This window comes from Lepus europaeus, chromosome 13 (genome assembly GCF_033115175.1).
Source record: "Lepus europaeus isolate LE1 chromosome 13, mLepTim1.pri, whole genome shotgun sequence".
NCBI classification, from domain to species: Eukaryota; Metazoa; Chordata; class Mammalia; order Lagomorpha; family Leporidae; genus Lepus; species Lepus europaeus.
Genome location: NC_084839.1, coordinates 11,555,003 through 11,699,181, shown reverse-complemented (window position 1 = coordinate 11,699,181; position 144,179 = coordinate 11,555,003).

The window sequence follows — 144,179 nt, the reverse complement described above, 5'->3', positions numbered from 1 at the left end:
AATGTTCCTTCTCTACCCAATTTGCTTAAGGTTTTCATCATGAAATTGTTGTATGGTTTCTGTGCATCTATTGAGATAATCATATGGTTTTTATTCTTCATTTTGTTAATATAATGCATCACATTTATTGATTTGCTTATGTTAAACTATCCCTGCATACTAGGGATAAATCCTACTTGGTTCAGTTTAATAATCTTTCTGATATGTTGTTTGATTCAACATTTTGTGGTATCGATTTCTTTTATTTCCTCCCTAAGTTTATTCATCTTTTTCTACTAATTTGGGGTTTGGTTTGTTATTTTTCTGGGTCCTTGAGATGCATTGATACCTCCTCTAGTTGACACCTCTTCAATTTGTTGATGTAGGCAGCAATTGCTATAAAATTCCCTCTTACCACTACTTTTGCTGTATCCCATAAGTTTTGATATGTTGTATTGTTGCCTTAATTCATATCTAGAAATTTTTTTGTTTTCTCTTTTGATTTCTTCTATGAACCACTGTTCATTTAGGAGCATATTGTTCATTCTCCATGTGTTTGCATATAGCTAGACATTCTTGATTTGTTGATTTCCAGCTTCAATGCATCATGGTCAGAGAAGATGCATGGTATGGTTTCAATTTTTTTGAATTTGTTGAGGCTCACTTTATGGCCTACCATGTGGTTTATCCTAGAGAAAGTTCCATGCTCTGATGATAAGAACATGTATTCTGCAACTTTGATAGGAAAAGTTCTGTAGATATCAATTAGGTCCTTTTGGTCTTTTGGTTCAATTAGCTCTGTTGTTTCTTTGTTGATTTTCTGTATAGTTGATTTGTTTATGTATGAAAGTTGGTGCCGGCGCCGTGGCTCAACAGGCTAATCCTCCGCCCAGCGGCGCCGGCACACCAGGTTCTAGTCCCGATCGGGGCACCAGATTCTGTCCTGGTTGCCCCTCTTCCAGGCCAGCTTTCTGCTGTGGCCCGGGAGTGCAGTGGAGGATGGCCCAAGTCCTGGGCCCTGCACTCCCTGGGAGATCAGGAGAAGCACCTGGCTTCTGGCTTCGGATTATCGTGGTGCGCTGGCCACAGCACGCTGGCTGCAGCAGCCATTGGAGGGTGAACCAACAGCAAAGGAAGACCTTTCTCTGTCTCTCTTTCTCACTGTCCACTCTGCCTGTCAAAAAAAAAGAACATTGGGTGTTGAAGACCCCCATTAATATTGTATTTTAGTCTATGTCTCCCTTTAGATTCATTAACTTCTAAATAACCAAATGCTCTGTAACTGGGTACATATACATTTTTTATAGTCACATCTTCCTTTTTAATTGATCTCTTTAATCACTGTATAGTGCCATTCTTTGTCTCTTTTAACAGTTTTTGTATTAAAGTTTATTTTGCCTGATATTAGGATTGCTACACTTGGTCTTTCTGGTTTCTGTTAGCATAGACTATCTTTTTCCATCATTTAACTTTCAGTCTGCATGTATCTGGGTTGGGAGGTGTGTTTCTTATAGGAAGCAAACAAGTGGGTCTTGTTTTTTAATCCAGTCAGCCAGTCTGTATCTTTTAATTGGATTTTTTAGGCCATTTACCTTCAAGATTACTATTGATAAGTAATGACTTGGCCTTGCCATTTTCCCATGAATAATCTTAATGTTTACTTTGGATTTTCTTTGTACTTTTACTGGGAGATATTTTTGCCTTCACATTCTCTCATAATGATGACTGTCTTTCTGTTTTTCTGCGTATAGCACATCCTTAGGCATCTTTTGTAAGGCTGGGTGAAGGGTGACAAATTCTTTCAATATCTGTTTGTTATGGAAGATCTTTCTTTCACCTACATTCATAAATTAGAACTTTGCAGGGTACAGTATTCTGGGTTGACAGTTTTTTGTTTCTCTTAAGATTTGTACTATATCTCTCCATTCTTGCTTAGCCTGTACTGTTTCTGATGAGAATTCAGCTGTGATTGTAATTGGAGATTCTCTGAAAATAATCTGGCATTTCTCTCATGCACATTTTAGAATCCTTCCTTTATGTTTTATTGCAGAAAGCTTGACTACAATGTGTTGTGGTGAAGATCTTCTCTGGTCATATGTTAGAAGTTCTATGTGCTGCCTGTACTTTGACATCCTTTTCTCCAAATTGGGGAAGTACTCTTTAATTATTTCACTAAATAGGCCTTCTACTCCATTCACTTTTTCCATGCCTTCAGGAACTTCCAAGACTTGTATGTTTTCAACATTGGTTTTAATTTATAATTTCTTCTTCTCCTTCTCCTGCTTCTTCTTTTTCTTTTCTGTGACTGAAAGATTTCCCAAGATTTGTCTTCTAGCCCAGCTATTCTTTCGTATGCCTCACCTAGTCTGTTGTTAAGGCTTTCCACATCATTTCGTATGGGCTTTATTGAATTGTTAATTTCCAGTATTTCATGTTTATTTCTCTTTAAAAATCTCAATTTCAGTGTAAAATTTTTCATTCATGTCATGTATGGATTTATTTAATAGTTGGATTTGCTTCTCATTGCTTCTGAGTAATCCCATGATTCATTTATTGGAATTCCATTTCAGGCATTTCATTAAACTCCTCATCTCCACATTCTAATATTGAAGTGTTGTTATGTTCCTTTTGCAGGGGTTCATGTTGTCTTCCTTAATCTTGTTTCTTAAATTTCTGCATTCATTTTTAGGTTTTATGGAGCTTCTTTTTTTTTTTTTTTTCCTCTGATGGCTTTTATCTTTGAACTTTGCCTCTGTGGCTTAGTGGAATCTCTGCTATTTCTGTGATTACCCAGAGGCAAGAGCTGGGTGTGACCAAGGTGCTCTGGTCAGTGCTCCGGGGTGGGTTGAGTATTCAGAGTGACATCCAAATTGGGGTATGGTCACTTCTGTTGGTGTGATCACACTCTCAACTCCTCCTTTCCAAGTCCTACTTGGCTATATAGCCCCCATCAGTCCTCCCAGCCAGACTCATGTGTCTCCTCTGGGCCAGATGCTGGGTGCACATAAGAACTGACACAGCTGCTATGTGTGTCCAAAAATGGTGCCCACTCTCTCTCAACAGGTTGCTGAGTACTGTTGTGTGGTGGCCAGGGTTAGCAGGTATTCTGTCCCTCACATGACTCCATGCCAGACTCAGACCAGCTCCCCCCCGCGGCTATATCTCCAGTGGCATGGACTGTTGTAATCTGATCTGACCTCACTCTCCAAAGCTGGTGCTCTCTCAGGCTCTCCGCTGCTGGGGTCCTTTGTTGTGTTCCTGCTCTTGCTGTAGGTCCACACCCTCCATGTAAATCCACAGAGTCCCTCTTCCTTCCACAGAAGTTCTGCTGATGTTTTCTTCCTAATTCTATCCTGAGAATGCACACTCTCCACTTACATCAAAACAAAACAAACAAAAAATAACTATCTTCTCCTAGCCTAAAACAGTAAGCTCCTTCCTTATTCCACCATCTTGGAATTCCCTTGGACAATAATCTCTCTTCTTTCTTTACTTCTGCTTATGGTATTAGTTTTAAGATTTCACAGACGTTTAATTTTAGATGTGACTCTTCTCTACCCTATATGTAATGTTATATATTTCTGTTAGCCATCACAGAGCACACTGGACACTGGAGTAAGGGAAAGGGTTTATTGGGGAAAACTCAGTAGACCGGAGGGAAGGGGCAAAGAAGGAAAAAGAGAGAAGGAGACTGTAAGAGAGAGACAGAGAGGAGAGAGAAGAGAGACGAGAGGAGGAGAGGAGACAAGAGAGAGAGCCAAGAGAGCCACGTGTTCAGGAACAGGGCGGGCAGGGAAGCAGGAGCAGCGAATCCCATTAGGATGGGGATGGAGCTTGACAACAGAGGTTGGGCCATGTGGCCACCTGGCTTCCAGCAATGGTGGCAGGGGCTAGAGCTTGGGATGTAAATCAGGGTGTAGCTCGCGCCATAGATAAAACTGCACCAGTTTCCTAACGTGTAGCACACCAAAAGTTCAGATTCTACTCACAGATGCAAATTTCCTGTCTTTATTATTCCAAGTCAAAGTTTTAAAGAGTTGATACAAGTTACATAAAAACTAATAAGCACGAAGAAATTCCACATAGGGGAAGATGGTAGTTTCCCCCATTTTTTTTTCTTTGCGAAGAGTGAATATTTTCTTTAAATGAAGCCTGATAGAAGTTCAAGATGTAAACACATAGCAGCCAAGTTTCTCTTGAATTCCAGATAGAAACTCTACGCATAGCTTCCTCGCTTCTGCAGAGTATACCTTGGGCAATAGCCACAGGAGTAATTCAAGGGTGATTGATCTACTAGAAGTAGCATTGGCATATTGGCCATTGGCATCAGCTTTAGAATGAGGAAGATAGAGAAACTGAGAGACAATTAGTGTAATTACTAGGTTCTGATCTCAGGCAATGGTTTTCCTGTTTTGTTCCTCATTGCTGTGACCTCACAAAAGAAATGAGAATATTCAGGGACAATGACAAATGTTTTTCCTGTAGGAAGATCTGCTATGTGACAGTCAATGATAGGTCAAAATCATTACAGAAGACAGTTCTAGAATGAAAGTGTTTAGAATAAGCAAACAGAGGGAAGAACATTCTATAAACAAGATCAACAATGGCATAAATTGCTCTTGCAAGTGTTTGAGGTAGATTTCCTTGTCCTGGCTGAAAACACAGTATGCATCCCAGCATTGAGTGCTACGTCTGTGGTGACTGCACACACATTACTATTCTGTGACAAAAGCCTACTGACCAGCTCTTATCCCTTCTTTTGTCACTCCCTACTATGTGTTCTGGAGGTACACAGGAAAGTGTCAGAGTGGCCAGGGATGGTAATTCTGAAAATAAAGTTATCTGTAAATTTCAAATTCCAACCCCCAAATCAGAGTTTCAAATGGACTGCATTTGTTAAAATTGTATATATTTGCTGAACTCAAGGCCTCTCTACCATGCTGTGAGAAATCATTGCCAAAGAACAAAAGGAACTTGAACTTGAGTGGTGTTGTGGCATGTATATTTGTTCTTTGAGGGTTTATGGAAGCAAAAAACAAAAACAAAAACACCAGAGGCCTTAAGTGATATTTTCTCATTGTCTCTTTGTATTTCTATAGCATTCCTTTTCTTGTCTTCACCTGGGATATAAAGCGTTCTAATTCTCCAGATAACCTCTGTGAGATTGTACCTATTTATTCCTTGTACCCTTATGCAACCTGTTGAATTCCCACCTGTCTGTTGAGAATCCATCAGAACTAAATAGCGACAGCCTGTCAATGCAGACCGGCCACAAATTCTTTTTTAAAATGTATTTACTTATTTAATTTATCTATATAAATGGAAAAGATTTCATGTATTTTATATATACAGTTTTAAGAACATAACGATACTTTCCACTTCCCCCTTCCATCTTCTTCCCTCCTTCATTTCTTATTCTTCTTTTAATTTTTATGATAATATGCATTCAATTTACTTTATAATCACAAGTTTAATCTTCCACTAAATTAAGAATAAACAAGTAGTAAGCAAAAAATTTGGACATAGTATTGCAGGAAACTGAGGACTAAATCCAAAAAGCAAATATGCCAAATTTCCAATTCAACTCAGTATGATTTTATTAAAATGAACATTCTGTGGGCTGGTGTTGTGGAGTAGTGGGTAAAGCTGCTGCTGGCTACAGGGACATCCCCTATGGACACTGGCTCATGTACTGGCTGCTGCACTTCCGATCCTGCTCCCTGCTTTTGGTCTGGGAAAAGCATCAGAAGATGGCCCAAGTGTTTGAGCCCCTGCCACACACACAGGAGATGGGAAGGAAACTCCTGGCTCATGACTTTGGTCTGGCCCAGCTCTCTCTCTCTCCTTCCCTCCCTCCCTCCTTCTGTCTCTCATAGCTTTCAACTGGATACAAAATTCTTTTTTTTTTTTAAAGTGACTATTCTATGTTTGGTTTGATTTTGGTTTCATTTTATATTCTTTGTTTTTACTTTTACCCCTCTAAAGCTCATTATCCTGGTTTCAATTTGGCTTATGTTTGTCATTTTTCATGTGCAAGTGTGATGTGGTTAACCAACTTATATGACTGTAGGTGATTTCTGTGGGTTAGGAGCCCAGGCTTGATCGGTTTCTCTGCTCAATTCTTACAAGACTACAATCAAGATGTCAACAAGACTATGTTGTCATGTAAAGGCTCAACTGAAGAGGAATTTTTTTCCTAAGTTCATTCAGGTTGATTAAATAATTAATTTCCTGTATGAATAAGGGCCCCAGATTGTTGTTGGTTGGAAGCCAACTTCAGATGCAGAGGCTGCCAGCAGATTCTTTATATGTGTGCTTTCACATTATACCAAGGACAGGCTCTTAAGTCACAGAGGGCAGGGTCATTTTGGTACCCCCTTCACCTAAGGAAGTCAGGCTGACCCAGTACTTACCCACCTTGCAGGAACTCAGAATCAATTTATTAGGACATAATTACATTACCAAAGTCCCTGAATCTTTGCCATGTTCAATTGGTGACAAGCAAGTCATAGGCCCCTCTCACATCTGATGATAGGTTTCACAAGGGTTGTGAACAATGGGAGATGGTGATTATTGGAGCTCACCTTAAGGTCAATTCACTATAGGCACAATGAAAAATCATATTGTGGAGGCAAGAGGAGGATCTCACAATGAGGCAATTGCAATGCACGGAGTCAACAGGGGTGTTATAGAAATGGGGTTCTAAGAAAGTCAAGGTGCATTCTGGGAAAGCTTCACAAGGGTGGCTGCTGAACTGAAAGGATCAGTCATAAAAGCAGGCACAAGCTGTAACGTGGCAACTTGGCCTGCAAGGACACAGTGGGCCAGAATCCTGAGCAAAAGTGCAGAAAGTCGGGAAGATTTCCATGCTAACTGGACCCTCCATCTGTGGGCATATCAGCTACATTGAATGAGCTCACATCTAGAGGAACTATGCCAAACATTCCCATGGTCATGCAAATACGTTCTGTCATTTCACCATGTTTCTGTGAAGGTAAAATGAGAGAGTCTAGCACTTAGTACTTTGTAAAATGGAAACCTCAGAAACAATGAATGAAAAAGGTAAACTCCTCCTATTGTCATTCCATTAGGCAGCTTTCTCAGCTGTCTCTTGGTGTTTCTCTGTCTTTGACCCCAGAACTTCATTTGTGTGGTCTCCTATGCAATGCTATAGTCTCACAGGAAGGTGTGGAGAGTTTGTCACTTAATTTCCACTCATAGGGGATTTTTTTTAATACGTTGACCATGGAACATATGACTTAGAGGCCTGCATATGTGCGCTGCAACCACAGTAGGGGTGCATTCGGCTGTAGGGAAGCCTGGTTTTCCGCACTGGATTATATTAGTGTCAGAATGAAATTTTGCATTGTTTCATAATAATTTGATGGTATGAGTGTCTGCTGATAGAAAAGCATGTGGGGGTGATTAAAGGTTGTAGGAGAAACTGGAAAACCATTGTTCAGGGGGCAGAAGAGCCTACAGGTTGTGGGCAATCATCTCCAAGTATATTTGATAAGGGTATGATGGAATGAGAAACCTGGAAAAAAATCCTGCCAGCATTGTTGAATGCTTGTTATGAGTCAAGCATTGTTTTAAATGTTTTATATTAATCAATTCATTTGTTCCTCAAAGCAGTCTTATAAATTGTATAATATCTATTTATCTATAATATCTATAATATCTATCTAAAAGATAAAAATCTGAGCCACAGAGTGGCAAATCATTTGCCCAAGGCCAGACAAGGATAAGAAGGCAGCTCATCTGCCATCTTTGTATTTGAACAGTGCACTGCCTGTCTGCTCAGCCCACAGTCTCACTCTCCATATATACCACCTCCATAAGGAATGACCTGGTCTGGCAGCAGAGTGGACAGAGAGGCAGGCAGGCAATTGAAATCAGAAGCCCTGACAGTGGGCTTCACTGGGTTGGTGGCCAACATCCTATCCTTAGGAGACTTGGAAAGAACAGTTTAGGATTTAGGTCTCTGTTCCCAAACTAGAGACACATGGTGACAAGTTACTGTGTTCAAGAATGGTATCTGAGTCCAGACTGACTTGGAGTTGTGTTGACAGTTTAAGGTTGCTCTGGACTTAGAGTTGTATTGACAGTTTAAGGTTGCTTTACTGGATCCTAAACTGAGGGGCAGGGCTGAGCCTGAAGGAGCCTGAATACTGTAGTGCAGTTTGCTAAGCAAGGCAGAGCAATTATCTCAGCAAGTACGTACGTGTCCAGATTCATAGGGGAACAGGATCCTCCTGCAATGGGATTGTTTCCAGTTGAGTGAAGCTCTTTGCTATTCTGTGTACATGCGGATCAGAGGTAGATTTTAACCTTGGACAGACTAAGTCACTGCTACATAATTATTGCTTCTGTGAACTATCTCATGACAAAACAATGTTGCATGTGGAATAGGGACAGTAGTTTTAAAACTCAAGGTTTTTGGAAAAACCTCTTACTCGCTCTTTTTATTTTTTTATTTGACAGGTAGAGTTATAGATAGTGAGAGAGAGAGACAGATAGAAAGGTCTTCCTTTCGTTGGCTCACTCCCCAAATGGCCCTCATGGCCGGAACTGCGCCGATCCGAAGCCAGAAGCCAGGAGCCTCCTCCTGGTCTCCCATGCAGGCACAGGGGCCCAAGGACTTGAGCCATCCTCCAATGACCTCCTGGGCCACAGCAGAGAGCTGGACCAGAAGAGGAACACCCGGGACCAGAACCGGCGCCCACATGGGATGCCGGCACAGCAGGCGGAGGATTAACCAAGTGAGCTACAGCATCAGCACCTCTTACTAGCTTTTTATGAGAAGCTTTCAGGCACAGGGCCCATTCTGATTCAGTCACAAAGTGTGGTGTCCTTTGGAAAGAAGTAGTGGCTGCTTAGAACACAGGGCCAAGGAGAAGAAGAAAGATGTGATGGGGTACAAATTTGCTCTAGACAAAAAAAAAAAAAAATCATAAGCATTTTTATCTTAAAGGAAAAGAGAAAGAAAGATTAGGACAAAATGCATAGTTCTGTATCACAGTGGGAGGCAAACAAAATGTTAACCTCAGGCAACCAGAGAAAGAGGTAAAACCAAATCAGTTTGTTTAGCAAAATATCCCTATTGGATAAGTGATCAGCCAAAGAAAATTCAGATATAATGCTCCTGCCTTTTTGGCTCCTGTTTGGCATGAGTTGCTGCACAAGGAGCTACATCATCCACTTGGGGTCCAGAGGATGCTGAATTGAGAAAGAACACATTTGACATGTGGAGCAAGGGGTGAGGCTACTATTTGCGCTTTCTCTGCCAAGACCCAAGTGGGGTTGTGGCCAAGGCTCCGTGGGATCAATAGTACCTGAAAGAGCAGAGGAAAGTGTTGTCAGGTTCTGACAGTGCTGGAAGTTGAGGCAATGAGTTTAAGCAGCTCTGGACCAAGTGGAAGCAAGACAGCTATCCAGAGGCAGAGAGGTGTTAAGATAATTGAAGCCACTGCAGTTCCAAATAGCTCAGGACCAACACTGTCAACCACCTTGCTTCCCTCTTACAGGAAACTTTTTGGGACATGTGGAAGGAGCTGAACTTCGAATTTGTTGACTATTTGTCCAAAAGATCTAATCATAGGTGTGAACTGTCTGAGTCAAACTTAATTGACAAGCATTATTCCCTTTTGCCTTAAATGACTATTAGCATTCATGGAAAATTTAGATGACTTACAATGAGTTAAAAGTGTATTGTTCTTTCTGTCTTAGTTTTAGACATCACTATGCTGTCACGCTTAAAGTAGAACACTAAGGTCTAAATGAGCCAGTTACAGATGTAGAATTTGGGACACTTCTCAAATGTTCACTTGTGTCTCTGGTTGATGATTTTAGCAAGAGATGCCCTGAGAAGGAAGAAACTTGCTCAACTGAACAGCACCTTGTGAGGGACAAACAGGTCACCAGAGAGATTGTCATAGCAGTGGGAACAATGTCTAGAGAGTTCAGTGTCACAGTCTGTCCTTGTTGGAGTTCTTGGTGGCCCATCACAGTGGCATGATGACAGTGTCTTTGGGCTGAAAGATGTTGGGAAGGAGAAAGAAACTGACCTCCAAGCCTGCTGTGTCCACATGTCTTTGCATGCATTGTCAAATTTAACCTCTCAACATTTAGAGGGAAGGTTATTATCTCTAGCATTTGAAAGACCAATGTGGAACTCAGAAGACTGAATGTCTTGCCCAAATTCCAAGAAAACCTAAATACAGACCTTGGATTGGAACTGGAATCTTTACAATTTTTACTTTGCCCTTGTCCCTATGCCAAAATGGACAGTGTAACAGATCTGACTACAATGATTTTGTTTTCACTTTTAATGTCAGCCCAACCTTCTTCAAAAGCCAGGGTATTTATAGGAAGAGTAAAGGAATCAGGCAGTCTGGCAGAGGGAAGGCACATGTGATAGGGTTCTCATGATGTGATCCCGTAAGGCTGATGCTCAACCTTGTACTAATGATTTAAAGGCATTCGTTTTATTTTAACTTAATCCATTTCAATTGTATTAAATTCACTTTAATTCATTTCATTTCAACTACTAGACTTCCCTGTAACAGGTTTTAGTATAGGTTCTGGGGACATGGAGATGATTTCAACAGATCCTATCTGGTCTGATGCAAGAGTGATAGGCAGCTTTCAGCTTAAATGCATAATCATATGAGCTTCATGGAAAAGAAAATTTTTTAAATTGCACATTAATTCATTAACAACTACCTCCCAAATAGTGTTCCTGGCATATACATTTTTAAAACATGTATTTACTTATTTTAGAGAAAGAGAGATAGAGAAGAAAGCTCCTATTTACTGGTTCACTCCCCAAATGTCCACCAGAGCCGGTGTTGGGCCTGTCAAATCTGGCAGTCATGAACTCAATCTATGTCTCCCACATGGGTGGCAGATAACCAATTACTGGAGCCATAATGACTGCCTCTCTTGGTCTGCACTAGTAAGAAGTGGTAGTCAGAAACTGGAGCACTCCAGTGTCAGATGTGGGCATCTTTACTGCCAGGTTAGATGCCTGCCGTCATTTAAGTATTTTAAAAGTGCTTTGTTCACTATTTATTTCCAGAGCAGCATATGTTTGCCATCGTGGAAGACGACTCTGTAATGTAAAAGAGCTTCAGCCATATTTCTATTCAAAAGCAATCAGCATGTCTGCAAAAATACACTTGCTTTCAAAGTCTTTAAATCAAAGTGACTTCTAACATGACATGTTAAAAATAATTGAGCCATCTATCTGGATGAGAAAATTATAAAGCTAGGTTCTATTATAAACTACAATAGTTTTTACTAAGATAAAATTTCAGATATTTAGATAGTTTATTCCTACTTGCCAATGTTATTGAGCTATTATTTAAAGTATTTAAAATGTCTATTTATAAATATTTTACAAATAATTGCCTATGATTGTAAAAATGAACTTTTAGAGAAAGTTATTTAAAAGCCTGATAGTGGGTAATTGAAAGATACTCTAGCTAAACTGCATTTCAAAAACACAGTTAAGTCTTTAAGAGGAAATGAAGTTGATTTGAGGCTATTTACAGGTATTTCAAATAATAGGAAGTCATTAGAAAATTAAAGATTTTGAAACCACTAATGTGTTAAATACAAAATTGATAACATTATTTAAGATGTTTTGTAAGTGGCATTTCTAACAAGCTTACACAACAGAGCGTTAATGATGACAGCATTGCTCATAGTGGCCTATCAGTACAGGTGTATCTAAATACACCTTGTTACTAAATATACCTCATTGCCAACTTGGCTGCTTTAATTTGCCTCACATGGAGCAGCACTCTGCTTCCCAGTACCGAGCCTGGTATTGCCTCTTCCGTTTCAAAAGAATAGAAACACTTGATGTTTTCATTATTTCTTTTCCATAGTAATTTCCATGATGATTTTAATAAAACCAAAAATAGAAATCTAATTTATTAAAAATTCACTCTTATTTTATTTCCTCATTTTCAATTTAATCAGAACATAAACATGAGTCAGAGTATGAAAAAAACTATGTTGAAAAAAAATCTTTATTTGCAGCGCATTGCTATTATCCTGCATGTCACGCTTCTGCCATCCTGGATCCATGGGTAGCTAATTCAGACGCCCCTGAAACCAAGCTCCATACTGCTCAGGAGCACATTTCAGTGTCTGTGGATTCTAATAAAGGTAAATAATTTCATGGATCCAGTGATATGAAATGAGACTCTTTTTATCCTCAGAGTATTGAAATATGCAGAAACATGAAACTAGATTTAAACTCCATATGCTTTTAGTTTACAGTACTCTGAAGTAAAAAAAAAAAGGCAAACAAAACAAATTACAAAAGCAAAAATAATTTGAATTGTCAAGAGTAATTCATTTTGCTGAAACTAAATTGCTGCTTGCGGGGCAGTGGCATGTACTATCTCACTGACTTTAATACGCCTAACTGACTCTGTTGGACTGAAGTCAATTTTCTCACTGCTTTTTCTGCTCCCTCAGAACCCTCATCCCTGCAGTTCATAGTGATGTCATTTGGAGTTCACACGGCAGGAGTGCATCATTTGCCTACTAAATCTACCTCTGTTCTTTCCTCATTAGCCTGGAACAATTAAAGTAGCCCTGTTTGACTGGTGACAACTCATTTATAAATATAATTATAAACCAGGACACTGGAACTGTGGGGAAGGATTTGGAAATAAAACAATCATGCCAATAATTCAGAATATGTTATTTTTTTAAATGTTTTGCAATGTTGTTAATATTTTTAGAAACCATATAGGGAATGTAAGGACCACTAAAACTTGTCCTTGTACTTCTGTTTATAGAAACAATCCTAAAATATGTCTGAGAGGGAGCTATTTCTCTTGCTACTGAGTTTCAACCCTCCCTCAATATGACTGGGAGCTGGACATCAGAAATCAGATCAGGATGACGTGAGTGGATACGTGCCATGTGGTCTTGCTGTCTGGGTAGTCAAAAGATTCGCATGGACCAAGCAGTGAAGCAAAACTGTGTCTAGAGTGTAGGCTGTTCATAATGACCCCTCATTTCTCTGAGTAGGTGATGGAAAATTGTGATGATATAAACCACGTTTACCTTTTGGGGTTCTATGAAAAAACCAATATTCTCCCATGAGATATAAGTTTAGGATACTCATGCATGGGTGGAACCTATAGGTGAGTTACCTCAATCTTTTTTTTTAGAAAGCTTTTATTTAATAAATATACATTTAATAGGTACAACTTTTGGATTATAGTGGTTCTTCCACCCATACCTGCCCTCCCATCCCCAAACCGTTCCACCTTCTACTTCCTCTCTGATCCCATTTTTAATTAAGATTCATTTTTAATTATCTCTATATACAGAAGATCAACTCTATACTAAGTAAAGATTTCAACAGTTTGCACCCACACAGGCATACAAAGTCTAAATTACTGTTTGAAGATTAGTTTTACCATTAATTTGAATGGACTTTGCACAGATCTTGGGTAGTGGCTAAGAAATACACACTGAAAATGCCTTTGTGACTCCTGCCTGGCCACAGAAGCCTGACAACGTGTATCATGATGCTGTCAGATCCGGGATATAGTGGATCCTCATTCAAAGGAACACTGGGCTTCACTTTGGACCCTGCTGCTTGAGACCTGGAGACCTTGCTCCAGCTGTTTCACCTGTACAAGCATCATCTTGCTCTGCTTAAATGGAAAAAACTGATAGCATTTACTTAGGAAGTTACAGTGAGAGACTAAACAGAATAAAGCAGAGAAAGTGCCCGACACACGCACCAGCACAGAGCAAGCACTCATTAAATTGAGCTATTATTACTTAAATTAATACAAAGTTCATTATTATCCTCTAGGCACAGGAAGGGATGACTCTAGAACAATGGCTTTCTACCTTGTCTGCTGAGGAGCTATGAGTTAATAATGTCTGAGTCCCACTCCATATATTTTGATGTGCTTGGTATGCTGTATAGCTTGGGCATTGAGATTTTAGAAAACTCCAAGGTGGTTCTAATAAGCAGAGAAGATTGGGAATCAATCACTGCTCCAGAAGACCTCAAAATAAGTATAGCTTGGTGCCAGGAATACTGGAGAGTTGGATATTCAGTCCAAATCTGGTAGTTGATGGCTACTTGGGAAAGATACTCTATCATTCACTTTCCCATTGACATAGAATAAAAGCCAGATTTTGACTAAACAAAATAGATTTAAAATGTTATACTTTACAAACTCAGAGTTGGGAAAAAAACCAGTTCCCCTGGTTATAACACTATCTCCAAACTGCTCCGAAAAGTCAAATCAACGATATAGTTTTTTTTTTTTTAAACTGTTCACTCAAGATGAGGTAAACATGAAAAACGTATATTCCTCCTTTTTACTTTTTAAAAACTCTTTAGTATTTGTAAATATACCAAGATAACTGGTGTTTGAAAACACACAGCTGGCTCAGGCTGGGTCAGGCTGAAGCCAGGAGTCTGGAACTCAATCTGGGTCCCCAACATGGGTGTCAGGAATCCAACTAGTTGAGTCATCATTTGTTGCCTCCATAGTTGTTCATTATTAGGAACCTGAAATTGGAAGTAGAGTGGGGACCAGAACACAGGCACTCCAACATAGGTATGGGAGTACCAAGTAGCATCTTAAATAATATGTCAAATGTCTGCCCTTCTCCTCTTTGAGAAATTTATTTAAGAGGCAGAAACACACACACACACACACAGAGTGAAAGTGAGAGCAAGAGTGAGAGAGCGAGAGAGCAAGAGAGCGAGAGCGAGAGTGAGAGAGAGAGAGAGAGAAGTATATATAGAGAGTTTCCATTTGCTGATTCACCCTCCAAATATCTACAAAGACTAAGGCTGGCATTTGTTGCAACTGGGAGCTGAAAATTCAATCCAGGTCTCCCATGAGGTATGGGAAACTCAATGACTTGAGCCATCACCAATGCCTCTCAGTGTGTGAATTAGCAGGACGCTGGAATCAAAAGCTAGAACCAAGTATCAAATCTAGGTACTTCAAGATGGGAAATTGGCATCTTAATTGATATCTTAACCACTAAGACATATCTTCACATATGTCTACTACTTTATTACTCAATTCTGGTATATTTACCATAGGTCATTACTGTAGCACCTAAAGAGAACCACTTTCTTTATTTCACTTCATTTTTCTCATTTGTAACAACCTGGATTTGAATTAGGTGATGGTCATGGCATTTTCGGGCCTAGTGTTCTTTTATGTGTTAGTCCTTGTGTTGGTCATATGTTTGTCACTATAACAAAGGCCTGGAGAAATTATTGATGAAAGAAGAAGGTTTATTAAAACTCGTGGTTTTGGAGGTTCACAGTCCAAGACTGGGCATCAAAATTGGTCTGGGGCCTGATGAGGATAGTGGATGGCAGAAAAAGTACAGAGGCAGGAGTACATGGCAAACCTAGAAGAGAGGGACAAGGAGCACACATGTCCATGTCTATGTGGTGTCTCCTTATAAAGCCACTATGAAGGCTCTTCCCTAATAACCCAATTCAGTCCAGTCACTTCCTTAGGATCATATCTTCTGATAACATAATTACATCAAGCCTTTATAAGTACTATCAATCACAACTTCGAGTCTCAAAAATTTGCATGAGTTGGGAAGTCAAATGCTCTTCAAACTGTAGCAGTCCCAAACTGCCAACCTAAAATTTTCACATGAAATATATATAAAATTCAATGATTTAGTGTAAAAATTCAATGGTTCTTTTCTTTTTGTGGTTAGTAAAAATGACTATAATATATAGCTATTTGATACTTTCTACAATTCAGACAAGGTTATAGTGTTCTCTCTCTCTCTCTCTCTCTCCCTCCCTCCCTCCCTCTCTCTCTCCCTCTCCCTTCTTCTCTTCTTTTCTCCTCCCCCTCCTCCTTTCTTTCATAATGACACACATGATTAGATGATTAAATTATATATTAAGTCTTAGGAAATTTCAGATGAATTAATTGTTTCAAGTTGCATTTCTTAGGTAGATGATTAATCACTCCAATTGCTAAGGGTATTTACATTTTCTAATAGAAACCTAAGAAACTTTAAAACATAATTTAAGCCCTTAGACATATGAGAGCCTTTGCAAAAATTGTTACTATATTTCTACCAGATAGTTACATAAGTTTGCAAAGCCTGTAATTCCATCCAGTGCAGAGCACCTCAATGAGAAATGCTAATCGACTCTGGTTATGTCAGTCTTACCACATTACCTTGAATCTTAATACTTGCATTTCTTTATAGCAATAAACCATGTCCTTGTATGTTCACTGTGGTTTAACGTTTAGGGATTCAGATATCTGATCATTGAGGGAGAACTTACAATCTTGTGAGCCATCAGGGTTTTCAGAAGTCTTTCAAATCGCAGACATCTTTAATTTGAAGAGGCAGTTCACTAATGCTTTCTGCAGATTCCCATGACCTCACCTCTGCTTGCATTAAAATAAAGTAAATCACTTGCTATGCTTCTGCTCTCTTCAAATGGGAAGTGGGCACAGTTACTCTATCAGGTAGAAGACACATGACACCAGCCATCCTCTACCCCACTTCAACATCCACTGCTTACCACCTTCAGAAGAATACAGGGGAGTGGGTCCCACCAACATGCTGTGCTGAATTGAGGGAGCTTTTCATATGCTTTTACATTTCTCTACCAGCAGGTATTTAACCTACGGCAGTGAACTCACACTCTCCATGTTTATCCAAACATTCCTTCTTGGCAGTTGTGCAGATCCACCTTGTAATTAAGATAAATGTTTTTGCTAAAAATATCTGTCAGGTCATTCTGTACTTGCAGAGCTTGGTGTCCACAGGACTCAAAGGCATTATGGTTAGATTAATGATCTATCTCTCTTAGAAGACTCGGAGTGAGGACAGCAGTTTTGTCTTATTCATTTACTTCTTGCATTTCCTTGTATAGTCTCTGGGGCTGATTAACTCACTGACCTTCTCCTCTCACCCCACCCCCAGCTGTGTTATCAGACTCAGTGAGAGAATGTACCTAACCCATTTTATATGAGAAATATAAAGTGTTTCGACTTAGAACTCTAAACTAGTAAATTACCTCAATGGATTTACCCTACATATCATGGTATCTACTTACTTCTACAACACTATTTTTTATTTATTTATTTATTTTTATTTATTTGAAAGCATTACAGAGAGAGGTAGAGACACAGAGAGAGGTCTTCCATCTGCTGGTTCACTCCTCAGATGGCTGCAACAGCTGGAGCTACGCTGATCAGAAGCCTGGAGCCAGGAGCTTCTTCTGGGTCTCTCATGCAGGTGCAGGGCCACAAGGACTTGGGCCATCTTCTACTGCTTTCCCAGGCCACAGCAGAGAGTTGGATCAGAAGAGGAGCAGCCAGGACTAAAACTGGCACCCATATGAGATGTGGGCCCTTCAGGCCAGGGCTTTAACCCACTGCACCACAGCGCTGGCCCCATCTACTACATTATTTGTTTACTAAACAGATTCTGTAAAGGAAAAGGATAGATGAGAGGAAATGGAATGGAATCCAGGACTTAGCAATTGCTAAAATTGAAGACTTTACCATCAGTATAGGAAAGATGGAAGAAAATCCAAGATAGTGGAAATTGGAAGGTAGGAAAAGGAGGAAATATGAACTTGGATATGGGTTTAGTACAAAAGGTAGGAAACGATTCATTTTGCTTAACTTGAATTATAGCTTAAGCTGGGAAAGAGTGGAAACAAAAATAGATTTGGGACTGATTTTGGAGGGCTTTCTATCAATTGAGTAGATATTATATTCTTAAATAAAATAATCTTAGAAAAGCCAAAGGAGAAATAATAATTCAAAAGTCTCCTGAAATATTTATAAGAATACATTGGAAAGCATCATAAGATGGCCCAAGTCCTTGGTACCCTGCATCAATGTGGGTGATCCAGAAGAAGTTCAAGGCTACTGGGCTTCCATCTAGCCCATCCTTAGCCTGGGCAGCCATATGGGGAGTTAACCAGTAGATAGAAGATCTCTCTGTCTCTCTTGCTCTTTTTCTCTGTAACGCTGCATTTCAAATAAATAAAAATAAATTTAAAAGAAGAAATGCAAATTAAAAAAAAAACTTAGTCCCAGATCATGTTGTTATTGTAACTCAATGTTTTATCCATTGTAAAATTATTTACTGAACTCAAGGCCAGGCATGTAGAACCAATAAATGGGAATGAGAATGAACAATGTTCATGAAATATAATACATATGCCAAAAGTGATGCTAAAAACATTTCCTCCTTAGATGCTCTTTCAGAAATTTCTCTCTCCCTGTAAAGAGGTAGAGTCTATCCGGTGTATTTTCTCTCTTCTTGAGAGAGGGAAAGACAGACAACAGAGAGATCTTTCATCCTCTGGCTCACTCCTTAAATGGCCACAACAGCCAGAGCTGGGCCAATCTGAAGCCAGAAACCAGGAGCTTCTTCTGGTGCCCCAACGTGAGTGCAAGGGATCAAGTACCTGGGCCATCTTTCTCTATTTCCCAGGCACATTAGCAAGGAGCTGGATCAGAAGTGGAACAGCTGGGATAGCACTGATGCCCAGATGGAATGCCAGTGTTGCATGCGGAGGCTTAACCTTCTATGCTTTAGTGCTGACGCCTTTTCTGTGTGTTTTGAACTTAGACCTTTGTAATTGCCTTAACTGATAGAGTAGTTGTGACTTCTGAGGCCAGCTTATCAAAGGCAGTATAGCTTCTGGTTCTGTTGGGGTACTTGCATCAGCATCCTTGACAGACCTTATAAGAAGTCTGAGGAGGCCATCTTGCAAAGCAGTCCAGAATATTCTAGAGAAGAAAACATGTGGAGTGGCACTGAGAGTACATGAAGAGAGGAGATTCCTGATTAGCCTCCAGCTGCTCTCTGGCCATTGCGTCCATCTAGAGAATGAACCAGTGAATGGAAGATCTCTCTTTCTCTCCCCACCAACTCCCCACTTTCTCTCCCCCTCTCTCTGCCTCTCTGTAACTGTGCCTTTAAAATAAATAAAATATTAAAAAATACTATGTGAACCCAAGTAAAGATTAAATGGGGTCCTTCTGAAACCAGCATTGAAAATTCATGGTGATGGAGGCACAGGAGACCTTGAATATCTAAAGCAATCTTTTTTTTTTTCTGCTTACTCAGATCATATTTATTGAATATTGTTCCCAGACAATTCTAAAGGCTACCACATATATAAGCTATATAAGCTTTTTCCTCTTGTACTCATTTGAAATACAGCAAGCCTCCACATCAGCTTCTGTCTAGCTTTCTTTTTTTTTCAGTTTTTTAAAACTTTTATTTAATGAATATAAATTTCCAAAGTACAGCTTATGGATTACAATGGCTCCCCTGCCCAAACTTCCCTCCCACCCGGAACCCTCCCCTTTCGTGCTCCCTCTCCCCTTCCATTCACATCAAGATTCATTTTCAATTCTCTTTATATACAGAAGATCAGTTTAGTATATATTATAGTATATATTTCAACAGTTTACTTCCACATAGTAACACAAAGTGAAAAATACTGTTGGAGTACTAGTTATAGCATTAAATCCCAATGTACAGCACATTAAGGACAGAGATCCTACATGATATTTTTTTAAAAATTGATTAATTTTCTATGCAATTTCCAATTTAAAACCAAGTTTTCTTTTTCATTTTCAATTATCTTTATATACGGAAGATTGATTCAGTATATATTAAGTAAGGATTTCATCAGTTTGCACCCACACAGAAACACAAAGTGTAAAAATACTGCTTCAGTACTAGTTATAGCATTAATTCACATTGGACAACACATTAAGGGCAGATCCCACATGAAACGAAAGTACACAATGACTCCTGTTGTTGATTTAACAATTTGACACTCTTGTTTATGGTGTCATTAATCTCCCTAGGCTCTAGTCATGAGTTGCCAAGGCTATGGAAGTCTTTAGGGTTCGCCAACTTCGATCTTATTCCTACAGGGTCATAGTCAAAGTGGAAGTTCTCTCCTCCCTTCAGAGAAACTTACCTCCTTCTTTGATGCCCTCATTCTTTCCACTGGGATCTCACTCGCAGAGATCTTTCATTTAAGTCTTTTTTTTTTTTTTTTTTTTTTTTTTGCCAGAGTGTTTTGGCTTTCCATGCCTAAAATACTCTCATGGGCAATCTTATACAACAAAAACAAGGTCAGAGGCATCACAATATCAGATTTCAAGACATCCTACAGAGCAGTTATAATCAAAATATCCTGGTACTGATACAAAAATAGATGGATAGACCAGTAGAACAGAATAGAAACCCCAGAATTCAATCCAAACATCTATATCCAACTTATATTTGACAAAGGTGATAGAACCAACCCCTGAATCAACAAGTCTCTTCAACAAATGATGCTGAGAAAACTGGATGTCCACATGCAGAAGTATGAAGCAAGACCCCTACTTTACACCTTACACAAAAATCCACTCAATATGGATTAAAGACCAAAATCTATGACCCAATACCATCAAATTAATCGAGAACATTGGGAAACCCTGCAAGACATTGGCACAGGCAAAGACCCGAGAGGCACAGTCAAAGCCAAAATTAACAAATGGGATTACTTCAAATTGAGAAGCTTCTATACAGCAAAAGAAACAGTCAGGAAAGAGAAGAGGCAACTGACAGAATGGGAGAAATTATTTGCAAACTATACAATCAGTAAAAGATTAATAACCAGAATCTACAAAGAGATCAAGAAACTCCACAATAACAAAACAAACAACACTGTGAAGAGATGGGCAAAGGACTTAAACAGACATTTTTCAAAAGAAGAAATCCAAAAGGCCAACAGACACACGCAAAACTGTTCAGAATCACTGTCAGGGAAATGCAAATCAAAACCACAATGAGATTTTACCTCACCCCAGTTAGAATGACCCTCATACAGAAATCAACAGATAATAAATGCTGGAGAGGATGTGAGGAAAGGGGCACCCTAATCCACTGTTGGTGGGAATGTAAACTGGTAAAGCCACTGTGGGAGACAGTTTAGAGATAGCTCAAAAATCTGAATATAGACCTACCATATGACTCAGCCATCTCACTCCTGGGAATTTACCCAATGGAAATGAAATCAGTAAACAAAAGAGCTATCTTTACCTCAATGTTTATTGCAGCTTAACTCACAATAGCTAAGACATGGAATCAACCTGAATGCCCATCAACTGAAAACTAGATAAAGAAATTATTGGATATATACACCATGGAATACTACACAGCAGTAAAAAATGAAGTCCAGTCATTTGCAATAAAATGGGTCAATCTGGAAAACTTCATACTTAATGAAATAAGCCAGTCCCAAAGGGACTGTTCTCCCTGACCTGTGAGAATTAATAGCCCTCCTAAAGCAAAAGCTGTAGAAGTGAAATTGACAATTTTGAAACAATGACTTGAATAGCCCTCATCCTGACTGTCAAGGAACAGCTTTTTATTTTTATTTTTTATTTTCTTTCTTTTTTTCTTTTCTCTTCTTCATACTATCTATTGAACTCTTTACTTAACATAGAGTTAATCATATGTATATAAATTCAATTGAAAATAGATCCCAGCAAAAAATAAGATGGGGGATAAGAAAGGGAGGAGGTAATTTATGACTGTAAAGCTGTATAGTTCTGCATACTGTCCTATGGATTTACTTCTACTGGTACAGTTTAAAAACTTGTCATGGGACTCCAATCTCATTAAAATTGATGGTAAAAATTCCAACTTAATTGGTAAAGCGATCATATTAAGTGTTAAATGAACATATAGATAGGAGTAAGTGTTAAAGAGATCATATGAATAACATCAAGTGCCTGGTAATAATAATAGACAGAATTAAAAAGAGGGAATATCCAACATGGGAAGCAGTCCACACAGTAGATTCCTAGAATGGCATTTGCTGTAAGTAATACTCTGACTTCAGAATCAACCCTTAAGGATTCCTGGTCTGGCCTATGAGAGTATTTCAGGCATAGAGAGCCAAGATACTGTGGCAAAATATATCCTACATGAATGATCTCTGATACCTCAGTGGAAAGAAAGGGCAATCAAAGAAGGATGTACTTTTCTCTGAAGGAAGGAGAGAACTTCTACTTTGCTTGTGGCCTTATCTAAATACTGTGGTCACAGAAAGCTTCCATAGCCTTGGCAGCTCATGGCAAGAGCCTTGGGTGATCACTGACATCATAAATAAGAGTGTTAATTGTTAAATCAACAAGAGTCACTGTGTGCTTACTCCCCATGTAGGGCTTCTGTCCTTAATGAGTTGTACTGTGAGAATTAACTGCAAAACTTGTTCTCAAACTGTACTTTATATGTTGTGTGTGGGTACAAACTGTTGAAATCTTTACTTAGTATAGAATTAGTCCTCTGTATATAAAGTTAAACTAAAAATGAACCATAATGAAGAGTGGGATGGGAGAAGGAGTAGGAGGTGGGACAGGAGTAGGGGTAGGAGGGCAGGTATGGGGGAAAGGACCACTATATTCCTAAAGTTGAACCTATGAAAAATGCATTCATTAAATAAAAGCTTTAAAAAAAAAAAAAGAAAAGAAAACTCCTGGTGGGTAAGTGGCTAGTGAATGGGTCAATTGGACCTTGAGTTAAAGATAAAATCTGGACATGATAAGTAACAAAATTCTAAGTAGAAGGAATATGCATTCATAAATGTGTAACTAGTTCAATACATAATTCTCAATTACAGTGACTGGTTCAGACCCCATAGGATAAGCTTAGTATTTCTATAGTACCTGTATGTAATTTTGTCTTATGGCAAATCAGCCCTATATTTTTACATCTAATTTGAAATCCATGTCCGTTTTGTTCAATGTGTTGTATCTGAGAGTTGCTGGGAGTTGTGGCATTCTCCATGTTTATGAAAACTACACTGAGCATCTATCATGCACTTGTGCTCAGCAGAATTTGGCAACTAGGGAAGAATGAGACATTGTTCTTGCCCTGAAGGAGCTCATGGCCTAGTTGGGAGACATCTGCGTACTCCCTGAGTGTTTTGCAGGGTACTGGAGGATAACAGGAGAAGTGAATTAAGAGAAAAATGGTGGCACACAGGAGGGAGTGAGCAACCATGCACAGGAAGCTATATCCAAATGAATCAATAGGGATTCAACTTTGCCAGGTATAAAGGGATATAAAGAATTCCCAGTGGATGATACAGGAAAAAAAAGCACCTCCAAATATAAAACAAGGTGTGTTTTTGGAACAACAAATAGTTCAAAACAACCCAGAATACAGTATTTTGGTGGGGCTTCTATAGAGATAAATCTAGAGAAAGAGACAGAAGCCAGCTTATTGAGAGTCCTGCATTCTTTGTTACATTAAGGAGTCACAAAGGTGATGGAGACTGAAAAGCCAAAAGCTATTGACCCCACAGATACAAATTATAATTATTTCTCCTCTATTTTATCTATATATTATTTCTGGAACCATAACACACCTTTCTACCTCACTTTCACAGACTAAGATTCTGCCATCCATTTCCCCAGTGGATGGCATTCACACTAATGGTTGGACCTAATGTACCCTGAAGAAATTCCATCTTACAGGGATCAGAGACAGCCTATTCCAAAGTGATTTCTGTTACTCGTCTTCTTGGGAATGTGGTTTCTTATGTCATGAAACTTGCATAATGCTATAGATGAAGCACTAATTGTAATTATTTATGGACCCAGCTCTGCCAGACCCATTGATCTCCTGGAGACAGATTAATTACAATTTGAGGGACCCTGTCTCTATACAAAAGTCACATTATTAGTGTATTCTCACTGTCAGGAAATTTGATGGTAAATAATTCAAGATAAATGCAACCTCAGTAGGGAACTGAAAGTGTCTGTATTTCATGACTCATGACATCCCTTGTGGCAAGTGATAACATATGGATGGCCCATGGACTCATTAATGAACCCCTCATATTGGTGCAACTTCCCTTGGTTCAGGTTATCTGATCTGCCTGAAGCCCTGCCATTCATCATGCTCTAGAGAGCAGGGCAATTCTTCCGGAAAACCCATCCCCATATTTCTTCTCTTCTGAATGGTTGATGAGATACTCCAAATGCTTTGTAATTGTGTTGTTCTTGTCATACAGGTCTTTTAGAATTCCAAGAAAGGACCACTCTCCATAGAATATTTTTATTTTTAGTTCTACCCAATTATAAAGCGTATTTCCAGGACAGATACTAACTCTTGCTGTTTCATGGTGAATAACAGATAAGGCTACAAGACTCAAGGGATTTATGGGATACCTCAGTATTATTGGGAAAAGAGTAATGTTACATGTAACAGTATTTCAAGTGGCAAAATAAACACACAATGTGTTTAACGCATTTGGATTTAGTTACTTGGGCACACCAGATAGCCTGGGGTATTATCTTTTCTGGTTTTCCAAATCCATGTGTTAGCCTTTGCCCTATTGTCTTTCTTTGGGACAAGTGTCCTCAATATATTTGGTTCTAAAATAAGCAATTCATATTCTGTCACTTAACTCTCACAACAACCTTATAAGAGAGGTACTGTTAACCTAAATTTGCCAGTGAAGCAATTAACATTTAGAGAAGTTCAATAACTTGCCCCAAATTACAGGGTTAGCCAGTGGAAGATCTCAACTTCCATTTCCAGGCTGCCTGACTTCAAAGGTCTTTCTCCTGTTCACTATTCTCAGTGACTTTCCTTCCAGATACATGCATAAAATAATTTCTGGAAGTTCCCTTCTGCTTAGGACTGTTAAGAGTAAGACGAAGGGACTGTTTGTTGCTGCTAAAGTTTTATCATATAATATAGTTATTCTAACTAAAATTACAATGAAGGGCAGATCTTAGTCATCTATCCTCTGAGGTTAGATAAAACTGATTCAAGTTTCTGCTTGCCCTGAACTGTCATGTCTGATGTTTGTTCTCTCCTCATTCACTCAGGAGAGAAATGCAGTTCCTGCTCTTTGATTTCTCCTAAGGGCATTAGTGTGACTAAAGCAGACTTGAACAAAGATTTGGGGCAGTGATTTGGTTTTAATTTGTGGCAGTGTAAACCGTGTAAAATCAAATATTTGGCATATCATCAAAAGTAAATATATAAATTTAATTACATGAAAATATAGTCGCTAGAGTTCGTTATCACAGTGCTAATGTAGAATAAGAATTGAAGTTGCCTTTCGCTGTGTATCACACACTTTATCCCGAAGGCATCCTATGGGCAATGCCTGTTCTGGTGTTCTGCCCCTGAAGACTTGCGGCTGTGTCTTTCGGAAGCATCTGCACCCAGCTTTGCTCTGCTCCTCCACTCCTCTTCAAGAGCTCCTTGCTGCTCAGTTCCGTTTTTTAAAACATAGATCAACTGAGGTTTCTACTTCTCTACAGGACTCACCCAGGTATTATGCAAAACAAGGGCCACTTACCTCTCTTCTTAACTCTTAGCAGCCTGGCAGTCCTGAAGAAACCTAGGAAATTTTGTTTACTGCTTCCCCTAAATGTCTTCATCAGTGTAAAGACACAAAATGCGCTGTTCTGTTTTCTCACTGTCCGTACTCTTTCCCACCAAATACTCAGAGGGAAACTTCTGCACTCAGATACAGTTTCATGTATCTACTCTAAAAGTTGACCTTGCAAGACATTCCTATTTTACGGAAATACACAACCTCATTTGTAAAGTGACATTTGTTATTAGTTTCTAAATAGTTCTTCATTGAGAAATGGAGGAAATGCTAAGAACAGTGTTTCACCGCATCTTTAGTATTGTTCAGCTTTACTGATTCTTTTATATGTATTCCTCATTGTTTCTTCCCTTGTTGGTCTATGCATACCTATTTTCAGTTTTATGGAACATTTGAAGAATACTCTTTGTCTTTTTAGCTTACTTTACACATCCAAGAATACGACTATGGTTTTGCAGTGCGTAACATGGCTGAGCATCCACATGCCAAATTGATACACACACCCCAGCCATCAACACAAGATTTGAATATGGCCTCTCCAAAACTCATTGGCTTCATTTGTAAAATAGAGAAATAATACCTACTTCCAATGTTGCCTGTCATATAGAAAGTTCTCAATATATGCCAGCTTCTATTTCTATTATTTTTTATTATTTTCATAAGAATTAATTATAGATGTTTGTTTCTGTTTATCATCTGGTGAATAAAGTCACAGCATTTGCAAAGTCCTTCAGCTCTCCATCTCATCCTTTTTTCCAATTAGTTATTTTTTTCAAAGGGTGGGGAGGGAGAAGGGGAGGGAGGGAGATGGGGTGGGGGACTTCCATCTACTGGTTTACTCTCTACACGTTCACAATAGCCAATCATGAGTCATGCCAAATCCAAGAGTTTGGGACTCTACTTGGATCTCCCAGATGGATGACAGGGGCCCAGTATTTGGGCTGTCATACATTGCCTCCCAGGCAAATTAGCAGGAAGCTGGATCAGAGGCACAGAGTAACTGGGACTCATACCAGGTACTGCAACATGGCATGTGAACATCCCAAGCAGTGCCTTAACTGATGTATCAAATGCTGTCTCTCTCCATTTCATCAGAGAGGAAGAGGGGGTGGGTAGAGAGGGAGAGGGAGAGAGAACAGAGAGAGAACTTTCACTCACTGTTTCACTCCCCAGTTGACCCCAGTGGCCGGAGCTTGGCCAGCTCAGAGTCAGGAGAAAGGAGTTTCTTCCAATTCTCCCACATAGGTGGCCAGGCCCAGGAACTTGAGCTATCCTCTGCTGCTTTCCCAGGTACATTAGCAGGGAGCTGGATCAGAAGTGGAGCAGCCCAGTCTCAAACCAGTGACCATATGGGATACTTGCTTCCCAAGCCATGACTTCACTGGCTATACCACCACACTGGCCCCACCTTTGAATATTCTTAGCTACAATCTGATGCTTATGTGCTCTATGCCTTAAGGAGGTATTCTTTTAGGTAGATATGAACGATGTTTTAACAGAGAATTGATGTCATGACAGTCCCTGAACAATAATAATTAAATCAAACTTTCTTTTTTTTTTCCAAAGTCATCTGCCCAGTGTTGTAGTTTTAGCTATATTGTGGTTAATCATTTCTTCCTTGTGTTATGGTTACTACATTAGCTTATGTTATTTTTGTTTCATAGAGGAGAGACTGAAAGTTGATTTTGAATCACATGTACAGGATAGCCATGTAACTACAAAAGCTTGATTCATAGGAGAACCCAAAACATGTTTGCTCATTCAGTAAGTTATTCAGCAAACCCATATGGTACAACTGAGGAATGATTGAATAAATGCTTAGACAAATTTTGAAATCATAGGTCGGCACCATTATTTAGTTGAAGGAGGAAAGACTCATCTTTTTGTTTTTAGTAAATATCTGCCTGTTGTGAAACACCATCAAGGCATTAGCAAGGAATTTTGAAAATGTACTTATGTAGGTCCTTGTGCATTTTCCCACCCCTTCCTATAACAGAGAAGTCTGAGCACCTTTATCTTGCTGAACAAACAAATGAAAAACACAGTTTGAATTGTGTGCACTCCAAGCATAGATGAGGGTGACCCAGAGTTTCCACTGTGGACCGACATAAACAATGCCTGTTTGGCTTCAGCTGGAAAATATAGTCTCCTCCAGGAAGGTTGAGGGCTGAGGCAAAGCCGAGGATGGGCTCTAAATTAAACCTCTTAGGGGGAGGTTTGGCACTTCAAAGCAATTTGATTTGAGTCCCAGAGAAAAGAAGGCCCTCTGAGGTCACCTCCACATGCCTTGCCACAGGCACCAGGCTGCTCACAGAAGTGCCACTTATTCAGGGAATGGGGGCAGCCCCACTGTCTCAGGAGAAGGCCAACTGAACTTAATGGCCCAGATTCTAAAAGTCCCTAAACGTTCCTCAATCTGCCCCTTTCCCTCCATCATTACCAGCTAATATTGGCTCAAACCTTACTGTTTCTTTTCTAGGCATTTTCATCAACAAGAAAGGTTTCCAATTAGTGTCTAGCCCTAAACTTCTCAATTGCAATTGCCAGACACTCTTTTTTTTTTTTTTTTAAAGATTTGTTTATTTGAGTGTCAGTGTTACAGAGAGAAGGACAGAGAGAGCGAGAGGTCTTCCATCTGCTGATTCACTCCCCAAATGGCCACAAAAACCAGGGCTGGGCTGATCTGAATCCAGGAGCTGGAGCTTCTTCTGGGTCCCCCACATGGGTGCAAGGGCCCAAGCACTTGGGCTGTTTTCCAGTGATTTCTCAGGCCATAAGCAGGGAGTTAGATTGGAAGTGGAGCAGCCAGGTCTCAAACCAGTGCCCATATGAGATGCTGGCTGCACAGGCAGAGGCTTAACCTAGTATGCCACTGTGCTGGCCCCCAGACACTTATTTCAACAACAAATCTTGTCTCATTAATTCTCTGCTCAGAATTTTTTATTTATTTTATTTTATTTTCAGTAAACCGATTTCATTTACCTCATATACACAGATTTAGGAACATAGTGATACTTCCTATCTTACTATCCCTACTGCCCATGCTCTCAACCCTCCTCTTCCTTCCTTTCTTATTCCCTCTCTTAGTTTTTACAATGATCTACTTTCAGTTTACTTTATACTCATAAGAGTAACACTACAATAAATAAACAGTTTGATGAATAGTAAGAAGAAAAAAACACAGTTCTTCAACAGTTGAGACAAGGACTATAAACAATCATCAAATTTCAAACTGTCGATTTCACACCTATACCTTACAGTTTTGGTACTCTGTTAGTTACCACAGATCAGAGAAAACATGGTATTTGTCATTTTGGTATCGCTTATTTTACTAAGTATAATGGTTTCCAGTTGCATTCATTTTGTTGCAGAATCTTTTAAATCCTAACATTGCAAGGACCTACATGTTTTAGTCTCCATCTACCTCTCATCTTTCATTTTCTTTCTAACACTTTATGCTCCATTAATATGACCCTCACAGTCCCTTGTAGAGTCCATGGAGATTCACATGTTCAAATCTTTTTGCATGCTTTCCTGTTTGAAACTGCAGTCTTCCTCCCTCTGCCAGTCATTTAGTTATCATTGGTACCCAAATATATGTCTCTCTCCCTGGATGAGGGTTCCGGTTGCCCCCCGATATACATCATACACTTCCTTTTTCCCTTTTTCAAATGACTGCTTTGTGCTTCAATTAAAAATCACTGGAAACTATACAAGATCCTGAAATATGTTGCTTAAAATTAAGTTTAAAGTCATTTAGTATTAGTTCTCATTAGATGCCATTTGACCAACCACATTGGAGACAGTTTTTATCATGGTTTTAAGAAAAGGCATTTTCAACACATGAAAATTGGGTTCAAATGACAGTTCTACCAATTACTAGTGTGTAGCTGAACAAGTTTACTAACCTCTGAAATCTTTTTTCCTCTCTTTACAATTACAAGTAATATGTCCATATATAATTTTTTGTATAATATAATGCATAAGTAAGAAGGATTCAGCATAGGAGAAGGTGAATACGTGATGATCAATAAATGTAACATGAGATAATGTTACATTTTCATTTATTATTTTGGCCATCTCAATCACAGATTCTGATTTGTAGTCACAATTTTCACTCTAGAGACTTTAAATTTATATAGGTCATATAATGAGAATCCGTGCTAGGGTCCCCAAAATATGCAGAGAGAGAAAAATAAGTAGATGTACAATTTGGGACATGCTCAATCAGACTTGCCCCAAATGGTGGAGTTAGAAATGTGCCAGGGGATTCCAATACAATCCCATCAAGGTGGCATGTACCAATGCCATCTCACTAGTCCAAGTGATCAATTTGAGTTCACAGTTGATCATACTGATAGGTCTAAGAGTCAAAGGGATCACACAAACAAGACTAGTGTCTGGTAATACTAACTGATAGAATCAAAAAGGGAGAGAACGATCCAACATGGGAAGCGGGATACACAGCAGACTCATAGAACGGCAGATGTCCTAAACAGCACTCTGGCCTCAGAATCAGCCCTTAAGGCATTCAGCTTAAGGCATTCAGATATGGCTGAAGAGCCCATGAGAGTATTTTAGGCATGGAAAGCCAAGACACTCTGGCAAAAAAAAAAAAAAAAAAAAAAAAAAAATGAAATGACATAAATGAAAGATCTCTGCAAGTGAATCCCAGTAGAAAGAACGGGCCATCAAAGAAGGAGGTAACTTTCTCTGAAGGGAGGAGAGAACTTCCACTTTGACTATGACCTTGTCTAAATAAGATCGAAGTCAGCGAACTCAAAAGGCTTCCATAGCCTTGGCAACTTGTGACTAGAGCCTAGGGAGATTACTGACGCCATAAACAAGAGTGTCAAATTGTTAAATCAACAACAGGAGTCACTGTGTACTTACTCCTCATGTAGGATCTCTGTCCTTAATGTGTTGTTCAATGTGAATTAATGCTATAACTAGTACTCAAACAGTATTTTACACTTTATGTTCTGTGTGGATGCAAACTGATGAAATCTTTACTTAATATATTCTAAATTGATCTTCTGTATATAAAGACAATTGAAAATGAATCTTGATGTGAATGGAATGGGGGAGGGAGCGGGAGGTGGGAGGGGTGCAAGTGGGAGGGAAATTATGGCGGGAGGGGAAAAAGCCATTGTAATCCATAAACTGTACTTTGGAAATTTATATTTACTAAATAAAAGTTTTTAAAAAAGTAGAGTCTTCTATCAAAGAGTATTGTCTAGAGGCTTAATTTAGTTAATAAATGTAAAGTCACTGATGTATATTATGCACTCAATGAAAGCTTAGATTTTCTTCTCATTGATGTTAAAATTTAATTCTCTGAAGTACTTTTTTAGAGCAATATTGGAAAAAAGATACAAAGCCAAACTATGGTAGGCAAATAATGTCTCCTTGAATGATTTCCACATTTTCATCCCTAGAACCATCGAATATGAGATCATACCATGCAAAGGAGAATTCAGATAGCAAGTACAATTGAAGTTGCTACTCAACTTGCCTTAAAATAGGGAGATTATCTTGGATCACCCAGCAGGGCCCAAGAGGATTAAAATGGTCCTTAGTAATGGATGAGACAGAGCAAGAGGGGTAGCAAAATAACTGTGACAAGAGAATTAGTGTCTGAGAGATGTAATATTGCTGGTTTTGGAGATAGAAGAAAGAATCAGGATGTCAGTACTGTGGCAGAGCAGGTACAGAAGAAGGGTTGGGAGCCAAGGAATGTGAGCAGCCTTTAGAGACTGTACAAAGATGGGAAATGAACCTTCCCCTGAGTTTCCTGATGGAATGCAGCCCTACTGAGACCTGGACTTTAGGGCAGTGAGACTGTGTCAGACTTCTGACTGCGAGGATTGCATGATACACATTTGTGTTGTGGTGATTTTTCATAGTGGCAATAGAAAACTAAGCTATAAACTAATGACAAATTTAAATTTGTAATGACTGACATCTAGTATTTTTGTTGTAAGGCACTGCATTTGTGGTTAAAACAAAACTGTTAATGAAGTAAGGTTCCAGTTTCTTGAGTTGTGAACTTGGCACATTCAGCTTGAGAGCTTACATGGCCTTGTCTTCACACTGATGTTATCATCAGCAAACTTCAGGGATGCCAATGGGTCTTCAGTAGACAGGAATGTGCTAGGAGGCTTGTCCTATCCCTGCCCTTGCTGGGTGTGAATGGAAGTAGATGATGTAATTTTGGTGAGGAAGGGGTACCATGGCAGTTGGCTGGAATAATAGTGCATGTGTGCTAATCACTCTCATTGTGATGTTGACAACAGTGATAATAACTGGTAATTGTTTATTCGTTTCGGGAGACGTCTATATTTTATTTCTAGCCTTTGCCGATAAAAAAGAAAGCCACATAGAATAGGTCTTATATCTATTTTTAAGATAGAAATAAAGGACTGAAAAGGAAAAGAGCCCAAGGGTATAGACCCATGCATCATGGTGCCTCTGTAGGTATCAGGTCTTTGTGACTCAAGCCCACACATTTCATATTACATAGCACGGTCTCCCTAACAAGCTGTACTTCTCTTTTTTTCACTTTGGAGTGAAAAAGCAGCTAACACTCTGCCAATATTTGCTTCACACCTTGGTTTGTGAAATCTCTCCCTCCTCTACCATGAAATGAATCCTGTACACAGAATGATTTGAAGGATTAGAAACTCAATGCTACTTCTAATAGACATTGCATGCCAGTCTGGTGCTCCTTGTACTGAAGATCTATTATTTTACTACAATATCGTTATATAAAAAGTCATTGTATTTTCCCCAGCACAGTGCTGTGGTATGCAGGAACATTGAAATCAAAGACTATTAGGACATTTTCCCCAAACAAAAATGTGTCCCTGAAGAAACAATGTGATGTGGCTTATCCTGGTGTGTTATTTTCTCCTGAGCGCTCGCCTCCTCCCCCTGCATGCTCACATATTTTAAGTTACACAAACAACACTTTCAAAAGGACTGTGAAATAAAAGGCCCACACAGTTATGTAGAACTCTAGGGGGCAGGTGTGTGTGTATGTGTGCTTTTCTTAGGCGAATTCTGAAAAGGCATCAGATGTAGGAGTTCTTATGAGAGGTTCCTGATGCCTGGGGAACATGAAAGAACCCTTTGTGAGCCTCCTTGAGGCAGAGCTTTCATGTGAGACCAAGAAAGCATAGAAGTACAGGCAGTCTGGCTGAACATTTACCCTCGCTTCTATTTGCTTCAACTGTGTCTCAGCGTCTGTTGCTCAAGTGACCTCACAGTGTTAAACTGAGAGTAGTAAGCACATCTGATCGTCCACCTTTACTAAGGTAAGTTTCCATATGGGCCTTTTACCTCCTCCTAAGGCATCTATTCTCCTCCGAAAGGAAGTTTAGTAAACTAGGAAGTAGCAAGGGGCTGATTCTTATCCATTATGTGAATATTATGACTGGTCCACCTATTTTATTTGCAAGAAGCTGGAAGTGTGAAAATTCTTAAATTCATTCATTCATTCTTGTAAATCACTTAAATGAATTATAACTAGTGTACTACCAAGCATATCCTGTTCTAAAAAGCAAACTGTTTTATTTTTCCCTCTAGACCATATCACATCATCCATTGTTTGATGGTAAAAACACATTTAATAATTGGTTACTTCCCTTGAGGGACTTATCATCTAATTGAGGGAAACACACTTTCACAGTGGAGAAATCCAAGACTTCTTAAGGCAGCTATCCTAGTGACTTGTTTAGCTCGTGGTTCTGAAGGCTGGGAGATCGTGGTACCGCATTTGGAGGAGGCCTTCTTGCTGGTGGGATCTCTTCAGAATCCCAAGATGGTTCAGGGCAGAGACAGACCCACACTGGCTTTTATAACATTTCCACTTCTCAGGTAATACATTAACCCATCCTTCTATTAATCCTGATGAATAAATCCATTCATGAGGGCACAGTTTCGTGCCCTAAACATTTCCCAAAGGCTCCAACACATCCTAGCTCTTGATCCCTCACAATGGGATTAACTTCCAACACACATTTTGGTGGGAAATTAAAACAATAGCATACTGTCTGCCAAAATAACTCTGGTATATCTTAGAAATAATATAGTGAATAAACTAAATTTAAAGAAATTGGTAGAATTTGAAGAGGAGGAAAGCAGAGGACGTTTGGGTGAGAGCGCTTCTAACTAGGCTTAAGATTTTCAGGGGAAGCAAGAGAGGGGAACTGAAAAGACATACTAGGCAGAGCCATGAGTACTCTGGCAAGAAACTGTATTTGCTCCTACAGGGAAAGGCAAGCATTGACAGGTTGCCTTTTTGTTTAAAATCAGCAAAATGTCATGTTCCAAGCCCTGGCTGAGGCACACTGGTTCTGTGAGCATGATGTACTGGGGAGAACCGCAAGACAAGAGATGAGTGTCCAACTAGGAGGATCATTTCATAGATCCAGAAGATTGAGAAGGTAGCTGGGAACCAGTGAGTGCTGTGGACTCACAAAGTGCCTCCGTTCTTCCTCTGTAGAGCAGATATCTTCATTCTCGTTTTAAGGATGAAGCAACTAAAGCTTGGGGAATTGTGATCATGTGCTTCACATCAAAACAGTACCATTTTTGTAGAACTTTTCTTTGTTTTACAAAATCTCCTGTTATTTCCACTCCATTAGGCTGCTAGGAGTCATGCACATAGTTACTGTGCATCCCAAACCAACCTCCACATCAGCACTGCCAACAAAGCTCACATCCTCACAGACACACAAACACAGTGAAATTGTCAACCTCCATCCTCCAGAATTCAGAATTGAGATTCAGAATGAGAAGGGTGGTAAATTGTATTAGTAGGAAGGAGAAGATCTTCTCTTTTTTACTCATTGAAGTCATGTCATCTAATGACTTCCACCGGGATGATCCACATGCGTGAAACTTCTCTTCCTTCTGTGGAGCCCCAGGGAAGATGTGCCTCATAACATTTTCTTTTTGGAATTTTGAAAGTCAGGTTGTAGTTAAATTAATTTTGGCCTTGATGTCATCTCTTCTCACATGGACAACCAAACCTATTCATGTCCCAGCAATTACAGCCTGGATCAGGAATGTTCCGTATATTGTCTACACTAGATTGACAGGTCCTTAGTACCACGGACTTTGCAAGCTTGGTTAGTTGGTTTTTTTTAATCTATTGCTTTCAGTTCTTGGTTCTGAGCCTAACATATTTAGCTAAGCTATGGCTATGAACTCTGACTACATATATAGTCCAATAAATAACTACGCATTTCAAAATTTTTCACAATGAAAATAAATCAGTGGATTTTATTATTATCAATGATTACACAATTGGACTCATAGATGTAATGTGGGTGATTTTCTATGATGAAGGCTTAATGCTGACTTACTACTTAAATACAAATACTAACAAGAAACTAAATATACTCAGACTTATTTATTTTGCTATATCTCTCCCTAATTATCTTTGTAATGAGTCTTTGTTATTTTAAATGATGTATTATTTATTGCTATTTACTCATATATCATATAATGGGTATTTATCATTTATATGTGATATATGTTTATATGTACTTTTTAGAATTTGTTTCTATTTAATTAATTACTGAATAACTTAGGTAAGATGCCCAAACAAGTGACTTGAGTTTCAATTGCCCTCTAGTACAAACAGCTTTTATGACATTGGATGGATTATTTCTCCTCTTTATGCGTTAAACTCATCATGTATAAAATGAGCCCATTGTTTTAAATAAGTGCTAAAGAGCTTCACCAACTCTAAAACTTCCAAATAAGTGGAGGGCAGTAGTTGGGTCTGGGGGTCAGTGTGTTGAGCATCAACTTTGGAGGTTTCTAGCAGTCACAGCATAGCTGGACAGGTTTAGCCTGATTGGTATTTTTCCTGGCTTAGAATCTCAGATTGGTTGCCTGATTGGCTGTTGTCCACACTGCTGGCAGTTGTTCAAGTACTCATGCACTCTGAGTAGGTGGACAGATAGAAGTTTATAATCCGAGGAAGGCTTGGATTAGGCAAATATACTGAAATTAAAGGTTCTGGCTACCCAATTTTGACCACTAAGAGCCTTTTCCATTAAGTTGTTACCTTATGAATTTCTTTGTTTTTAACCTCATTCATACCACATACACTTAATTATTCATGTAATGATTCACATTTCTGTGTTGGTATCGATAAACAGATATTGAAGTATTAATCCGAGTTTTTCCTAATACTCTGTTAACCAGTGAGAGCTGTGGGAATGAGGCATTTTCAGTGCCAGGCCAGGTTGTGGTTAGATCAAATGGAAATACACAGCAAAGCATTTGGATATATTCTCAACAAAATGTAGATTCAAATGAAACAGCAGAAATTGCCCAAGAGAAGGAAGAATAGGATAATGTAGAGTGAAGACATTTGTTTCTGAGAATGTATAATCAATCTGTGGAGTAGTCCAGAGTGACCATAATAGGGTAGATTAACCACAGGATTTGAAACAACATTCTAGTGTAACATTATTTACCATAATTCTAATTCAGTGTGGAGTGAGGAAATTCTACCAAATGTAGGGAATTTGGGTTGCTGTGGCTGAAGTCAGTTCAGACAGAAGCAGGCCCTACATAAATGGATGTGGTTCAATTGGTCCATCACAAGGGCCGACTTCATGTCTTGCAAAGCCTAACTCATAGCTACTTAGTCTTGGTGAATGTTTGCTGAATTGTACAGAGTGGTTGATGTTTCAAAACTGGTATATTGAATGAATGAGTGACTGTATGATTAATCCCATTTTAAAGCACATTTATAGAAGGAACCAAGAAAGTTTAAACGAAAATTGGATGTGAGGGTTGGAGTAAAGAGGAGAGATAGTACGGAGAGGGTCTAATATGAAATTCTGGAGATTTGGTGTGTGTGTGTGTGTGTGTTGGGGGGCTTTTTTAAGAAATAACATAGCACTACTGTGTAGGTGACTCTCTGGCGTATAATGGCCAAAAGGCAGAGCTTAGATCTAAACTGTAGCCAGAGGAACAGGAATCTGGTTTGTTTTGCCACTAGTTTGCTGAGAGATCCTAGGATAGTTTCAGAGTAGTATCATGTGCAAGCAGCCAATTTGCTTAGAGACCTTAAATCGTTTGCACCACTCCAATACACCCTAACATCTACGTCTGGGGAAACTGGACCTGGGGAAGTAAAGTTATGGAAGTGGAACTTGGTCTGGAGTGTCCTGCCTTCTTCCCACTGCCCCACACTGACTGAATCCAATGGACAAAGACTTCAGCAAGGTCACAGGTCGCTGGCAGAATCAAAGATTTTCACAATGCTCTTCCAGGTGCTGTCCCCTTAAAGCCCTGCAGACAGTACCACAGAATCAGGTTCTTTTGCCTCTGGAAGTAGTCAGGAATCTTCTGGTCACATTTGACAAGTGGAGCAGAACTAAATACAGGACAGCCTAATTAACAGTGATTTTTATCTATCTCATTAAGATATGCGAGCCAAACTAAAAGTAACCCCAAAACCAGGACAAGCCTCTTTATTGTGAAGAAGCACAGACAGTGATCTATTGAAATGTATCAAGAAAGTATTCTTCAATATTTTCTTAGGTTTGAATTATGTAATGTACCATAAATTAATATTAACTAATACATGAATATAATTATGCCATTTTATTTTATATACTCACTAGCCTTCAACATTCATATAGAATTACTCAATGAATGTCTGACTCGGCCTCCACTAGAGACCTAATTCAGTTGTATTGGGAAACATTCAGATTTATGAAAAGAATAAATATTCTTTATTATTTCTCTTCTATTTCCCAATCTGAAATTCAATGGACTTCATCCTGGAAAAATCAACTGCACACTATCCAGAACTGTGGCCTTTTAATGTGATGATGTTTCCAAATGCTCAAATTAACTAAAATTAACTAATTCAAACCATCTTCAGGAAAAAATATATTAAATTTTATTTTATGTGGAAAGCTACAGGCTCAACAAGAAGTCATCTATGGAAATTTTTCTTTATCTTGTCATTGTTTTATTTATAGATGAGTAAACATTCTATAAAGGGTTAGAATAAATATTATATTTCACAAGCCACCTATATTTTCCATCTCATGTCTTTTTCCTTTTTCATCTCCTATAACTCTTTAAAAATGTTAAAAAAAAAAAAGCTCTTAGATCATAGGCCACACAAAAAGAGATCATGGACCAAGTTTTGTCCATGAGCCATAAAGAGCCTGTCCCTGTGTGAGTGACGTGCCTATGGGATTGATATCAGGTATGCTTTGTCTTTTGATACAGAGGTCTATAATGGATATACTAGAGCTATGTGGAACTGGAGTGAGAGTTTTTCTTGAGCATTAGTGCTTAACCTTCTAAGAAATCACAGACATAGACACACATATAGACCTGGAATTTAGCCTTAACTGTGGACACTATCCATTTAAGCATAGGATTTTGCATAAGATTCAGAAGGCTTACAGAATTTCTGTATGAGGAACCCTCAAAAAGTTATTGTAAAAATAAGTGCATATTTTCCAGGAGCCTTTTGAAGCCTCTTCAGATGTATTCCTTCTTAGATCCTAAGTTAAGGAAAACATGTATTTTGTATGTGTTTTTTTTCTTTCCTTTTTAAATTTTTTAAGGAATTTGGTAATCATTCCTTTGCATTGTTATAAATACTCTAAAATACTTAATAAAACACTATTATTAGTACATGACATGCTATTTTTTTAGTTTTTAAACTTTTGTATGTTCCTCTGGGAGAGAGAGAAATAGAGAACTTCCATCGACTGCAATGCCTGGGAATGGATCCAAGACTCCTATGTGGCTGGCAGAAACCCAGTTAATTGAGCCTCTCAGGATCTACAATGTCAGGAAGTTGGATTCAGGAGTCAGAGATGGGAACAGAATGCAGGCACTCTGATGTGGGACTTGGGAACCTAAACTGCTAGGCTAAACACCTCCTCCAGCATATGCCATCTTTCTTAAAGATTTTAAGCATATGCCATTTTAAAATCTACTAATATTCTTTTTGGTATGCTTGCCCATTAATTTATTCATTTCACTATATTTAGGTATTTAAGTTAATTAAAATTTTTAACTATTAGTAGTATTATGGTGAGCAGCTTTGTATATAAAGGTTTTTGTCTTACATGTATTGATGGTATGCCCTAAGTGGAGCATAAATGGAGCAACTGAATAAAAAAAAATAAGATTTTTAAAAGAATCCTGTGAATAATTATCAATGCTAAATACACACTGTCCTTAGTTACCTATTTATTTATTTTGGCTGTCATAGGAGGCCTTTAGGTATTGTGCAAAGCACAGCATTTGTTTAACCCAAATGGCACATTTGATTTACCTATATGTAAAGGTTCTGAAAAATGTCCTGATTATTTTATATTTTGAGCATCAAGAATCCTAAGTTACTGAATGTTTAGCTTTGCTTCAGTGGGTATTCAATCCTGTGGTCTTTTAGGCTTGATATTATTTTGGTAGTTTTTTTTAATTAATTTCTGGTAGCAATTAATTTGGTAGAAATTATTTAGGTAGAATTCTCATTCATTCATGCATTCACTCAATAAATGTCATTTCACACCTATTTTGTGCATCAGTCTTATGGACCTAGGTAATACAGCAATATGATAATGACAATGGCAATAATGATAATAAGAACATCACTGGTGGAAATTATAATGAAATAATAGCAAATAATTTTATAGTATATGCAGTGTGCCAGTCATTGTCTTAAGTGTTTTCACACGTTAGTTTACTTTATTATTCTCTATAATGTAAATATCTTCAGTATCCCATCTTACAGATGAGCGAGTAAAATCTAATGAATTAAATAATAATTCCCACATCACTCCACTGGCAAGTATGGGAGCTCATATTTGAATGCAGGCAATCAGCATAGATAGTTCCTTCACGATGTGAATATGTAATAGGATACATTCTTATCCTAGCTGCTAAAGTGAAAATTTTTATCTATGTTGTAGATGTTTAAGATTAGAGATATACTAAATAAAATTTCTAGGACTTACTTTATACATGATGAATGCTAAAGAGTTATATCAGTTGCTCAAGCAATAGAAATTTTCTCCCCTTTATTTGTGAATTTGAATAACATTCCTGTGTCTGTTCCATTTATTACAGAATAATTACTTTAATATGCCTCTTATTGTATGGATATTCATGACAAATTGTCAGATAATGAGAAATTGAAAAAGCTTTGCAACCTAGTATCTAATCTCCAGGTTTCATTTGCTTCATGTACAGAATAGGTTGTTTAAATGAAAACTCATTTGATGTGCTCATGGACATGGATAATGGATGAGCTTAGATGCTTGCAAGTAAGAGGAAGCCTAGAATATATCCTTGCAACAATAGATCCAGAAGTCTTCAGTGAATTCCCTTAACACTGTGAAGCCTAGTGAACAACAACTAACCACATGTTGTACGTAATGTATGAAGACTTTATAAGTAGAGTAAATATTGGTCTTTCCTCAGATCACCTGGATACCAGCTGAGAATCCATGTGCCCAGATCTGAAGCCAACATTTTTATATGCAGTTTCTCTAGTCTAATCATTACAGAAATGTTTCTTGAGGACATTGGTGCCAGGCAGTGTGCCAAGTTTTTGCAAGGAATAAAGGTGATGATACCTCAACACTGTCATTGGGCAGGTAAAGGTCACAGGAGGCAGTGAACCACACTACCTCAAAAAAGTATAAAATGAAATAAAGGAAATTCTGATAGAGAAAACACAAAACACCATGGAAAGTGAAAAAGGAAAAAGGCGAAAAGGAGTCATTTGTGATTTATTGGAACAGGACTTTATGGTGGCCTAGGATAATTATTTTTTTATTTTTATTTTTTTATAATATAATGAAACTTTTTTTATTATTTATTTTTGACAGGCAGAGTGGACAGTGAGAGAGAGAGAGAGAGAGACAGAGAGAAAGGTCTTCCTTTACCATTGGTTTACCCTCCAATGGCCACTGCGGTCGACACACCGCACTGATCCGAAGACAGGAGCCAGGTGCTTCTCCTGGTCTCCCATGTGGGTGCAGGGTCCAAGGACCTGGGCCATCCTCCACTGCACTCCTGGGCCATGGCAGAGAGCTGGCCTGGAAGAGGGGCAACCGGGACAGAATCTGGTGCCCCGACTGGGACTAGAACCCGGTGTGCTGGCGCCGCAAGGCGGAGAATTAGCCTGTTGAGCCACGGCGCCAGCTCAGGATAATTATTTTTAAAAAGAGTCTTTAAGGAATGGAATAACCACAGGCAGAAGTGAAGAGAAAATATGCCAGGATTGAGAGAGAGGATGAACAAAAGCCTAGAATCATGAAAGCATCTTTGAGTGATAATGAATATATCAAGTTTATTGGAACTTAATTACAAAAGGGGGAGTGGCAAGAAAGAAGAATTTTATTTTCATTTTGTTCAGTGTTATGTAGAGTCTGAAATGTCTTGCCAAGAGGCTTGGACCTGATCCCTTAGGCAGGGAAGAGACTTTGGAAGATTTGAGGAATTGAATAAAATAGTTGGAGCTGTGTTTCAGGAAGATTGTTCCAGTGCTAATATGGAACAAAATATGCATATAACAACCTGAGAATAATTTTGATGACTCTGTGACATGATTTAATGTGTATGTCCTAAGGAGTTAGTTTCTCAGTAGTTCAAACTTTCTGTTCTCTCCTTAAACTAATCATCAACCATTTATTCGTTAAAGTCTAAGGAGATGAGAAAGAGACTACTATTTATTGAGCGCTTTCTGTATAGTAAATGTTGTTCGTTATTCTTCATATTTGTGAGCTCCCGTTGTGGGAATTAGAGCCCTAGTTTTCAGATAAAGAAGTTAGTGATTAACACCTTTTCCAAAGTCACACAGGTAGTAAGGGATGAAAGTGAGAGCCTAACTCAGAGTTTTGTGACTCCAAGACTGTGCTGTGTCTCCATGAGACAGTTTCTAGAACAGAACAAGCAGAGAGACAGCTATCTCCAATGATGTCTGGAGGCTCAGAATGACTTAGGGCTGGGGTGGGGAACAGAGTTTCTGTTGATAATGAAGAAGCTTCTTTGACAGAGGTAATCAGGAATACCTAACAGTGTTAGTCACTGAAGTTTCACGCCTTGAAATCTTGTTGTGAGTTTGCACAGGAATTTATGGAAGGGCCAGAGAATAGCAAGTAAAACAACTATTGCCAAAGGCAGGGGAGGCTTGGGAAAAACAGAAAATCCCCTGCCTGGGAAATGCATGCAGAAACACTATATACGTGGGGGTAAGCGGTGCCTTACTTGGACTTAGATCCATCAAAAGAGAAACATAATCTCATGATTCAGGACCATATCTCCGTCACAGTCACTTTTCTGCAAACAAAAGTCCTGTGCAGATATTTGAATCATTGAAATACGAAATTCCTTGCCCCACTGTTGGATATTTCTTTTCACACTAGCATGAGATATTCCCTATAAATCAAATGAATTCTAAATGAAATCAAAATGAATTCTGTGAACAAAAATGTTAGAGAGGCTGTGAAAACATCTCTCTTCCCCCAAAGTGTAAGATGTATTGGCTGTTTGGAGACCAGTGATGACTCAGACAGCCTCATTCCAGTTTCTCATCAGACGTTCATCTCAGATCAATGAATGATTAGAAAGACTACCCTAGTGCTGGGTAGCTCCCATATGCTGAACCATGAGTAATTTGCCCTGAGCTGGCTCGCCTATATTGGAATTGTATTTACTGGCTAGAAAACATGTAGTGAGGCTTTAGCTAAAGAACATAGCAGGAAACAAAAGGCCAGATTGAGAGCTAGCACAGGTTTGAAGGGGAGTCTAAGAAGCTGATTGCTGATAGAGGAGCTGCATGATGACTGCTGAACAAAGCGTATTATAGGAACTCTGGCTCGACATTCGGAGACTTAGGCAGGTGGTAAAGGTATCTTCACTTGAATTTGGGGCTTTTCATTTGAGCCTCTTTGAAGGAATGCTTTTTTACTATCTAGATCCAATTGGAGTGTCCTGTTCAGTATTCATTAGGAAGAGAATCATGGAGTTTAGGGATCATTTAATGCTACAGTGTCAAACTACTTTGATTGTATTTCATGTTGATGTTGCCTACACCATTCCTTTTTTGTTCCAATTGAAAATTAACTCAGTCATAGCAACGAAGACACAATAAAAGCAAACTCTGGAGTGATTGCTATATATTTGTTCCAACAATGGGGCATGCATAGTTCTTGTAAGATCTCGAGGGCAGTGATCCTGGACTACCTCACTCAGTACTATATTCCCAACTCAAATATGGCACAGTCAAAATGATTGCTCAGGAAACTTTTTTTAATTGGACGAACTACAATGAAAATTTATTTTGAAATCTACTTGTTGGACAAATTAAAGTTCAAATTATTGCGTATTTAAAGCTGTATCTCCAAATCTTATTGAACTAATAAAAGAAGTCACAACAAACATCGATAGCAGCAACATATAATTAATAAATTCTCAATTAAAAACTAGGAAAAGCAGTAATAAGAAAGCAGAATGAAGTCAAAATAGTGCTCTACATCTAACAAAGCATCTTACCCCCTCCAAAATCTAGGAAATTCAATAATTTCCAAATACACTTGCCCTGGAGAATCTTACCAACCTTGACAAGCATGGAGTCAAAGGTCTCAGCAGTATTCAGAATCCTCTTAAGACTCTAAAAGACATTACTTTTAAGTTGGAAATACAAAATGTTTATTCACCTATTATATTATTGGCAACTTATTTTAAGTAAAATGAATGGCCATTTATGTCTTCTCTTTTTTCTGTTTTTTTTTTAACTTTTATTTAGTAAATATAAATTTCCAAAGTACAGTTTATGGATTACAATGGCTTTTTCCCCTCCCCCCATAACTTCCCTCCCACTCGCACCCCTCCCATCTCCCGCTCCCTCCCCCATTCCACTCACATCAAGATTCATTTTCAATTATCTTTATATACAGAAGATCAATTTAGAATATAGTAAAGATTTCATCAGTTTGCACCCACACAGAACATAAAGTGTAAAATACTGTTTGAGTACTAGTTATAGCATTAATTCACATTGGACAACAAATTAAGGACAGAGATCCCACATGAGAAGTAAGTACACAGTGAATCCTGTTGTTGATTTAACAATTTGACACTCTTGTTTATGGCATCAGTAATCTCCCTAGGCTCTAGTCATGAGTAGCCAAGGCTATGGGAGCCTTTTGAGTTTGCCGGCTTCGATCTTATTCAGACAAGGTCTTAGTCAAAGTGGAAGTTCTCTCCTCCCTTCAGAGAAAGGTACCTCCTTCTTTGATGGCCCGTTCTTTCTACTGGGATCTCACCCACAGAGATCTTTCATTTAGGTGTTTGTTTTTTTTTTTTTTTCCAGAGTGTCTTGGCTTTCCATGCCTAAAATACTCTCATGGGCTCTTCAGCCAGATCCGAATGCCTTAAGGGCTGATTCTGAGGCCAGAGTGCTGTTTAGGACATCTGCCATTCTATGAGTCTGCTGTGTATCCCACTTCCCATGTTGGATCGTTCTCTCCTTTTTTGATTCTATCAGTTAGTATTAGCAGACACTAGTCTTGTTTGTGTGATCCCTTTGACTCTTAGACCTATCAGTGTGATCAATTGTGAACTGAAATTGATCACTTGGACTAGTGAGATGGCATTGGTACATGTCACCTTGATGGGATTGTATTGGAATCCCCTGGCACATTTCTAACTCCACCATTTGGGGCAAGTCCGATTGAGCATGTCCCTAATTTATGTCTTCTTAAATACCCAATAAAGGAGTTGCATTTTAGGACTTGAGAAGGGTTATCTCAGCTCAATTGTGGGCTTAGGAATAAAAATCTGAGAATGAAAACGCTACTGTACTCTTCTTGGGGAATACTTTAGTGGGTAGGAGAAAAATTTGGAGGCTACAGTAAAAGATATGAGTTTGTCTCAGCTGAGTTGGTCTATTTTTAAAACCTATTCAGGTGGGTAGCTATGCTTTTTTTTGTGTGTGTGAATATGATGTGATTTCTTGTTGTAGGACTATTTAGAAAACAGTGAGCAAAGTTTTGTGACTGTGATTTCTGGAAAAGGATGTTTTCTGGTAAGAGTTTTATTTTCTTAATAAGTGGAAAAGAATATCAGTTGGTAAAGTGGAGAAAGTGGCTAACAGAATCTTCCCTTTATCCTTTCAAAACACTTTATTTTTCCACTCAGCCAAATAGAGGGGACCAAGATGGCAGGACATACAGATGAGGATGGCACAGATCAGGGAGGTCTCCCAATATGTCTCAGTGGGACTTTAGAAAGCAGCTTGCTTGGGGGTCTGATTGAAGATGGAGTGCTGTGCCATACGTCTTGCCCAGTAAGGGATATTCAGGGACTGGAGGGATATGTGATTCATATATAATTTTGTTCCTAAGATAATATGCTGGTGTTTTGGAAAGTTGAATCTCACAGAGATAGGGGAATCATTCAATGTTGTAAGATAAAACTGAGAGGGAACTGGGGATAAAATATCATCTTTTGTTGAGTGGTACAGACACATCAGTACTATGTGTGAGTGTAAGATCACCAGTGAATTATATGGTGTGACAGCCTGAAGATATTGAAGCATCAGTTGGACCTGGAATCTGGAGTCAGAAGCACACCTGTCTGCTTCTCTTCCTGTCCCTCTGTCCTTTAATATATGCTGTGCTCTGTACTCGGTGTTATAGTCATTTTGAACTAGATTCAAATGTTAGGTGAAAAAATATCCTAGAGTTGAGTGAGGAATTTCATGTTATAGGGCATCGTGATTTTTATCTTCATGGAGAGAACAATTCAGTTATAAAGAAGGGTGCTTCAAAAACTTTAATGTACAACTGAGCCATCAGAGATTTTTTTTTTTTTTGACAGGCAGAGTGGATAGTGAGAGAGAGAGAGACAGAGAGAAAGGTCTTCCTTTTTGCCATTGGTTCACCCTCCAATGGCTGCTGCGGCCGGTGCATCGTGCTGATCCGAAGCCAGGAGCCAGGTGTTTCTCCTGGTCTCCCATGCGGGTGCAGGGTCCAAGGACCTGGGCCATCCTCCACTGCCTTCCCGGGCCATAGCAGAGAGCTGGCCTGGAAGAGGGGCGACCGTGATAGAATCTGGCACCCCAACCGGGACTAGTACCCGGTGTGCCGGCGCCGCAAGGCAAAGGATTAGCCTATTAAGCCATGGCGCCGGCCAAATTAGACATCTTTAATATCTAATAAGCTTCTTGGTCAATGCAATCCACTGGAATGGTCTGCAGGGATGGTGATGTTGTATGCCAAGTATCCAATACAGTAGCCTCCAGCCACATGTGTCTACTGAGAACTTGAAACGTGGCTAGTGTGACTGAGAAGCTGTTGCTAAATACATTTTATTTGAATTAATTTAAATTTAATTTTAATATCTACATGTGGCTATTGGCTAAGGTATTTAACAAAACAGTAAGCTCACTCCTTATTAATTATAATTTATTCAGTAGACTAGCACATAAGTATCATCTAGGAGATTAATATGAAAGTCTCATGCCTCATTAAAGAACTGCCAAACCTGAACCTCCATGTAAATAAGATACACTAGTGATTTTTATGAACATTAAAGTTTGTGATCTTCAAAAGTTGAATATCAGTGTTTCCAAACTTGAGTGAACATCAGAATCATTTGGAGTCTTATTCATACCCAGATTATGGGGTCCATTACCCTATGTTCGAGTTAGTAGGTGGATAAGGGTTACAAATTTGCGTTTGTAGTAGGTTCCCATATGATGCTGTTGATCCTGGTCCCATAATCCATGTTGGGATCTACTCTAGATACACTTTCTTCTACAGTGGCCATGTTTCTGGTTGACCGCACCCTTTCATTTAGGAATTGGTGGAACTATTTGCAGATATTGGGGCCATTACATGAAATTGTAACAGCATTGACGAATGGGTGTAGGCAGTAGGAAATTCCAATCCTATACCTCTTATTATTGACTTTATTTTGATCTTGGACAAAACTCTGGAATTCATAATTCTCTTTTGTAAAAAAACTGTATCAGCAAAGCATACCAATGAGAAGATTACAAGTATCTTAGAGACCTTGACTGTAAGGTAAATGCATTACATTGTGTGCAACACATAGTGATTCTGAATGAATTGCAACCACTGGAGCCCGTGTTGTGGGGCAGTGGGTTAAGCTATGACTTGCAATGCTGTTATACCACATTGGTAGTAACAGAACAAGTCTAGCTTCCTGCTAATGAGTCTTGTAAGGCAGAGGAAGATGGCCCAAGTACTACCAACGTGGGAGATCTGGGTGGATTTCCTGGCTCTATACTTTGGCCTGCCCCAGACATAGCTGTATGGCCATTAGGGAAGTGAACCAGGAGATATAAAATCTCTCTCTTCCTCTCTCCCTCTCCATCTCTCTGTCACTCTGCTTTCAAATAAACAAATAAATAAATATTTTAATAAATTATTTGAAAGAATTAGAGAGAGAGAGAGAGAATCTTCCATCCTCTAGTTCACTCCCCAAATGGTTGCAATGGCTAGGATTGGAACAGGCTTAAGCCAGTAGCCTGGAACTCTATCTGAGCCTCCCTAATGCATGGCAGGGACCTAATCACTAGGGTCACCTTTGCCTACTGTCCCAGGTGCATTGGCAGGGAGCTGAATTGCAAGTGGGGCAGCGGGACTCAAAACTGTGCTCCTGTGGGATGGCAGCATTGCAGGCAGCAGCTTAACCCACTGCACCATAACACCAACCTTATAAATAAATCTTAAAAAAGGAAGGGAAAAATGCAACTGTCTCCTAGTGAAACTACAACAAAAGCAACACTGCTCAGGACATATCTGCTGCTTCTATACCACTTCTAAACTTTTATTTCCCTAGTCTTCTTATTAGTTTTCTCAGTCTTAATAATTTTGATTTCAAGTTTTATTTTGTGGTTATATAGCCTCTTTCTTTGCTGTTTTACTTCATTCCTCTCTTTCTCTTTCACTTCAGGGTATTTTCTACTTCTTTCTCCCCTCTCTCTGTCTCTTCCTTTCTTCTTTCCTTCCTTTCTTTCTTCCTTTCTTGCCATTCTTCTCATTGGCCTGCCTATACTCTTGGATTTTAACTGGTAGATTATAAACAAATTTAATGCCTATGTAATAACTAGGAACAATGCTCAAATAGATTATCATAAAGGAATCATATATCCCCAACTTCTTTAAACTGCTGGTGATTAATTAGTTGGTGTTTGTGCAGGATTGACATTTTTAGATCATTAACAGGGTAATAAAGAAGTAGTATAAAGTCTAGTTGTTTCATTTCTGTTTCTCAAAGTTGTTTCTATTTCTTTTTCTGACTTGAAAGCTTATGAACACGATGCACATATTGTGAGAATCCAGGACAGACATATCAGAGGATGAGATTAGTCCTAAGAGTGCCCTTGCCGTGCAGAATATTAAGTGTGAAGGAGTTTTTAGATATTGTCGTCTTGAACCTTGCATTTATTCAGATTGAGATTGCAAAGCCTGGGTAGAAATTATAACGTACATGAAGTCAGACATTTTTAGGCTTCCACTATGTTCAGTTTGTGAATCTAGGTGCTTGTCTTCAAGAACTTAACTTCAACAAACCTAAGCCAAGACATATCTCTATTAGCTCAGCTCTTCAAGGAAGATTGGGCTGCTTCTCATGATCATGGATGAACCAAGCGCTAAGGCTCTTGACAAAACGTTTGGGAGAACATTTTGGATCAAGTATGTCAACCCTTAGATCAACCAGCTGTGGCTAGAGTCTAGGGTTTTGTAACAAGGGGACAGCTTCCAAGCCAATAGATACAAGGGATGAGAGGTTAGTTCCCAGAAGAATCATGCTGTCTTTGGACAAAGGAGGAAGTATAGGGCAGAAAAAAACAACAGGTGATCTCTTCAGCAAATGCTAAACTTTCACAAATAAAATTTTGTTGATCGGCGTCAGATAGTAGTGGAAAAGCTTGCCTTCTTACTGACCCTGTTAACTGGCGTGGTGACTAAACTCATTGAGTTGTTTGTATATTAGTACTTACCTTGAGCTGTGAAGATAAGAGTTCAGCATTTTTCCATGTTAGTAATGCCTCAGAAATCTTTGTTCTTTGATCTTGAAGGCCAAATAATAGACTAAATTTATGTCTGTATATCTATTTATCATCTATGAAATAATATGAATGGGATATTTTAGGGTTAACTGCTTCCACCTTGTGTCTCATAAGCTATTCCTTTGTACCACTCTTTGAGGATTATAAAAATATGTTTGAGTGTATTTTTAAACTAAAAGGTATAGAAAAAATGATACATGATTTATTTTTAAAATTTTTGCCCAAATTTTAGGAGACATTAAGTTCACAAAACTATTAAAATATGTATAGACATGCGCAGATATATAGATATAAGTGTGTAACTGCAATTCTACAGTGTTTAACTGCCAATTTCATCTCTTCAGAGTACTCAGAAAATCATATGCTAAGATCAACCAGGGTAGAAATTCTCATAATCTTTATACTGTTTCTGTTTTCTTGCTTTCTTTCTTGCTTTTGGATTTTTCTGATCTTTGCATTTGTTTAAGTTTCTCATTGCCACACAATAAATTGGTTTCTTTTTTCCTTAGCTCATAGAATGACCACAGAGAATGCCACCTCTCTTCAAATGCATAACCAAGTTTTTTTTTTTTTTTTTTTTTTTTTTTTTTGACAGGCAGAGTGGACAGTGAGAGAGAGAGACAGAGAGAAAGGTCTTCCTTTTGCCGTTGGTTCACCCTCCAATGGCCGCCGCGGTAGGACTTGGGCCATCCTCCACTGCACTCCCTAGCCACAGCAGAGAGCTGGCCTGGAAGAGGGGCAACCGGGACAGGATCGGTGCCCCGACCGGGACTAGAACCCGGTGTGCCGGCGCCGCAAGGCGGAGGATTAGCCTAGTGAGCCGCGGCGCCGGCCGCATAACCAAGTTTTATTCTTCATTCAAGACCTCTAACATTCATATGTGAATTCTGAAGGTGTGAGGTTTCCTCATCCTGCATGAAGCTGTGCTTATGTGAAAATGCACACATTAGATTGTAGTGAGGTATCAGAACATCTTCCAAGAATAAACCTCTTTCAAGAAAAACTAAACATAAGATTTAGTCAAGTCTAGGGAAGAGTGTTCCAGGTAGCAGAAAAACCTACATAAAGGCCCTGGGCAAGAAGGAGCATGCTCAGTAAGGAGCAGACAATCAAACAAGTGGGTACAGACATCATCAGAGAAATCTGTGTTAGAAGGACATATTTTTCAGCCGTCTATATTGAGACAGTTATTCTAAGTAAGGAGCGATGAAGAGAACCTGGAGTAGAATTCTGAGACACCAGAACTTAGTCAAAAATAAAGAGGAAGTTCACAAAACTAGTCTGAGGATGCCTAATGGACGTTGCTGTCCAGAAGGGAGCTATCAACATGCTAACTGTTGCCATCAAGAGCCAAAGGTCAGTGTAGAGACACTTATTCAGTTTTAGCAAGAAAGACCTTGGCTACTTCATGTCTTTTCTTGGCCCAGCAGAAATGTTTAAAAATGAATTTTGGGGGGAAAGACAGACTTACTGGAGTTTTACAATCTGATCACCTCCAGAAAAGGATTACCAATTGGCAGTGAATTCTTTGGAAAGTGCTTTCTTGTTGCTATTTTAAAATAGTAATAACAGTCAACAAAGCTACTATTTATAAGGACTTAACCATGCTAACATGCCCATAAGGGATGCTGGTGTCACAGGCAGTGTCTTTACCCACTATACCACAATGCTGACCCCATAACTCTGATTAACTCTGTTTAACTGTAGTGAATTCCTTTTAATCTTTTTTTAAAGATTTATTTATTTGAAAGCCAGAGTTACAACAGAGAGAAGAGGCAGAGAGAGAAAGAAAGAGAGAGAGAGAGAGAGAGAGAGAGGTCTTTCTTCTGCTGGTTCACTCTCCAGATGATCACAATGGCTAGAGCTGTGCCGATCCGAAGCCAGGATCCAGGAGATTCTTCCTGGTCTCCCATGTGGGTGCAGGGACCCAAGCACTTGGGCTGTTTTCCACTGCTTTCCCAGGCCATAGCAGAGAGCTGGAGTGGAAGTGGAGCAGCTGGGACTCAAACCAGCAGATTGGAGGCCAGCATTGCAGGCCGCGGCTTTACCTGGTATGCCATAGCGCCGGCCCCTCCTTTTACTCTTAAGTATAATTTTGTATGCAGGAATTTGAAATATGGAATGAAGTCTCTGACTCTTAAGGAATCAGTTATTGACACTTCTCATTTCTTTTTCAAATCTAATCTTATTTCTTTGTTTAATTAATCAATCTCTTGATTTTTAATGTCACCATATCACCTACATACCAACAGCTTTGAAATCCATGTCTCTAGCTCAGACTCTTCTCCTGAACTACTTATCGAATTGCCTGTTTGACATATTCCATTTGATGTATAAAAAACATTTTAAAAAATCTTATCAGGCCGGCATGTAGCATAGCGGGTACAGCTACTGTCTGCAGTGTCGGCATCCCATATGGGCGCCAGTTCGAGTCCCGCCCGGCTGTGCCACTTCCAATCCAGCTTTCTGCTATGGCCTGGGAAAGCAGTAGAAGATGGCCCATGGCCTTGGGCCCCTGCACCCATGTGGGAGATCTGGAGAAAGCTCCTGGCTTCTGGCTTCGGATCGGCGCAGCTCCACTGTTGCAGCCAATTGGGGAGTGAACAAGCGAATGGAAGACCTCTCTCTCTCTCGGCCTCTCCTCTCTCTGTGTAACTCTGACTTTGAAATTAATTAATTAATTAAAAAAATTATCATACCTAAAGCTGAACTTCTGAAATTGTTCATATTAAATCTACGGAGGACCTTCTCATTTTAACTTGGTGGCAACTTCATCCTTCTACTTATGATCAAATCGTTAAGGCCATGTTTTAGTCTTCGTTCTCATGTCAAAATTACAGTTCATCAGTAAATTCTTCTCTTGTAGCGTATTCATAGCTGAGTCATCTATCAGCACCTTTACTCTTGTTATGAAAACTCCATAATTTTTCCCATGGAAAACTATTGTAGTCTTCTTTCTTACAAGATTTGTTTTAATTTATTTAAAGGCAGAATCACAGAGAGAGAGAGAGAGAGAGAGAGAGAGAGAGAGTGAGAGAGAGAGAAAATAGAGAGAGAGAAAGTGAGATTTCATCTACTGATTCACGATTAGTGCTCAGCCAGTTTGAAGTCAGGAGCTTCTTCCAGGTCTCTCATGTGGGTACAGGGGCCCAAGCACTTGGTTCATCTTCTACTGCTTTTCCAGGCACTTTAGGAGGGAGCCAGATCAGAAGTGGAGCAGCCAAGACTTGAACTGGTGCTCAAAACCAAAACAAAACCCTGTCATTGCAGGTGGCGGCTTTATGGCTATGCCACGATGCAGGCCCCTACACTGTGTTCTTAACTTAGCTACCAGAGTTTTTAAAAACACCACTTGGGATGACTAACTCCCCTATCAGAGGGACAGGGATGTAGTCTGGCCAATGCTTCTGAGCCAGCTTTGTGAGAATGTGCCTGGAAATCAGCAGATGATGGTCCGTGTACTTGGATCCCTGCCTCCAACATGAGAGATCCATGTAGAGTTGCTGGCTCCTGGCTTGGCCCTGGTTCATCCCCAACCAATGTAGACATTTGGGGAGTGAATCAGCAGTTGGAAAATCTCTCTCTCTCTCTGTGTCTCTCTGTATGTGTATGTGTGTGTGTGTGTGCGTGAGTGTGTCTGTCACTCTGCCTTTTAAACAAATAAATAAATCTTTAAAATCCTGTCATTTATAACATTATGGAAGGTGTTATGACAAATGAAATGAGTCAGGTTCAGAAGGACAGATACTGTATGATCACATGTATTTGTGAAGTGTTTCATGTTAAACTCATAGAAATAGAGAGTAAAATGGTTGTTACCAGAGACTAAGTGGGGTGATCAGGATAGGGAGCTTGAGAGATGTTAGTCCAATGACAGAAAATTTCAGTTAAAAGGAGGAGTGAGTTCATGAGATCACCACCTATCATGTTGACTATAGTTAATAACGTCATAGTATATATTTGAAAATTGTTGAGAAAGTAGATTTTAATGTGTTCTTACCACACATAAAAGTGATAAATATGTCACATAATATGCTAAATCATTTAATTAAATCATTTCACATTTTACACATACATCAAAACATCAAAATCTGTACTGTAAATATATAAATTTTTGTTGTCAATTAAAGAAAATACCTGTGAATTTTCTGGTCAGTTTTTCAATGGTCTTCCCAAGGGATTTGGGAGTGAAATATTTTGTTGTTTACAGTGAACTTCTTTTATTTACCTAGGTGTACCCCATTTTCAATCTATTTTACAATACACATTTTTCAATATATTTTACAATGCTATAGTCTCCTATTTGGACAGAAGTATTCCAAGGCTAATATTTGCATAAAGGAAACTGATGTTTGTGTTTTGCTTATCTTTCAATAATCCATTAGTCATGCAAAGCAAGGCCATGGTGACTGGGGATTTGAACACACAACCTAAATCTGTTTTAAGGTGTTACGGTCTATGTTCCCAAATCCCTAGGCATCAAGTTGAAAGTTTATTTTGCTTTTTTTCCCTTTCTTTTCTTTCTATACAAAACCTAAGTTTTTATTTTCTTTCCTGAATTGTGTGTACTCAAACTACTTAATACTTGAAATACTATTTAAGGCTGAGCTGGTATGGAAGCCAAAACTGAAAATAGCAATGTTCACTCTGGTATGTCTCTCATTTGGAATGTCAAATCAGGCTGGATGTCAGTTGAAAAACACTACTGCAACTGCTACTCTTCCCCAGTTGTTGGAATTTAGGACCAAAACAGTGATGATAATTACAGTACAATACAACTAAAACTGCTTATATATTTTTTTCTCTTTAGATTCTGGAATTTAAGTCTATTGTCATAGGCTTAGGTGACTTTCTTCCTTATTTTTGTAGGATTTTATTTTTAGATTTCTCCACTAATTAATGTTTAGATTCCTCCACTGTGTGGACTTTATCAAGCCATTTTGATCCCATTGGTATCCTCGGCATAGAACCAAGGCTATATCATCTGTTTTCCTGTAGGCATAAAATTTCAGTCCAAACAATGAGACATATACTTGAGGAGGAAAAGCACTCAAGTCACTGCCAGTCTACACTTTCAACGCCTGACTGTTATGCTATTATACAGTGAATTCAATAGTCCGGCTTTAAATTATATTTTTTTTCTTCATCATGGATGCTTTTCTTTTTTTCTTGAATGCTCATATGAGTTTTACATGATCTTTTAGTTAATCTGTTTTTGCAGTTTTCTATATATTTGTAGCAAGAGTTAAAGTGCACATTAGTATAATATGTTATAACTACCAGACCAAAGATTTTCTGTGAAATTAAATAAGAATTTAGTCACAATACAAAAGGAATTATACGAATCAATTCCAACTTTCTAAATTTGATTAAATTTTTAAAAATTATAGCATAAGGACATAATCCAAAGAATTAGTTGTAAATTATATTTTCTTCTTGGGAGGGCAAAGTGATTGGGAAGTATGCAAATTGAAATCTTATTTTTTTCTTATATACTTTTGTGCAAAATTAACTTTTATATTCTTGCAAGTATAGTTTCATATAAAAGATAGGCTTCTAAATAAAAATCAAAGGTTTATTATTTTCAAAAATCATCTACCAGACAATTATTATGTAAATCTGACAAAAGGGTAAAAAGGAGAATAGAAGGGAAATGATAGTAAGAAATAATGAATATAATAGCAAGAACATATGAATTTGAAAAATTTGTGACTGAACACATTGTACAATGCATTAAAATCATAACAAATGCAAGATTGATGTGAAAACTGTACATTATAATATTTAATTCAAGAAGCAGTAGAATAATTAAATAGAAAAATAACCACTCAGAAAAGAATAAAGCCAGCAAAAAAAAATTTGACACAAATGGGAAACTAGGCAACCAGGCTTTGATCAGTTCAATAGCAACATTTATCAACCTGTTTATTGACAGGTAATTTTTCTTTTTTAAAGATTTATTTTATTTATTTGAAAGAGTTAAAGAGAGAGGTAGAGATAGAGAGAGGTTTTCCATCTGCTAATTCACTCCCCAGATGGCCACAATGGTCAGAACTGCGCTGATCTGAAGCCAGGAGCCAGGAGCTTCTTTCGGGTCTCTCACATGGGTGCAGGGGCCCAAGGCCTTGAGCAATCTTCTACTGCTTTTCCAGGCCATAGCAGAGAGCTGGATCGGAAGTGGAGCAACCGGGACTAGAACCAGCACCCATATGGGATGCTGGCGCTTCAGGCCAGGGCTTTAACCTGCTGTGCCACAGCGCCTGCCCCTTGACAGGTAACTTTTAAGTTTTTCAAATTGTTATTCAGAAGAGAATGACATGCATGTATTTTCTAACAGGCCTTTCTCATTCATTTTATAAAATTGCCAAAATAATTCCAAGTAGTTCCAAAAATTTAAATCAATCAAAATATAGAAATGAAAAATTGATTAAATTTATTTCAGAATATAGGTTCAGAATAGAAAAAAAGACAAAAATGAAATATTTAGAGTACCTTATATATAAATTGGTCAAGATGGAATAAGCTAAGAAAAATATTGATGTAATTAATTATTGACTTCATAATATAAAAGGAGAAAACATGATAATGACAATATATAAAATAGCCATTTGATAATATTTAGTCTTAATTTATAATGAAATATATTTTAAAAAATTTGATAACTAAGAATGAGAATAATTGCCTTCATCAAAGAACATCTGTGATCATACTATAGGAATTCATAATGACCTTACCTGTCACCATTTATTTAATATTACACTGGATATACAAAAAAGATAAATAAAAAGTGTAGCTAATGAAAAAAATTTGAGAACTTGCTGTGAATTGCAAACAAGGCGATTTCATACATTTAAAATTAAAAAGGATCGAATGAAACTATTAAAACTAGTGATATAGTCTATTAGTTTGCCATGATAAAATTTATCATGTACAGCTCAATAGCCCTCCTTTAACATAGTAACGTTTAATGCTTCTCCATTGCTATAAATTATGGGCTAAAGAAGAAATGTAATTGGCAATGGCACCTGCCATAATTCCATCTAATTAACCACTTGCATAACTTTCTGCTTTCCATTATTGCTGCTTTTAGCTCTGTTGGTTTAGCAGATTTTAATGTCAAAGGAAGAATGGATACATTGTTTAGGAGACCCCTTAACAATTTAATTTTACTGGACTCCTGGACTTCTACCTGATAATATCGGGCAATTTTTGATACTAAAGAAACAAGATAAAGCCAAGTTTATGATATTGGCCAGAGTGATTAAGTCTAGTTCTCCAGGGAGAATAGATTTGTTGACAGCTGATGGGAGTAATAAAGAGGAGGAATGATATGGAGAGTAACTCCTAAAACACGGAACACTTCCTAATACTACTCGTTGTTTAAAGTTAATGGTATACAGTGCTAGTCCTGTGTTGTCAGGATTCCAAGTATTCAGATCCATCAGGAATCAAGATTTGAGTCACTAAACTGCAGGTTGATTCTGATGAATTGAAGGTTCATGGTAATGAGCATAAGAAGTTTGGTTAAAACAAGAGAAAACTCATACAACATTAAGTGTAGGAGAGGACCATCAGTACACACAGGTTGGGAGTAGAGCCATTGCTGTTAGAGTAGAGGTTATGATTACAAAGGAATGAGGCCCAAGTGGGCTAGATACAAAAGGACAGAGTTGTTATTAGAGAACCTAAGAAAGGTGCTATCTAAGCTACAAATAAGTTTTCTGATTGAGAGGCCAATAGAAACTGACAGAAGGGGCTTGATAATAATCTGGTGGGCTTTAAAGCCTTGTACATTATGAGGCCTAGATTTATCTATCTCTTTATAGGGTACAGCCTAAGGGAGGTGTGAACCTCCTTGGGGAAGGCACCCTGTTGACTTCCATTACCTAGCTGGCCTAGGAGGAGAGCTGGCCAGGTAACGGCAGGTGACAACTCTGTGTGTACTGATGGTCCTCTCCCACACTTAATGTTGTATGACTATTCAGAATTTCTCTACAGACAAATCCCTCTACCCACAAAAGATGAGTGGCTTTTCTCCCAGTTTTGGCTGGAATCAGCTTTAAGCCACATCCATCAAACTTTCCTACTATTCTCACCCTGTCTTTTATACTACAGTGTCTGTTTAGGTGTTTACAGCAGGTTATAATGGAACAAACGAAGGCCTTCAGCAACCAGGCGGTCAACCAAATGCTGCTACAGGGTTATACTCGGCTCCCCACCCAGGAGACAGCAGCTTGAGACATCGCCTCATGCCAGTGAAGAGTACCCCGTCGCCCCATGTCAGCAGGAAGTAGCTCTAAAGACAGATCATCGTCCCTCTACCCCTCCTAGACTTTTGGGACTAATGTAATCCCATACAACTCCTGCTTTATAAAAAACAAAAGGGGGAATGTTAGGAAACTGGCACAGTTTTATCTATGGCGCCAACTACATGCTAGGCTCTAGCCCCCGCCGCCATTGCTGGAAGCAGGTGGCCACATGGCCCAACTGCTGTTGTCAAGCTCCACCCCCATCCTAATGGGATTCGCTGCTCCTGCTTTCCTGCCTGCCCTCTGGCAAAGTTTTAAAAGGGCCTGTTCCTGAACACGTGGCCCTCTTGGCTCTTCTCTCCTGCTCTCTTGGTTCCTCTCATCTGCTCTCCTCTCCTCCTCTCGTCTCTCTTCTCTCTGCTCTCTTTTCTCCTCACTAGCTCCTCTCCTCTGTCTCTCTCTCATACTCTCTTTCTCTCTCTTATCCTTCTTCGTCCCTCCCCTCCAGTCTGCTGGGTTTTCCCCAATAAACCCTTTGGTCACCTTACAGTGATCACTTGCATAGTTAAGTATTGTAGGATCTACCTTTATTGCCTTCCTTCAAGGGCTAATTAATTATGTTTAGAAGTTAACTGATATCTTTTTTTCTGCATCTAACTTTCTCCAATTAATTGATAAGATGTATGAGAGTGGCAGTTATAGAATATTGTGGTAAAATCACCAAGTACAACCCATAGGACAACAATGAGATATGTCAAAAGTGTGACTAGGTGTTCTAAGCAATGACATTTTTAAACTATTTCTCTTTGGAGAACACTTTTGTCAGAGCTTAAGCACTTTTAAAGATTGTAGATGGTGAAGAAGTATGTGTTTACGTGTTCAGCAAAGCAGTAAGTAGTATTGACATTTGCCAATTTAACTGTTCAGCATCAAGCACCCTGTTTATTTTGGTTAAAGATCTAAATGGAAGAAAGTCAAAGGTGAAAAGGGAAAGATTCTTGCTCTCCTTGCCTCCTGGCAGTTACAGCATGGGTCCATGACTAGTCAGTCACTTGCTCCCACCCAGGAAATTGAGTGTGGAGAGAATTACACAGGGGTGTACACGCTATCAGAGGTTATCAGCAGCAGCTGCAGTAGAGGCAAGAATCCAGTGATGAGATGCTATGTTCAGCAGCAGCCACGCATTTCGCCGGCTCGACTTGGCTCTGCGTCTCCTCTCTTGATTCGTACCCGATCCTGGCAGGCCAACCTTTCAGTTACTTCTGTGACCTCTGTGCATCCTCCTCAGTAAAACTCTCATTTGCTTATATAAACCAGCATCACATTCTGTTATTTGACATCAGGATTGCTCTCTCATTAATTGACCGAATTGACAGGACTATGAGAATGAATAAAATAAATCCAGCACTGCTGCCAGTAGCTTGCAGGAAGCCCAGAACAGAGTTCAAGTGGCGATGGTCTGTTCTCAGAAGTAAAGACAACAGCCAGCTTTGTAAGCCAAGACTGAGCCACTTCAGGTAACAAGACAGGGCAGAGGGAAAGCATAAATAGGTAGAATTTGTTCAGAATTTACATTACAGGAATTATCAGTGCATTGATCATTCGTTCCCTTAAACTAGTGGTTTACAAAGGTGATAAACAGATTTGTGCAGACTACTTTTTCCGTGGTCCCATGTGCTAACAACAGAGAAATTGTTTGCTTTTTTCACTTTTCTGATATTTCCTAGTAAATCAAATGCAATCTGGTTAAAAATACGAATGAAGACAGTGGCTCTAAGCTATTCTAACTAGATAAAGTATTCTCATCACCATGTAATCTTGAAAAGAAATCAATTTGGCTAGATTGTTTTTGATTAAATTGTCACATATTTTATCAAATTCCTTCACCATTGTGTACCTACCTGTTTAATATTCTCTGTGATGAAATGGAAAGTACAAATAAAACCTGAGTTGCTAAGGCTTCACCATGGTGTGTCAGTCGTTTTTTTTTTTTCTTATGATGATCCTGAGACCAAAAAACAACTGACCTATCAGTTCTGTTTACTAACTAGTTAGGTTCAAATAACTTTGTACTCATTGGAAAAAATAACACTGTATCATCTGTAGGGGCAATTACTAATGGGATGAGTCCGCTGGCTACCGTGCTGATTTCTTAAACCTCAGAATTGAGACTGCATGGCATTCTGATTTTGTGTCATACCTGATTTTTGTATCGTAGCTTACTTTTTATCACAGCAACTGCAGATATTTCAACTTCACAAATATATGACATCCTGAAGAGAAATGTTGTGTGATCAAATATTGAAACTGAACTACCTCTAGAGAGAGTTTGCCCAGTATCCAATGCATGTTTCTGTGTCCCCCTGAAAATTTCAAAATATACCGTGCAGCCATTGTGAGTCCTTGTTGTTTCTTTGGAGGCTATTTTAGCATACATTTTGGTAAATGCAGGCACAAAATGATTATGCTGTGTGAAAGCATAGTAGTTATCTCAATGAAATGTGATTATTTAAACTTTAAGCTGAAATACTTTTCAAGGACATTTGAAACATCATGTATCTATTTTCCTCTTTATTTAAAAGGAAAGGAGTCTCCACCTGCTGACTTGCAGGGTTAGCATAAGCAGGAAGCTGCACAGGAAACAGAGACAGGACTGGAAGCCGCGCAGTCTGGTATGGGATGCCAGCACCCCCAGTGGCATCTTAACCACTGCTTCATGGGAGATTTATCTGAAATAACTGACAGATAAAAATGGCTAGACATGTTTAGGTATTTCTCAGGTATTTTTTCCCAAGATGAATGAAGTGATCCTCATACTTAAAACACAATAAAAAAATGTGTGTGTGTGTACATGTGTATTTGCCAATGATAACACTCAAATTCTCAGATAAATATTAGAATTTCCTGAAAATTGTATCCAAAACCCTAATGTTGACATTTCAGTATTGAAAGATTTCATTAATGAGATCTATTGCAATGCTAACAAATGTAGCTTTTCTAATATTGTATAATAAAATAGATCAACATCTTGAAGAACTGCATAACTCAATCAACCAATAATTTCAAAATGACCAATGTTACAAAAATATTCATGAGTCTTTAAAGATCCATTCAAAGTGCTAGAAATGCAAATAGATCTTAGTGTGCCAGATTAAAAATGTTCATTGATATAGTTTGGGATTACACATTGCAACTAACCTTTAAGAACCTAACCTTTCTCTGGTTTTTGCATGGTAACAAAAGAAAATCTCCCTATCTATCCAAAATGCTGCTAAAAATCCTCTACTCTTTTCTGAATATATACATAGATTTGTATTTATATATAGCATGACCAAGTTATCTTCATTGCAGTCCAACCAAAGAGACATATTAAAACAAACTGCAGAAGCAGACACCAGAATTCATTAATTTTATTAAGTCAGCATTAAAGGTGTTCAAAATATAGTAACAGTGTTCTCAATAGTTTTGGATGGATAGTTTTTTCATGAAAATGTATTAATAAATTTCAATATACTATTTTTAAACAAAAATATTTTTTAAAAAAATCTCATTTATGGAGCTGGCATTGTATTATAGTGAGTAAAGCTACCACCTGCGACACAGGTATCCCACGTGGGTGCCAGTTCATGTTCCAGCTGCTTTACTTCTGATCCAGCTCCCTGCTAATGGCCTGGGACAGCAGTGGAGGATGGCTCAAGTGCTTTGACTTTTCAAGAACTAGTTCCAAGCTAGAACCCTGATATGACAGAAAAGAGCCCCTACCTTACATAATTCTTGTATTTGGCAATATATGACCTGCACTAAATTCACAATCTGAAATCCTCAGCATTTTTAGGTCATTTTGGCAAGGTCTTAGGCAGGTTTTTATACACTTAATTATTCACTTGTTTATTCATTGGTTATAGATTACTATAATTTTTTATTCTTGAAAAGTTACCTTTCTAATTGTGGTTACCATTAGCTACTTAGACACAACTCTCAAATTACTAATTATATTTTCCCTTACAAAGTAATTGTAATACAGTAGCTCTCTCAAATTTCACTCAATTTGTAATGAGTAGGAAGTTCCATTTGTCTTTTAACTATGAAAATCATTTTCTCAGGCTTTGATAAATATCTAAAAAGGAGTTGGGAGTGTTTAAAGATAAATGGACAGTCAATTGGAACATTGTTGGACACAACACTGTCAGAACGTTAATATGATTTGGTGAAAATCGTCTCTTCGTGCTATAACCCCTCTTCTTATTAAACAGAGTTGCTATTCTTTTTTTTTCTTCTTTTTAATGTGTGTCATGAGAAAATATAAGATCCACCCTCTTAGCAAATTTGAAGTATTCAAGGCATTGCTCGTTAACCATACTCACATTGCTGTACATTAGGTCTCCAGAACTTATTCAACTTATATAATTAAAACTTTGTATTCTTTGATAAGCATCTCCCAAATTCCCTCCCTTTTGCCCAGTGACTGGCATTCTATTCTCTGCTCTTGTGGGTTTGATTATATTGGAATTAAAATGCAAGTGAGAACATTCAGTATTTTTCTTTCTGAGCCTAGTTAATTTTACATAGCATAATATCCAGGTTCATCCACATTGTCAAAAGGGCAGAATTTCCTTTTTTGTAAAGGCTGAACAATATATGTGTATAAATTTTGCACAAATATAAATCCCTATCTATCCCAAACTATTGAGAACACTGTTACTATATTTTGAACACCTTTAATGCTGACTTAATAAAATTAATGAATTCTGGTGTCTGCTTCTGCAGTTTGTTTTAATATGTCTCTTTGGTTGGACTGCAATGAAGATAACTTGGTCATGCTATATATAAATACAAATCTATGTATATATTCAGAAAAGAGTAGAGGATTTTTAGCAGCATTTTGGATAGATAGGGAGATTTTCTTTTGTTACCATGCAAAAACCAGAGAAAGGTTAGGTTCTTAAAGGTTAGTTGCAATGTGTAATCCCAAACTATATCAATGAACATTTTTAATCTGACACACTAAGATCTATTTGCGTTTCTAGCACTTTGAATGGATCTTTTTGTAACATTGGTCATTTTGAAATCATTGGTTGATTGAGTTATGCAGTTCTTCAAAATGTTGATCTACTTTATTATACAATATTAGAAAAGCTACATTTGTTAGCATTGCAATATATCTCATTAATGAAAGTTTTCTTTTTTTTTTAATTTATTTGACGGAGTTATAGACCCTGAGCGAGAGAGACAGTTGTCAATGAGCACTCTAGTTAGGAAATGTAAATCTTATTGTTGCTTCAGCTTCTGGTTAGTTCTCTGGGATAATCCCCCAAGGCAGCAGATAGGTTACTCAAAGCAACTTCATGATATGCAAAATGCTTTAGTCTTCAATTTGAGTTCTCCTAAGTTCCTCGTGAAGGATATTGCCAAACAAATGAGGGATATTCCTAAAGCCTTGGGGAAAGACTGTATAGGTGTAATGCTGAGTCATGTTTGAGGATGGATCAGTCCATTCAAAGCCAAACAGACATTAGTCTATGACTGTGAAACAAGTATTTCCTTCAGATGTCTGGGCTAAGATGGTATAGGAATTTAATACAATAGGATGAAGAGGGATGGCGTCCTCAGGCCCTGAACCATTTGATAGTATGGATTTGGATTGAAAACTGGCAGACTGGAGGCTAGATTTGTGATATAGCAGGTAAAGCCTCCACTTACAATGCTATAATCCAATATGGGTATCAGTTCCAGTCATGACTATTCTATTTATTATCTAGCTCCCCAATAATGTACTTGGGAAGGCATTAAATGATAATGGAAGTCCTTGGAGCCCTGCACCCATGTAGGAGACTTGGACAGAGTTCTAGATTTCTAGCTTCGGCCTGGCCCAGTTCTGGCAGTAATGGCCATTTGGGGAGTAAACCAGTGGATGGAAGATCTCCCTCTCTGTCACTCCCTCTCTCTGTAATTTCGCCTTTCAAATAAATAAATAAATCTCTAATACAGCAACTCAAAGAATGGAGGTATATTAACAGGACTGATTTGGAAATAAGAATCCATGACTAAGAAATATATCAATCAAATGTCAGAGTCACCATTTGGCTTTTGGTTTTAAGGGGTGATGGCATCCTTGCTGTTACCCCTTTGCCTACATCATTATTATCAACACAGCTTTTTAAGTGACATATTTTTTAGAGAATTGGAGGTGAAGTACATAGAAAGTGCTTTGGCAGGTGAATTCATAAAGCAGAGTCCTTGTGACTTTCATAATAGAAAATGTTTCTCTGAACTAGATTCCTATAAAAGAGACCTGCTTTTGTTCTTTGTTGAGTATAGCAGAAAGAATTTAGCCCTGAAAGGTTATGGGGCTGTCCTGCTATTGAAAAATCAATAGCTACACAAGATAGGGCATTAGGCCATATTATGGGGCCTAAATTACAAATACCCTTTAATGTCTATTGAATCATAGCTGTTACTAGGCAATCGATCCTGGTTTTATTACCTCTCTTACTCCCTGTTATACATAAATATAGCTGCTCTGAATAAATTCAGAAAGATAGGTTTCAAAACAAATGCCAACAGTCAGAATCTGAATGGTAGGGTCATAGGATTTTTATTAGCATTCCCATTTTTTAGAGTAGAAGGATCAATCATGCAGGAGAGCCAAAGTTAACATTTATATTGTTAAACAAGGGCAGACTGATTCTAAGTTTTCAGAGAAAATTCACTGCACATAAATAGCTAAATGTTCTCAGAATAACTAATGAAGATTGAGGTACTTTGAGGTAAAAATTTCCTTTTCTGGCCATTATATCTCTAATGATTTCTTACAGCGGTTTACCTTGATTCCAAAAATTCTACCATTGTACTAGTATAGCCTAAAAATTAAAGATTCTTGTTAAATGCAAACATATACCTATCAAAATGTTAACATATTAAAGGAGAGAGAGAATATTAAGGCCCAGAACAGAGAGGAAATAAGGAGACCTGTGTTATAGTAAAATAAATCTTACTGTCTGTAAGAAATATTGAGTCAGGGAGAGATGGAAAGTACAGTAATGAACTACTGTATAGGCTTTCCATAGATGTGGTTTGAAATCAATTGAGGGGGATGTTTGCTCCCTGGAAGCTATGTTTATGTGAGAAAAAGGCATATTTATCTCTGTCTAGCTCTAGATAGGAACAAAGGGAAACTTAAGCATCAGACTTAGTCTCAAGGATTTTCTGTTATGAAAACTTCTGTAGAGCCAACATCTGTATAGTAACTTACATATCAGCAGGATAGTCTTTTGTTCTCAACATGTGAATGCTGAATGCCTTGAATACATTCTGGTAAAAGTGGCTTCCTTGTTCTCTGGACTCTTCTAAAAACTAAAAGTGACTCTAAATGTGTAAATATCCTACTGCACCAATGACATCATGCATTTACTTATTAATTAGTCCTTCACTTGTTTAACAAACACCAAGTACTTACTTATTTTAATATCAGGCCCTGCCTATTGAGAATAAAGTGCTGAAAACTCTACTGCATGTACACTCTACAATATGAACATATGGTTGGGAATGGGCAGATAATAAAGGGATTTTCAAAAGAGAGTTTGCATGTTTGCCTATAAATAATAGGAAGCCATTAGAAGGTATTAATAAAAAGAGTAACAGTATTATTGCATGTTTAGATGATTCCATGATCATGGCATTCAATAAGGGTAGGAAGTAAAATTCTGGGATGAGGTAAATCATGAGGCTGTTTAAATATTTCAGTTAATGTGCTTTGAATTTCTAAACCTGAGCAAAAAACAATAGAGATAGAAAAGGGCTACTGAGATAAGAGAGAGGAGATAAGAATTATATGATTTGTTACTGGATGTGAATTCATTAAGCTTTTCAGGCCATTATCCTGTTGAATCTATGTTAAAGGATTTTAGTTGCTATACTACCCCTGATGAATAATTTATTTTAGAGTAGAGTTTGGCAATACAAGAAATGTGGTCCAAAAACAGAAGGCAGACAATGACAGTCACATGGATTTAATCCTGATTGTCACCCATTCTGAGATGCTGGATACTGCTACACCTCCCTGATCATACTCATCCCCACTTCAACTCTTGTTATTTAAAAAAAAATAAAAAATAAATTATTTTCATTTTGTTTGAAAGGCAAAGAGAGAGACAGAGAGAGAACAAGTGATATTTTCCATTTGCTGGTTCACTTGTTGAATTCCCACAATGGCCAAGGCTGGACCAGGGTGAAAGAAGCCCAAAATGCAATCTGAGTCTCCTACATGGGTGGCAATAATCCAACTACATGAGCCTTCATCTGTTGTCTCCCAGTGTGTGCATTAGCAGGAAGTTGGATCAGAAGCCAGTGAGCTGGGACTTAAACAGTACACTCTGATATGGGCTGTGGGAATCTCAAGCAACATCTTAACTACTGTGCAGAAGACTACCCTCAACTCAAATCTCAATAACCAGCTCCAGCTCAGCAGTTCTTTCCCATTAGAATGTATGTAGGTGGTCCATATTTGTGGGTAGTCAACCTGACCCTCCTAGGCAGTCACAGAAAAAACAACAAAGAGCATTGACCTCAAATATAAGAATCTGTTAAAGGCTATTTTGGGGGTTGGCACTACAGCATAGAAGGTTAAGCATCTGCTTGCAGTGACAGCATCCCATATGGGCAATTGTTTGAGTCCAGATGCTGAACTTCCAATATAGCTCCCTGCTGATGCACCTTGGAAATCAGTAGAAGATACCCCATGGCTTGGCCCCTGCAACCACGTGCGAGACCCAGAAGAAGCTCCTGGCTCCCAGCTTCTGCCTGGCCCAGCTATAGCCATTGTGACCATTTGGGGAATGAACTAGAGGATAGAAGATTTCTCTCTGTCTCTCTCTCCTTCTATCTCTGTATTTCTGTCTTTCAAATAAATAAATAAATCTTTAGAAATGTTTTTAAATGAATGCTATTCTAGACCTCATTCTAAAATTCCTGATACTTGTGATCTGACAATAGATACTCCACTGTTGCGAGCATTTAATTTTCTATGGAATTTCAGTCTAGTATGGTTTTTTCATATTTCTGTATCTAAACATCTGGCCTAGTGGCAAAATTGGTGCAATAGATTCTGAGAAGCAATGGGCAATATTCCCAGAATTTCTAATTTTTGGAGTACAAATGTAGAAGTTGACTGAACACAGCTATAAGGAGTTTTAAGATGCAAATTAACAGTATGATGAGGAATAAGAAGATGCCATATCTGAGTAGGAAGAACCTCAGAAAAGTGATCCATTTGTGGTGTCTACCCTCAAAAACGTTGCCCTAACAATGACATGGTATCCAGGGTGTGGAAGGTTTTCCAGGCTAGAATTATTTTCTGAGGAGGTCCAACAACTATATGATCAGAACAGTAGAAGCAACATCAGGACTTATTAGAGGTGTAAGGGAGGTGGAAGGATCATTGTTTAGGGAATAATATATCAACTTAAGTTATTACTAACGCAATTTAGTATTACAGGAAGTGGAGGAGAGGACCTTTTTTGCCCAGAGATGGAAGATGCTGCTCAGGTTTCAGGGCCCAGTAAACTCTCCTGAGGTATGAAAACTGGGTATAGTAGGCTACAGTGATCCATGAATTATATGGTACATTTATGGTTTATCCCCAGTCCACTAGATGGTAAGTTCAGGATAGTACAGCTAACCCTTGATTCAACAATTGCTGAAGGCTCTTGATGTATACCCTGCTTGGTCATAATTCACTGCACATATAAGCATAAATGAGCTTACATGTAAAGGGTGCTTTAAATTCTCTATCTCTTAAGAAATTACTTTTTGCAGAAGTCCAGGCTGCCCTTTTATAGGGTTCAATTCACCATTTTGTCAACCATCTGTTTAAATAAGCACATTCTGTTCCTGCAGTTAGCAATAAACTAGTCCAATTTCATTTTCTTTGTTGTCATATATGACATATATAAATTTATATCATCCACTACAGACCATAGGTTGTGTCAATCAGATGGGAAACCCACATAATAAGTACAAGAGTTCTTGGTTGAATTTTTGACCTTTGATGGGACTTGATTTTGTTCACAGGAACTTTTAGGAGCTTAAGGTATGGAGAGGGAATGAAATATGATCAAAGTCATGAAGGAAGCTTTTTCAGATTCAGTTTCCAATTAACCATTCACCTGTAAAACAGATGGTATCTGTGTCCTTGCATATATTTTATTGAATCATTGCAACTATTTTTAATGAATGTGAATTTTTCATTAAAGTAATTATCATTTTATCTTACACTAGACAAAGCATATAAATTTTCACCATCCTAGAAGTTTCTCTCATGCTCCTTCCAAGTCAAGTGCCCCCAAATATAACAATTTTAATGGCTTTTATCAGTGTATGTCAGTTTTTCTTATTTTTTGGGTTTCCTACACAGTACATGTTATGTCTAACATTTTTCTTCAAAGTGACACCGTTATGTTTAGCTTGGTGCTTCCTTGTGTAACAATAGTTTGTTTTTGTTCATATAAAAACATTATTTTTCATGTTGATGGACACTTGGATTGACTATGATTTTTGTATAATATGGACAAGCTAGTTGAATTCTTGTATGTGTGCTATGGTGGATGCGTGAACTCATTTATATTGGATATACACCTGAAAAAAGAATGAGTAGATTGCAGAGGGAGGTTTGAGCTTACAGGTTTAGTGGGATATGCAGAATTATTTTCAAAGGAGTAGACAAATTCACATTAATCAATCTATGCAATTTTAAATGCTGAGAACTTCGCTAATACTTGGTATTGTCAGTTGTTGGTATTTATATATGTATAGTGATGTCTAAGGGTAGTTTGAATTTGAATTTCTTTTTTTAAGAATTTATTTATTTGAAAGAGTTACACACAGAGAGAGGGAGAGAGAGAGAGAGAGAGAGAGCGGTCTTCCATCGGATGGTTCACTCCCCAAATGGCCGCAAGGGCTGGAGCTGTGCCAATCCGAAGCCAGGAGCCAGGAGCTTCTTTTGGGTCTCCCACGCAGGAGCAGGGGCCCAAGGACGTGAGCCATCCTCCACTGCTTTCTTAGGCCATAGAAGAGAGCTGGATTGGAAGAGGAACAGCCAGGACTAGAACTGGCGCCCATATGGGATGCCAGACTTCAGGCCAGGGCTTTAACCCGCTGTGCCACAGTGCTGGCCCCTGAATTTGAATTTCTAATTTTGGCTTTATTTTGCTCTTACAATTAGATTTTCTATTTTGTGAAGTGCCTGTTCAAATGATTCTCAAGTTTTAAAATTTTGACTGTACTTTTGGCTAATTATTTATAGGTATTCTTTATATATGTTGGCTATATACTCTGACGATATTTTCTTTGTCAATTATTGGTTATTCACTTAGTTAATTATATCTTTTGGTGAACAGTTATGAGAAATCGTACTTGTCATTTTGGGGGAATCCTATTTAAGAAATCCTAGCTTATAATGGTCTTCTTGACTCAAGTTCTTAATTAAGATGCATCTCCTGAAACTCATAAGGATGAGTTTAAATTCTTATTTGATAGGTATCTGATAGAGATAGAAACTAAGCTTATAAATTTGATATAAGTGCAATTTATAGAAAGTACAAGAATCATACAAAAGCACTCCAAGAGCCCTTATTCAAGACTGGATCATTATTATTCTATCACATTTGTATTCTCCCCTTCTCTTCTACCTTTGTTTCCCTACCCCTTTGCCTCTCTCTTTTATGTACTACATGTGTAGAACAATGTGCATTCAGTGCTTTCTGCTACACGGTAAACTGGATCACGAATTTGATGCACTATTACCAGTATAGAGACCTTGTTAATATGTTTATCAATTGTCCCAATAATGCCCTTTAGCAAAAAAAAAAAAAAAAAAAAAAAAAAAAAAAAACCCACAATTTTCCTCTTGCTAAGGATACAGGTCAGAATCATGGCTTGTATTTAGTTATTTTTACTCCAATTTAATTGAGAAAAGAATATCTTTCATGTTATTTTGAAAAATAGATGACAGTTATTTTATAGCATATCCTCACTTTGAATTTTTTCTGACATTTCCTTAAGAGGAGATGTAGGTTGTTAATTTTTCATAAGAATGCCACAGAAACATTATTGTGCCCTTCTCTGTGCATGGTATCAGGAGGCCTATGGTATTGATTTGTCTGCTGCTAATGATGTTAACTGATAACTTGGGTAAGGTAGTGTCAGCCTAGTGCCCTTTTGTGAATGTTCTTTCCCAACTGCAGAGGCAAACTGGATTATACCTGTAGTTATAAAGTAAATTGTAATCATGTTATTACAAAAATTAAAGGGAAAAAAGAAAGGAAGGAAGGAATGATGGGGGATTAATGGAGGGAGGGAGGGAAGTATGGTTATCTTCTTAGATTTCATCTATAGAATACTTGAAATCTGCTCTCTTTACATTAATAAAAATTTTAAAAAGAAATAAAAGACTGATTACGTCACACACACACACACCAAAAGTGTATGTAATGATTCTTTCTTACATAATTAAGGTCTCTAGAAAGAGTAGGGTAAATCTCTCTAGCATGGTCCATCTCTTGCACTGTCAAGATGTAGCTGTTTGCCTTTTAAGCAACAAAATCATTAAAATAAGCTACATGCCTTTTAGGTCTTTTTGGATCCAGGAAGCAACATATTTCTCATTCCAAAGGTTTCTTTATGCTGCTACTTATAAGTCAGCCCACTTGAATGGGACTCCTCCAACCAAAAGATTCTCGAAGTCTGTTCAAACCGAAATGCAACAGTGTCTTCTGGTACTGCCCGCAGAGATCCCTCTCAGAGGCTGGATCACCTCTGGAGGACATGAGTTGCCTAAGGACTTATGGTGCAGGAAAACTACCCTCCTCTGTTCCTTGCTATTTTCCACTAGAGAGGCAATTTCTGGCTTCCTGTTGGGCTCTGCCCCAAAACTGCAACCCATTAAAGCCTTGAATTTGTGACCCAGTGTTTCTCAGCTATTATTATGCTTCAGATCGTGTAAGTAGAAACCTATAAGCTTGCCATGGCTACCAAGGATAGAGACAAACGTGGTCTTTGGTGATTCCCAGATGCAAGAGGGAGTCACTTCCCCTGTCCTCAGTCTTTTGCAAGATACTATACTTCTAGGGAAGGTCACCCCTTTCACGGGCTTTGTCTTCTGTGGAGTCCATTGATACACACTGATGAACACTGATGGGAGTTTGTGTGTCTTTCCACATGTCATGGAGCTCGGTAGAATATTACTAGTTTTTATTCTAGAACCAAGACATCCTCGATAAGGGATGAGACACACGGATCAGTACAGTTACCAATCTTCTGGCAAGCGTTTCAGACTGGATATTCTAGACAATAGTTGGTACCACCAATACATTTTTATACTCTCTTTGGTAACTGTTCATATCCTAGTACCTTTGGGTTAAAGGATTCTAGGTATCTCTTTTCTCTAGGATAAACAAATTAAGATCATATCAAGGCACTTTAAAATATTTGTGGAAAAATGGAATTAAATCATAGGCATAAAAATTAAAATTCATGCATGTGAGGAGTTCTCAAAAAGTCATGGCAAATGACTATTGTGAAAAAACCGTGGATTGATTTTGAAACTATTTCCCATCTGAATAATTATCTTTTATTCGTTATTCTATGAACTTTTGGATGTCTTTATACTGACTTCAGTCATATCAGAAGGTTTTGTCAAACACTGTGTGCCATCTTTGAGTTTCAAATATCATTGAAAGTGACTGAGGCCCTTGTTTCATTCCTCAGAACACACAAGAATGGGTTCTTGAGCAAGGAAATCAGTGGGATTTCCGCTTCCATTATCAACCTCAGGCTTCAAACCTCACATGGTACCGTGATATTCCAGCTCAAAGTCAACTACAAAAACACAACGCATTTTAGTCAAGAGCTAAATCATCTTAGTCATGAACCAGGGATAAATTCTAATAAAGGTTCTGATTTTATTTTTGATGCTTGAATGCTGTTATCTTTTTACCCTCTCTTATGTTTCCCATTCTGCCCCACATCGGAAGGGGGTGATAGGAAAGCAAGCGCTGCTTCTTAAGGTGCCTGGAGGAGACTAAAACCATACTAGCCCCTAGCAGGAACACCCAGCCCAAGCCCATCCCCTGACCACAATGGAAACCATGTTCTAGGCTATACTCCTTGCTTTTCTCAGTAGGGGAATGCTCCCTCCTCATCCCCAAAAGTCTAATTATATGAGCAACTCAACTTTACAGACTTACTTGATGTGTATATGACAGAATCATTCTTGACATCTACTCCAAATTTGGTGTAGCCATAATATTATGCACTATTTCATCTTTGTAAAAATAAATATTTTGTGGGGCAATACTTTGAATAGACATGATTGTCCTATTACCTGCCTAACATTTACTTATCGGTGTAGCATCCATTAATGATTCTTATATGGATCAATTATTAATACAATGAATATAAATGAAAATATTCTAAATTATTTATTCATTAATAGGATACTTGACTGTAAGGATAGTTTCTCTTTGTTAGTTTATGTAGTGTTTATTTAATTCATTATATATTTATGAACATTAAATAGGTTACAATTTATTATTTTCTTTATTTGGATATTCAAATTATCTCATAATTAGCTAATGGGACCCTATTCAAGCAAGCTCTTTGTCCTTTTCACAAATCTTCATTATTTTGAACAACTCCTTTATCTTTAACACAAGAAAATGTTCTGTTCTGTTGCAGCCCTTGAATAAGACCTTTTTTTCCAAGCAACATTCAGTTAAGAATGATATTTGGAAGCCATGATGTAGGTGCTTGGAATGTTTGTTAATACTGAGATATCATTGCTTATACTCATAGAGGATCTCAGCAGACACAACCAGGAATAAATGTGTTTGTGTACATACACAGATACACACAAATACACACATACCTCTATGTACGTACACACGAGTATATGGCTGAGTATATGAGTATACTGGATAACTGTATGACCAGCGTGTTTATATTCATGTCTATAATCATTGTTTTCTCTATTTTTCATTGATATTGAAAACACTGATGCAAACTTAATTTTAAAATATACATATATATAATATGCTTGTATATGATGGTCATATATGTTACAATATAATATGCTTGATATGATGGACATATATGCTACAATCATGAGGCTATGTATGTGTAGAATTTATGTAGCTGGAATTCACATGAATATCCCAAATTCCTATCCAAAAATCACAAGAATCAGTATAGCTGTGTTGTTTTAATATAGCTCCCATTATCTTTATTTCACTGTATGTACTCATTCTCTCTTTTTGTAATAAAATATCCGGACTTCCTTCACTACCTCTTCAGCCCCAGTCCTGATCACTCTCTTGGTCTCAATCACCCTCTGTATACCAAAGCAGCCCTGGCCTCCTCTTGAGCTATGGCTGCTACTTAGGCCAAGGTTTAGCCACATTTGTGAATTTTGCATGCCTCATAAGAAGGTCAGGAATGTGAACCACCAATATATAATATAAATAATAATAATATATAATATAAATAATATAAATACATCTATAAAGTAGAAGAAAAGAAATTAACAGGAAAAACCAGAACAATTCTTTTTTTAAAAAAACTTTTAATTGGTTTTTAACAGACTAAATTTAGTTTGTAGATGATCCCATTTTGGACTTAAATGTTTTTCTAAATTGTTAGAGATTAATTTTGTTTTTAAATAAATAAATAAAATCTAATATAATCTGTTGATTATGCATGTAATAGATTTTTAATAAAGGCTGGCTGCTAATCATTATATTGGATTTCAAATAGGAAAAATGGAAGATCCTGTTGAAAACGTGCTCGGCATGAGTAAAAGGGAAAGACAGCAATGTTTAGTGACTGTCTACTCGGATCACTCACTTTTCATAGTGTTTTAAGTTATGATCAGTGCTAAAAATAATGCTCAGAGATGGATGCATTTATTCCCATCTTAATGATGAGCATGTTAAATTCAATTAACCCACTTTTGGGATCACAGAGCAAATGCGTTAAATAGGTTGGATTTGGACCAAAGTTTGTCTGACTCCAAATTCTATTCCTATCACTCTTCCTGTGAAAGACTGCGTATTTAACTGATAAGTCAATACAGGAGTTGAAGCATTAATCATGCTTCTTTTATTGAAGATTGACAGGGCCTCAATATCTACAGACGATTGGAACATGAGAAGTGATAAAGACAGAAAGAATGTATTGAATTTTTAAGTCTGTCAGAGGTATTTGGGGTCACCTTTGAGAAGAGATTTAGGGACTGAATTTCCTGGCATGTGGGGAAAGAGGAGTTATTTCTAGCTATGTTCTGCTAAAGGCAAAATCTTTGCCTTTGGAGATAAGGATTTTTTTCTTAACTGCATATTCTTCATAATAGGTTAGATTTTAATGCTAGAGCAATTTCCAATATCTGACTGAGAATTGCTTGCTCTGAGCTGGCCAGTTGTGATACCTGTGGTGTCTTTCCCATTTACAGAATATTTTATATGTGACTCAGATATCCTGTTGTCAAAATCTGCCCACAAAATAAGAATAAATTTTAAATTTAAATAAAATCTATGATAACTTAAACATTGATCTAATTGTCACCAATTAGCCTTTTATGCTTTCTGGGAGTTCTTGGGATACTAACACATTCTAAGGAAGACTCTACCATGTTTGAGTAGTCAGGATGTATTTTCATCTAATCAATGCTAAATAAAAAACATAAATACAGAGAGTAAAGAGAAACATTAACTGGAATGATATTGTAAGGAGGAGACTGGGGCTACTACACAAAGGAGAACTCTTATCATGTGATCAGAAAGGTGTCTGATCAAGGTTTATTTGGGCAAAAATATTTTTTTTTTCTATATGGGAAGTAAACATGGCTATAAAGAACTTGCTGTGGGGAAGAAAGATGAAAGAGTGGCTTGATGAGATAGTAAATCAGAAAATGTCTTACCCTGAGATCAGACTGTTCTTGGGGAACAGTATTAAGGAGAAGTTGTATAGTGGCTCAGGCTATGGTCAAGATTCAGCAGCTAGGAGGAAATAAGGAAATTTAACCAAAACTAAATTAACAAAATTTTTATCCTGATTAATCAGAGGGGACAAGCTTTTAGGTCAATCAACTATGAGACAAAGAATAGGAACAAGGCTGGTCTTGTTTCTCGTCTTTTACATAAATAAGAGAGCATGCTTGTGTCTCATTTAAGTTATGGAAAAAGGTATTTCTTTATATGACTACGATTTTGAGAACACATAGTAATGGACATTTTTCTTTAAAAATAAGATTTATTTATTTATTTGAAAGTCAGAGTTACACAGAGAAGCAGAGAGAGAGAGAGAGAGAGATCCTCCATCTGATGGTTCACTCCCCAATTGGCCACAATGGCCAGAGCTGTGCAGATCCTAAGCCAAGAACTAGGAGCTTCTTCCAGGTCTCACATGTGGGTGCAGACTTGGGCCATCTTCTACTGATTTCTCAGGCCATAGCAGAGAGCTAGATTGGAAGAGGAGCAGCCGGGACTAGAAAACAGATGCCCATATGGGATGCTGGTGCTTCAGGCCAAGGCGTTAACCCACTACGCGGACATTTTTTTTTTTTAACTATCACTCTGTGAGGGGATCATAGGGCTCAGATGATAACCAACATTGTCAGTATGCTTAGACTGTGGTTGCCGGACACACTCAGCTCTTACTGCTGCTTTCACTACTTTAGACTGCCAGGGGACTCAATTTCTGGGCACCTATTCTGAAGGTGAGAAACTTCCATTGACTCAAAGAGCAGAGTTAGTATCAAGATTTGAATTTTAGTTAAGAATGTATTGCAAGAGGCAAGAAGGAAGACATCACATCCCAGTGAACAACTGATAAGAAACTGTCATCACAGTTCTTGTCATATTCAAATTCAAGGCAGGACAAAGGTACAGAAAATCAATCTTAATATCTTATCTAAGAATCAGCCTTCCTGCAGGATGATACATTGGTATCCATTTATTTAAGATCAAAATCCATTCTCAGAGAGTGACCTTGCTTTTGAGCCCCAGGTGAGCTATCAATAAAATCAACAAAATTACATTGCATAATGCCACACAGGAAGTATCTATGTCCAATCAGTACCGATCCTAGTCTTTTTATTTTCATGACCCCTCCTCCAGATGAGACAAAAAATACTGCAGCACATCCTTGATGTTGCTAGCATCTTTTTCATCTCAGTTTGGTCCTCATAACGCCATCTAACTAGAGAAAGCACAGTGAGCTCTTCAAACATGCAATTACTTGTAGACGTAGTATTCTAAATTCACCCAGAAGGGAAAAAAAAGCAAACACTTGTTTTCAAGAAGACAACGAAAAAATCATTTTCTGGAATATTCTACACGTCACCTCCCACCTGGGTCACACTTGTTCTTTGCAGACGTGGTTTAAATATTTCTTCTCATTTAAACCTCCCCAAGTGCACATTAGTGGTCCTCCTCGTACAGATTTTCAAAGCATTTTTTAACTTATTCATTACTCATAACATATTTATGGCTATAAATTATTTTGCTTATGATTTCTGTTTCTATTCTGTGAACACCATCAGGAACATGTCTGACTTGTCAATGCTCCAATTCTTCTGGAATAGAGACTTCCTAAATATTGAGTGAAAATTTGTACAGAAAAACTAGGATAAAAGATACACATCATTCACACAGGCAAACAGCAGAGAAGTGTTGAATCTAAGACATCAGCATCTTTGTGGAAGATGACATCACTGTTCCTAAAAACAACGGGCGAGGCTTGATTTAGATTTGCAAATTATGACCCAGTCTCTTGGAGTTTTGTGTGTATGTGTATAGTCTTGTCTTCCTCCCAGAACAAAGCCATTGCCTGCTATTCTAAGCTCTCACCTATAGTAGTAGAGAAAATATACATGACCCTTTGAAATGATAGATTTTCCAACTTTTGTATCCATCACATTATTGAAAATAAAAGCTCAGTCTCAGCCAGGATTTGATGTTACAAATGTTATTTTTAGAACAACTGACATATAGTGTAATTTGGGCTCTGCAAATGATAATCCCTGTATTCATACTGTGATTTACCATATTCAAAGCAATTTCATGTTGGCTCATTTAATCTTTGTGAGTACTTTCCAGAAACAAACAAACAAAAATTAGAAATGAAGAAACTGCAAACCATACTTATTACCTGACCAAGACCACAGACCTGAAGCAATGCTGGGACTCGAGCTGAGGTCTCCTGACTTTAAACATTGCAGGATGTGCTCTACAATGCTCTGGCTGCTGAATCAACCACAAGAGTGATTTGGCCTATTTCTATCTCATTTTAAATGCATTGTACTGTCTTTGGCCTCTTTTTCCAAATGAGAGCCATCGGCTGGGTTTATCTCAAAGTAAATTCTGTTCTTTGGCAGTTGGCCTTTTTCTATATAGGATATAAAAGTTGGAAAGGTGCTCAGCATTTACCCAGTCTATGGCAACATCTCCACCATGTGGCTCACTAGGCTAATCCTCTGCCTGTGGCGCCGGCACACTGGGTTCTAGTCCCTGTCAGGGCGCCGGATTCTGTCCCGGTTGCCCCTCTTCCAGGCCAGCTCTCTGCTGTGGCTCAGGAGTGCAGTAGAAGATGGCCCAAGTGCTTGGGCCCTGCACCCGTATGGGAGACCAGGAGAAGCACCTGGCTCCTGGCTTCAGATCAGCGCCGTGCATCAGCCGCAGTGCGCTGGCCGCGGCAGCCATTGGAGGGTGAACCAACCGTAAAGGAAGACCTTTCTCTCTGTCTCTGTCACTGTCCACTCTGCCTGTCAAAAAAAAAAAAAAAAAAAAGGAGAGCATACATATTATAGATTCAGAATTTGACCTCTGTATGGCTGAGTCCAGAATCTCTTTGCTAAGTGACAGCATTATGTTGCTTCCATATCTGAGCACTGTAACTTCATTGTTGTAAATAAGTGTTCTAAACCTTCCAAGTGTCCTAATGCCAATTTGAATGCACATGGATGTGTGTCCAAAAACATGGGGATTGGAGAAAGGAACATATTATTTAGAGATTTGGGTTTTGGCTTTGTTTGCACAGCTTGGCTGGGGCAGTGCTGAATTCATCAAATCCAAAGGAAATATGTTGGCAAGATGCTTCCTTCTTTAAGTGCTCTAAATCATTCCATAATGGTTCTGGAAATCACCAACCTGGTGTTACGCAAGGATGACAATCAAAAGTAGAGATCTGGTTTCATCCCAAACTCTAGATTCTGGGGCAAGCCCTTTAATCCTGCATTCAGTATATCCGTCTTTAAAACTAAATGTGAAATCTGGAGTAAACAAAATATGCCTTTTATTGTTCAGTATGTGAATTCAGGCCAGTGTTGTGGCACAGAGGGTTAAGTCCTCTCCTGCAGTGCCAGCATTCCATATGAGCACTGGTTCAAGTCCCCCTGCTCTATTTCCCATCCAATTCCCTGCTAATACACTTGGGAAAGCAGTGGAGGATGGGCCTTGTACTTGGGCCCGGGAGACCTGGATGAATTTTCTTGCTCCTTGCTTCAGCCTTGCCCAGCCACAGTCATTGCAGCCATTTGGGGATTGAATCAGTGGATGAAAGATTCCCTCTCTCTCTCTCTCTCCCTCCCTCCCTTCCTCTCCTTCCCTCTTTTTCTCTTTCTCCCTCTCTTTCTCTGTAACTCTGCATTTCAAATAATAAAGCAATCTTTCTAAAAATAATCTGAATTCAATTTAGCTCATGAGTCACCCATTTGTCTTCTTATGCAAAAAACTCAACCTTGCAAGTTTATTTAAAATCCACTCTCATTCAGGTAGCTACTATGTGAAATCTGTTTTTCCCCAATTCCTCCTCTTTCCTTTCTTTCTTTAGAGGCAGTATTAGAGTTCAGAAGTCTGTGTTATCTCATGGTCTCAGATGGGGATAGGGAGGGCACGAGGCCATACTGTTGTGGCCCTTTTGTGGTCTTGTGGCCACCACGGAGGGGTGTTGCATCCTGCTGGAGCTTGTTCATCAACTCTGTCCCTGCTGACCTGTGTCATTCACTTTCCTGACTACCGTGACCGCTAGACACATTCTGGTTCCATCTTGGAGTGCTCTTCTTACATGGTGCACTTCCAGACACTTCTGAGTGTTCCTTTGTGACAGTCGGCCTTCAAGAGATTCTTACCGTATCTCTGGAGGTTTTGTTGCTCTATCCATTGATCCTTTTCCAAGTACAGAATTCCCCTAAATGGTGTATAGCAACACCAGGCTATACCCCAAGAAAAAAGAAGGAATCCTCTACTTTCAGGTTCCCTAAGCCTTGGGATGTTTCCTGCTTCCCTTCAGTCCCAAAGTGGAGGAGGAAGTAAACCTCCTTCACCAACACTCACAGATGCGTACTCATTTCTCATCCCTCAGCATTCAGCGGCCATGTCCGGTGCAGAAGTTGTCTGTGCCACGTGCATGCGCAGCTGTTACTCAGCTCCCGTGTTAGCATTTCTCCATTTTCATTCCAGGATTGAGACCTGAGTTCTCTGTTCTGAGCACTACGGTTCTTGAAGAGTGAAAAACAACAATGACAGCATGAAAGTCCTTTCCAATTTTCAAAATTGTTAAAAATAGGATACTGAATGAAACTTTTCCTATTGTCTGGCAATTTTGACTAAAACTCCAAACCTGAGAACAGTATATTCTCGGAAAGTCCAAATGGAGCCACCAGTAAGTTGCTCTCAGCTGTTTCTTTCATTGTAAAAGTTGGCCAAACCAGTTTTATGACCCCATCCTCCCCTTTCTGAACAACTTTTAGAAAATAGGATATCATAAATTTCAAGAAAAATAATTGGTTAAAGGGTAAGACAAATTCTCAGTAGTAATCATATCTGAAATTTAACCTTTTTCCAGGGTGAGGTGATGGGTTCTCCAAAAGCATTACCCAGAAACTTCTGGAGTATCAGCAAGAAACAATTGGGATCATGGTTCCCAGATAGATGTTTCTGCTTATTCTTTTTTTTTTTTTTTTTGACAGGCAGAGTTAGACAGTGAGAGAGAGAGCGAGAGAGAGAGACAATGGCCACTGTGGTTGGCGCGCTGCGCCGATCCGAAGCCAGGAGCCAGGTGCTTCTTCCTGGTCTCCCATGTGGGTGCAGGGCCCAAGCACTTGGACCATCCTCCACTGTCTTCCCAGGCCACAGCAAAGAGCTGGACTGGAAGGGGAGCAACCAGGACAGAATCGGTGCCCCAACTGGGCCTAGAACCAGGGGTGCCAGCCTCAGATAGATGTTTCTGAATTGCAAAACTCAGACATTTCAGCACAGCCCCTCCGAAGATATATTATAAGGCTGTTCTAAAAGGAGCTTAACACAAGTGGTCTGGTCACCAGGGAACATGGGTGCTTGCTTCTAGCTCAGAAGGCTCAGGTGGCTTAAGGTGTTTTCAGGGCAAAAAAGAGAGGAGTCAAGGATAGACGATTCTCTCTGCTGCTGTTTGGTGCAGAAGATGACTGACAGGGGCCTACATGAATGCTATGGGGAATAGCTAGACTTGAGCCACCTTTTAGGTATCATCCTACTGAGTATCCTTCTGGGGCAGGTGGGAGCCAGCAGAATCTGTGGAGTGAGTTCCCAGGGACAGAGATGGAGATAGGAGGGATTGAATAAAGATCCAATTGTTAACGTCAAGAATCTGTGCACTATGAATTTATTACAAATGATTCTTGAAAGCCACATACGGAACCCTGAGAAAAGTAAGCATATAGACATCAGCCTCAATGAGGACATTGGTGGCCTAAAGGAGAACATGGGAGTAGGACCATAGAAGTGAAAGGAACTTTGTCCCTTTCCTGTCTCCCTCACCATTTCAGGACAATCCTAAAAAGCAGAAGGGAAATACCACTCATTCCAGGTATCTGAACTGGGTTAGTGATGGGGCAGGCTTTGAAGCTTTCACTGGAGTGGAAGAAAGAATCTTTAATTGTTTTTTTTTTTTTATATTGGCAGTTGTAATCCTACGAGGAAGTCTTAATTACTAAAACAGAACTTGCATTTAAAACTAAAAGTGAACATGAAACTGTGGATCTGTTTGATTTATCATACTGGAGTGGGAAATATAGCTTTTTAAAAATATATTATTATTAAAATATATTCTTTTCTAAGAATAAAACTCTTTCCTGCATACTGGGCTGCAGTGGGTTAGCTACAGCCTCTGTGCCATGAGTTTCCAAGAACCTGGTGTGACAGTCAGTTAGGATGTAACTTGTGGTTTCCACTGGAATCTGTTGTGATCTTGCATGTTTAGAATAATAGTTTAATGACGGAATGTTGATAATGTCAGCTACTAGTTGAGAAAACTATCCACTTATCTGAAGAATTCTTTGGTTCTTCTTGATTTATCCAACTAGCAAATTCTTACAAAATGTGATCACTTTGTACAGACTGCAGACAACCAAAGCTAATAGCGTTGCCTCTTCAGACGATGATTCTGGAACTTAGACATTCATTACCTGCTCCTCTGGAACACTTCCCGTATTGCTACCTAAAAAATGTTCAAAAGTTTACTTGATCCTTCACTCCTGTGTTTAAAGCACATCAAGGGCTTTCCACCGAGAGATAAAAAAGCACACTTTCTATTCTAAAATAGTCTTCTTCTTCAGGTTTTTGTTTACCTTTTCATTCTCCATTTTTTAAAGTTTGTCTTATCAATATTGAAGTTTTTTATTTCCTAACAATATCACATATTTTGTTCCTTTTTTATGTATGGACCAAACTTCTCCCCCTAACCTTTCCCTGTTCCCAGCTAACACCCCAACACGTAATGCCTCACCCATTTTCTTCTTCTTGGCAACACCTGGCAAACTCCCAATTCTTCTTTAAGACTACACCCTGAATCATTAAGCAGTGTTGTTCAACCTCCTGCCCCTTCTGACCCTCCTCATTTATATCATATCACTGTAATATCCGATTCTCTTGCACTAATATTAGCATATTAAGAGCAAGTGTGGTGACTTTTTCAGGACTTTATTCATACAACCTGGTTCAGTGCCTGGAAAACTGAAGGGTTACAATTGATTGGAAAAAAAGAGAATAACATAGTTTTAGTCCTTGTACAGTTTATTTTCAAAGAAATATTCAATCAGTTAGGATATAAAATACTGTAAGTACTTGAAAGAAAGAGTGTAGGTTATGCCTTCCTCCAGGCCTCCCATATGAGGCAGATGTCCAAGCACTTGGGCCATCCTCCACTGCTTTCTGGTACATTAAAGGGAGATGGATTGGAAGTAGAGGCACCAGAACAAAATGAAATGATTCTAGATCCAAATACATGTTTAAAGGGTTAGAAGTTATCTAATAAAATAATTTAAAAACTGTAGCAATTGCTGCTGCCTTCTGAGTGTTTATTTCTATCATTCATTACTAGGATTGCTCTGGGAGGGTAGGCAGGAATGTTGAATGTTAGACAAAGGCAACAGAACTAACATTTGTTGCCATAACTTTTGTTTTGTGTCCAGTGATTGACGAGGAGAATATGTACTGCAGCATCTCTCTTCCCCCAAAGCTTGGTTTTAATCCACCTTTATACTAAACAGCTGCAAGAAGAGAGTTTATAGTCCCACCCTTCACGGGTTCCGTTAGAGCTGCTTCTTCGTACTCAGACAATAGCCAAGACACGATGGGCAAAAGCTTCTGAGGCCATGCAGTAAAGGCTGTCTGCCATGTGGATGAGACACAAGGTAAAGAGATTGTCCATGCACCCCCTGCCTCCATACATGTCCATCCGCTCCTGCACATCACAGCAGTGCATTTGTTATAACTGATGATCTGGGATAAACATATTGTTCATCACCCAAGGTCCACAACTCACATGAGCATTCACTTACTGTGCTGTACATGGTATGGATTTGAACAAATCTATAATGACACATATTCACCACTGTATACCCTACAGATTAGTTTTATTACCCTACATATTCTCTATCTTCTACCTATTCACCCCTTCCCACACCCCCTGGCAACCACTGATTATTTTACTTATTTTAAGATCAATTTCTTCCATGTAGTATAATATGCATTTAAGTTTCCTCCATGTTGTTATAGCACTTGATGGCTCATTTGTTTTTTAGTGGTAAATACTATTTTATTGTTTGAATATGCCATAATTCATTCCTCCATTCATCCACTGGAGAACATCTTGGCTAAATTTTAGCAATTATGAATAAAGTTGCTATAAATATCTCTGTGTGGTATTTTGTGAGGACACAAATTTTTGATTCCTTTGAGTAAATATCAAAGAGACTGTTTGATGAATTATGTAGCAAAAAAACACATTCGGTTTTAAAAACAACCAACCTGTCTTGCAAAGTGGCTGTGCCATTTTGCTTTCCCATCAGCAAGGAATGACAATTCCTGTTCTCACATCTTCACCAGTGTTTATTGCTGTCAGTGTTATGCATTTTGGCCATTCTAATAGGTATAGAGTGGATAAGACAGTTTTGATTCTGATCTTGTAGTGGGAAGGAGCTCATGGCACTTTACAAAGTACACAGATTCTTCCCTCCATGCTGCTTGTTCCAGTTTCTCTTTTATTCGTGTCCTGCAGGAAGAGCACAGCTTGGACCTTTCTCTGTCCTTTGATGTTTTGGATCTGTGGCAAGTCTAAATCTGGTTTCAGATCTGTTCATTGCCTTTCCCAAAGCATAGCCTTACCAAAATGGAGTTTTGCTGACTACTAATTCTCCACAGCATGATTTCTAAACAAGAACACTCATCTGACTCATCCTGGGATTCAGGCTCAAAATGTGCCTTGAGGAGAATTAACATTTATTCTAAGCGATGGAAGTGGGGGTTTGGCTTGGCCTTTTCTCCTGAAATCTGTATTTGCTTTAATCCTCGATTTACAAATGTTTAGGTCTTGTCAAGCAACACAAACATTTCAACATCAAAGATTTCTGGCCTTGAGATTTGTCCCCCTTAACTGTCAGCAACCCCTTGGAAGCAGTGTTTTTAAAATGTCACACACACACACACACACACACGCACACTGGGGCACTTGGAAAGTTTCTTGGAAAGATGAAAGTAAAGTTTATTTTGCTGCAAAATGCAGGAGTTTGTTAAACGTATGCATAGTTTTTTCATAATGCATGTCTTCATGAACTACTTGAAGACCCTTTTTATGTGTGGATGTGAAAATAATTTCCACCAAAATATATTCATCTTTTAAGTCAATTTTCATGAATTTTTCCTAGTATCTTTGCATATAAATGTATGTGTATATATTCAACTTTCTCCCATCATTCCCCACCAAGACTGATAACCTTTCCTTTACCAGGAAGTGTTGGCTCTTTTTTTTTTTAATTTTATTTAAGGTATACAAATGTCATACAGTGCATATATCCAGATTTAGGAACATAGTGATTCTTCCCACCTCACCCTCCCTCCTGTCCACGTTCCCACCCTTCTTCTTCTCCTCTCTCCTAGTCCCACTCCTAATTTTTACAAAGATCTCTATTTTCAGTTTACTTTATATTCATAAGATTGAATCTACAGTAAGTAAAGAATTCAAAAAACAGTGTGAGGAAGAAAAAAAGTGTTCCTCAACACTAGAGATGAGGGCTGTTAAAAATCATCAAATCTCAAAGTGTCTTCACTCCAATAGATTACCTTTTAGGTACTCTATTAGTTGCCACAGATTGGGAAAAACATATAGTATTTGTCTTTTTGAGGCTGGCTTATTTCACTAAGTATAATGGTTTCCAGTTGCACCCATTTAGTTCTTTTTTGTTTGTTTGTTTGATTTCCTGATGCAATTTGGTGTGTGGTCTGCTGCACCCTACAGGGGGATTTCAGCAGTGTTTGCCTTGGGGCCTCTCCTCACAGTAAATGCAACGGGAGAGACACAATCAAGTCTCAGCTGAGATTCACCTGGTGACCTTGGAGGAGAAGGCCCAAGAATTCAAAGAGCTTTCATTTGCATTCTGTGAATTTTTTTTAAAATGGTGTATTCATTCCCAGGACTTAAAACCCAGGATCTCCTTACAGAGAAATGGGTATGTCTCAAGATCCAAAGGAAGAGGGGAAGCACCGGGTATCCCCATCAGGAACTGTCATATTTGTCTCCTAGGGATGCCATACACAAACTACCAGTAACTGAGAAGTTTAAAACAACGGAAATGTATTCTCTCACAGTTGGAGGCAAGGCACTTACTCTCGCCTAACTTCAGTTTTCTCATCTCTAAAGTGGTACGGCTCTCATAGTTTAGTGAGATTTAATAGAACAATCCAAATGCAATTGTCCAATAGAGTTTCTGTATAGACATAACCTCAAGATGTCACTTCCCTTCTGTTGATACTCCTTCACGTCCTAGTTCCTTTCTGTTGTTTTCTTCAGTTTTCTAAATCTTAGTGTTGGGCCCAGGTTTCCCAGTTTCAGAGATCTTTCCCTCTGCTCTTCTTGTGCAGTAGGCACTGTCAGGGGAAATATGGAGACCAACAGAGAATTAGGTGAGCTGTGGTTGGTGGTCACGGGCAGAACATAGATTCTGTCTCTCTGCTTTCCAGTCCCTCATAGCATAGGTCCCTCACCTGGTTAGGATCTACCCCCAAGGTAGAAAGCAAAACTAGAAGAATACTCATTTCCAATCTGATTCAGTATCTTCCATGTTGAGTGATGATGGGAATGTTGCTTTCTGGCTCCTGGATACTTACTTATAAAGTGGAGATGGGAGCTACAAACATCTCTTACGATGGATTCAAGGCGAATGGGAGAGCATGTTTGAGATCAGTCTGATTGGAAGGTAACTTGACTAGCATATGCTAAGTGAATTCATCAGTGTTAAACACCAGGTATTTATTGCCAGGAAAGTTTGGTGATGCAAGAGGTGGAATCCTGAAGTAAGTATACAGTGGAAATGTAAAGAGGAAGACAATGAAAATGTCTCCACTATTTTAAAAATTTTAAGTTAATAAGATATATTAAAATGGGAAAAATACTTAGAAAAATGCCTTAATGCTGATTTTCTCCATCTTTTTTTAGTGACTGGCTAATAGGTAAGCAGTTAAATCACATTGAATAAGTTTGTGGTCTTTCAACTATATAACACATTTTCAGGTACTCCCAAACAAAGCTGGTGATTAATTTAGCCAGGGAAAGATGTGTATGTTGATCCCAAAAATGGGATTATATACCCTGGAGTGGGAGAGAACCACATTTTTTTAAAGGCAATGAAGTTGAATGATTCATGATATTGATTATGATTTGGAAGAGGGAAGATGTGAGTGCTGGCTTGGCTGTGCTTGTGGGGGGTGGCAGAAGGAAAAGAGAGGGACACACAGAGTTTGAATCTGAGTTGTGTTTTTGGTGCTCACTGGTTAGGCAAAACTGGGCACATGATTTCATCTCTAGGAACTTCAGTTTTCTCATGTAAAGACAGATTATCTTAACAAATGTTTTTGAGTTAAATATTTCATATAAAGCATCTCACAAAGCATATTCAATGTTTTAAGTAGTATAAATTGGAATATATGATCAAGAAATCCAATTGGATGGTGGACTCAAATCAAGATATATAAATTAAATTTCCTGGGTCTTTAAATTATGACATACTATAAAACTTTAGAAACTTAAAGTAGTTCTATTGTAGTGCGTTAATAAAATGAGATAAAAAGAGAAATAGTTCTACATAGAATATTGAAAGCAGATATCAATTAAGTTGGTTGAAAAGATAACTAGATATCAACTTATTAGAACATAAATTGCATGGCAAAATCATGTAAAGAGAAAATTCAGTATACGAATGCATAGATAATAAAATTATCTTTGAAAAGTATGAGAGTACTTCAGGCCGGTGCCGCGGCTCAATAGACTAATCCTCCGCCTTGTGGCGCTGGCACCCTGGGTTCTAGTCCCGGTCAGGGCGCCGGATTCTGTCCCGGTTGCCCCTCTTTCAGGCCAGCTCTCTGCTGTGGCCAGGGAGTGCAGTGGAGGATGGCCCAAGTCCTTGGGCCCTGCACCCCATGGGAGATCAGGAGAAGCACGCGGCTCCTGCCATCAGATCAGCGCGGTGCGCTGGCTGCAGCGCGCCGGCCGCGGCGGCCATTGGAGGGTGAACCAACGGCAAAAAGGAAGACCTTTCTCTCTGTCTCTCTCTCTCTCTCACTGTCCACTCTGCCTGTCAAAAAAAAAAAAAAATTATGAGAGTACTTCAAAGAATTTGTGGAAAACAGAATTAAAAAATAAATGTATTTTGATGCATAAAGTTTGAAATTTGTGACTATGAAAGATCTTCAAAAAGTTCATAAAAATACATGTTATGATCAAAACTTATGATAGGTTTCAAACTTTTTTTTAGCAAAATAAACTTGTCTTTTGATTTGTTCACTAACAAAATATGAAGTTCTCTAATAGTTCTAAAAATTTAATTTACCTCATTAGATATACTCTTCGGGCTTATATATATGTTGCTATAAGAGCTGCTGAGACAAGTGGAGTGTGGTCTTGGCCTTCCAGGAGTCCAGGGAGACTGTACAAAGGGTTACATCCATGCGTAATGCTTTCTTATCAACCCTCATTCTTATACCACTTACTACTTTAGTAACTCTTCAACATCAGTGCCCGAACTGTAGTCTTGAAATACCAGTCTGATAAAACTGATTTCCCTCCCCCATAATCCATACCCAAAACAAAGCAAAACAAAACTTAATTTTCTATGCCTCAAGGTTTGACAACTAAGTTCTTCACCATCATATTCCTACTCTTATAAGGAGTAGGATTTTTTTTTTTTTTTGGTAAAGAACAATCTTAAAAATTTTTTAACTTCTCACTTCAGACATTTGGTAATTTCTCTCATAACTGTATCTTGGTACATGATTTTCCCATTACTTAGAATTCCCTTTCTCTGTTTTTTTTTTTTTCCAGAATATCTACTCATATCTCAAGGCTTTGTAGAACGTATAGTAAAGTTTGAACATAAACCGATTTTGCTGTGTGGCCCCGGGAAAATCAGCACTCACCTTGGACCTCAGTTTTTTCTTTTAAAAAGTGGGATAATACTAGTATCTAGTTGATAGAGTTAATGTAATTCTGTATATAAGTAATAATTAAGACAAATTAATCACTAAAAGATAATAAGCCAGTTCCTTAGACTTAGATATAAATGTTAACTATTATTTTCCACTTAATAAATGTTAGCTATTATTTTCCCTGCTTCATTGCTCCCACCTTCTCATAGCTCAGATTTTTAAAGGAAAAATTCTGGAAGGCCCCCAAATAAATTCGTTGCATGTGTCTTCTATGTTCGCACATGCCTAGGTTCTTAACTCTTATATTGCTCATCAGGATACACTGCAACTATCCATGCATGTTCCACATTCCCAACAGAATAAAACCAACCCCAACGCAGAAGGCAAAAAGGCTCGCCTACACTGAGAGATGGGTTAGCGGGTAACACAAAACCAGACCCAGCCAGATGTCTTGATTTCAAATCTTTTTTTTTTTTTCCCAATGCACCTCATGGGGATTCACTTCACGAGAGGCAGAGGAAGAAGTGACTAGGAACACAGGGTCTTGTGTCAGACTTCATGAGTCCAAATCCTACTTGTGACACATACAAGTACTAATTATGCCACATTAGTCAACTTTCTTCCAAAATACCCTGTGTGCCTGTTTTCTCATCAACAAAATGGGGGAAAATACATACCTACCCTAAGGTGGCATTGAGGGAGTAAAAAAATATTAAAATATACAAGGTACTTAGAAAACTGCCCAGGACTGTGGCAATTTATTTTTTTCCAAAAAAGTTGGATGTGTTAGCTAACCTATCAGAGTAGCAATATAAAAAATTTTAATCAAAACAAAAATCAAAATACAGCTCTTGATTCCCAATGATAACTATAACAGTGGTTGGTTTGAGTCCTCTGTTTCTCTTTCAGATCGTCATATGCAGTATAGCAATACATAATTTTGTTTAGAGGAACAGGTTCCCCGAATTTCACATAGTAGGATAGTTGTATTGAGATGGAATAGAATATCACTCATGTGTGTAGCTCAGTTTTACAAAGCCCTTACTTTGTGACGAGCCCTGTAAGAGGATTCAGGTGTGTAGCAGTAACAAGAATGATAGAATTCTGATCTAATAGAGGTAAATATACAGAAGAAAACAGCAAACACAGCTAATCTCTAAGCAATCAACTGTTACATGGTACAAAATACAGGACATGAATGGGCTTCTATGATGAAGAAGTTGCTTAGGCAGAATATGTTTGTTTTTTGTGTTTTTGTTTGTTTGTTTCTGGCAGAGTTTCTGGGTAGGCTTCTAAGAGTAGGGATGTTTGACCTGAGGCCTGAGGGGTAGAAATAAGCCTACCAAGGAATGAGTTAGATGGAAAGCTTCCAGGCAGGTGAGATAGGTGGGACCAAAGCACCAAGGTTTTGTTATTTTGGAAAATCAGTAGGAAAGCAAATTTAATGGAAGCATGTTAGGTAGTAGGGAATAGGGCTTCATATAATGTTGAAGTGGGACGCCATTGAGGATTTTGAAGTAGTAGAGTGAGTAGCTAAACTTTATATGTGTTGGGGATTACTGATGGTTGTGTAGAGAAGAGATAGAAGAAATACAAAATTAGGTCGGTGCCATGGCTCAATTGGCTAATCCTCTGTCTGCGGGGCCAGCACCCCGGGTTCTTGTTCCAGCTGGGGTGCTGGATTCTGTCCCCGTTGCTCCTCTTCCAGTCCAGCTCTCTGCTGTGGCCTGGGAAGGCAGTGGATAATGGCCCAAGTACTTTGGCCCTGTACCCACATGGGAGACCAGGAGGAAGCACCTGGTTCCTGGCTTCAGATCGGTGCAGCGCACCAGCCGTGGCGGCCACATAGGGGGTGAACCAACGGAAGGAAGACCTTTCTCTCTGTCTCTCTCTCTCTCTCACTGTCTAACTCTGCCTGTCCAAAAAAAAAAAAAAGAAATACAAAATTGATAGTTGGGAGATAAAATGTAGTCGAACTTACAGATGCCAAGGTGATGGACATTGAGGTGAAGAAAAATAGATGGAATTTAGGTCTCTCTTGGTATCTATCTCTGTCTTTGTCTCTATTGCTCACTGTTTCTTTGTCTCTGCCTTCTTCTCTCTGGTTTTTCTTCCTCTTAATCCCTCCCTCTCCTCATTGTACCCATCCACCTTTCCACTTGCAATACAGTTGGTAGTCCTTGATGATACACTTAGTTTAGAAGTGATGCAGCTGGCAGAGTCACTGGATAACTGCAAGATTTCTAGCTTGAGTTGGATGAATTGTGGCAGCATTTATTGAGGGGAAACTTAGGAGAGGTTGTGAAAATCAGAGTTTTGGAAACTCTAATTTGTGGGTTTAACAGCTTCCCAGAATGTAGGGATGTTTCTGATGAGATTAATGGTGATACTGATCACACATTGTTATCTGATACTTTATAAGGCAATGCATTTCAATGCTTATAATATTGGGCGCATACTTCTGAAGTGACAAATGCATGGTGTTAAAAAAAGTCAAACAATGGTAAAAGATCTAGTCTAAGTGTAAGATCAGTGGACTTTAATGTAACAGAGTTCTAGAAATTTACAGCATAGCAGCTATCATGAGACCAAAAGATTGTACCTACTTCATGGAGTCATTATGAGATCTAATGTAGCTAATATTTGTAAAACCCTTAAAACAGTATATGACGTAGAGTAAGTGCTATGTAAATGCCTTGTTGTACAAACTAGATGCAGCGTTAATTTTGATCAGATACAGTTAAAAGCATGGAGAAGTCAGGGGAACTTGGCATATTGCAATAACATATGATATCTTCCAAATATATCACATCACGTCACTTTTCTCATCTCTTCCTTACTTTGAAGCATAAACTCACAGCATGAGATACTGGATAAAAAAATTCCTAATTCTTAAACTTTTCATGCTTCTCTTTCTCCCTTGCCTACACTTCATAACCCTATCACTGTCATTGTATAGTTCAATTTGAATTAAATAAAAGTACATGTTATGCATTATATTCCAGTCATGTTGCTAGGTCCTAGGGATAAAATAATTACTAAAACCTAGGAGTTTCCTGGAAGACTCAGTCCAGTGAGGGAAACAAAAAGATCAAGAAATAATATAAATGTAATCATGTGAAATATATATAGATGGAAAGTATACGTAGATGGAAAGAGACAGGTACCTAGGGGTATAAAAAGACTTCAGACCAGGGAGTTGCTATGTGGTTGAAGCGTAAATGCCATATACAATTTGCTAATTATATAAAAGAGAAACGGTATTTCTGAGAATGATTCTGACATGGAGAGAAAAGGCTGGAAATTATAAGCTTTAAGTTTTCTTTACTGTAGGATGACTCTGGGGGAGAAATAAAAGGCAAGGCTGAAGCAGGTATTTGAGGTTCAGATTATGAGTGCTAATATGTCTCCTGTTGGGCAGACAGACACCTGGGGCCAGGGAGACACCTGAGGCAGGTATCTGAGTTGTGATAACACTCACCTTCTCATGTGCCTTCAGGTCCCCATACCTGTGACAGCTGGAAGTTCCTTGGCTTTTAGCACCTCCTGCAACCTGTTCCTCACGTGCTAGCACCTGTGTTGGAGCCTTCTTTTTTTTTTTTTTTAAGATCTGGTCCTGATCGTGCACCACACTGGCCTTCACATTCCCATATTTCTCTGATTCCTGAAATGCACAAGGACTTGATGGGAAGGATGTGCTCAAAGAAGCACTTTTGGCACAGAGTTGTATGAAGAGCTGTACAAAGCAGGCTCCTGGGACCCTAATGAAGAAAAGAGCAGGGTGGGGTTGATAAAGGGAGGTGAGTGGGAAAATATTTAGGAAGCACAACTGGTAGACAATTGTAACTGATGTCAGTGTAAGAAGAGATTTTTTTTAATTCCATGCCTGAGACCAAAATGATGACATAAACCATGAGAAATTAATATATGTGATTTTTAAAAAATGGCATATTTGATATTTATTTATTTATTTTGCAGCAAAAGCAAGACTTTATTAGCAGTCTGCAGGATGGGGTGCCTGGTGGTCCAGCACCTTGTTACTTATATTTTCCAGCTGTCTCAGAAGTGCCTCAATCAAGTTCCCCTTCTGGATTCCCTGAACTCAGTGCCTGAAAAACACAGCAGCAAAACTTCCTGTGGAGTGTCTCTGTGTCTGTGATAGGACTCCAAAGTGTCCACAGGTCACACTGTCATAGCAAAGCCCAGCTCTTCTTCTGTGAGGGCAGGATGACAGGTAGAATGAGAGCCAGTGTTCTTACTGAGTGCCCACTCTCCTGACTATAACTCACCTCTTGCCACCAGGAGGCAGGTGGCAGCTGCTATTGTCTTTATAATTATGTTTATTCCAGCACTGGGGGGAGTTCTGTGGTCAAGCAAGTGTGACTTGCCTTTGCTCCTTGCCTCAGGGCGCCTTACTTCTGAGGTGGATGGAGCTGTTCAAGGGCCCTTACAACCAGGTATAAATCACTTTCATGGAGCTAAGGTCAAAGGCATGCAAAGAATAGAAAGTGACAACTCTGTGGATTTATGTGGTCCTTTGCCTACAAGGAGACCAAGCACTTCAAATATATGATCTAATTTCCCCTCCCCTCATCCCTGGGAAACCAAAGGCTTCAGGGAGGCAGCAATTAGAGCCAGGTAGGAAGGCTTTGGCTGACAACCTTGAGTTATCCATATTGCAGCATCACTGCCTTCCTTCCTTCCTTCTCTCTCTCTCTCTCCCTTTCCTTCAAAAATGAAGCTGGCCAATTACCCTTCCAAGATGATTTCTAACCATTTTGTTTCCTTTCCTCAATTTGATAAACTTCAGAGTTGCTCAAAATGAGTGCATATTTAGTGAATTTAGCATATTCAATTCCTTAAGGGAGTGACAAGGTGATACCAAAATGTACATTAATTATCTGGCTAGTAAACAACCAGTAAATTGTGATATGGAAAAATCTGATAAGGTCATTTCCAAAAAGAAATTAAAATATTAAATATAAATAACTTTGGAGTGAGTGACCAAGATTGATTCTCATATATTACACCTACCACTTGTTCTCTGAAATTCTTCCATGAAGCAGAATTCCATTTTTTCCTTTTTTAAAAACATGGGGAGGTTTTAAGTGAATCATGGTTGGTTGCATACACGTGACCAATCCAAGGTCACACAGAGAGAGGAACACTGAAATTATCCCAGTTGTCCTAAGTTTCTCTCTAGGCCTCTTCCTCTTCACTTGGACACTTCAGGTATTACCATTTCCCATACAAAGAAAGGAAGTTGAGCATGACAGAAATAAGCACTAGAAAGGCAAAGCAGAAAGGGGAATGGATTAGAGGAATGACATAGGAGAACAGATTACAAGAATTTAATCTTTTACATGCAGCTCCAGGCAAAGGGGATAAAGAGAGGTTGACTATGTACAAATTGCACAGGGCCCAGACTTGGCAATGGGTAAATGAGTCCAGCCAGGGCATGAGATTTCACAAAAATCCTTCAGGAGAAAAGCAGTGTGGAGACCGGGAAGTATCATTGAGCAGCAGGAACCAAGAGCAGACAGAGACCATGGGGGAGGGGACAGGTGTACCTGAAGACTATGTTAGTTTAGCAACATATTCATGATTTTAAAATGGAAAGGCCCACGTACCAAAGATAAGATGCATGCAGTGAACTGGCCCAGAGATTATGAACAGAACGGTGCTGTGGTGGAACACGGTTCAGTAGTGTTCAGAATCTAACGGATTAGGATCCTGGCAAGGTACTGGCAGGTAGCACCTTTCACATTCTCAGGGCTTTGCCAGTTAAGCTTGCTGGCCTCTGCACAGAAGAGAACTCTTTTGCAAGCTGATTATGACTGATCCTGGGTGCAAATAAGAGATTAAGCTCTACAGCAATTGCTTGGCCTCCTGGTATCTTCAGAGAGAGTCTTGAGAGAAGAGGCTGGTGTGTTTTAATAAATAAACTTCCTAATTTATTCTGAATTTCCAACATGTTCTAAAGTGATGATATATTACCAAATGTGACATAATAGTTACACCTGATTATGGATACTTATGGGACTAAGAGATTTCCTCCTAAGGGAATCTAAATCCCAGACCAGAAATGTACCTAGCACTATTTTAAAGGCAGAACTAACAACTATAAAATTTCATTAGGAAGGAAAGAATCTGGATATTCCCTGGATGGATCCCAAAATTGCACCCATGAGAGCTTGGAAAGATTGTGTCGCTTCCACAAGACAGCACAATAAAGGAAGACAACGTTATGGCAGGCGTTTAGTGCAGCAGTTATACTCAGCATGGGAGACTTGCATCCCATGTTGTAGTGTCTGGGCTCAGGTCCTGATCAGCTTCCATCAAACTTCCTGAATATGTAGACACTGGGTGCAGCTAGTGATGGTCCAAATAGCAGGGTTCCTGCCACCAACTATGGGAGAACTGAATTGAGTTCCAGGCTCCTGACATCAGCCTGGCCCAGCCCCAGCTGTTGCAAGCATTTCCCAGGTGAACCAGGGATGGGATATCTATTTCTGTCTCTGGTCATCTTTGTCTGCCTTTCAAATAAATAAAAGGAAAGAGAAAAAAAAATGAAAAAGGGAGAGCTGAGGTTGGGTAGTGTTCTTCCCAGCAGATTGTAGAACTTTTTTCTGCCCTGTTCTGTTTCTTTTTTTGTTTCACTTTTTCAAGCATAGTCCTTCCTGGTTTGACAGACCCAAAGGAAGTAATAGCTAAAAAAGCCAAAAACTATTTTAGTTAAATACCACAGCTTCAGTTATTTTTTGGAACCATTGTTCTAGAATTTGTTAGTGCTTAGTGATAATTGAAAATTTCATTTTAAAATTGAAGTTACGCAATTATATCTATACAACTATCATCATAATTGTTCTGTTGTAAGATGGTTATTCTAGAAATATGTAGCTGTTCTTAGGAACTGGATGCAAAAGATGGAACACGAATACAAAGCATTCCCAAAAGCAAGTTGTATTGATCTGAGAGCTCCGTTGAATGCCAAGCCTTTCAGAAAAAAATAAGGGGAGTGAAACTGAACTGTATACAAAAAAATACATGATTTTTTTGAAATTACACAACACCTTAATTACAAAAAAATGCACAGATGATTTCAAAACACTGTTTCTAGTCATAGCTATAGTGATGCAGTTTAATATGGTAGTGACCTTTAGTGGATTGAATTTATAGTCTGAGGCAATAAAATTGCAGCAAAAATTAAGGTCTGAGTATCAAAATGTTTTCTAAAGCAAACTCAAACATTTTAATGGTGAAGAATAAGAGGGATTTAAAACATGATTTTATTGAAAAAATTATAAGAATAAAGTAATTACTAAATAAGATTATGGTAATCACAGTTGGATTGGGGAGTGAAAGAAATTACCTCTGAAACATAATAAAGTTATTGCACATACAGATACACACACACACAGACACACACACATACACACACATAGGTCAGAAAATAATCATTCCTCAATGACTCACATGCAATAAAAAATACCAACACAGACCTATATGATTGCTAGTTTCTCCTTGTTCAATATTTAGCGTTTAAACTCATAAAATGTGTTTTAGGGTGTTCCAAACAGAGGAGAGGTTGTCTCCCTTCTCCAAGTTAATAATAGATATTTGTTACTGGAGATCTCATCTGGGAGAACGTGGGTGGATGACCCAACTTGCCCCTCCTGTACGTTATGTGGATGGTTGTTTTAAATAGTGGCTGTAAGGTTGAAGAAACTCATGCTTGGGCATGAATCCCACTCTGCTTAACTGATGCAAACACACGATAACCGTCAGTTAAATGAGAACCTCTTAGGCATACCATTAAATCCTCCAAATCAGGTTTCAGGGAAACCTTTAGCTGAGTCCAGTTTTTGTCATTTTTTTTTTCTGTTCTGGCTTTGATTTTCCTCTGTTGGTATTTGGACCTTGTGGTTGACAGATCTCTTCCTTGCTTCTACGTCAGCACACCAGGGACTGCATTCATGATGTTATATGAATTGTTAAAGATTGTTTTCTCTCCAATTGGAGTGGCTCAGATTTTAAATTAGTTTTCCTCAACTGCATGTTTATTGCTCAGGTTAGTTGATGTTATCATCCTTCAAAATGATGCACATAATAAAACTAACTGGAGATACATTTCTTGTCCTATAGTGGATGTGCTATACTTCTTGCAAAGAGTCAATGCTGTAGTGCTCTTTCAAGAAAAACTTTAAAAAGTTTCTTGACTTCAGGTAGGAGACAGTAACTTCTAGGGGGGTTGTAGACTAAAAGGTCTATGCCCAAAGTGTTCCAGCTAAAAGTTCACTTCTTTTATCCTATTCACATCTATAATTATTATCTTGCACATCCCAGGTGCTTATAAAGGTGTCTAATATATAAAACTGGTCCTGAAGAAGCAGAAACTGTATTTGCTGAGATAATGAGTAATAATCACATCTTTATCATTAATGACAACTGTGTGGATGAGTAGGTATTAATTTCCTGTTCAACATGAAGAAGAAGATTAGGAGATGTTATATAAATACACAGAGGGGCCAGTGCTGTGATATAACAGATAGAGCTGCTGCCTACAGTGCCGGCATCACCTATAAGCACCGGTTCGAGTCCTGGCTGTTATACTTCCAATCCAGCTCCTTACTATGGCCTGGGAAAGCAGTGGAAGATGGCTGCAAGTCCTTGGGCCCCTGCACCTGCGTGGAAGACCTGGAAGAAGCTCCTGGCTCCTGGCTTCAGATCGGCACAGCTCCAGCTGTTGCGGGCAACTGGGGAGAGAACCAGCGGATGAAAGACTCCCCCCACCCAGCTCTGTCTTTCAAATAAATAAATCTTTAAAAAATACTCAGATTTATAACCACAGAAAATTATTGAAACATTAGAAAATTCCCTCTAATTATATAAGCTGAAGTTAAAAACTGCCCAATTATTTTCTCATTGAAACTTTGCTATTTAATATATTATAACTACCTATCTATGGATATATTACTTACATTTCATCATGTATAGTTTTTCTCCTGGTCATCAGGCACTGGCCATTTACTGAATTACAAGTTGAAACAAGTCCCAATTGAAGTCGTGAACGTTTGTCTGAAAACTCATCATGAATACTAGGAAGTCATCTATGCATAGTTTACACTCAGTTACAACCCTTGTTGTTGTAACTTGGCAGGTGTAGACTGAAGCATGCTTGGGAAGACTTAATTTGTTTTCACATTAACAGCATAATACATAGCAGAGTGTTAAAGAGTTAGTATGATTTGTTTCTAAGCTACTGTAACGTATTAAAAATAGTTACAAATGCAATTGAACCTTATTAATTCATTGCAGGTTAATCACTAATCTATAGTTAATCATTAAATCATTAATTTCTAGGAATATGCTAGTAGATATGTTCTTGGATTTAATTATATGTGCAATGGTATACATGCAGTATTTATATAATTTTATACTTTCCCAATTTTAAAAAAATGAGAGAATGAATGTGAATATAAAAGTAACCAATCTGTTCTGAGTATATAATATTAAGCAATATCATTTTTGTGTTACCAGAAAAAGATTCTTTACATGGATGAGTTGCAAAGAGGCCAGTTTGAATTCTTGACAAGCCAAAGGCATTTCCATAGCACACAGGCGAGTGTTTGTGTCTTCAGTGACTCCCCAGATGAAAGGACGTTGTTCGCTTTTCAGTTTTGCTCTGATTGTTCCTCCAGGAAGCTGTTTCCTAGTATTGGTGGACTCACTGCTGCCTGCAGCTTAAACGCAGCTTCTTCTCAACTAATCAGTTATTGGAATTGATTGGCAAATAAGTGTTCTTCACAGTCGAGGGAGGAGACAAGGGTCTGGATTTCCCGTGTTCTTCATTATGTTTGTAAAGATGCTGGGGTTTCCACTCCGCTGGTGTAAGCAACTTGGATGTCTTTCTTCTGATGTCTTGCAAAGACAAAGGCTTCCGTACATTCTCTCACCAGGCTACTGACCAGGGCATTCCCACTTGAGCCCAGTCATGCTCTGACAACTCTGCTTTCTACTTGTAGGTATTTCTTGCTTTTTCTCTGCTGTTTCAAAGTTGCCCCCCTCAACTCAGTCTTCACTGATGGGCAGGAGATGACCAGAAAAGGGAGGGAAAAAAAGGGACGGGAGTATGATTTGACCTCTATAGGCTCACAACACTTTTACTCTGGTGGGTCCTCAATAATACATTTTATTGTCATAAATACATTTATATACATATGTACTTCCAGACATCAATCCCCCCTCTTTCTGTAGAAAGATATAAGTACTATATGTGAATTTCTGTAGGGACACAGTAATTGTGAATAGCTTTATGAACTTGAGGAAGTGATCAAGTTTTTACTTTTTAAAAACATTCTGCTAGGGAGGGATGTTTGGCACAACAGTTTGGATTCCACTTGGGGTGCCCCCATGCCATACAGGGGTGCCTGGTTTTATTCTTAACTTGGCTCCCAATTCCAATTTTCTGTTTGGGTGCACCCTGGGAGGGAGCAGGTGATGACTCAAATACTTGGATCCCTACCACACACTTTGAGGATCTGATTAAGTTCTGGGCCCCAGCAGGGTATTTGAGCATTTGGGGAGTGAACCAGTGGATGGAAGATCTTTCTGTCTCTATCTCTCTGTGTTTCTGTTTTCTCTGCCTTTCAAATAAAATGAAAATAAATTTCAGACATGCTTCATGACATCAGGGCTAGATGCAAACTATTATAAATGCACATTTGTTTTTGTAAAGGTGGAACTGGTTAATCCTGCTGCACGGACCTGCTCACAGTCTGTTAAACCTTTAAAGACTATTTCATGGGGCTTTGCAGCACTCAAAGGGACAATTTATGCAAGCTGCCTGTGCTCTGAGTTGAAAACGATGAGGTCTGTAGCCTGGCATCTTGAAACTCTGTCCCCAGTGGAAGAAAAATCAGCATTGATTTCAAGGCTTCTATGTTCTTTACAACAGTACCCATATTTATTTTCCCCTCATATAAACTATCTACATCATTGCACTACAGGTTGCATTTTTATATTTCAGCTTCAAATACAGGGAACTGCTCTGCCTGCAACTTTGCAAACGTTCTCCAGAGTTCCTTTCCTGGATACCTTCGCTGTTGTTCAGCGAGGAAGACACGGCAGGTGGCCTGAGCTCTGTTATGTAGCTGAGGCATGTAGGACCCTCAGAAGGAGGTGCTGTTCCTGAATGTTACAGCGTGGAACAGATGTGGGTTCTCTGGATTCTCTCAGAGGCAGCCACGGTCATGATGAAGTTTACAGCTGGGATGTGAGGTGTTTTGGAGTCAAAGCCCACCAAAGGCCCAATTGGGCATATGGAGTTTCCTGCCTCGCCTTCCCCTGGTTTCTGCAGCAAATCAGGATGATCAGTTCTCTCTTGCTCATTGGTGAATACAGAAGTACATGAGTCCTGCTAGTCCCCCCTTCTCCCTTCTAATAAGGGTGCTCTAAGCACTCTCCTCAGACTCACAGGATACAGGTACAAAGGAGTGTGGGACACACTCCACCTACGTCTGCCTTTTCAGCATCTGTGAGTATGGGAGTCAGTCTAGTCCCTGACCTACAGCATCTCCCCGCCCCTTGCCAAGCTGCTCAGGGGAGCATGAGACCATGTCCCTGTTCCTGTGTGCCCTGTCCATGTTACTTAGGGTCTCCACAACTTCCAGTCTTTCCCTGGAGAGCAGCTGCCCTGCACAGGCTAAGTGTGACCAGGATTTCTCTGTTATGTAGGAAATGGCTCATTTAAACTTCCCCACGGACCAATTCTTTTTCCCCGAGGGGAGATAAGTCAATTTATGGCACTTGAATGTATTTTTTTGTTTGTCAAAAATACTTTTGCTTCATTCAAACAGCAGAGGAACTTGAAATGTTTGTCAGTTCGGTCACAATGTTTAAAAGTATATTAGAAATGCTTTGGCTTTAGGCAGGAAAACGTGTTCTGAAGATTCAGAACTGAGGCAAACCTGTGAGTGGGAACTTTTGGAGCTTTCAGGATTTTTTTTAAAGACTTATTTTATTTATTTGAAAGATAGAGTTACAGAGAGAGGTAGAGACAGAGAGCGAGGTCTTCCATCCACTGGTTCACTCTCCAAATGGCTGCAATGGCCGGAGCTGCACTGATCCAAAGCCAGGTGTCAAGAGCTTCTTCAAAGTCTCCCTTGTGGGTGCAGGGGCCCAAGGACTTGGGCCATTGTCCACTGCTTTCCCAGGCATAGCAGAGAGCTGGATCGGCAGAGGAGCAGCTGGGACTAGAACCAGCGCCTATACGGGATGCCAGCGCTTCAGGCCAGGGCTTTAACCTGCTGCGCCACAATGCTGGCCCAGAGTTTCCAGTTTTAAAAGTGATTTATATTTTTAGCAGCAACCTGTGAAAATATTACATCTTTCCTTTTCCTTCTCATTGTCACTCTTAGAAAAATGCACAGCTGAAACTTTAAGGTCCCATAATAAATAATTACTCTCAAGCTAGATTCAGTTATTCTAAATGAGTGCATTGAGTGAATCTATTGATGCCTTTGTGGATAAATGTGGAATTTTAACTTACAATAGGATAAAAATGGAATTTATTGACTGGTAAATGTTTAGGAAATCTATGCAAGTGTGAAGAACATAAGATGTGGAGTAAAGACAAGGGTTTATGTCCTGGCTTTGCCACTTGCTAGCCCTATACCTCTGGCAAACTCATTTATCCTTGCTGGATCTCTAGAATTTTAACTGGGAACATTACTGTCTGCTTTGAAGACTTATGAAAATTTAAAATTTAATTACATAATATATGAATTTTATCAATAGAAACGTTTTGTAAAAAAGTTATTTAATATCTAGCTTGCCATTTCAAAAGAAAATATTTTGCAATATAAAAATCAATAAATTTAGTTTGATATTCTCCATACTACATGGATATTTTAAAAATTTCATAGAAAATGAAATTAAGAGATTAGCTTATTTTGATGCAAAATATTTTTGAAATCCAGGCATAGTTTTTTTTCCTTAGTATGTGGTTTCCATGAACTCTTTGAAACGCCCTCATATTTTATCTCTATTAATTATTGAATCAAATATTTTAATTCTTTATATCATCCTATGTTATAAACATCTGTATCATAAACTCACAGGGTTTATAAACTCACAGGGTTTGAGAACTAGAGGGATCTTGCAGATAAGTTGTTCCCAAGTTCCCTTGTATGTGAGTGTGCTTTGAGGCCCAACAAAGGAGAGCCTCTTGTCCCGGGTCACAGGCCTGCTGATGACTAGCTCAGAGTGCTAGAAGCCATGCCCCTGCTCTTGTGACTCATAACTCACAAGATCATGGTCTGGAAAGGGGAAGAGGAGAGGGAGGAGAGAGTGGAGGCCAGACTAAGGATTGCACTTCCTTAGTTGTTGGAGGAGAGCCCTCACTTTTTTGTCCATAGCATTGCCATCCTACTTGTGTGTGTTTACATACTTAGTGTCTTTTTCCTAAAACAGAGATAAGTGCCATAGAGTAAACATTCCTGCCCCTAATTAGTTGTCTGCACTAGGATGAAATGTTCAAACAATTCACATAGTCTAAAACCCAGCACCTCACCTGTGCTTTTCCCTAAGGCTTAACTGCAGTAATTTAAATAAATCATACTACACAATGTCTGATAACAGTACATGCCTCCATTTGTCTTTTGATGGATGGTTCTCAACTTTCTCTAAGTCTTCTTTGACACAATGACTTGCCATTAAAATAAGGGAGGTTTTTGTTTGTTCTCCATTTTATTTTTGTACCTGAAAGTGAAAATGTTAAATATTCTCAGAGGAAATGGAAGGAAAGACCTTCAGGATCACCTTCTTAAATTCTTCATCTCCTGCTGATCACGTCAATTCTTGCAAAGGTCAGGGCTACAGACTGGTGGGTCCCTGAAGATGGACAAGAAGTGATGCCCTGACTCACCTGCATGCAGCGGTCTCAGAATCCTGCAGCAATCAGGAAGAGCCTCTGATTTTCTGCTACTGATTGAGGGAAATTTTCTGTTGGCTTGTGGGGCATTTTATCAGGCAGGTGAGTTCCTTAAGTGCTTGCTGACAGTGCTTTGATAACAGAGACAAGGTCGTAATTGTATTGAAAAGGTCCCTGAAAGGGAATTTCTGAAAGGTGTCCCAAAACATTGTGTTCTGGCTAATGGGCTCCATTCAGGGTTTCTTCCAAATGACTAATGCCTTCACTTGCGTCTGCCTCTCTCCATTCCGAGGCTGACAGAAGAAAAGGAAACATCTTAGAGCCAAACAGAGCCACTAATGCAGTATGATTTGTTCTGATACTGAGAAAGGGTAAAGAGGCTGTGAAAAACATGCCCTGGACTTTGAAGCATAGGGTCTGGGTTTGACTCTAAGCTCTGACTCTCATCAGCTGTGTGACATTGTTGGGGACATGTAATTTAACACCATCAGGGTTTGTTTTCCTCACCTCTCATATGGGTACCGTTATGCAGTTTAAAGAAATGGATAGGGCATGAAACCTAGAGTCAATTAGACCAGAATTCAAATTCTGCCTGTAAGTCATAAGGCTAGCATTTTGGAGCAGGTTAGTCAAAGTTCATGGGTTATTATTTATCCATGAAAGTACCTGATTGTATTAATTTGGGGGGAGAATAAATGAGATCATGTACATTAAATACCTTGGAAGAAATAGATGCATCAATTACTATTAGTTTTGCCTTCTTCTACTGTATAGGTATGACAGTGACACAATATGTACTGAGTTGACTGCATCACAAAATAGTAAGTGGAGAGAAATATTTTTACAATCACTATCTTCTAAAAGACAAAGAAAACAAAATATTCTGTGCTTGCTTGGGCAACCAAATGCATTACCAAACCTGCTCTGGAAAAAATGGACAGTTTATCTTTCATCTTGAGAAACAGAAGGGCTAGATATCTCAGTTTGAGGTAGAGCAGAAATTATCCTGAAATGCCCAAGGATGCCTTCTAAAAATGTCATCTTGGCATTATTGAATATAGGCTCATTTCTGAAGTTGGGTGGAGGACAAACATCCTTCAGTGTCTAGAAGCATATTTTAATAATGTTATTTGTTTTTAGAAAATCGAATATCCTTTATTTTATGCTTTTGGGCTGCTTTCAATCTAGGGCATCCATGATAGCACTGCTAAGAGGTGTGAACTTGGGTCCAATATTTGGAACAGTGGGGTAATCTGCCCATGAAGAACCTAGGATTCAGTAACCAGGAATCATTTTCACAGTGAATAAACATCATAATTCTGAATATGTGGGGTAAACATCAATGAAAACAGTATGGCCACAGGGACCCATTATTGATGACAATAGTAGACAACAGTAGATAGACTGGAGTCCAAATTATTCCATGTTTGCTGTTAGAGACTGGCTTTAGACTTTTGGGTCAAACATGATACTGGGGTTCCTAGAATTGATATCCTAGAGGAATTTGTCAACTTCTTATGAGAAATGACATTTTGATAAATAATGATAAAATAACAATTTCTCTCACTCTCTCGCTCTCTTGCTCTCTCTCTCTCTCTCTCTGGAAACTTATGTTAGCTGCATGATATACTGTTCTTTCTTTTTGTTTTTGTTTCAAATGACTTCATTTTTTTTCCAGGATGCTTTTTACCTTCCTCCATTCAAATTTTGAAAATTTTCTTTACCTTGAATTCCCTATGCAGTGGTAGGAGACCACACAGATGTAGTCTTTACAGGGCAGCAGTAGGGATGGCTGTGAGAGAAATAAGCATTAGCTTTGAATCCTGTGCATAATATTTAGTACCATTAGGAAGAGGTACAAAGAAAACAAGGTCAAACCCACATCCTGTGACATTGAACCCATGTCCAGTGACATTGAACCATCTAATGGCATTGGGCATATTGAGACAAAATCTCTAAGAAATATAATTTGATAATACAATCAAATTACAAAAAATACCCTTGAGTATAATTAAGGCTTATTCTGTTCTCATTTGTGTGTAATTATTGGCATTTTATTGTACATTTATAATTATGGAAAATTTTTCAATTAAATCTAAAATCAGAGAATACTTACTTCACTTGCTTAAAACTTGTATTTGTTTATGAGTTGCTTTACTAAATATTAATTTGTGAATAGAGACAAAGTTTAATATTTGATATAAGTGAATTGTCTGCTAGTGTGGGAGTGAATTGTTTGCTTGTTGTCAAGGAGTTTAAAATTTCAAATGTTTGAAATAAATCTTTATATTGCTAGAGTTTTATTCAATAACACCCTAAAATGTGAGAAGTAAATAGGTGGGAATGGATTTTAAGCAAAAGAAGATTTTTCTCTGTTATGATCCTTTAGAATCCTGGCATTTGGGACATATGACTATAGTGAATCTTATTATTATTCCAGGAATCTTTCTTATCAGTAACTTTCTGTTTAGAGAATTGCTTTTAGCTATTTTTTTTAGGACAACACATTTTCATAGTTTTCCCCCCATTCATCTGAAAATGTATTGATTTTTCCTTTATTTCTGAAATATATTTGCTTGATAAAGATCTCTGGGTCTATTTTTTTTTTTTCAAATTAGAAAATGTTATACTATTTATTTCTTACTGCCATGGTTTCTAATGAGAAATCATGACATTCAAGTTATTTTTCCTCTGTAGTTAAACTGTCATTTGACTCTTACTTATTGTAAGATATTTTGTTACAGGGCTGACATTGTGGCATAGCAGTTAAAGTTCTTGCCTGTGAACAGGCATCTCATATAGGCACTGGTCTGTGTTCTGGTTTCTCCACTTCTGATTCAGCTTTGATTTTCTTATTCAAGGTCTTCTCCCTTTTTTGGGTTTATTAGGGGCAATGGTTTATCAATATTGTTTATTGTTTTCCAAACAACCAACTCAATTTCAATAATTTTTTAAGGATAGTTTTGTTTCTACCACGTTTATTTCTTCTCTGATTTTTATTATTTTTTTCCTTCCACTAATTTTGGATTTGGTTTGTTCTGGCTTTCCTTGGTCCATGGTTACATCTTTTATTTGATACTTTTCTAATTTTTGACGTAAGCACTATTGCTATAAACTTTTTCCTTATCACTGCTATCCTGTATCCCATAAGTTTTGATATTCATTTGCATTCATTTCAAGGAATTTTATTTCCCTGTGGATATCTGCTGTGACACACTGTTCATTCAGGAGCATGTTGTTTATTTTCCTTGTGTTTGTATAATTTCTAGAGTTTCTTCGGTTGTTAATTTTTAGTTTTGTTTCATTATTGTCAGAAAAGATTATATGATAAGAACTCCAATTTTTTTAAATTTTTGAGACTTTTTCATGGCTTAGTATATGATCTATCCTAGAGAGTGTTTCATGCACTGATGAAAATAAATTTTTTTCTGAATCTTTTGGATGAAACATTCTGTAGACATCAATTAGGTCCATTGGATCTAAGATGTAGATTATCTTTTTTGTTCCTTTGTTGATTTATTTTTTGTCAGTTGATCTGTCCATTGATGAAAGTGGGGTATTGAAATTCCCATTAGTATTATTGTATTCAAGCTTCTGTCTAGCTTTAATCCATTAACATTTGTTTTCTAAAACTGGGTGTCTTAGCATTGAGTGCATATACATTTACTATGGCCGCATTTTCTTATTGAATTGATACACTATTCATTACATAGTGACCTTCTTTTAACAGTTGTCTCAAAGTCTATTTTGTATGCTGTGAGTGTAGTATCTCCCGCTCATTTTTGATTTCCATTTGCATGGAATATCTTTTTCTATCCTTTCAATCTCAATCTATATGTGTATATATTCATTGTGAGGTATGTTTCTTGTGGGCAGCAGATAGATGGTTCTTGCTTTTTTTTTTATTAAACTTTTATTTGATGAATATAAATTTCCAAAGTATAGCTTATGGGTTACAATGGCTTCCCCCCTCCCATAACTTCCCTCCCGCCCGCAACCCTCCCCTTTCCCGCTCCCTTTCCCCTTCCATTCATGTAAAGATTCATTTTCAATTCTCTTTGTATACAGAAGATCAGTTTAGTATATATTAGGTAAAGATTTCAACATTTTGCCCATATAGCAACATAAAGTGAAAAAACTACATTGGATTACTAATTATAGCATTAAATAGCAATGTACAGCACATTAAAGACAGAGATCCTACATAATTTTTTTTCAAATTAATTAATTTTCTATGCCATTTCCATTTTAACACCAGGTTGTTTTTTTTCATTTCCAATTCTCTTTATATACAGAAGATCACTTCAGTATGTAATTAGTAAAGACCTCATCAGTTTGTGCCCACACAGAAACGCAAAGTATAAAAATACTGTTTCAGTACTAGTTATAGCATCACTTCGCTTTAGAAGACACATTAGGGACAGATCCCACATGGGGTGTAAGTACACAGTGACTCCTGTTGCTGATTTAACAATTTGACACTCCTGTTCATGGCGTCAGTAATCTCCCTAGGCTCTAGTCATGAGTTGCCAGGGCTATGGAAGCCTTTAGAGTTCGCTGACTTTGATCTTATTCCGATAGGGTTATAGTCAAAGTGGAAGTTCTCTCCTCCCTTCGGAGAAGGGTACCTCCTTCTTTGATGGCCCCATTCTTTCCACTGGGATCTCACTCACAGAGATCATTCATTTAGGTCTTTTTTTTTTTCCATGATATCTTGGCTTTCCATGCCTGCTATACTCTCATGGGCTCTTCCGCCAGATCCGAATGCCTTGCGGGCTGATTCTGAGGCCAGAGTGTTGTTTAGGACATCTGCCATTCTATGAGTCTGCTGGTTCTTGCTTTTTTAAAAAATTCATTCAGCCAGTCTGTGTCTTTTAATTGGAGAATTTAATCCATTTACACTCAAGGCTATCCTTGATAATTAATGAATTGTTCCTGCCATTTCCCATAAATATATTCCTAATTTTTGTTTTCTACTTCGGTTTCCTGTTACTAAGAAGTTTTCTGCCTTCACATTGTTTAATGATGCTGATTGCCTTTCTCTGTTTCTTTATGAACTAGTACATCCTTAAGTATCATTTGTAGGTCTGGCCAGGTGCAGACGAATTAATTTTTTAATATTTTGTAACGTCTTTCATTCATCTTCATTTATGAATGACAGCTGGGTAAAGTACTTTGGTTTAACTTTGTTTTTTCTTTAGGATTTGGACAATATCTCACCATTCTCTCCTTGATTATAGGGTTTCTGTTGAAAAATCTGCTGTTGGTCACACAGCAGACTCAAAGAATGACAAATGCCCTAAACAGCACTCTGGCCTCAGAATCAGCCCTTAAGGCATTTAGATAAGGCTAAAAAGCCCGTGAGAACATCTCAAGTATGGAAAGTCAAGACACTATGGCAAAAAATGACCTGATTGAAAGATATCTTTGTGTGAGATCCCGTGGAAAGAAGGACCCATCAAAGAAGGAGGTACCTTTCTCTGAAGGGAGAACCTCCACTTTGACTATGGCCCTGTCTAAACAATGTCAGAGTTTGTGGATTCAAGAGGCTTCCATAGCCTTGGAAGCTCATGACAAGAGCCTCAGTGATCACTGATGTCATAAATAAGAGTGTCAATTGTTAGATCAACAATGGGAATCACTGTGCACTTGCTCCCCATGTAGGACATCTGTCCTTAATGAGTTGTACTACGTGAACTAACTTTAAAACTAGTATTCAAAAAATACTTTATACTTTGTATGTCTGTGTAGGGTGCAAATTGTTGAAATCTTTACTTAGTATATATTAAGTTGATCTTCTGTATGTAAAGATAATTGAAAATGAATCTTGATGAAGAATGGGATGGGAGAGGGAGTAGGAGGTGAGATGGTTTGGGGGTGGGAGGGTGGGAATGAGGGGAAGCACTGCTATAATCCAAAAGCTATACCTATGGAATTTACATTTATCAAATAAAAGCTTTATAAAAATAAAAAAGAAAAGACTGGGCTTTTTCAGAAGTGGAAAAAAAAGAAGAAAAATCTGTCAATTTGATGTTAAATCTGATGTAAGTTCCTCTAAAGGTGATCTGGTGTTTCTCTTGCAAATTTTAGGATAATCTCCATGTTTTGCTTTTGAAAATTTTCCTATACTGTGTTGTGATGAGGATCTTTTCTGATGATAGCTATTTGGGGTCCTATGAACTTCCTGTAGATGAGTGTTCATCTCTTATTCCAAAGTGGTCCATTTTTCTACTGTTTTTTTCCATAAGTAGGTTTTTTAAGCCATTCATTCTTCCATACTCTCAGCACCTCCCAAAATTAATATATTTGGTCAATTGGTGTTATCCCATAGGTCCTGAATACTGTTTTTGGTCTTTCTAACTTTTTTTTTCTTACTGTGTTGTTTCAATCTATCTGTCTTCCAGATTGGATATTCGTTCTTCTGTCTCACTAAGCCTATTGTTAAGGTTTTCCACTATATTTTGTATTTAACTTATTGAATACCTCACATGTAATATTTCTGTTTGATTTTTCTTCATTAACTCTATCTCTTTCTTAATTTTTGTTCATGTCATGCACAAACTTTCTAACTTCATTTAACTGTTTCTTTATGCTTTTGAGTATCCTTACAATTATTCTTTTAAATTATTTTTCATGCATTTCATCAATCTCTCCTTCTTCACAGTATGATGTTAGTGAATTATTGTGTTCCTTTGGGGGAGACATATTGCCTTTCTTATTCATTTGTGTGTGTGTGTGTGTGTTTTTCTGTGCTGAATTTGCACATCTTGGGGAATCTCTTTTTATTACCTCCACTGCAGAATGAGGCTTTATTCTCCAGAAATGTGCCTCTGGGGCTTGATAGAGTGCCTAAGACTTGACTTGAGTTTCAATGTGTGTGGGTGTGCATCGAGTGGGTCCAAGGAGCTCTGGCCACCATTCATTGGCAGGTCAAGAGTCCAAAGGTAACATTCAAGTTGGGCATGGTGGAATACCTCTAGCTATAGTCAATGGAGGTAAGTGATGTTATAGTAAGATAGTGTGCTCACAGTCTCAGCTCCTTTGTGTGCTGGTGTGAACCAGTTGCTTTACCACAAAGAATGGGCTCACAGTGCCTGTACACTCCACCTACTCAGGCATGCACACTATATAGAGCACTGACCCCACTCTGCTGTGTCCACTCAACCCCTCTTCAAGTTCCTTCCCCAGCATGCTAGGAGATCTGTGTCTCCATAGTCAGACTGTATAGATGCACAAGGACTCAGCCACAAATTCCAATACTTTGGGCTCTACAGCCAATGCCCCTCCCATAGTCACAGGGTGTAGGGAGTTCATGCTCCATCCTGGAGCTGTCCCATCCTAGATCTTGTGACCCCTGCTGCATAACTTTCCACTGATCTCTGCTTCAGGACACAACTCAGCCAGAGCTCCACCTCAGTGTTTTGAATTAGTGCTTTGGTGGGTTGAACAGAGGGAGTCAATGCAACCTCTCTTCACAAAGCAAAGTAGTTGCTCAGAGCATCACTGACTTCCCAGGCTGGACAAAGCCAGTGGGAATTCTCCCTCATTTGAAACTACCAGTGGCAGGGATCATGGCAGCTTCTTCTCATGTTGGCTTGGGAAGATGGCAGTTCCCAGCCCAGAGCCTGCCATGTAGATGCAGAAGTGGCTGGCAGTGGTATACCTATCCTCTCTGCTCTCTGTCCTCAACTGAAAACTTTTCTCAATTAGTACCCCTGGGAAAATTGACCTTCCTTTTTGGCTAGTAACTTTCTGTGTCTGAGGCCAGTGTAGGTTTTCACTATGCAGTCATCTTGAATTTCCCATCTCCACAATTTTGCTATTTTTAATTATTTCTGTAATCCATGTGGTAGACAGTCATGCCTTATGCACCCTGAGACATCTATACTTTAACCCCTGGAAGAATTTATGGAAATTTATGGAAGAAATGGAAGTTTCTGATGTCTTGACATTGTCAGGATTTCCAATCTTTGGAAGTTAAGATTTTTATTTCAGATTTATTTGTTTATTTATTTGAAAGGGAGAGAGAGAGAGAGAGAGAGGCACTTCCATCTACTGTTTGACTCCCCAAATGGCTGCAATGACCAAGGCTGGGCCAGGCTAAAGCCAGGAGCCATCAGCTTCTTTAGGGTCTCCCACATGAGTTCAGGGCCCAAGCACTTGGGTCATCATTACTGCTTTCCCAGGTGCATTTTTAGGGAGCTGGATTGGAAGTGGAGCAGCCGGGACAGGAACCAGCACCCACATGGGATGCTGGCACTGCAGGTGGAGGCTTAACCCTCTATGCCACAACAGTGCTGGCCCCTGTTCAATACATTTTGTAAAGCAACTAAATTTATAGTAATTTGTTAGAATATCAGTTGGAAACTAATGCAATACATCATAGAGTGGATTTCTGTGGTTTCTGTTTGGGGTTTGCTCAGCTTCTGTTGACATATTCAGAATGCTATTTTTTTCAAGTACTTTTTCAGCCCTACCATCCATCTCCTCTTCTTTCTCTCCTTCTAGTTACATAAATGTTATATCCTGTGTTATAGTTCCAGAGATCCCACAGACCTTATTTGTAACTCCATTTTCTCCATTTCTTACATTGAACAATGTGGGACATACAAGGCAAAAAATAAAATCCAAGGGATTTCAGTTTTCTATAATATTCATATGGGCAATTAAAGATATATAAGGCAGAAAGAAAACCCAGGAAGTTTACCACAGGTTGCCCCTTGGGTTTTGAGGTTCTTAGCTTATCTGCTTTCTTTTCCCACCTTTCAGAGTCTTCTCATACCAGTGCTTTAGACCAGGAGTGGGATGAAAGAGAAATGCACACCTTCTGCACTTTTCCAGAAGTAGAAGTCAGTGTTGATGATGGTTTTATGAGCATGACCTAAGTTACTGTGTCAGAGTTGAATGCTGCTTTTGTTTTTCCTTCCGTTTTCTTTTTTGGGATGCATTATCTATTATTTCTCCATCTCTTCCACAATGATTTCACTTTGCACTTAAAGAAGCTTGATCTTCTCTTCCAAAGCATCACTTCCAGGTGTTTGAGAAGGGGCTTAGAGATGTGTTCATGTGTTTTGGTAATGTGTGCAGAACTAAAATTGCTTAATCATAGCTTGTCATGATTATTGTCACTTTTCATTCTGACTTTCCTTGTTCCCATCACCTTTATTTTGACTCCTATGGGAAGGTTGCAGTTATTTGGGGAATTAGCTGAAGAATAACTTAAAAAAGGGTATTTTTTTGTTTGAGCTTAGTTTAACATTCCATGATTCACATACTTTTGTATATCAAGTTCTGCTAATTGGCTAATGTATGTGCAAATTCATCAAGGGGTCTTGTTCCAAAGTTGCAGGGCTAGATATCTACCTGAGATAATATGTTCTATTGAGAAAGTTTGGTCTCTTGAAATAGGTGAGTGATATAAGGAAAATATGTTCAAAATATGTGTAGCCAGAAGGTAGTCAATGAAAAAAAATTCTTTTAAGTCTTCCAAAAAAAAAAAAAAACTCATTACAATTTTTTGTTAACAAATTTGATAAATCCTTAAAATTTATATAGCATTGTAAATAATTAGTTTTGAGGCTAAAAATGTTTCTAAGCTATACATTAATAATGTTGAAAATTTCATCAATAAATTGATAGGAAAGACTAAATTCCAATTTTTTCTGCTAAAAATAATGATCCAAAATCATTGTTAAGTAGGGATGTAATCAGTGAGTATTCAGGACAAATATATATGAAATAAGTATCATGGGGGTGTGTGAGGCAGTTATGTAATGATAATAAAAATTATTTTTCTGTTGTTTGTGATATATTTTTAAAATATTTTTTTTAGTTTCCTTTGTTTTTCTAAATATTTATATCAACATCTATACCTGATTTCACATCCCTTTTCCTTAAAAGTACCTGTGAATAGTAAAGGCTCATATTCCAATAAATGTAGACCCACCCTGAGCTCGTCTTCCCCCTCATTCCTGCCCCCATTTCCAGTCAGATGGGAAGAATATACTCTTTTTTATTTCAGTAATGACTTTTTGAACTATAAACAGTTACTTTAGTCCATTCCATTCCATTGTATATAATACAACTGTACAGTGCATTCCAGTATCACAGATATTAAAATGAGAAAAAAGATGATTTTTGACTCAATGAGGTATAGTATATAGATTCCTTCAATGGGTTTAGAGTACTTATCCCGTTTCTTTTCCTCATAAAATATATAGTCATGTGTCATATAACAACAGATTTGTCCATGATGGACTGCCATGTTAGTCTCATTGATTATAATGGAGCTGAAAATTACTATGACAAAGTCACATCATAGCCATATGTCATAGTCTAAGGTATTATTCACTTGTTCATGGTGATGCTAGTGTAAACAAACATAGAACACTATCAGGCCTATAAAAGTGTAGCACAACAATTATGTACAGGACATAATACTTGATAGTAACCTACTATGCTAAAGGTTTATGTGTATGTACTACTATGATTTTTATCATAATTTAGAGTGCATGCCTACCTATAAAATGTATATTGTAAAACAGTATGGTGTGGTATGCAGTGGAAGCCTCAAGCATCTCTTGTCTACTTTATATTTGATCACACCAAAGGGTTATGACCAGGTGTAAACTTTCACTTTGTAGATTTGTATAAATGCACTCCATGATGTTTGCACAGGGATGAAATCACCCAGTGATTCACTGCTAAAAATGTCTCCCATTGTCAAATGATGGATGATTTAAAAATTCATTATGAGGAAGCAGCATATTCAAAAGGATATGAGGGGGCCCGCACCTGGCACCCGTGGTGTAGCAGGCTAAGCCTCCTCCTGTGGCGCAAATATCGTATATGGGCACCTGTGCGTGTCCTCGCTGTCCCTCTTCCAATCCACTTTCCTGCTTATGTCCTGGGAAAGCAGTGGAGGATGGGCCATATGCTTGGGCTCCCGCACTTGGCTAGGAGACCCTGGGGAAGCTCCTGGCTCTTGGCTTCTGCTCCTCCCAGCTCTGGTCATTGTGACCATTTGAGAAGTGAACCAAAGGATGGAAGACCTGTTTCTGTGTTTCTCTGTTTTTCTGACTGTAACTCTGCCTCTCAAATAAATAAATAAATAAATAAATTATAGATAATAAATAAATAAATGAATATATGAGAACAGATTACAGCAAAAAAGCCTATATTTCAATTTTGCTCCTCTAATTAATAATATTTTGACTGTTTGACCTGGAAAAGTTACATAATCTTTTTGTACATTGTATTTCTTGGTATGTATTAAATAGTAGTGTCTACCTCATAGGCTTATGAGACTTAAATTAAAATTAATATATGTATACTATACATGTACACATATATACATATCTATACACAAATGGATATATGTCGTATGTATATACATAGATATGTATATATAGATATGAACATATAGATAAACATGTATACATATATATATGTATAGAAATATATAGATAGGTAGTTGATTAGTGTAACATGTAAGACATGGTAAATACTCTAAAATATTTGGAAACAAACTATTTAATTGTTGATGTTCTTTTAAAAATTTGAAATAAATTTTGCTTTTCAACATAGTTATTTCAGTTCCCATGAATGTTGGCAGATCTGATAGTGTCATATTAGATATTGTGGACTAAAATTGTTTCATATTTGTATTTATTCTTTCACATGAGAGTTATTTTAATTAGTTTTCAAGAAGTATCTTTCTATTGACTGAAATATTAAAACTATTTGTTTGAGATTCCTATTTCTGCTATAACAAATTATCACCAAATTAGTGGCTTAAAAGCACAAAAATTTCCTTCAGTTCTGTAAGTCTGAAGCATTAAATGGTGTCTGGTGACCAAAATCAAAATGTTGACAGGACCGTACTCTACTGGAACCTCTAGAGGAGAATCTGATTCCTTGTCTTTTGGAGCTTTTAGAGGGCATCTGCATTCCTGTCTCCCTCGCCTTCTTTCCTGCTTCTCCAAAGAATATCACTCTAATCTCTAGGCCCATCAACATAAGGACTCCCAGTCCTTAGACCTCCAGCTTTTTTAAAGAAAACTTGTGTGAGGCCAGTGTTGTGGCCTAGTGTGTTAAGCTGCCACTTCATCCAACATTGGCATCCCATGTGGGCACCAGTTCAAGACCGGCTGCTTCACTTCTGATCCAGCTCCCTTCTAATGTGCCCGGGAAAGCAATGGATGGTGGCCCAAGTGCTGGAGTCCCTGTACCCACGTGGAAAAACTGGAAGGAGCTCTGGCTCCTGTCTTCAGCCTGACACAGCTCATGTGATAATGTATATTCTCATAGTCTCAGAGTTCATATTTTCTTTAATTTCCTTGAGACTCAGAAAACCTTTGCTAAACTTCTGTTTTGGTTTTGACTCCCAAAGTATATTCATTCCTAGCACTTCATATGTTAGAATGTTTTCTTCAGACTATTTTTAGGTGACTCTACCTCTGTGTTCTTTTGTATTTGTTCCAAACTGTTTTTCCTCACTAACTAGCATTTTTGGGGGGATAAATCCTCGGGATATTTGTACAAAAATAGATCAAGAGGACGCTCCTGTCAGGACAACTGCACAACCAGAGAATTCTGTTGGGATTTAGACTGGAGGTGTGCATGTCAATGATTGTGCTGGACTTGAATCATTCTATGCAGGACAATGGTGACACAGTGGTACAAGTAAGTGGGGCAGTGGAGAGCAGATTTGGGAAAGTTGTGCTCCTGAGGAGCTTGTTGGCATCCCCTTGCTTCCTGTCAAACATGCCACTCCAGAGAGAAGCTGAGTCCATGCACAGCCTCTTGACCTTTTCATTTTAGTCTTAGTCTTTGAGTATTGGCATTTGTCTATTCCTGCTAAATTGACTCTGCTCTGCAGCTCTGAGCCTGCTGCCAGATTGTTGATCTGCAGGTTCGTGAATGTTGATCTTTCCTCTATTCTTGGTACATCTGTGAACCCAGCTCCTTGTCGGGGAAGCAATATAGGAAGCAGAGGTGTTAAAGTTGATCTCCCTTGCATTCTGCCTTGGTTCTTCTGAGTTTAAGAAAAGGACCCTGAGCAGGGGTACCCACTTTTCTTGGGGCACATACTGTCATGAACTCAAAATGATTTTATAATAGGACCCATCAGCAGTCCTGGTTTACTTTCTGCAAACTTCTTGAGATTCATGGAGATGCGAGATTCCCCACGCTTCCCACTCTAGTTTGCTCGCCCAATTCCATGGGGGTTAGCTCTTACCAACTGATTTCTACTCTCCTATGGTTCTGTCCATGCCCCCTCTTGAGATATGACTTTCCACTCTTCTATTTCTAAAAACCCTCCATTGAGCTATTTGAAATTTCTGGACCTTCAATTTACTTATACTTTAAATCTATTACAAATATTATTACACTAATTTATCTTGCATGGAATAAGCCTATTCTATAAGAATTCTACCAGTTTTGCTGTTCTTTTGAAATTTAGTTGACTGTGTTTTGTTATTTGGTTATTTGTCTTTATTTCCTCCCTCCTGCCCTTATAGCATGAGAAGTCCATCTAGGTGTCATGTGTCCCTCATTGACACCTTCAGATAATTCAACCCTTCCTTCTCTTGATGGTGTTGTGATGATGTCCTGATTTTGAAGGCCCTATCTTCTGGCTAGTACCACTTCTTCCCCTGGGGTCACTATGGTCCATGAATAATCTCGTCACTGCTTCTGTTTCATCTTCTTCTTCCTTTTCTGCTGGTAAACATCTTGTAGCACTGCATTTATCTTTACTCCACCTACAGTTGTCAATGACTTTATCTACATAGATAAATCATCTAACAGCCCTTTAGGCCATTATCAGTTCAAATTCAGTATTTTTCATAATCTTTTCATAAATGCAGTTCTAGAATTTGCTATCATCTAACACTCTATTAGCTTTGAAGTTACAACAGCAGCATCTTCATTTTCATCCACAGTCTGCAATTTTTCTTTTTCTTATGAGCTTCATTTTGACCCTTCATTTATAACTATATCAAAGATTTCAAACCAAGGACCCTATTATGTTCTCATTTTGAATGAATCCCACACTTTTCAACTTTTTGATGGTGTACTGCTTGATCTATTATCTTTAGCATCATAATCATCATCATTATTATTACTAATTCTCTTTTGAAAATGCCATTAATTCCTTGACCTTTCTCCCTATATTTTATCAAGTCCAGATGGAATAATGATACACATCCTTGGGGTCTGCACCTAAATACCTGGTTGTGGCTGAGCAAAATCACACAAACAAAAGAAATGGTTTTGTTTCCCTACATGGTCACTAAGTTAAATGGAAAATTGTCTAGGACCTCTTCCATGGGATCTTAACAGCTCTTTTATTTTCAATCACATTCCACATTGACTATCTCAAAGCTATTTCTCTCCTCAAACCATTCTTTCATCACTCTTCATTGATGATTTAGCTTCATAATTCAAACTGTAAATTGAAGCCATCGGATGTGAATTGCTTCATCATTTTTTGGCATGGGAGTCTTAATATATATTATGTGACAGCTGGTGTTCATCTCTCAGATGTATGTATCCAGGGTCATAAATTTTAAATCTAAGGTGTGCCTCCTCCCTTCACAACTTCCAAACTGCTCAGGTGCCCTGTTCAATGTTCCTCATGAGATAAGTTTCTGAGAAAGTGAAAATAAGTTTAGCTTACATGGTAACAATGGTTGACACATATACTCCACTCTCATCATTCAGAATTTTTTTTTTTGCATTGGAATAGATTTGGAAAAGAGAATAATTACAAGCAAAGGATCCTGAAAGCAGCTCTAGGCCAGTATAAAACCTGACCTTTAGGTAGGATGTAATGTTAAGTCAGTGATACCCCGTTCTGAAGCTGCCTTCTCTAGTGCAGCGTATTATACATCAGTTCAGCATCCAGTGGACTCGTGTCTTATAGCAAGATTAGATTGTAATGGCAACAAGAGCAAATTCAGTTTCTGCTTTTGAATGGTGGAAGGTAGTTGGCCAACTGACTTCCCCAAATCTTATCAAGAGAGTTACTCAGATTTGGGGAAACTCTTAAATTTTTCAGACTACTAAATCTATATTACCTTATATACATACATCTTTTTCTTCTTTCTGTTTTCAGGCAAGAAAATTTTTCTCCACCTTATATAATGTTACACCATTATTTTGCTCTTGCTTTTTAAGTCCCTGTTAGTCTAGTCCTATTGTGCCCTGCATCTTTTTTTTTTTTTTTTTTTTTTAGGACAGGCAAAGTTAGACAGTGAGAGAGAGAGAGACAGAGAGAAAGGTCTTCCTTCCGTTGGTTCACTGGCTGGCACTACGCCGATCCAAAGCCAGGAGCCGGGTACTTCCTCCCGGTCTCCCATGCAGGTGCAGGGACCCAAACACCTGGGCCATCCTCCACTGCCCTCCTGGGCCACAGCAGCGAGCTGGACTGGAAGAAGAGCAACTGGGACCAGCACTCAGCGCCCCAACCAGGACTAGAACCTGGGGTGCCGGCGCCGCAGGTGGAGGATTAGCCAAGTGAGCCACGGCGCTGCCCCTGCATCTTAATCTTAGCTCCTCTAGTGAATCTTTCCTATTGTTTTTTACAATTGTAATTTACAAATTATCTACCTTAAAAAAAATCAAAATCTCTCCATTCTGGATGATCCACAGTTTTAATTGTGAAACTTCTCTATTATTGGTGCCTCATTAAAAACCTACATTTTCAGGAGTCATTCCATATATCTTTACCCATTTTTTAAAAATTTTGCAAATATCTGCATATTGTGTATCTATATCTATCTATCTATCTATCCATTTATATATGTTTTAGTTTTCTGTTTTCTACTTTGAAAAGTTAAGAAAAATCTAAAAAGTTAATACCAGATATCCATATACCCACCACCCAGAACCAGTGAAAATACTTTATTAGGGTGGGCATGATGGCACAGCAGATTAAACTTCTTCTTGGGACTCCCACATCCCATATCAGCCTGCTGGTTTGAGTTCTGACTCCTCCCCTTTGGATCCAGCTCCTCGATAATGTATTTCTGGAGGCATCAGGTGATGGCCCGAGTACTTGTGTCCCTGCCTCCTACATGGGAGACCTGGTTGAAGTTCCAGGGTCCTGGCTCAGGCTGTTGTTGACATCTGGTGAAAGAACCAGTAGATGGAACACATTCTTCTCTTTGTGTCTGTCTCTTTCTGTCACTCTTCCTTTTCAAAATAACCAAATAAATATAAAACTAAGTAAATAAATATTTTTTAATTTATGCACTAATCCTATATGGACATATGAGTACAAAAAAATTCGATTGTTCCTAAATTGCATTTCTTAGCCTATCCTCGTAAGTAAATGTTATCTTGAATTTTAAGTTTCCTACCATTGAACTCTGTGGATGTGCTCTTTTCCCATGATTATTTGATGCAACATTATGAAGAAAAAGAAAGATCTGGTTATTTTATTTTCATTTTCATAGTGTTTCATTATAAATATTCCTCATTATTAGGACAGTTATGTGGTTTTAGGTTTTTTGGTATATGCATGTAAATTTTTTCAATAGTGCAAGCCACGGAGGAGCAGAGATGTATAGGTAGATGTGTTCATTTCAGTTTTGCTAGGTTCATAATTGCTCTCAAATTAGTTTTATAAATTGGTAATGTCAAACTTTCTGAATTTTGATAATGTCTGAATGCATTGGAAGTAGTTGCTCATTGCTTTAGTTCACACTTTTGTGACTTCCTGTGCGGTTGTTTTCATTTTCATATTTATTAGCTATTTTTATCCTCTGGGAATTGCTTATTTGTTTCAATTAATTTGTTTTCTCATTTTTACTATGAGATTATTTTTCTTTTAAAATTGACTTGTGTGCATTCTTTTAATTTCCTGGAGACTAAAATTCTTTGCTGTATGTATTAGAAACATCTTTGCCTTTTAAATTTTATATGGTTTCTTTATACTACAGAACTTTCAAATTCTAATATCAATTTTTTAATTTGCTTCTTTAAAAAGTCTGTTTTAACTAAACATTTTTTAAAAATCTTGAAGACATGCTCCTACAATTTGCTTAAATGGATTATAAGTTTGATCTTACAAATTAGATCTTTAATGCATTTGGAAGTTATTTCTTGGTGTGATATTAGTTAGTGTTCTAGGTTTCACTTTCACGAAGGGAAGTCAGTTGAGTCCCTGTACATTTTATGTACAGTCCATCATTGCTTACTGTTTTGTATGCCATGCATACTAGGTACTAATCCCCACAAATGCTGGAGTCCCTTTCTAGTCCTCTATATATTTTCTTCTGAGACTCTGCCTTAATGTTTTAATTGCCATAGCTTTATAAAGATTAAGTCTAATAGGGAAAGTTACATTGCTTCTCATTTATTGTTTAGAATTATTTTGGAAAATATTAAATAATTACCTTTTACCAGTAATTTTAGAATCCATTTATTGGTTCTATGAAAATTCATGTTGTGACTATTATTTAAAATAGTCCCAATTACGTAGATGATTTTGGAAGAAATTGAGCACTTTGGCATAGTGAGATTTGCTATCCATTAACACATTGTGTTGCTCATTTCTATAACTCTTCTGTTATCTTCTTTAATAGTGGTTCTTACAATTTTCATAATGTGAATATTTTACATATTTTGTTAGGTATATTTCTGTATGCTTATAATTTCAGTTGTTCTTGTGAATGATAATATTATTGCTTTTTTGTTCATTAATATATGTAGGGAACAGAGTTCCTGAATTTCATAGATACGATTCCAAGAATATAACAATACTTTATTCCATCCCTCTACTTTACTTTTTTCCTTTGTTTTTTTTAATGTCATGTGATAACATACTTTCAATTATTTTATAATCAGAGGCTCAATGCTCCTGTAAACAAAGAACTCTAAAAGTAAATCGTAGATAGACCACTGTTATGTGACAAGGATTGTAGAAAACAACAAATCAAAAGATGTCAGTTTAGCTCAACACACATTTGCTGTAGTCTATATATTAGCTATAAGCAGGGTACACATATGATATTGTCTTTTGGGGTCTGGCTTATTTCACTAAGCGTAGTGGTCTCCAATTGCGTCTACTTTTTTTTTTTTTTTCAAGAGACAGGATTTAATTCTTTTTATGACTGAGTAGTATCCTGTTGTGTATATGTACCACATTTTCTTTATCCAGTCATCAGTTGATGGACATCTGGGCTGATTTTATCTCTTAGCTATTGTGAATTGAGTTGCTATGAACAGAGAGGTACAGATAACTCTTTCATATTCTGATTCCATTTCCTTTGGGTATATTCTCAAGAGTGGGATGGCTGGGTCATGTGGTAGATCTATTTTAAGATTTCTAAGGAATCTCCAAACTGTCTTCCTCAATGATTGTACCACCACCAACAGTGTATTAGTGTACCTTTTTCTCCACATCCTTGCCAGTTGTATTTTTTTATTTTTGGAGGATAACCAGCAAATGCTATTTTTATAAAATCTATTGTTGTTGTCATATAGTATTGACATCACATTTGAATTGTGATCTTGAATTCAGCAACACTCAAAATTCTTTTATTAGGTTTTAGATTTATGCAAATTATCAAAATATTTGCTGATAAGGAATATTTTCTGTACTTTTTCTTGCCTCTGAAAAATACTTTGCAAGATATTTCCATGTTGTTCCATGAAAACATTTTTGCTGCTTTACAAAAGCTCAGCTTGTACAGAGGATGTGTGTAGATGCTGAATAACCTGAGGGCAAGACCTCTCAGAATAGGCACTGAGAGAGAAGACGTTTGTTTGTCATTTGACTGTTCAACAAAAGCCATCCACTATAGAAGGATTCCATCACCACCAAATAGGCAAGATGCCCCTGTGTGGCCCATTCACATTGGGGCTTATTCACAAGGCCTATATAGGCAAGATGCCCCTGTGTGTTGCTGATGGTCACCACCTTGACCCATTTGTATTAGTGCTTATTCACAAGGCCTATGTACACAGTGGTCATGGAAAAAAAGGATTATTTGAGTTCAGCAACATGAACTCCTTTTCACCAAAGATGAAGTAGATAGTACTAGACCTCAATACCTAACTTTCTATCAGGAGAGACCAAGAATAAGCTCTAGTATCATTATTCTCTGGAAGAACCAGCTAACATCTTGAATATAGTAGACTCTGTCCATCATGGAATGGTTAGCATTCTTCATTACTGGAATAATCACCTATTTTGAGTATGGATTTGGCTTCTGTTACTGCTATAGTTAGTGAGTCTTATTATACAAAATCTTACTGAATGCCTTCTTTGTTCACATGGTATTCTACACCATATTGCTCTGACCAAGGAGCTTATTTAAAGTATAATAAATTACATTCATAAAACTCATTTTCCATACACCCTAAGGAACATTTAGCCCAGCAAAACATGGACTGGGCCATGAAGGCTCAGTGCCAGGGACAATTGTAACATAAAAATAGTGAGAATGCATATATTTTAGATAAGTCATAAGTACATGACAGTGTACCAGCAGCCAGAAGTACTATCTAGAAATCAAGTGGTAGAAGGGAAAGTCACACTTTTGACTATTTGTTATTTTTTTAAGATTATTTATTTTATGTGAGAGGTAGAGTTACTGACAGTGAGAAGGAGAGACAAAGAGAGTTCTTCCTTCCATTGGTTCACTCCCCAAATGGCTGCAACAGTCGGAGCTGTGACGATCCGAAGCCAGGAGCTTCTTTCAGGTCTCCCACATGGGTATAGGGGCCCAAGGACTTGGGCCATATTCTACTGCTTTCCCATGCCATAGAAGAAAGCTGGATTGGAAGTGGAGCAGCCGGACTAGAACCAGCACCCATATTGGATGCCAGCAATGAAGGTAGAGGATTAACCTACTGTTCCACAGAGCCAGCCTCCTATTTGTTAATTCTTTAAAGATATATTTATTTTAGAGTAGCAGAGAGAAAAAGAGAAAGAGAGAAAGAGAGAGAGAGAGAGAAGAAAGAGAGATAGAGAAAGGGAGAGCTTCCATCCACGGATTAACTCAAATGCCTCAATGGGTGGGGCTGGGCCAAGGTGAAACCAGGAGCCAGGAACTTCATCTGGGTGTCACACACAGGTGGCAGTGGCTTAAGTATGTCAAGCATCATTCCCTGCCATCTCAGGTGCATTAGCTGGATCAGAAGAGCACTGGATCAGAAGGAGAGCAGCAGAATTCGACTCAGTATGTTGAGAAGAGATGCCAGTGTTACAAGTAGCAACCTAACCTGCTTGACCTTGTTGCCAGCCTGTTTTTTAAGCTTTTGTTTTCCTGTTCCTATAGCTTTACCTTTTTCTTTCTTTTAAGTCTCAGATTTCTGAGGAAGAATGCTTACAAGTCACTCAAGAGTGCTTCTGTTCTTTTGGAAGTAGATACTGCTACTGGCTGCTTTAAACTCTGTATAAAATTGAGGGGCCATATCAAAGAGGAGGTACCTTTCTCTGAAGGGAGGAGAGAACTTCCACTTTGACTATGACCCTGTCGGAATAAGATCGAAGTCAGCAAACTCTAAAGGCTTCCATAGCCCTGGCAACTCATGACTAGAGCCTAGGGAGATTACTGACGCCATGAACAGGAGTGTCAAATTGTTAAGTCAACAACAGGAGTTACTGTGTACTTACACCCCATGTGGGATCTGTCCTTAATGTGTTGTCCAATGTGAAGTAATGCTATAACTAGTACTGAAACAGTATTTTACACTTTGTATTTCTGTGTGGGTGCAAACTGATGAAATCTTTACTTAATATATACTAAATTGATCTTCTGTATATAAAGAGAATTGAAAATGTATCTTGATGTGAATGGAATGGGAGAGGGAGCAGGAGATGGAAGGGGTGCTAGTGGGAGGGAAATTATGTGGGGGGAAGCCATTGTAACCCATAAACTGTACTTTGGAAATTTATATTTACCAAAGGAAGAAAAAAAGAAAAAAATTGAGGGGCCATGTTGTGGAGCAGTGGGTTAAGTGGTCACCTGTGACTGGAATACCATATCAGACCACAGGTTTAGGTCCCAGATGCCCCACTTCTGATCCAGCTCATTGCTAATGTGTCTGCAAAGGAAACCAAAGATGGCCCAAATGCTTGGTTACCTGCCACCCACATTGGAGAGACCCAGGTGGAGTTCCATGCTCCTGGTTTCAGTCTAGCCCAGCCCTGGCTGTTGAGGCCACTTGGGGGTGAACCAATAGATAGAAGATATCTCTCTCTCTCTCTTTCTCCTTCTTTCTGCCTGTGTGTGTGTAGGGAGGTTTTTTTCTCTCTCTCTCTTTAACTCTGCTTTTCAAATAAATAACTCTTTAAAAATATACATAAACTCTGTAACATTGAACATTGTAGGTCAGAACTGGCTGGGAGTGATTGCTTTTCTTTATCAAGAAGAATTGAATTTTTTTAAAGATTTATTTATTTATTTGAAAGTCAGAGTTACACACAGAGAAAAAAAGAGAGGCAGAGAGCAAGAGAGATCTTCCATCCGCTGGTTCACTCCCTAAATGGCTGCAATGGCTGGAGCTGCACCAATCCAATGCCAGGAGCCAAGAGCTTCTTCTGGGTCTTTCATGGGGGTGCAGGGGCCCAGGATGTGGGCCATCCTCCACTGCTTTCCCAGGCCATAGCAGAGAGCTGGATTGGAAGTGGAGCAGCCAGGACTCGAACTGACGCCCATATGGAATGCTGGCACTGCAAGTGGCAGCTTTACCCACTATGCCACAGCACAGACCCCAAGAATTGAGTTTTTAAAATTAGGGGCAGAGTTTTTATTGGGAACCAAGGAATTTCTTTGTGTGTGTCTTAGAAATTCCTGGAGTAATTGATAAAATAAGGAAAATTTACAAAGAAGCAAAAATGCAGGACCATTGTGATTCAATTCTTTAGAAGTCTACCCAGATGTGGAGCTGGGTGAGAACAGAGCATAGATGGAGTCCACAGTGAATGAAGTAACCCCATCAACTATTTCATCAGCCGTCACAAAGAAGCCAACTGTAGTCTTTTGCTTGTTTCCTTTCTTGCTCATTGTATAGGTACATGTAATTTAAGCTTATATATGCTAACATGTGCAACTGTAAATATTAAATTCATTTCTTCCATCTTCCTTTTCCTTTATTATATTTTATTATGATTTTTGATGATGATTTACTAAGCAATTTAGATTATGGGATATTCAAGGATGACTTTGAATTTGAGGAATAAATAAATTTTCCTGGAGGTAGTTTTTCTGTCTAACCCCACCTTTTCATTTCCTGACACTCATTACTGTTATGGCATTCATTACAATTCATTTATTTGTGAATTTAGTGCTTCAAAATAACCCAGGTGAACTTAGAGGCTTTGTCTTCCCAGCTCGTCATTGCATTTCCTTACTCAGCACAATGTACTGAATAAACATCGATTCAGATTTTATTTCCATTTTTTTTAAATATCTGAAAGTTGCAACAAAAAGCAATCACAATTATACTGTGATCGCACTTTTTTATGGAATCTCCTTCTCTAGTTCACAGTGTTTTTTTAGTTTATTGTATGTTTTCATATAATAATTTTCAAGGAAGGGCTAAGTATAAGAACAGACTTCTTCATTTATTGTGCATTTAATTATTTGTTTTCAGCTACAGCTCCAAACCTCTGAACTTTTCTACCAATAAATACAACTCACCCTTCAAGACTCAGCAGGATTCCTTAAACATCTTAACTGGAAAACTCTGTTTCTCCCTTTAAGCTTGTTCCTCCAGTACCTTGCCTCACATTGGTTATTCTGCCTGTGATGTCTTGGATCCTTTTCTAAATTCTCTAGCATGGTCCAGTCTCCTTAGGTAGAATATTAAAATATTTTCTAAGGAAAGGTTTGTGTGTGGTTAGGGAGTATAAATGGTGTTTTTCACATGAAAATCTTTTTGATTTGGGGATTTGGGCCATGCCAGTCAAAATAAGGAAAGTGTGGTGTTTTTGAAGTGAATAAAAAGAAATCTTTGGCCCTGCTATTGAGTAGATAATTCATCTTCATATCTGGTTTAGATATTCAATGAAAAGATAGTGTAGTTTATTAAGTAGTGTAAGTCCTAGCTTTAGACAAAAAATACTTATTGCTTTTGTTATTGTTCAATTTAATTTTTTGCTATTGTACAATTTAAATCCTCGAAATTTTAATTTTACCCATACTACAATCTATAAATAGAAATCCAGCTACTAGCCTTTCAGATTAGTGGGGTATATATTTTGCTTTTCTCAGGGAGGAAAATGTTATATGTAAATTTGTGAATGCTATGGAATGTTACAACCTGTGTCACTTACCCAAAATGACTAGGGCAAGATCAAGTACATGGACAAAACAATGATTATAAAATATTGCTACTTTTTAATAAAAATTTTGAATAAAATGATTACTTGGGGGCAATATTTGGCATGACAGAGTGTGGCATAGAAATTTGAAATTTGCTTTGTGTCATTGAGTATAACACAACCTATATTAAGGATGATATGTGTGATACCCAGAGAGAGATGAACTGGCCTATGGTCGTACAGTGGTGACACAGTTAGTTCTAGAATATGAGACCCCCATATCCAAGTTAAGAAAGCTTTCCAACGTAGCTTGGTAATGTCCACATGAGGAGAAAGGGATAGAGATAAAATATGAATGTCCATGCACACACACATACACATACACAAACACGCACATGTCCTAAATTTCTCAGTTTGTGTTTAAATTACTTCTAAAAAGTTATTTTTATTTTTTTTATTTATTTTTCCTTTTTTTTATTAAACTTTTATTTAATGAATATAAATTTCCAAAGTATAGCTTATGGGTTACAATGGCTTCCCCCCTCCCATAACTTCCCTCCTACCCGCAACACTCCCCCCTCCCGCTCCCTTTCCCCTTCCATTCACATAAAGATTAATTCTCAATTCTCTTTATATACAGAAGATCAGTTTAGTATATATTAGGTAAAGATTTCAACATTTTGCCCATATAGCAACATAAAGTGAAAAAACTACCATTGGATTACTAATTATAGCATTAAATAGCAATGTACAGCACATTAAAGACAGAGATCCTACATATTTTTTTTTCAAATTAATTAATTTTCTATGCCATTTCCATTTTAACACCAGGTTTTTTTTTTTTTCATTTCCAATTCTCTTTATATACAGAAGATCAATTCAGTATATAATTAGTAAAGACCTCATCAGTTTGTGCCCACACAGAAACGCAAAATATACAAATACTGTTTCAGTACTAGTTATAGCATCACTTCACTTTAGACGACACATTAGGGACAGATCCCACATGGGGTGTAAGTACACAGTGACTCCTGTTGCTGATTTAACAATTTGACACTCCTGTTCATGGCGTCAGTAATCTCCCTAGGCTCTAGTCATGAGTTGCCAGGGCTATGGAAGCCTTTAGAGTTCGCTGACTTTGATCTTATTCCGATAGGGTCATAGTCAAAGTGGAAGTTCTCTCCTCCCTTCGGAGAAGGGTACCTCCTTCTTTGATGGCCCCGTTCTTTCCACTGGGATCTCACTCACAGAGATCATTCATTTAGGTCTTTTTTTTTTTTTCCATGATATCTTGGCTTTCCATGCCTGCTATACTCTCATGGGCTCTTCCGCCAGATCCGAATGCCTTGAGGGCTGATTCTGAGGCCAGAGTGTTGTTTAGGACATCTGCCATTCTATGAGTCTGCTGTGTATCCCACTTCCCATGTTGAATCTTTCTCTCCCTTTTTGATCCTATCAGTTAGTATTAGCAGATACTTGTCTTGTTCGTGTGATCTCTTTGACTCTTAGACCTATCAGAGCTATCAATTGTGAGCTGAAATTGATCACTTGGACTAGTGCGATGGCATTGGTACATGCCGTCTTGATGGGATTGTGTTGGAATCCCCTGGCACATTTCTAACTCCACCATTTGCGGCCAGTCCGATTGAGCATGTTCCAAATTGTTCATCTCCTCCCTCTCTTTTTCCACTCTTAGATTTAACAGGGATCACTTTTCAGTTAAAATTTAAACACCTAAGAATAATTGTGTGTTAATTACTGAGTTCAACCAATAGTACTAGAACAACAACAACAACAACAAATACTAAAAAGGATAAAGTATTACATTGTACATCTAAAGTCAGGACAGGAGCTGATCAGTTCATTGTTGCTTATAGTGTCCATTTCACTTAACAGGTTTCCCCTTTGGCACTCAGTTGTCACCGATCAGGGAAAACAAATGATATTTTTCTCTTTGGGACTGGCTTAATTCACTCAGCATGATGTTTTCCAGATTGCTCCATCTTGTTGCAAATGACTGGGTTTCGTTGTTTCTTACTGCTGTATAGTATTCTATGGAGCACATGTCCCATAATTTCTTTATCCAGTTTACTGTTGATGGGCATTTGGGTTGGTTCCAGGTCTTAGCTATTGTGAATTGAGCTGCAATAAACATTAATGTGCAGATGGCTTTTTTATTTGCCAAATTAATTTCCTTTGGGTAAATTCCAAGGAGTGGGATGGCTGGGTTGTATGATAGGGTTATGTTCAGGTTTCTGAGGAATCTCCAGACAGACTTCCATAGTGGCTTAACCAGTTTGCATTCCCACCAACAGTGGGTTAGTGTCCCTTTTTCCCCACATCCTCTCCAGCATCTGTTGTTGGTAGATTTCTGAATGTGAGCCATTCTAACCGGGGTGAGATGGAACCTCATTGTGGTTTTGATTTGCATTTCTCTGATTGCTAGTGATCTTGAACATTTTTTCATGTGTCTGTTGGCCATTTGGATTTCCTCTTTCAAAAAATGTCTATTGAGGTCCTTGACCCATCTCTTAAGTGGGTTGTTTGTTTTGTTGTTGTGGATTTTCTTGATTTCTTTGTAGATTCTGGTTATCAATCCTTTATCTGTAGTATAGTTTGCGAATATTTTTTCCCATTCTGTTGGTTGCCTCTTCACTTTCCTGACTGTTTCTTTTGCAGTACAGAAACTTCTCAATTTTATGCAATCCCAAATGTTAATTTTAGTTTTGACTGCCTGTGCTGTTGGAGTATTTTCCAGGAAGTCTTTGCCTGTGCCTATATCTTGCAGGGTTTCTCCAATGCTCTCTAATAATTTGATGGTTTCGGGTCGTAGATTTAAGTCTTTAATCCATGTTGAGTGAATTTTTGTGTAAGGTGAAAGGTATGGGTCTTGCTTCAGGCTTCTGCACGTGGAAATCCAATTTTCCCAGCACCATTTATTGAATAGACTGTCCTTATTCCAGGGATTAGATTTGGATCTTTGGTCAAATATAAGTTGGCTGTAGATGTTTGGATTGATTTCTGGTGTTTCTATTCTGTTCCATTGGTCTATCCATCTGTTTCTGTACCAGTACCATGCTGTTTTGATAACAACTGCCCTGTAGTATGTCCTGAAATCGGGTATTGTGATGCCTCCGGCTTTGTTTTTGTTGTACAGGATTGCTTTGAAATCTGGTACCAGACAGGGATGCCCTCTCTCACCACTGCTATTCAATATAGTTCTGGAAGTTTTGGCCAGAGTTATTAGGCAAGAAAAAGAAATTAAAGGGATACAAATCGGGAAGGACGAACTCAAACTATCCCTCTTTGCAGATGATATGATTCTTTATTTAGGGGACCCAAAGAACTCTACTAAGAGACTGCTGGAACTCATCGAAGAGTTTGGCAAAGTAGCAGGATATAAAATCAATGCACAAAAATCAACAGCCTTTGTATACACAGGCAATGCCACGGCTGAGGAAGAACTTCTAAAATCAATCCCATTCACAATAGCTACAAAAACAATCAAATACCTTGGAATAAACTTAACCAAAGACGTTAAAGATCTCTACGATGAAAACTACAAAACCTTACAGAAAGAAATAGAAGAGGATACCAAAAAATGGAGAAATCTTCCATGCTCATGGATTGGAAGAATCAATATCATCAAAATGTCTATTCTCCCAAAAGCAATTTATACATTCAATGCAATACCCATCAAGATCCCAAAGACCTTCTTCTCAGATCTGGAAAAAATGATGCTGAAATTCATATGGAGACACAGAAGACCTCGAATAAAAAGTTATTTTTATTTTAAAAACACCAAAATTATCAATGGATAATTTTGAGGATTCAGTAAATAAAGATGTAAGAACTTAGTCTCCTTGGACAGCACCTGTTAGTATATTAAATTATTTTTTCTTTTTTTGTTTGATTTCTTAGTTCATGTGTTTTTAAAATAACTGATATCCTCTTATGTTTATCATTCATAGCCAAATTAAGAAATTATGTTATAATTATCATTATATCACTAATAATGCTAAATATCTACCTCACTTAGTTTCAGTATCTTCACCATGACTTCATTAATCATTTCATATTGTTGTGCTTCGTTTGCTAGCAAATATTTTATGAACACACTTTGGGCATTATTTTTTTCCATTTTCTGATTCTTAAAGAGTAGAGGCATCACTTGATAAAAACAGCCACTTATCTGATGCACTGGCTGACTTCTAGAAACTTTGTCTTTCATAAACTCTTTTGTTTTAATAATAAAAAAGCTGTAATGTTAATCCATCTTCAATTCTTGACAAATGGTACCATCCCTTTGCCAAGGCCTTTGTTGCTATACGTGGCTGTGGATTAACTTCAACGATAACCCCATCTAACCTCATGTAGACAGAAAGAACATAAACCTTTCATCTCTCCCCACATAGAGCCCAGCTTGCAAGTCCCAATATGAGCTGTCTCTTCTGCTCAGCTTTTTTAATAATATCTTAACTGGTAGCTTCCAAAGACAGTTCTGCAGAGCAGAAAAAATGGGAAATGCCTTGATTCCTGTTCCTTATTAAGTTCCTTTTCTCTTGTGTTTAATTTGAGATAACAATTTAATCTATATTGAATTTTATTCCCATCAAAGACTACCCTATAGATTTAGTAAATTCTCTTTTTGGCTTAAGTGTGACTGCTATAGTGATGAGCAAAGGGCTATCATAGAGAGTCATCCCTGCTATTATCCTAGGCCCAAAGATCAATTTTACCCAAATAAAACCATAGAGAAAAATCGCAGGGTTCTGAAATGAGCAAGTTAACTTGTGTGCCAGTTTGATTATGGCATCTCGTATCTGCGTAGCTCAGTGTCCACTGTCTACCTAGCACTGCAATGATGCTCACAGAGTTAGAGGACGAACAGCTGCCCTGATTTAATGTGCATCATTTGCCAGGCTCTTTGATAAATAATTCTCTGAAAATCGAGCTGTATCTTGTAGCTTTAATATAATGTTTAATATTTAGCTAATGAAAAGTGTGTTTTATCAGTTTATTTTAGGTTCTGGACAGGGTTTATGAAAGAACTTTGTTTTTGTCCTTTCTCTCTACTTTATTCAGTCTTTGTCACCTTTCCCTGATCTCTGGCTTGGCTTCAGGAACATTCACAAGAGCAGTCCAATATTATATTGAGAATGTTTTGATTTGTTGTCCAATTTAAAGCTTCCCCAGCACCTTTATCACTTCCTGATTCCCTTGCATTCCTTCAGCTTGGAAGAGATTGTGGTCAGTGTTTGTGTTTTCTTTCGCACTTTATTCTGTTCCTCTGTATTCTTCTCTGTCTTATCTGATTTCAAATAGAAGAGACAGAGGAATGATAAAGATCACCAAGGATCTTATCTGAATGGAGTCAATTTTAACTGGACATTGAGGCCTTCTGGGTGTTAAAGGTGCACACATGCCAACTTCTTGATTGTCTCTCTGGTGGGGCAACTTTGTGGGTTCCTTTGCGATCTCCTTGCTGGAGTTCTTACAGGGAAGCATCGGAGAGTGCCAGTAATGGGGTCTGCAGGTGGTTGTCTGTCGCACCCTCCCTTCCACTTGTGCCTCCAATGGCACAGCCCCAGCTTCCGCCTGGTAGGACCCATTCAGCCATGCCAGGAAACAGACCCTGATGCATTTCTTTCAAGATGACCACCATTTGATTTCTCCAGAAGATCCTCTCAGCTCCTATAAAAAATCATTAATGCACAGGAAGTTGTAAGATGAAGTTCAGGGCCCACATTGCAGTTAACTTCTGCTGCCTCCACTCTCTTAGGGCAGCTCTTGCCAGCTACTCATGGCACGCTGTGCAGCCCCCCCCCCCCCCCCCCCCCCGCCGCCGCCTCAGTATCACTGTGGTCCGTGGGTAACACTGGGCTGTGTTTTATGCCCCAGGGAGGTGATGAAGAGTGAAAGAGTGAATTTTTAAAATTTTTTAGAAAACTTTTATTTAATAAATACAAATTTCAAAAGTGGAACTTTTGGATTATAGCGGTTCTGAAGAGTGGATTTTAACAGAGTTAGATGTTGACATAGAACTGAGAGTTGATAGAGGTATGGCTCATGGTCAGGAGACCCGAGTTTAAGTCTGATCCCTGCTCTTTTTACGTTTTGTGACTTTAAGTACATACTATTTGTTGAATTATTTGTTTAATGGAGCATTACACTAATTGAGAATATGTCATCCTAAAAATTAAAAGAAACAGAAGAGGAAGGAAGAGAGGGTGAGAGTGAGGGAGTGAGGGAGGGTATATATGAGATACAGGAAATTCGTTCCCTCCAGATGAATGAAATTTTAAAAAGGATATTCATCACTGAAGTCTCCATGTTCTCAAGAGTATCATGCACAGATTAAAGAGGAAGCTGTGCGGGCGTGGAACCATACAGCGCTTCACAGACACGCTCTAAGTTTGTTCTCATTTCGAAACTTGTCTCTCACATTCGCATGCTACACACCTGCAAAGAGGAAGAATCTTCCTACAAAAGAATGAGGCCTCTGTTTCTAAAATGAGATGAGGACAATGGTGCACATGAAACACTTCCTTGAAAACTGCACAGTGGTTTTAACTTCACCCTCTGCTGATCTCCCTGCTGAGGGCCTAACTGCCCATGATTTAGAGGACAGAGTAAAGGGACAGTACTCCAGAATAAGCCTGAGGAGTCCTTTAACTTACATCTGACCTCATATATACACCACATTTTTCTCAATTGACACATCCAGCGCAGCTGAGATGAACACATAACCATAAATTATTTTCTAAACCTGTTCCTCCTAAATGTGCCTATAATTGATTCTGTGAACACATAGAAAATATGAGGTTTCTTTCAATAGATCATGCATTGCCTTGTGCTGAAATTAGATTAGACCCCCAAGTTTAACCAAAATCATTAGGAAAATAACTACTGATTTTGGTATGAAAACAAATTATTTATGGGCAACAGGTGAACTGATCCACATTGTTTGGAATCAGACTCTTCTTTTGTGTAACCTTTATTTATGAAGGACGCTTTTTCTAATCTCTTGGTGAAGACAGGTCTGCCTTGTAACCATATTTTTCTTTGATGCCTTTGGATTATTTTTCCATTCAAAATTTTCCCATGTCAACTGACATTGGATATTATGGGGGACACTTAACAAAATAAAACAAAATAATTCACTAATTTGAATGTGGACTCTACATTCCTCTTTGAATTCTTTGTATTTGCAGCATTCTCCTCTTAGACTATGGCCTAAGCACTCTTATTTATGCAGCACAAATTTGCTGGTCAGCTTTGACTGGCATTCGGTGTCAACACTCAGCAAATCATTTAAAGGCCCACCAAAGTGTCACCACTTCTGTAATTCTATGCCATTCTGCTGACTGGCATTCATTTTCTCCATTTCTTATACACTTATAGTAGTTTCTTTACGTATTTGTCAGATTTTGTCTCACAAAACATTAATTATCTCATAATTTATTGTGTTCATCAGAGGCCTCACCAACAGAATCAGACTGCTCCAAACTTGACCATTTGCTCTCCTTTCTGCTGGAGGACAGGTCCCTTTAGCATAGCAATTTGTATCTCTCTTTCCTAGATGTTTTACCAGAGCCTGCCTCAGTCCCTATCACACACAAGACTTGTAAAACACCTACTGACGAATGTGTGAACAAATGCTCTCGTGAGTTGTAAACTCAGCCTTACTAATATGGCCCCAAATCAGCTCAGCGCCACTTAAAGAACTTCACGATTGTCATAGGGGAACAAGAAGAATCCAGAAAGATCAGAAGGTTCATGATTGTTATCATTATTATTTAGTCAACATAGTTTATTTTTGTTTTCATGAAATTCTTGGAGAATATATACTGGAAGATAGTATTTTATACATCAATGGGAGATTAGAATAGCATTTATTGATTCTAACACTAAGTTTATACTAAGCTTTAAGTAAATCAAATTGACAACTATTTCTTCTTATTTACTAACACACCTTCAGGGTGTCAATATGCACATAAACCTCTACATTTCATTAAGAGTGAAAATGGGTTAGTCTGGACTTTACCTGATTATTATTACTGGGCAAGGGAGAATTTCCTTCTGTAAGAATTCCATTATTTAATTCAGGCATTTGGGATGTGTTAGGTATTCAATGAAAGTTGCGGATTTCAGTTTTATTTGAGATTAAGATCAGAAAACTACTCAAAACGTATCTTTTTTAAAAAGATTTATTTTATTTATTTGTAAGACAGTTACAGAGAGAGGTAGAGACAAAGAGAGAGGTCTTCCATCTGCTGATTCACTCCCTGGATGGCCGTAACAGCCAGAGCTGCGCAGATCTGAAGCCAGGAGTCAGGAGCTTCTTCAGGGTCTCCCACGTGGGGACAGGGTTCCAAGTGCTTGGGCCATCTGCTGCTGCTATCCCAGGCCATAGCAAAAAGCTGGATCGGAAGAAGAGCAGCCAGGACTAGCACCGGTGCCCATAGGGGATGCTGGCACTTCAGGCCAGGGCTTTAATCCATTGTGCCATAGCAGTGGCCCCTCAAAATGTATCTCATCTTTGTATTCTGCAAATTAAATCTCCCACTCTTTGAGCAGAGAGTACCAAGAATAATAACAACCCTATATCGATGTTGAAATATTAACCCATTGATTACTGGAAGCTCCAACTCATCATCCATGATAGAGAATGGACAATTAAATCTAATATTAATAGCTAGTCTATGATCTGGAAACAGAATTCCAATATACAAATATCTTAGACGGGCTGGTGCTGTGGTGTGGCCAGTAAAGCTGCCGCCGGCAGTGCCAAAATCCCATATGGGCGTTGGTTCAAGACCCAGCTGCTCCTCTTCTGATCCAGCTCTCTGCTATGGCCTGGGAAAGCAGTAGAAGATGGCCCAAGTCCTTGGGACCCTGCACCCACGTGGGAGACCTGGAAGAAGCTTCTGGCTCCTAGCTTAGGATCGGCTCAGCTCTGGCTGTTGCGGCCATTTGGGGAGTGAACGAGCAAATGGAATATCTCTCCCTTTCTCTTTCTGCCTCTCCTATCTCTGTGTAACTCTTAGGTTCAAATAAATAAATAAACCTTTAAAAAAAAAAAAAGAAAATATCTTAAAGCCTGGGAAAATGTATCTTTTAATCTTTAAAAGCTCATCTGCGGCACCGGCACCCCGGGTTCTAGTCCCGGTCGGGGCGCTGGATTCTGTCACTGTTGCCCCCCTTCCAGGCCAGCTCTCTGCTGTGGCCTGGGAGTGCAGTGGAGGATGGCCCAAGTCCTTGGGCCCTGCACCCCATGGGAGACCAGGAGAAGCGCCTGGCTCCTGCCTTTGGATCAGCACGGTGCGCAGGCCGCAGCGTGCCGGTCGCAGCGGCCATTGGAGGGTGAACCAACGGCAAAAAGGAAGACCTTTCTCTCTGTCTCTCTCTCTCTCTATTCACTCTGCCTGTCAAAAAAAAAAAAAAAAAAAAAAAAAAAAACTTATCTGCCCCGTGAAACCAGAATCTGTCTTTGAAATCTTTGGAAAAGTAGAAAAATTAGCTCTTACATCTGGTGATTGTTAGCATATGACCACAACTACAAGATTCTCCACTACTTGTTAAAAAGGAAACTGAATATGCACAAAATGATTTCTCCTTGAAATGTCAGGAAGTATTATCGAAATGAATCCCTCAAACATGGGGCAGATTTGGGAGCAAAATGCTTTCTCAAATATTATGGAATAGTCCAAGAGAAGTAAAAGATTGTTTGAAAGATTCCTCGAAGTGTTCACAACTGTTGTATTTTTTATTAAACTATCCTTCATTCCTGATGTTTTAACCCCTCAGGGATGGCAGAAACCTAGTTAATTTGGCTGGTAACCAAATGTTGGAAGTAACCACAGATCATCATGAAAACAGAGAAAAAATAGGTAGGACAATGGTGAAATTTATCATCAGTGCATAACTGTCTACTTTGAGGGGGTTAGGTAGAATAGCACCTAAAGACTGAATCTCAGGGAGAAGGAAGGTATTTATTTGGTGCTGAGAGCAGGGTTTTTACTAGTTTTATAAGAATCATATTCTCAAACGTAGGTGATTGTTTGAGTCAGTGAGTATGTAAAACAGTGATAAAGTCTATGCACCATCTTGGAATCTTTGGGATTTCATAGGCTCCAATGTTATCTGATATATCATAGCCCACAATCAGGTCTTTTCCAAGGTAAAAACGTGCAGTATATTAAACTGTCACAAAGGTAAAATTCAGTTGTAGGAAAAATTGTGTAATGAGAGAAAATGTTCCCTTTCCTTCATTACAAAGATTTCTGATTTTTTTTCCCCCTATTTGGAAACTGATTTTGGGTAGGGATTTCATCACATTTATTGTTATTGGAGTAATTTTATTTACCTTATTTTATTTTTCAAGGAGGTGTAAAAATTAAGTGAGTGGTATAGTGAAAGCAGTAACTGGTGAAAGAGGTAGGATCCAGGCACTCTCCACAACACCATTAGAGTGCAATTAAAATCCAAACTCAATCTGTCAGGTTAGAGAATTTAAAGAAACATGTCAAGCAGATACAAGTTTGCATCCCGCTAAACTGAGATTCCATTGCTGTGTAACACATTTTGTGATATTCAGGGAGACAAAGTAATCATCACATCCCTGTACATAATCTATTTCCAATCCAGAAGGCTGATCCAATAACAGTTGTCTGGAATGTATGTGTTTTCTCTTTCCCTGCAACACACACATGAATGTTTTGTTACAAGATATGCTGAATCTATTGTGTTTCCTCTATCAAACAAAACAAACAATTTCAGTGACAAAAGTTAGCTGTTAGTGTTGTTAGCTCTTGATGTGATGCGATCACCTGATCCACACCTGACCCGTTTCTTGAGGGGTTTCGTGACCTTGGGCTTCTGGAGTACAAAGTGGGGGACATATGGACAAGGAAGCTCCAATACATGGGTGTCAGGAATTTTCTCCCCCAGAGAAAGACTTCCAGTTACAGAGATATAGTCACTTACTGCAACTGAAAATTACTGTGGATTAAAAAATGCAAGTCCAACAAACATCTCTTCCTCCCTACCTCACAAAAATTTCTGTCTTGGGTCCTCTGCTGGGGCATAGTGGTTTACAGCCATAGCCTGCCATGCCAGCATCCCATACAGGTGCTGGCTCCAATCCCAGGTGCTCCATATCTGATCCAGTTCCCTGCTGGTAGCCTGGCAAAGTAATGGAGAATGGCCTGAGTCCTTGGGCCCTTGACCCATTTTTGGAGAGCTGGAAGAAGTGCATGGCTCCTGGTTTTGGCCTGGCCTAGCCCAGTCACTGTGGCCATTTGGGGAGTGAACCAGCAGGTGGAAGATTTTTCTCTCTCTAACTCTGCCTGCCTTTCAAATAAATAAATCTTAAAAACAAAAATTTAAAAAGAAAGTTTGTCTTCTCAACTTCACCCCTCAAATCGTATGTTTAAGGAAAGTCTAGTGTGGTCAGATCGGCTCCTAGTGTTTTGTGAAACAGAATCAGAGAGCAGAAGCAAAAGCAAGCTGAGTGTGGCTGGTGGTAGAGTGAAGGAGCCAGGACCATCACAAGCTGGACCTGAGAGGAGAGGGCAGAGAAAGAGGTTGCAAAGAAGAGGCATGGGCATGAAATGGGGGGCAAACAGACAGGAAGGGTGAAAACTGGGCGTGAAGTACTCATGTGTCCTAGTTGTAACCTTTTATATTTATATTTAAATATTATATTTATATTTCATTTTATATATCTTTAAATTTATATTTAATTCAAACTCATAGAGATGGATATTAAAGATGGCAACTGGATTCTAAGAAACAAAATGCTGAAAAAAACTGTGCTTTAATTTAATACAACACAGTCCATGAGTGATTCAGTGAAAATCCCCTACCCCCCAGATGCCACCTTTAGAATGGAAGCGTCTTATTACCTCGCTGCTGGGAGTAACTGCTATTGAAAGTGCGTTCCTGAAAATTGCCCTTGCCTAAAGCGAGCTCTCTTGGCCAACATTATGCTCCTCCCATAAGGAGTCATATCAGGGACTCATCAACAGGAGGTCTGGAATACACCTAACCTCCCTTCCTCAGTGTGCAATTGTCCGGTGACTCCTGAGGCATTGGCTGGGTCCTGGGTTGAGGCTGCACCACAGCTCATCTGCTCCTCTGCCTGGTGCTGTTTTGGTCACCTCTTCATGAGTGCTGACATTGAGGGCCTCACTAACAAACCTCTCACATGTATTTTGTGTCCAGGAAGCTGACTCATGCCTCAGAGCATACAGTGGTTTTAGGGTGCTGTAGATGAGATTAGTAGTATTTATGGATTCACCCTTCCAACATTTATGAGCACATATCACATAGAAACCTAGTAATGAATAAGGCTCAAACTACAGGCTAGAAAGCAAGCCAGACTTATAAAGCATAATCATTCTGTGACTGATACTATAGTACTGATAAATACTTACCAGGATACCACAAAGGAATAAATCATCATGGTAGGTCATGAATTGTGCCACAGAGCAATGGATGCTTGAGGGGATGAGCAGACATTTGGTAATTTCATAAAAGAAAAATAAAATTCCAGTCAGAGGGGAACAAATGACATGGAGGTGTCAATGGAGTATCTAGTTCTTTCAATTATGTGGTTTGGTGTGGTGGGTGGGTGACAGGAATGGTTAATAAGTGAGACCAGAGCAAGCCTCGGTGCTGTTTTCACATATAAGCATACTTCAAAACGTTTGTGGAAAATGTACTTCAAGATATATATTATGGTACAAAAATTTTTGAAACCCACACATAGTTTTTGCACAGCATATTTTTCTCATGAAGTTTTTTTTGAAGATCCTTCATGTCATGGGAATGTTGAACTTTACCAAAAGGTATTAGGAAACTACAATTGGGTTTTACAAAGGTGAGTGAGATAAGGAGATATTTGGTTTTGTTCACTTTGTCTCTTGAGATTCTGACACTGCAAATGACATTCACTAGGGCATGCCGGAGTCACTGTCTCCAAATATGTGTGGGTGGTGTGGATCCTTAGGGATTGTGCAAGACTGTTTCTCACATGGTAGACCCTAGACTTACCTAGTTTTAACTGAACTAGAATCTCCGAAACTCAGGACTGAGAATTACATTTCTAATGAGTGTCCATAGACTGTCTTGCAATAGGCTTGTGTGTGTGACTGTGGTTCTTTGAGACACTCCTCTGATAGTCGTCTGGAGGGAGAGATGAACAATGTGAGATGGCAGCAAAAGTACTTTATGTCATCACAGCTTCTGAAGGCAGGAGGCAGAGACCAAGGATGCTCCTTCGGATTCAGGATTCTCTGGGATGCAGGCCCTAGCACAATCAGTGCTGAAAAGGAGACTATGGGCCGACACTGTGGCTCAATAGGTTAATCCTTCGCCTGTGGCGCCAGCACCCAGGTTCTAGTCCTGGTCGGGGTGCCAGATTCTGTCCCAGTTGCCCCTCTTCCAGTCCAGCTCTCTGCTGTGGCCTGGGTGTGCAGTGGAGGATGGCCCAAGTGCTTGGGCCCTGCACCCGCATGGGAGATCAGGAGAAGCACCTGGCTCCTGGCTTCGGATCAGTGCAGCGCGCCGGCAGCAGCGGCCCTTGCGGGGTGAACCAACGGAGAAAAGGAAGACCTTTCTCTCTGTCTCTCTAGCTCACTGCTCACTGTCCACTCTGCCTGTCAATAAATAAATAAAGTGTACAGGAATGGCCTAATTTCAAAAAAAAAAAAAAAAAAGGAGACTATGGCAGTAATGTTTCTGCTGCACCGTGTTATGGTGTAGTTGGAAATATTTCTGGATATGTGTTTCTGGCTGCATTATTTCTTTTTTATTTTTATTTATTTATTTATTTTTTGACAGGCAAAGTTAGACAGTGAGAGAGAAAGAGAGACAGAGAGAAAGGTCTTCCTTCTGTTGGTCACCCCCCAAATGGCCGCTACGGCCGGCACTCTGCACCGATCTGAAGCTAGGAGCCAGGTGCTTCCTCCTGGTCTTCCATGCGGGTGCAGGGCCCAAGGACTTGGGGCATCCTCCACTGCACTCCCAGGCCACCGCAGAGAGCTGGCCTGGAAGAGGGGCAACCGGGACAGAACCGGCGCCCCAACCAGGACTAGAACCCAGTGTGCCAATGCAGCAGATGGAGGATTAGCCTAGTGAGCCGTGGTGCCCTGCTTTATTTCTAAGTGTGTATCACACAAGCCTGGTCCTCTGGCTTGCCTGCTTGCTCTGTGCACTAACTACTCATCAATTTCACTGGGGACGAGTACAGTCAATTTTATCTACAATTAAGAATTCTTAATAAATATATAATTACTTACATTTCTGATTAAAACTATCAGAAAAACACTCTGCTTGTGCTGAAAGGAATTATTATTTTAAACAAAATAATTTGTAGTGTACTCTTGTGGAAAAGTGCTAGAGAATTTTGTAATTGAAACTTCCTTTGATTGAAAGTAACTGATAGAGATATCATGGGCATGCAAACACTTTTCAGTTTATAAAATGCTATCCAGAGATTTATCTTTTTAATTTAATAATGTATTAATTGCTTTCTGTCAGCTCTGTAAAGTGCTATTATTTTACATATGAAGATTTTGCAACTGTATTATTTAGATTTCTATATCAGCAAATTAGGAGGTTGGGGTTTAAATATTAGTCTTTTGATTCCAAAATGAAAAAATTTCTCAAAGCATTTTCTGGACCCTCTGGTGTTTAGTTCCACTAGACCAGGGGTAGAGAACATCTGGCTCATGGCCCATGCAAGTCCCATGAAATCACCACAGTCTGGACTCAAAATTCAATAAATCTATAGCAAGCTAATTTTTAGGTTGCATAGTTTTGTATGGCCCATAAATGGTGTTATATATATCCAAATGGCCCTTGGTAATAAAAATGGTTCCCCACCTATATTAGAGCAATTATTCTTGATGGTTAGTGTTTTTTTTTTTTTTTTTAAGATTTATTCATTTATTTGAAAGGCAGTTACAGAGAGGCAAAGGCAGAGGTCTAGGGTCTTCCATCCTCTGGTTCACTCCCCAAATGGCCACAATAGCCAGAGCTGAGCTGATCCGAAGCCAGGAGCTTCTTTCAGGACTGCCAAGTGGGCACAGGGGTCCATACACCTGGGTCATCTTCCACTGCTTTCTCAGGCTATAGCAGAGAGCTAGGTCGGAAATGGAGCAGCCAGGACTGAAATCAGTGCCCAATGGGATGCTGACCTTGCAAGCAGCAGCTTTGCCCACTACGCCACAGCGCCGGCCCCATGGTAAGTTTTGATCAATATTTTTCAGTCGATATTATGTGTTAGGCCAAACTCCAGGCAGATACATAGATGTCTCAGATGGAAGCCCTGATATATTGAAAGTAGCAGTTGTGTTCACAAAGAATGGGCTTCACTGGAGGAAGGATCTTACTGCACCTGGGATAGCAGGGAGAGTTTGGGAAGAGGAAGAATCTGAGTGGAGCTTTCAGGGCCCGCTCAGAGGGAACAGGCACTGTAATGCCTGCGCTAACTTTAAAGTCACACACGGCTCCCAGTTCTTAGTCTAATACTCTGCTGCCATAAATTATTAGCAAATTTTGACAAGGATCCCAGCATTTTTATTTTGCACTGGGTTTTACAGTGTATGTTATTGCTCCTGAATAGGTATTCTAGGGACAGATGACAGATGTCCTGAAGTAAATATGATTTTAAGCTTAAATAATTGTATATTAAAGTGATTCATTATATAAATATGCATATGATATTCATATAAGACTGCATTCATTTATATTCCCATTCTAAATATGAATTTAATTGACACTATATATGTAAATAAACCTAGTTCTTAATTTTTAATGAATAATAGTGATTTACACTCTTTTGTCTTTTTACTTGCTTAATTATAACATAAAACACAATTTTTTCAATCCTATAATTAATGATCTCTTTAACCTGCCTTCATACCTATTTTTCTGTCTCAATGGTTAAGGGATTTCCCCTATTAATCTTAGAACTCAGTGTGACTCCCTTAGACAAGTGTAGATGAGCCTCTCTGTGATGTGAAGACAAATGTTTTGTTAGTTCAGGTCATTTGTCTGCCTGTATTCCTATAACAGTGGCTCCCACTGCTTGTTCCACTCTTCTTACCATGCCTTGTATATGATAACATCTTCCCTAAAACCAATATGTACCCGTTCTCTTTTCTCATTGCGTCCTTCTTTCTTCCTTTTGCTAGACTCTGAGAGTATGGATCGCCTTTCTAAATGACAATGCTTGTGTTCAGCAATGTTCATTCTAGTATGTATTGAGTTTATTTTATTGGTTTTACAATCAAATCATCTTATTTTCAACAAATTTTTTATCATCATTCTCTTCTTTGATTTTTCCCTTTCTTGACCTAAAAATATTAAGTTAATCAATTCAGTATCTGTTTACATATTTTAACTTATTAATGCCTAACATTTTAATATTTTTTATTTTTTACCTTTCTCTTTTGTCTTTTTGAGCTGATATTTCTCTTTCTATATTTCTTGAATATTGTGTTACTGCTGTTAGTGGGTCATATTTATTAAAGATCTGAAGAGAACAGTTCCAATGATAATTAGATTTTATCTGCTGTCGTGAAGATGCTATATTTTTTCTCCTGGCAGGGTTCCTCTCCAAGAGTGGGAGTGACTACAGAGGCCAGGGGTAGCCATATGTCTTTTTTCCTATCCACAGCAAATGAAGACTGGATCAAGTGATCTATATAACCATGCTTGGTGTAGGAGGCTAGTGTTTAAAGTATAGTCCTTGATGGCTTTTCTGATGTCAATGCTTCACCCTTTAGCTTTTGTTGGTGAGATTTAGAGGGCTGTAATCTGTTGATTCGGCACTAGGTCTTGGGAAATAGGGCAGGAATTAATTACAATAAATATGGGGAATGTCCTGTTTTTGTTTTGGGCAGCTCTGAGTTAACTGGACTCTTCCTCTCATTCTTTCTCACTATTTCCCCCTAAAATCATCTGCTTGTTCTTCCTGAATTTACATTAAAATTACAATCTATTTTAGATGAATTTTAATTGTTGGAGAACTATTCAGTCTATAAAAGTAAGTTGGCAAGAGATTGTCAACAAACTATTTCATTTACAACTGTGATCTCCAACTGTTTGTCTGCATGTTGAGAAAATTGAGATGGGGGGAGAAAAGAAGAAAAACATTGGTATTTTCTGTGAGTGAAAAAACATGTCTTCTTAAAAAATATATTATTTTTAGGATAGTTTTAGATTTACAGAAAAACTGTGCAGATAGATTTCCTCTATTCGTGTGGCAATATTGATACAATACTATTAGCTAAAGTCCCACATGTATTCAGGTTACCTTATTTTTTTAAAAAAAAGATTTATTTATTTATTTGAGAGGTAGAGTTACAGACAGTGAAAGGGATAGACAGAGAGAAAGGTCTTCCATCTGCTGGTTCACTCCCCAAATGGCCACAATGATTGGAGCTGTGTCAATCTGAAGCCAGGAGCCAGGAACTTCTTCCAGGTGCAGGGGCCCAAGTGCCTGAGCCATCTTCTACTGCTTTCCCAGACCATAGCAGAGAGTTGGATTGGAAGAAGAGCAGCCAGGACTAGAACCAGCGCCCATATGGGATGCCTGCACTGCAGGCAGAGACAAACCACTGAGCCACAGCGCCGCCCACTAAAGATGACTTTAGTTTTTACCTTAATTCCTTTTTCTGTTCTTGGCTTTCATTCAAGATACCAAATTTGCATGCATTCAAGTCTTTTTTAGTTATTCTAGGCTATGATAGTTTTTGAAACTTGTTTTTCATGAACTTGATAGTTTCAAGGAATACTAGACAGGTATTCTATAAAATATCCCTTAATTTGTCTGGTTTCTTCTTATGATTTCATTGGCTTTATCGGTTTTGAGGAGGAAGAACACAGAGTTGAAAAGTATTTTTGTCACATCATATAAAGGGACCATAAACCCAACGTGTTGATGGTAATCTTGATCTCAGGGTTGAGGTGGATTTTGTTGTTTCTTCACTTTAAAGTTTTTTGTTTCTTGTTTTCATACCGCATTCATTGGGAGTAAATAGCTATACCCAACAAACACTGAAGGAATAGGGAGTTATGCAATATAATTACATAAATTAGAATTTTTCTGTGTGAGAAGTTAATGCTTTTTATTTATTTTTTCAATATTTTATCTATATGAATATAAATCCAAGTATACAGCTTTTGTTGTGTTATAATACGATGCTACTTTGACCGTTTTCTATAAACTATTCCAGCTGTAGTGATTGGAAGCACTTTCAGTTAATGTCTATATCCCTTTGAAAAATTCCTGTCAATATGAGAAACATGAGCTCTTCTCCCCACTCTTCCCCGCTTCCTCCCCCCCCTTCCTCTCCCCCTCCCTTCATTTCTTATTCCCCACCCCTTCCATTGCATCGTTTGTACTTTCTGGCACTTCCAATATATGTCAGGTTTATTTTGTGTATCTCCTCCCAGATCTTAAAATCAGCCATATCTCCAAGGAGTCTTGGATTCTTTCTTTGGAGAATGGTATCAGAAACCAAGACGTGAGTGCCATGAATGCCGTTTGCTTCAAAGGTATTGTTTGTTCTACTCTTTCTTACATGATAGAGTTTTCTTTTCTAATGTAGGTAAAGAGCGATAGCATAATTTGATTAAAGAACTGTGAACATTTGTGAAGCCTGGTCTGCTTTCTATATAAAGCTGACAACAGCCACATTAATGCTCAGTGTCAAGTTGGTGCCCATTGAAAACCAGGTGATGTGCAGCATTGCCCTTTGATTTCAAAATCTGCCCCGGGATAGCAATAGTACAAAACGGAAAATCACCCTTACTCAGGAGGCATCATCTAGTAAGCACATTGGGATTCTCCACATACTTTTCCCATTACCTCCTTTTCAATATTGACTGCCTTTACATTAGTTTGAATTCCCATTTGCTACAACACTTCCCATTTAATAACTCAGAGTACTGGCTTCTTTGATCCTTGAATATTTCTTCTTCTCCTACAGCTTTGTACCTTTCACATTTACAGCTCAGATGGAACATTTTTCTTGTGACTGCGCTTTACTCCTTTTTCTTGTGACTTCGCTTTACTCATATGATTATCCCACTGGTTTCTTGAGTTCTAAATTCCTTTTGTTGTGATGGTTTAGTCCTCATAAGGAGATTACAGCAAGTATGGGACAGTTTTATGCCCTAAGCACATAGCTGAGATTTTCTGTGCAATGTTTGTATTTACATTCCAACCATAATCATGAAATATTGAGGTATGTATTTACAAATCAGTCTCCTGAACGAGGAGAACATCTTTGTCCTTTGGTGTTTTTCAGACTTGAACAGAGAGGTATCAGAATAATATTTGTTTATAGAATTGTAATTTACTTTTGAAATCTGAATAATTTTCAGTATGAAATTCTGGTTTTGCATAAAGAACAGTGGGTAAATGTACACATCCTATCTCTCACAGTGGGTAAATACACATAGACACGTATGTACACAGACACACACACACTTGTTTTTAACGATTCTTTTGACAATGTTTTGCTTTCTCTGAGAATACTTTAGAAAGTTTGTGGAAAAATGGAATTACAATTTGTAAGGAAAATGGAAGCAGAACAGAGAGGAGACAGGATGTAAACTGACAGCCAAAACAAATTTATTCAAGAAGAAAAATATATAAATCTGCAGAGGTGAACAACTGGCACGTGTTCACAGACTGAACATGGGGCAGAGGGAACAGTCCTCCAGTGGTCTGGGCTTCATATATCTTCGGGTGGGTTAGGGGTCTGGAGTGGGGGTGGGGGGCAATAGTCAGAGGTAAGTTGAGTTAGATTTCTCAGGTTCTTTTGCAGGCTAACAAACCTGGAAAAGAATGCAGAGGGCGGGGTGAGGAAAAGTATGGAACTCAACTGGTGTCTTGAAGGAATGCAGGGATAAAGGAGTCCACTGGGAAATCTGATTGATTTTCAGGCATGGAACTAAGAGGCCTGAGGCTCATGTCCTTGTTTTGTCGAATATAATGCTCATTTTCCATGAAGTGCTTGCAGTGAAGCCTTTGTATGATGGAGCTATGACCACCCACATTCCTGTAGAAAGCTTCTGTCACCTCAGGGATCTAGTCCAGCAAACCTCTTCATTTTTTCCATTTACAGTTTGCCCTAAATGTACAAGTGT